The sequence below is a fragment of the Coregonus clupeaformis genome, chromosome 8, assembly GCF_020615455.1.
Source record: "Coregonus clupeaformis isolate EN_2021a chromosome 8, ASM2061545v1, whole genome shotgun sequence".
NCBI lineage: Eukaryota > Metazoa > Chordata > Actinopteri > Salmoniformes > Salmonidae > Coregonus > Coregonus clupeaformis.
Window position 1 is genome coordinate 28,612,951 of NC_059199.1, and position 133,461 is coordinate 28,746,411.

The 133,461-nt window shown below is 42.9% G+C and overlaps 5 protein-coding genes and 1 non-coding gene across 6 annotated transcripts; 3 read left to right on the plus strand and 3 right to left on the minus strand.

Annotated features, from left to right (window-relative positions):
• Positions 1 to 19,267: 19,267 nt before the first annotated feature.
• LOC121571392 (extracellular matrix protein 1) lies at positions 19,268 to 20,507 on the minus strand. The gene is made up of 3 exons (XM_041882807.2): positions 20,268 to 20,507; positions 19,868 to 20,127; positions 19,268 to 19,764 (listed from the first exon to the last, which is right to left on the minus strand). The coding sequence occupies exons 1-3, from the start codon at positions 20,338 to 20,340 to the stop codon at positions 19,561 to 19,563; spliced, it is 537 nt and encodes a 178-aa protein (XP_041738741.1). The 5' UTR covers positions 20,341 to 20,507; the 3' UTR covers positions 19,268 to 19,560.
• Positions 20,508 to 42,189: 21,682 nt separating this feature from the next.
• LOC121573125 lies at positions 42,190 to 42,242 on the minus strand. The gene has a single exon (XR_006001991.1). It is a non-coding gene; the product is annotated as a U7 small nuclear RNA (small nuclear RNA).
• Positions 42,243 to 47,254: 5,012 nt separating this feature from the next.
• On the plus strand, positions 47,255 to 49,181 carry LOC121572761 (IgGFc-binding protein-like). Its single transcript, XM_041884784.1, has 4 exons — positions 47,255 to 47,337; positions 47,653 to 47,996; positions 48,201 to 48,766; positions 48,989 to 49,181. Exons 1-3 carry the CDS (start codon positions 47,325 to 47,327, stop codon positions 48,528 to 48,530), a joined length of 687 nt encoding a protein of 228 aa, XP_041740718.1. The 5' UTR covers positions 47,255 to 47,324; the 3' UTR covers positions 48,531 to 48,766; positions 48,989 to 49,181.
• A 1,793-nt stretch (positions 49,182 to 50,974) lies between these two features.
• LOC121572760 (IgGFc-binding protein-like) lies at positions 50,975 to 51,712 on the plus strand. Its single transcript, XM_041884783.1, has 2 exons — positions 50,975 to 51,343; positions 51,484 to 51,712. Exons 1-2 carry the CDS (start codon positions 51,209 to 51,211, stop codon positions 51,664 to 51,666), a joined length of 318 nt encoding a protein of 105 aa, XP_041740717.1. The 5' UTR covers positions 50,975 to 51,208; the 3' UTR covers positions 51,667 to 51,712.
• Positions 51,713 to 63,287: 11,575 nt separating this feature from the next.
• On the minus strand, positions 63,288 to 73,665 carry LOC121572468 (IgGFc-binding protein-like). The gene is made up of 10 exons (XM_041884539.1): positions 73,432 to 73,665; positions 72,743 to 73,322; positions 72,019 to 72,620; positions 69,773 to 70,334; positions 69,412 to 69,671; positions 68,954 to 69,298; positions 68,176 to 68,743; positions 65,950 to 66,149; positions 63,880 to 64,041; positions 63,288 to 63,600 (listed from the first exon to the last, which is right to left on the minus strand). The coding sequence occupies exons 1-9, from the start codon at positions 73,663 to 73,665 to the stop codon at positions 63,880 to 63,882; spliced, it is 3,513 nt and encodes a 1,170-aa protein (XP_041740473.1). The 3' UTR covers positions 63,288 to 63,600.
• A 27,994-nt stretch (positions 73,666 to 101,659) lies between these two features.
• Positions 101,660 to 114,761, plus strand: LOC121572759 (potassium/sodium hyperpolarization-activated cyclic nucleotide-gated channel 2-like). Its single transcript, XM_041884782.1, has 8 exons — positions 101,660 to 102,180; positions 107,471 to 107,675; positions 110,511 to 110,735; positions 112,474 to 112,635; positions 112,868 to 113,086; positions 113,354 to 113,500; positions 113,709 to 113,949; positions 114,391 to 114,761. The coding sequence occupies exons 1-8, from the start codon at positions 101,660 to 101,662 to the stop codon at positions 114,579 to 114,581; spliced, it is 1,911 nt and encodes a 636-aa protein (XP_041740716.1). The 3' UTR covers positions 114,582 to 114,761.
• The last annotated feature ends 18,700 nt before the right edge of the window (positions 114,762 to 133,461 follow it).

A 133,461-nucleotide genomic window follows, 5' to 3' on the forward strand; every position in this document is an offset into this window, starting at 1 on the left:
TCCCCACCGTCAAACATGGAGGTGGAAACATTTTGCTTTGGGGGTGTTTTTTGCTAAGGGGACAGGACAACTTCACCGCATCAAAAGGACGATGGACGGGCCATGTACCGTCAAATCTTGGGTGAGAACCACCTTCCCTCAGCCAGGGCATTGAAAATGGGTTGTGGATGGGTATTCCAGCATGACAATGACCCAAAACACACAGCCAAGGCAACAAAGGAGTGGCTCAAGAAGAAGCACATTAAGGTCCTGGAGTGGCCTAGCCAGTCTCCAGACCTTAATCCCATAGAAAATCTGTGGAGGGAGCTGAAGGTTCGAGTTGCCAAACGTCAGCCTCGAAACCTTAATGACTTGGAGAAGATCTGCAAAGAGGAGTGGGACAAAATCCCTCCTGAGATGTGTGCAAACCTGGTGGCCAACTACAAGAAACGTCTGACCTCTGTGATTGCCAACAAGGGTTTTTCCACCAAGTACTAAGTCATGTTTTGCAGAGGGGTCAAATACTTATTTCCCTCATTAAAATGCAAATCAAATTATAACATTTTTGACATGCGTTTTTCTGGATTTATTTGTTGTTATTCTGTCTCTCACTGTTCAAATAAACCTACCATTAAAATTATAGACTGATCATGTCTTTGTCAGTGGGCAAACGTACAAAATCAGCAGGGGATCAAATACTTTTTTTCCTCACTGTATATATACACACACAAACACACACACGTACACAGTTTATACAAAGTAAAAAGAAAAGCAATCATACCAGGTTGTAGAACTCTTGACATTAAGCATTAACAGAAAAAACTGGAATATTACAGATGTAATAATCTGTATAAAATAATAATAAATACGGCACAGAATTGTTTTTGAAAAGCTTGACAGTTGAATGTTAGTTTCATTACAAGAAATGCAATCTACCCCGTCCAACCTCTTACCTAATATTGCATACAACCCCGCTGTACATAATACATTTTTGGAGAAGGCATGTTAAGACAGAAGGAGATAATAAATAATGAGAAAAGATTAATATATATGTCTATTTACAAACCTGGTTCATAGGCTAGTTGCTCTAGAGCAGGGGTGTTAAACTCATTCCATGGAGGGCCTAGTGTCTGCAGTTTCTTCTTCTTCTTCTTCTGTATTTTGACGATCACACAATTTAATGTGCATCCCACCACCTACTATGCGGGACGGAAACAGGATTCCCCCAAAAAACGGAACTACCAAAAAACTACAAAAAAAAAAAAAAAATCAAACAACTTTTCTGTTAAAAATTAATAAATAAAACAGATCTGATCCCTACACAGGCTCAAGGGGAACCTGTGAGGGCGGGTCTTCCGGCGCTAGTACTCCTTGCAAGTTTTCCGATGTAAAAAACTTTTCTGCTGCAGCCACAATAATGTCTAGTTTCTTCGACTTCTTTGAGACTTGTGCTGTACAGTTTATAACTGCAACACAATCCACCTTTTTAACACACAGGGTATATTTTGTCTGGCAGCAAACATTTCCTAACATTTTCTACAGGCTGTGGTGTATCCACTACCATCTCTTCACTGGCATCACTTGTTTTCTCAATAATTTTGATCGCCTTCACATAGGAGATTCGATTGACCACCAACTTTTGCCACCTCAATTTACTTCACCCTTACAGGGCACTCCAGGAACTCAGGATCATGATCCCCACCGCAATTGCAACACCGTCTTCCTTCTACACACTGTTCTTCAGTATACTCTGTTCGTCTGCACACTCTTGAAACATGGCCAAATCCTTTACAATTCTTACACTGCAGTGGTTTGGGGATGAAAGCTCTTATGGCGTATCTTACAAGCTTCACATGGCGTAGGTAATTGCTCTTTATCAAAAAACAACAGGACCGACAGACTTTCTTATTTTTCTCCATTCACCCAGTGGGTCAGACGCCGGGCACCAACCACACCAGGAATTCTCTTCAGGTATTCAACCTGAACATCCGTCGTCACCCCTGAGATGACTCCTTTGACGGGTGCTCTACTCCGAAGTTTAACACACAAAACTCTGGATTCTTTTGAGGCCCACTGCAATCTTCCTCTGCTCTTCAGAAATACAATTAATCAAAATAAGACCACTCCTGGTCACTCTGACAGACTCCACTTTTCCAAGCGCATACTTCACCATTTGACACCACAAACGGGTTTCCCACATTTGCATCCTTACTCAACAAACGCATCCCAACAAGAAGCGATTCATTATCATTTACACAAGTATCCTCCACTCCAATTTAATACAATTTCCTTTTTGTTCCAGTTTTCGATATTACTGTTGTCCATTCAGGACATTCGTCTTCACCAAATTTACTTGACGCGCTGCTTAATTCGAACTCATCAACCACTTCCGCCATCTTCCGACCCCCTGCAGGTTTTTGTATTTTTCCTTTCAATTAAGGCCTAGAAAACCAGGTGTGGGGAGTTCCTTACTAATTAGTGACCTTAATTCATCAATCAAGTACAAGGGAGGAGCAAATACTCGCAGACACTAGGCCCTCCGTGGAATGAGTTTGACACCTGTGCTCTTGAGATTTAAAATGTGATGCAGATGTACACTAAAATAATTCGCTAATTTCTTCAATTTAGGGACAATGCATTGTCTGGCAGAATGATAATGAATATGGTAGTTAGTCAATAAAAAATACTACCCTTTACTGAAAGTATTTAAATTGCCTTGATCCAGCTGGTTGGACTCACTAATGTAAAAAATAAATAAAAACAGACTAATCGACTGGTTCAAGAGTCTTGAAGCTGATCGTATGATACTGAAATCCAGGGTGTAGAGAAAAAATGAAAAAGGTGAATGGTTCAATCCCTAAAATTGAGTACATGGCCCATTTCATAGAGCCTGGTGTGCAGGGTGTAACCCTGACAGTGTCAAATCACTGCAATTCAGATCCCTAGTTTAGTCTACTACCTTATTAAACAAAAAGGGTAAGACTCAGCCAGCTCATGGACACTGTTAGAATAGGTATACTTCAATACAATAATATAAATCACTGCATCTCTGTTGGAGGGGTACAACCGAGTATTGCATGGCATGTTCTGCAACCCAAACCCATACGCTCATGATTCTAGGTGGGCTGTTTCATCTCACTGCATTGTCTCTTGTTGTGTGTATGTACTGATGTGTGTGTAGCTGATAGATGCACACACACACACTACATGTTAATGTTTTTAAATGTATGTAAATTGTAAAGTCATTTTTTTGTCTGTAATGTGTTTTTCGTTATGTGTCGTACCCCAGTAAGAATAGCTGTCGCTAATGGGGATCCAAATAAATCAATTTTACACATCAAACAACCCTTCACCATTTTAACTGATTTTGAACAAGCCCCAAAGGCCAACTCTTCATTACAAGGGGGAAAAAGCCTGAAGATCTGGCAATGTCTTCAACCATTCAATAAAAATTCTAGGGCTTCTCTAGCGCTATATACCTCTATGGCTGAACCCGTCATACTGTTTAAAATGACACCTTTATCATTGGGGGATCAAGGAAATATCAAAAGGGGACAACATTCCACACCTGAACCCTCAAGTATCACCTACAGGGGTGCTGTGGCTGCTTCCTGTTATAGAAGGGTATACATTTACATTACATTTTACATTTTAGTCATTTAGCAGACGCTCTTATCCAGAGCGACTTACAGTTAGTGAATACATCTTTTTTTTATACTGGCCCCCCGTGGGAATCAAACCCACAACCCTGGCGTTGCAAACGCCATGCTCTGTCAACTGAGCTACATCCCTGCCGGCCATTCCCTCCCCTACCCTGGACGACGCTGGGCCAATTGTGCGCCGCCCATGAGTCTCCCGGTCGCGGCCAGCTGCGACAGAGCCTGGATTCGAACCAGGATCTCTAGTGGCACAGTTAACACTGCGATGCAGTGCCTTAGACCACTGCGCCACTCAGGAGACAGTATACATAGGGATTATAACGGTGTACAAGTTATAAAACAAATATAGGGGATCTTTGTATTATTCTTTCATACCCTGAAAATAATCCTGTTGAGAGAAACTATTTGTTGATCCTTGTACAGCGTATTCGGAAAGTATTCAGACCCCTTGACCTTTTCCACATTTTGTTACGTTACAGCTTTATTCTAAAATGGATAAAAAATTAAAAAGTCCATTATCAGTCTACACACAATACCCCATAATGACAAAGCAAAAACCTAAATATCACATTTACATAAGTATTCAGACCCTTTATGCAGTACTTTGTTGAAGAACCTTTGGCAGCGATTACAGAGTATGACGCTACAAGCTTGGCACACCTGTATTTGGGGAGTTTCTCCCATTATTTTCTGCAGATCCTCTCAAGCTGCACTGCACAGCTATTTTCAGGTCTCTCCAGAGAGAGTTCAATTCTGGGCTCTGGCTGGGCCACTCAAGGACATTCAAAGACTTGTCCCGAAGCCACTCCTGCGTTGTCTTGGCTGTGTGCTTAGGGTTGTTGTCCTGTTGGAAGGTGAACCTTCGCCCCAGGTCCTGAGTGCTCTGGAGTAGGTTTTCATCAAGGATCTTTCTGTACTCTGCTCCGTTCATCTTTCCCTCGATCCGGACTAGTCTCCTAGTCCCTGCCACTGAAAAACATCCCCACAGCATGATGCTTCACCATAGGGATGGTGCCAGGTTTCCTCCAGACGTGACGCTTGGCATTCAGGCCAAAGAGTTCAATCTTGGTTTCATCAGACCAGAGAATCTTGTTTCTCATGGTCTGAGAGCCCTTTAGCTGCCTTTTGGCAAACTCCAAGCGGGCTGTCATGTGCCTTTTACTGAGGAGTGGCTTCCATCTGGCCACTCTACCATAAAGGCCTGATTGGTGGAGTGCTGCAGAGATGGTTGTCCTTCTGGAAGGTTCTCCCATCTCCACAGAGGAACTCTGGAGCTCTGTCAGAGTGACCATCGGGTTCTTGGTCACCTCCCTGAGCAAGGCCCTTCTCTCCCGATTGCTCAGTTTGGCCGGGTCGGCCAGCTCTAGGAAGAGTTTAGGTGGTTCCAAACTTCTTCCATGTAAGAATGATGGAAGCCACTGTGTTCTTCGGGACATTCAATGCTGCAGACATTTGAGCTCAATTTCGAGTCTCATAGCAAAGGGTCTGAATACTTATGTAAATAAGGTATTTCTGTTTTTGTGCAAAAATATATAAAAACCTGTTTTCACTGTCATTATGGGAAATTATGTGTAGATTGATTAGGGAAATGTTTTATTTAATCCATTCTATATTAAGGCTGTAATGTAACAAAATGGGGGGAAAAGGGAAGAGGACTGAATAGTTTTTATTTTTTACATATGTATTTTTTACTTAACACTTTTTTTTATTTATTGCATTGTTGGTTAAGGGCTTGTAAGTAAGCATTTCACTGTAAGGTCTACACCTGTTGTATTCTGAGTGGCGCAGTGGTCTAAGGCACTGCATCGCAGTGCTAACTGTGCCACTAGAGATCCTGGTTCGAATCCAGGCTCTGTCGCAGCCGGCCGCGACCGGGAGACTCATGGGCGGCGCACAATTGGCCCAGCGTCGTCCAGGGTAGGGGAGGGAATGGCCGACAGGGATGTAGCTCAGTTGATAGAGCATGGCGTTTGCAACGCCAGGGTTGTGGGTTCGATGTTCCCATGGGGGGCCAGTATAAAAAAATAAAAATAATGTATTCACTAACTGTAAGTCGCTCTGGATAAGAGCGTCTGCTAAATGACTAAAATGTCATTTAGAGTTTTTATAGTGGTTTATAGGTCTGAGAGAATGCATTTCCCTTCCTCACCTCTTGGGGGTGCTGGCGTCCTGCTCTGTGCTGGCTGGCTCGTGCACCTCCTCTTCCACTGACCTGTGAGAGGACAGATTAATGAAAGCTTGATTAATTAAAGCATTATTCAACCCTATAAACATGACACAGATGTGATGAGACCATGGGAAATTACTCAATACAACAGCATAACAGGACAGCTTGGTGAAAGACACACACGCACACACTCGTTCACACACATAAACCTGACGGAAGGAGCCGTGGTAGCGAGCCCCGAGCTTCCCAATGAGGAGTTGGATAGGGTTGTTTCACCAGAGTTACTGGTGACATCATTGTGTGTGGGGGTCTTGGGGAGTAGGTCAGGGTGTCCTGACTGCACGCCTGAGTGTAGGGGGGGAAACATTAATCATTAGTTTTTTACAAGGCGTCAACCATTGGTATGTGCTCTCAACTGCAACTTCCAATGACCACAATATGCTTAATAACAAACCAGCCACAATTTCCCATCATCCACATTAATCTCTTCCCAAAACTCCCCTCCCTTTCCTAAACCCTCCCTTCTAACATTGCTCACCGCTGTCTCTCTCAGTCTCGGGCTGTGTACTTTGGGAGTGTGGGACTCCTAGGCTGCTGCTACTGCAGGGCTGGGGGAAAGGAGAGTGTCCGGAGCCTGCAGTGTTGGCCTCCCTGTGTTCCGATTCTCTACCCTTCTCAAGAAGTGTGTACTCGTTCACGCCCCATTATGCATTTAAAGCATTGTATTGGTTCAAGCATGGCTGGAAGGAGTTTCCACCATATTCCTTTTAAAACATGACAGTGAGTTCACACTTCCATACAGTGAGGGAAAAAAGTATTTGATCCCCTGCTGATTTTGTACGTTTGCCCTCTGACAAAGAAATGACCAGTCTATAATTTTAATGGTAGGTTTATTTGAACAGAGAGACAGAATAACAACAAAAAAATTCAGAAAAACACATGTCAAAAATGTTATAAATTGATTTGCATTTTTATGAGGGAAATAAGTATTTGACCCCCTCTCAATCAGAAAGATTTCTGGCTCCCAGGTGTCTTTTATACAGGTAACGAGCTGAGATTAGGAGCACACTCTTAAAGGGAGTGCTCCTAATCTCAGCTTGTTACCTGTATAAAAGACAACTGTCAACAGAAGCAATCAATCAATCAGATTCCAAACTCTCCACCATGGCCAAGACCAAAGAGCTCTCCAAGGATGTCAGGGACAAGATTGTAGACCTACACAAGGCTGGAATGGGCTACAAGACCATCGCCAAGCAGCTTGGTGAGAAGGTGACAACAGTTGGTGCGATTATTCACAAATGGAAGAAACACAAAAGACCTGTCAATCTCCCTCGGCCTGGGGCTCCATGCAAGATCTCACCTCGTGGAGTTGCAATGATTATGAGAACGGTGAGGAATCAGCCCAGAACTACACGGGAGGATCTTGTCAATGATCTCAAAGCAGCTGGGACCATAGTCACCAAGAAAACAATTGGTAACACACTACGCCGTGAAGGACTGAAATCCTGCAGCGCCCGCAAGGTCCCCCTTCTCAAGAAAGCACATATACATGCCCGACTGAAGTTTGCCAATGAACATCTGAATGATTCAGAGGAGAACTGGGTGAAAGTGTTGTGGTCAGATGAGACCAAAATCGAGCTCTTTGACCCCAAGAACACCATCCCCACCATCAAACATGGAGGTGGAAACATTATGCTTTGGGGGTGTTTTTCTGCTAAGGGGACAGGACAACTTCACCGCATCAAAGGGACGATGGACAGGGCCATGTACCGTCAAATCTTGGGTGAGAACCTCCTTCCCTCAGCCAGGGCATTGAAAATGTGTCGTGGATAGGTATTCCAGCATGACAATGACCCAAAACACACGGCCAAGGCAACAAAGGAGTGGCTCAAGAAGAAGCACATTTAGGTCCTGGAGTGGCCTAGCCAGTCTCCAGACCTTAATCCCATAGAAAATCTGTGGAGGGAGCTGAAGGTTCGAGTTGCCAAACGTCAGCCTCGAAACCTTAATGACTTGGAGAAGATCTGCAAAGAGGAGTGGGACAAAATCCCTCCTGAGATGTATGCAAACCTGGTGGCCAACTACAAGAAACGTCTGACCTCTGTGATTGCCAACAAGGGTTTTGCCACCAAGTACTAAGTCATGTTTTGCAGAGGGGTCAAATACTTATTTCCCTCATTAAAATGCAAATCAATTTATAACATTTTTGACATGCGTTTTTCTGGATTTTTTTGTTGTTATTGTGTCTCTCACTGTTCAAATAAACCTACCATTAAAATTATAGACTGATCATTTCTTTGTCAGTGGGCAAACGTACAAAATCAGCAGGGGATCAAATACTTTTTTCCCTCACTGTATATATATATATATATATACATACACATACATACATATATACATACATACATACATACATATATACACATACATGTACATATCCTTTAAAAAAATATATTTCCCTTTATTACTTTCCAACCCCACCACCCCTTCCCTAATTTGAGTAAACTAGTGAACAACAATGCTTAGGCCTCTATTTCCAGCTTATACATACTATATACATTTTGGCAGAGTTACTCAATACCCAAACCAGACGAAACTGGTTTCAAGTGGCCATGAGACGTCATGTGATCTCCTACTGCTATGTTGTGGACAAACTGGGAATTGGACAGGGGTGTACAAAACATTAGGAACACCTTCCTGGAAAGAATGGCGCTGGAGGAGATGGCCGCCTTTACCAATTGTGCTATTTTATGTGTTTTTTCACGTTGTTTGTAACTTATTTTGTACATAATGTTTCTGCCAGTTTCTTATGACCGAAAATAGCTTCTGGATATCAGAACAGCAATTACTCACCACGAACTGGACAAAGTTTTTTTCTTTAACGAGTCGGACTCAAAGGATTTACTCCAGATACCGGACCAGGCCCAAATCCCCGTCATTCGCATGAAGAAAAGACGCCGATACAGGGGACGCAGGTCCGGGTGCCTTGTGAGAATTGGTCGGCAAGTGGGTAACCCGCCGCTACCATCCTTCCTATTGGCCAACGTGCAATCATTGGAGAATAAACTGGATGAGCTCCGTTCAAGACTATCCTACCAACGGGACATTAAAAACTGTAATATCTTATGTTTCACAGAATCGTGGCTGAACGACGACATGGATAATATACAGTTGGCTGGTTTTTCAGTGCATCGGCAAGACAGAACAGCTGCCTCCGGTAAGACAAGTGATGGTGGTCTGTGTCTATTTGTCAATAACAGCTGGTGCGTGAAATCAAATATTAAAGAAGTCTCTAGGTTTTGCTCGCCTGAGGTAGAGTGGGTGTCTATTTACCACCACAAACCGATGCTGGCACTAAGACCGCACTCAACGAGCTGTATAAAGCCATAAGCAAACAAGAAAATGCTCACCCAGAGGCGGTGCTCCTAGTGGCCGGGGACTCAATTTTTACCTCATTTCTACCAGTATGTTACAACCAGAGGGAAAAAAAACTCTAGACCACCTTTTCTCCACAACAGAGAAGCTTGCCCTCCATTTTGCAAAGCTGACCATAATTATATCCTCCTGATTCCTGCTTACAAGCAAAAACTAAAGCAGGAAATACCAGTGACTCGCTCAATACGGAAGTGGTCAGATGACGCAGATGCTAAGCTACAGGACTGTTTGCTAGCACAGAATATGTTCCGGGACTCATCCGATGGCATTGAGGAGCATACCACTTCAGTCACCGGCTACATCAATAAGTGCATCGATGACGTTGTCCCCACAGTGACCGTACGTACCCCAACCAGAAGCCATGGATTACAGGCAAGATCTGCACTGAGCTAAAGGGTAGAGCTGCCGCTTTCAATGAGCAGGACTCTAACCCGGACGCTTATAAGAAATCCTGCTATGCCCTCCGACGAACCATCAAACAATCATGGTCCAAACACACCAAGACGCTATTGAGGGTAGTGTGTGCGGCTCAGTACATCACTGGGGCCAAACTTCCTGCCATCCAGGACCTCTATATTACAGGCAGTGTCAGAGGAAGGCCCTCAAAATTGCCAAAGACTTCAGCCACCCTAATCATAGACTGTTCTCTCTGCTACCGCACCGCAAGCGTTACCGGAGTGCCTAGTCTAGGTCCAAAAGGCTTCTTAACAGCTTCTACCCCCAAGCCATAAGACTGCTGAACAGCTAATCAAATGACTACCTGGACTATTTGCATTGACCCCCCCAACCTACTTTTTTCAACGCTGCTGCTACTCGCTGTTTATTATCTATGCATATTCACTTTACCCCTACCTACATGCACATATTACCTCAATTACCTTGACTAACCTGTACCCCCGCACATTGACTCGGTACCGGTACCCCCTGTATATAGCCTCGTTATTGTTATTTTATTGTTGCTCTTTTATTTTTTACTTTAGTTTATTTAGTAAATATATTTCTTAAACTCTTATTTTTCTTAAAACTGCATTGTTGGTTAAGGGCTTGTAAGTAAGCATTTCACGGTAAGGTCTACACCTGTTATATTTGGCGCATGTGACAAATACAATTTTATTTTATTTGTTGGAGTTGCACCCCCTTTTGCCCTCAGAACAGACTCAATTCGTCGGGGCATGGACTCTACAAGGTGTCGAAAGCATTCCACAGGGATGCAGGCCCATGTTGACTCCAATGCTTCCCACAGTGTCAAGTTGGCTGGATGTCCTTTGGGTGGTGGACCATTCTTGATACACACGGGAAACTGTTGAGCATGAAAAACCCAGCAGCGTTGCAGTTCTTGACACACTCAAACCGGTGCTCATGGCACTTATTACCATACCCCATTCAAAGGCACTTAAATATTTTGTCTTGACCATTCACCCTCTGAATGGCACACATACACAATCCATGTCTCAGTTGTCTCCAGGCTTAAAAATCCTTCTTGAACCTGTCTCCTCCCCTTCATCTACACTGATAGAAGTTCATTTAACAGGTTACATTAATAAGGGATCATAGCTTTCACCTGGATTCACCTGGTCAGTCTGTCATGGAAAGAGTGTTCCTAATGTTTTGTACACTCAGTGTATTTACATCAAATTAAATTTGTCACATGCTTCGTAAACAACAGGTGTAGACTAACAGTGACATGCTTACTTACAAGCCCTTCCCAACAATACCTATCCACCTCTCAATGGATAGGTAGAGGCTCATACACTGAAGTCGGGCACTGATATTGGGCGTTTAGGCCTGGCTCGAGGTAATCTGGAGGAGGTCAGAGCAGAGAGCGAGATTGAAGAGGTGAATAGAAAGGAAGCGGTATTTCCCAGGTTGATCATATGCACATGTTAAACTCAGCAGAGGAGTGCTCTTTGAATTTGAAGTGCATGCCTGGGGTGCACACCGTAGCAAACCGCAGCAAAATGCCACGGAAAATGTTTTCTTTTTATGAAAACGAGTGTCTCTATTAGACAAATTCAGGTATGTCCCTCCCCGTTTCATCCCGTTTGACTCCTAGCTTTCTAATCAGCTGCGACACAACCATACACGCACTGTCCGTTGTTAGCTCAAGACTATGAACTCTTTAAATGTGAACATGAATAGCTGAGACATTTAGAAAACAGCAGACGTATTATCTTCACAAGACTAAACACTAAATGTGTTTGGCAGTTATGTAATTAACTGACAACAGGGACTGAATACATTCATAACAGACATGGGAGAAAAAAACATAAGTAGGAAAACCCTGGCTGCCATACAAAATTTGATGATGTCTGTTACAATGACCTTCTTGTAGGTGGTCTCAAGCCCACGGTGGCCAATAGTCTTCTTTATAGTTTGAGATGAGCTTGAGGACCCTAGACCCTACGAGTGGAAGAGCGGGAGAAGAGGTGAGTCACAGGGAGAGACAAAGGACATAACGTATCCTTTGGGTGAGACTACTTTATATACATGAGTGTGATTACTGAAGGCATAAAATATTGGGGTGGAAACCACACTACATTTTCATCTTCTCACCTCTAAAGAAGCCATCTTCCGAGTCCCAGTTGAGCCTACAGAAAAATAGATGAAAAGTGAGGGACAGAAAGAATGTGTCACGATCGTCTAACAGAGATGAGGACCAAGGCGCAGCGTTGCAGGCAAACATACTATTTATTTAGCGTCAAATGACCAAAACAACAAAACGATATCGTGACAGTTCACGGTCTAACACAAACCGACTGGAAACAAAATCCCACAAACACGAATGAAAAACAGACTGTATAAATATGGCTCCCAATCAGAGACAGCCAGCAACACCTGACACTCGTTGCCTCTGATTGGGAGCCACTCTGGCCAACATAGAAATAGCACCCATAGAACAAAACACATTGATCTACACACCCTGGCTCAACATAACAGTGTCCCCAGAGCCAGGGCGTGACAGTACCCCCCCCTAAAGGCGCGGACTCCGACCGCGTCAACCAAATACCACAGGGGAGGGACCGGGTGGGCACTCCGCCTAGGCGGCGGATCCGGCTCCGGGCCTGATCCCCGCTCCCTCTCCAACCCCCCAAAGTACCCCTGGTCCGGTCTGGCCCCGCTGGCCGGAGCTGGACTGCACACTGATGGAGCGGATTGCTCTAGCTCCGGCGTAAAACATCTGACCAGTGCCGAACCAGGCACCAGTGGAACAGGCACGGGCCGTGCTGGACTGACAACGCACACCACTGGCTTGGTGTGAGGAGCAGGAGTGAGCCGAACCGGGCTGACGAAACGCACCACTGACTTGGTGCGGGGAGCAGGAACGGGCCGAGCCGGCTGACGAGCGCACCACTGACTTGGTGCGGGGAGCAGGAACGGGCCGAGCCGGGCTGACGAGCGCACCACTGACTTGGTGCGGGGAGCAGGAACGGGCCGAGCCGGGCTGACGAAGCGCACCACTGTCTTGGTGCGGGGAGCAGGAACGGGCCGAGCCGGGCTGTGACGGCGCACCACTGACTTGGTGCGGGGAGCAGGAACGGGCCGAGCCGGGCTGATCGGGCGCACCACTGACTTGGTGCGGGGAGCAGGAACGGGCCGAGCCGGGCTGACGAAGCGCACCACTGACTTGGTGCGGGGAGCAGGAACGGGCCGAGCCGGGCTGACGAAGCGCACCACTGACTTGGTGCGAGGAGCAGGAACAGACCGGACCGTACTGGGGACACACACCACTGGCCCTACACCGGGATCTGGAACGGGCCGGACCGGACTGGTAACACACCCCAGTACCTCTCGCCGTGCCTCTACACCTTCCATCCCCTCTTCGACCAGTGGCCCCCGTAACCTGGCGGCCTCCTCTGCCAACCCGCTGGACCGCTCTATCGCGGCCTCCTGCTGCCCCGACGTCGTGAGCCCCCCCCCTAAAAATTTTCTGGGGGTCTCTCCTCCCCGTGGGCCAGGCCTCTATAGTTCTCGCCCAACTCTCGCTCTTCTGCTTCCAACTCCCGCCATTCAGCTCCTCAATTGGCTTGACCCAGTCGAAGCTCTTCCTCCACTGTTCCCAAGTCCACCCTCTCTGCTCCTCACTAGGCTTGACCCAGTCGAGGTTGCCACGGAGATCTGCCAGCGATTCCCCTGGCGATGGCTCCTGGACACGCTGCTTGGTCCAGTTTTGGTGGGATTTTCTGTCACGATCGTCTAACAGAGATGAGGACCAAGGCGCAGCGTTGCAGGCAAACATACTCTTTATTTAGCGTCAAATGACCAAAACAACAAAACGATATCGTGACAGTTCACGGTCTAACACAAACCGACTGGAAACAAAATCCCACAAACACGAATGAAAAACAGACTGTATAAATATGGCTCCCAATCAGAGACAGCCAGCAACACCTGACACTCGTTGCCTCTGATTGGGAGCCACTCTGGCCAACATAGAAATAGCACCCATAGAACAAAACACATTGATCTACACACCCTGGCTCAACATAACAGTGTCCCCAGAGCCAGGGCGTGACAGAATGAAAAGACAGAACAAGCAAAAAGATTTGAGAGCCGTTGGTTACTGCAATAGATCATAGAGCTGCCGTTGTGAACTGTTGCCGTTGGTCATGCCAATCCCAACCAGTCTAAAAACACACACAAAAACATACTTAGACCCAGTTTACACTAAGGTGTTTTGGCCATGAATACGATCAATGGTGTCAAGATACCACATTCTGTAGCCTAAATCTCTGAATGAATATGAATGCAAAATGCCATAGCCCAAGGAGTAGGATGCGTACATGTGATGTCATCAGTGACCAATTGTCCCAGCTTTGGGCAGCTGAATCAGTTCAAGGCAACAAGGCATGCAATCATCCACAGGCCTAAATTGACAGAACCTGAATAGTTCATGTCAACCAGTGCATTTATCTGTGGCTTGCAAGCTCACACACTACTATTTTGTAATTTCCTGTTGACAGTAAAAGGCGTGATGTAAATAACAAAACTGTATGTACATGTACATACACCACCACAAACATGGGAGAAGACAGTAGCTGTGTTTTCACACAGACACACTTCGGTACCTCTGAGAATAGTCTCCTCCAGAACTGGGTCTGCACATCTGTGGGATGGCATGGGGGGTTAAACGGTTATGGTCACTTTTGCCAGTTAGTAGCTACTATGTTGTGTACATGGCAAAGGTGGGTTTGTCACCAGGCTGTCTTTAAAGCTCAATCCACATACTACAAGATTGAGTCTCAAAGACATATGATCTCCAAAACGGGTAGCTATCAGGTGGTGTAGAGCGAGAATTTACACTTACCAGTGGAACTCGCTGGACCTGAGGAAACTGTTCCAGCTGTGGCCATTTCTGAAATGTGCACTGTTCTTGCTAAGTGTCAACAAGTTAGCTGCCTAAATTGCATGGTATATTTTTGTCGAAGCAATTGTTCTAGTGCGTTTCTACACAACTCTGATCCAGGGTCTTCAAGCCAAACAAGCTGGACCGAGTGACTTCGCCAAATTCTGGCTACCCCACATTGGCAAAAGTCTCTCTGCTTGTTTCGCAGGGGTGAGCTGAAGAGTTGGGTTACTCCCCTGAAAAGAAAACCTAGTTAGCTAGCGAGATGGCTCCCCTGACATTGACAAACTCATGGCAAATTGTAGACGTGTTGTTGTTAGATTCACCGGTCCTGGCTGGTTATTGTTAGCCAATATGAACTAGCTAGCTAGCTACCTTGGCTAGCTAACATTTACAATAGATTTACATTTTAGTCATTAGCTGACGCTCTTATCCAGAGCCACTTACAGCTAGTTTAATTTAGCTAGTTGGTTCAAATTTGCAAGCCACGTTGGCTTCCTAATCCTAGCAATGAAAATGGCTATTTCGGATATTTCACATGGCTAACTAGCTAAGCAATATACGTTTTGTTTTAGAATGACTAGCTAGCTGCACTTAATGACACCATCTCCCATCTCACCTTTTTTGGAATAGTTTTCAAAAAACCAAGGTAACCTAGCCCAATTTGCTAACGTTAGCCAAGATTAACGTTAGTCTGGTAGTGCTAGCAACTAATCTTGATGACAATGGATTTCTCTGCTTAGCTATCAAGTTAACATATACATTAGTGGATGCCTATCTGGGCATCATCTCAGATTTGATTCGGTGGTGTTTCTGTTAGTTTCCCCAGAGATTGTAAAGATAGCTAGTGCTGCCCAACCCCGCATCGAAAAACACACTGCCCCGACATGCACAGCCAGCTGTGGTGTTTTATTATCATCACCACACCAACCGAACCGGGAAAAACTAAAGGCCAAGGAACCAGTGCAGGGAACGAGAGACGGGCAGCAATCCAAACTGGTCCCTCCACCGCCTCCTTTCACCTGAAAAGTGTAAGTAAATGACGGTTACGTATGTAACCACGGTTATGTGAGTTATTGGATCGCTCCAATAGGGTATCCTTCCATGTGGCAGGATACATTCCGAGTAAGAATTTCAGATTAGTCCCGTGTACCGGCTAGTGCTGCGGCTGACCCCCTAAATAGCTGCCGCTGCACTACTTCCACCTCGTGTCTTTTTCGAGGCGCCGTAGATCACAGACAAAGAGGATTGGAGTTATCCAATAGGTCACATAACCGTGGTTACATACGTAACCTTAGTTATGTAGCACTATATTGGATCACTCCAATATGGTTTCACAATACCAGATGAATCGGTGAACTAGGTAAGGGCCAGACCGAGAGCAACAATGACTCGATAGTACTTAGAGAAGGGTGCTAGACGATGCCCAACTGGCCGAGGCACAAATGTCATTGAGGGGAACTTCTTGGAGCAGTGCCCACGATGTAGCTCCTCTAGCAGAATATGCCACTACAGCAGATGGCAGAGGCCGGCTGGCCAGCTAATATGTTGTAGTAATAGTGTCCACAATCCAATGTGAGAGTCTTTGTATTGATAGGCTCTGGCCCAGAACTCTCTAACCATAGCAAATGAATAGCCGAACAGACTGTCGAATTGTCTGTGTCTGTGTAATGTAAGTGTCCAACGCCTTGACCCGGGCAGAGCACACTTGGGGAAAAAACACCCAGCTCACCCACAGCCGCGGGAGGAGCATATGCGGACAAATGTAAGGGCTGGTTCACATGTCTGTCAAACAGGACCTTCGGCAAGAATGAGGGGTTAAGACGGAGGGTGACACTCATCTTGTCTGGGCCCATTCTGAAAAACATTCAGTGCTCACTGAAAAGGCATGAAGTTCACTCACCCTCTTAGTGGAGGTAATAGCCAACAGGAATGCCACCTTTATGGATAGGTGCTTCAAAGTCATTGACTCTAGGGGCTCGAGGGCGGCTTAGCAAGCGCTGACAGCTCCACGTCAATGTTCCAGTTTGGCACAGAGCGGGCCATTGCTGGACACAGACGTCGAACTCCCTTCATAAATTTGGAGAGCAATGGGTAGTCAGCCATGGGTCCTTCTTGGCCTTCATCATGGCATGCCGAGATAGCGGCTAAATACACTCTCAATGTGGATGCCACTCATCCTGCATCAAGCAGTGACTGTGAAAACTGTAAAACCGTTTACACATATGGCTCTCAAACCAGGTACAGAATATGCCCAACCGCATTTGATATGACGCATTGGTGGAAGAAACCGTGGCGCTCCACAACATGTTCACAACACATTGTGCTGAAGGCCTAGACTGGTCCACTAACACCTCTCAGAGGCCAAGCCCGAAGCTGGAGGTAGTGCGGGTCCGGATGCCACAGTGTCCCCCCAGCCTGAAGAGAAGGTCGGGCCTCATGGGCAGCTGGTCCCCGAGAGGAGAGACAACAGAAGGCTGAACCATGGTGGTCTCGGACAGCATGGAGCTATCAAGAGCTGCTTGTGGCCAATCAAGATGACCCTGTCTAGTGTAACTGTGATCAGGGGACATGATGGGAAAGCGTAAAGCAGCGTTGCTGGCCAATCATGAGCGAGGGCGTCCAGACCCATAGGGTCCGACATAGAGATCCAGCTGGGGAAATTTGTGCTCTTCCAAACCTGTCCCAAAGCTGTAGCACCACCTGAGGGTGTAGACTCTAGTCACCCCCCCCCCATGGCAAGAGCTCCCGAGAATTGGATCAGGAAATACTGTCCTACAAGGTAGGGCTGGAACTGTTGAAGAGCTAGGCGAACCACCCTGAGCTCCAGCACATTGTTGTGTTGACCACTCCATGGGGGGATCCAGTGGCCAGCTGACTCTAAACACGGCACCAAAACCCGTCAGAGAGGCTTCAGTTGAGGCTTCAGTTCACACCAGCTCTCTGCGGTGGACTCTGATCAGGTTCACCCCCTTTAACAGGAAGGAGCGTGATAGCCACTTCGATAGGGTCCTCAAACATACACTCATCACCAACAGTTGACGGTGTCTGTGTTGTTTTGGGTGCCGGCCATGGGAGTTGAACCATCGCTGGAGTGGCTTGATGGAGAATGCCCAGCGGAACCAACAGTGAAGCCACTGTCAGTAGGCCGAGTAACTGTTGGCACTCTAACACCGACATGGCTTGTCCGAGCCGGAAACGGTTGAGGTACGATAGGATTTTGTTACTCTCACCTGAGGGAGACGTGCCCTCATGATAGTCGAGTCTATGGACATCCCAAGGTAGATCACTTTCCGTGAGGGGGACAGGTGACTCTTCTCCTTGTTTAGGGTGAGGCCCATAACTCGAATGTGGTTCAAGAGGGTCCTTGTGTCCGTTGTGGCCTGTTCCCTGGATTGGGCAGACTATCCAATCGTCCAGGTAAGGCAGTTACTCCTCCAGTAGAATGTGCCACCACAGCAAAAGGCAAAGGCTAACGGGCCAGCCGAAATGCTGCAGTAACAGTGTCCACCATGCAAGTCCGTCGGATAGGCCCTGGCCCAAAACTCTCTCACCATAGTTAACGAAAACGGACAAAGCTTTCGTATTGCCTGTGTCTGTGAAAAGTGTCTATTGCCCTAGCCGGGCACAACGCACTGGGGGAGGCCCCTAGTTCACCCGCAACAGCAAGAGAGGCGTGTGTGGACAACTGTAATGGCCGGTTAACGTGTGTCAGACAGAACTATTGACCAGAATGAGGTTTGGATGTAGGTTGACACTCCATCTGAACTCATTCGGAAATATTCAGTCAACCAGGGCATCAACACTAGAAGACCCTGAGACATTTGAGGCGCCAGAACTATAGCGGTGGCCAGCGTTGGAGTTCGTAGCCTTCCATCACCACACTGCTTAGATGTGGGCAGGGACACCTCGCATTTCTCAAGGCAAAAAGCCATACTGGAAATGGTAGTTTCTCTCTGTGGGAAGAAGAGATGGGTAGTATACCCTGCAGTATAACAAATTAATATGGCAACCCCAGCTACACACTGCGTAAGACCAGCAGTGTAATCTAGCTGTTATGTGAGTTTCTAAGGGAAACTAGGATAGTTACTGTCAGTACTGTAAACTAATGTAACAAAACTATAGTAAACCCATCTATATACTGAAACCCTCAGCATAATAGATCTGAGATGTACGTTTCCAGGGGAAACTAGGATAGTTACTGTCTTAACTGTAAGTACAACAGAACTAGTAACCCCAGCTACACACTGTGCAAGACCGCAGTGTAATAGCTGAAAAGTGCGTTTCCAAGGGAACCTAGCATAGTTACTGTATGTAGCCTACTGTAAGTAGTGCAACAGAAAAACTATAGTAAACCCAGATACACTGTGTGAAAAAAACTGTAGTGAAATAGAGCTGTCAGTTTCCAATTAAGGAATAGTTTACTGTCTGTACTGTAAAGTAGTGCAACAGAACTATAGTAAACATCTACACACTGAATCCCTCAGTGTAATAGAGCTGAGATGTGAGTTGCCAAGGGAAACTATGATAGTTACTGTCTGTACTGTAAAACAACCCGGCCCGAAGGTAACAATGCCAAAAATACAAATTCAGTCAATTTGTTGGAACAACAGCGACACTAGGCAGTGGTAGTAGATATGTGCAACTAGTTATCATGACAATAATAAAGAGGGCTACAAAAGGTTTTGCATATTATTTTTATTTTTCAGTGGCAAGAGAAGCAGTGCAAACATGAAAAAGTACACAGAAAAGGTAACATTTAATTTGGATAGCATAGTCCCCCTAGGTGTACAGATCAACTAATTATTCAATTAATTATAAACACACTTACTAGCTCTAACCACAACCCTTTAATATACCATCTAAATAAAGTCGGCCCAGAGATAATAATAATCTAATAATCGATCATTAGATTAAACATGAAGTGTTGTTAGACTAAAGCTCAGGTTATAAAAAATATTGTAGTCATGTTGCCTCTAACATGTGTTTGGCTTCCAGGTGAACCCTGGTTCAGGAGGCATCTGGGGGGCCGTGTAGCCTGCAGTGGGCTCGTAAAAGGGGTTTGGGAGTTCGTCATCAAAGCAGCTCCACCTGGCCTCTCCACTCTTCCTGCAGCACGGGTATGCCCTGGTCATTACGGCAAACTCCTCGACACAGAACTTGGCGAGTGCATTCTGCCACTGCAAGGAGAGAAACATAGAGACAAGTATAGAATAACTTAAAATAAAGGATTCCAATATGCAATATATTCATAAAAAATACACACACTCATCATCGACTCACAGCTTGCTGAGCACAGCACAGGATCTGGACGTTTTGCTGGGCTACTTCTCCACTGCAGCACATGCTGTACCAAGACTCCAAACGATTTATGGCTTTTCCACAGCGCCGGAAAAAACTGACACCAGAGCGAGGAAAGAAGCTAGGTGGATACCGGGGTCGACTCTGTCCATAGCGACATATGGCAGCAAGATTCTGTAGGGTAGGGAATGCAGGAGGGAAAGGGACGTCAGGCTCCTGCAGAGAGCCAAAATTCTGGGTACCTGTGAATATAATAAAATGTATGGGGAAAAAGAGGGAGCATGATAAAATATGATACATTCAGACAATCTGTTTCATAGCAGACAAATAATAGATTTGAGTGTAATCCCTTTCGAAATTGTATAAAAACATTATACAATACCTCCAAGTTTTGCACAATCAAGAGTCAGTAGTGCAAGTAACCAAGAACGTGCAAAAAATCCAGCCGAAATCATGTTTTGTTTGTTGTTGTTGGAAGGAAAAAAAACTCAGTTCTCCTCTTCTGTGAGGTTCTGCATGGGAGATAGAAGTCTTCTGCTTTCCTTCAAGTTTGTCCAAGCTTTACTGTCCTCATCTTCAACCTGCTTTTATCCAACAGATGGTAGGGGGAGTGAGTCCCGGGGCGTGCCACTCTCCTGAATGTGAAATGATGCGAGCAGGGTGTAGATACTGGAAAAGGAAGGACAGCAAGTACTGAGTACGTCACAGATGAGTACCTGTAATCAAATGAGTGCTGCTAGGTCTTTCCTTATAATCTTGGAAATCATTGCAAATGTTTGCGATGTTAACCTTTCCTCCATTTATCTGGTCAATTTGTCAGTATATGTCTGTTGTTTGTAACAGTGTGTTATATGTGAAAATGTGATTGTATTATAAATTGTATTTGAATGTTTAAGGACTCTTGGAAGATTAGTCCAAATGAGGACTAAAAGAGATCCTAATAAAATCAAATCCGTCGGGTCATATATCCACTCCTTTGGGCATGACTTCATAAATAACATGTAGGCCTTTTGCCATATGATGATCAGATGTAGCCAGTTAGCCTATCATTCATACCTGTTGACCTTTTAGGACTACGCTCTTTTAGATTTGTTCCTAAAGGGGTACAAACGCTTGTCACTGGGGTGGTACCCTGTAAGGTACATCCGTTGTACGTTTAGTTATAGGTACATAATTGTACCCCAGTTCATACCTCAGATAGTACCTTTTTTTACATATAGTCCACAGGTACAAAAGCATGCTTTTAGAAAGGTACATTTAGCCTTTATAGAGAACCACCACAGTGACAAAGCCATTTGTTCCTTGAAAGTGGTACAACACTTCCACTAACGGGTGGCCAAAAATAACTAACTGGAAACTAAGCCACACCTCCAATATAATTTCCCAGTGTGCCTTCCAACTGGGCACAAACTGGTCGACTCAACATTGTTTCAAAGTAATTTGTCAACGTATTGTGACATGGAAAATACATTGCAATCGAAAAAAGTTATAAACTGTTGTTTTGAGGGTGAAATTTAAACCACAGGATTATGTCATCATTAACCAAATTTCAACATAGACAAATCTGTATAAAATATGTTGAATTTGCACCTTTAAAACATCAGATTTTCAACGTTATATCCACTCTGAGAAAATAACAATAGGCTGGGCAGCACCTACTGGAGAATTGATCGAGGCACTGGTCGAGGCACTGGGAAACTCCTGCTGCATCCATTTTCGTTTGGTGTGTGATTCTGTGACGAGTACTGAGTATACGAAGAGGCAGGCCGCAGACGCAGGAATTAACAAGGTCAAGGTTTTCCTTTTCCATTCCCCCCCCCAAAAAACAACAAAAATAAAACAAGGTCAAGGTTTTCCTAACAATGAGAAAGAGAAATAACAAAGATAGCGTAAACAACATGAAGCTTAACAATCACACACAACATCATACAGAACAGTCCAGGGCTAAATAGGGGTGGTGATGAGATGATGAGGTGCAGGTGCGCTGGAGGTGATTAGGGTGCTTTGGGTATCCATTCCGGTGTTGCCGAGGTGGTGCGCTCAGACCGGTGGCTCAGTAGACCGGCGAATCAGAGCACCAGAGGGGAGCAACGGGAGGAGACGTGACATAGATTAATATCTGCCTTGGCTTTTAAAAAAGTGTCTTTATTTTCTCCTTCCTATTTCTGCTCAACTAAAAGCCATGTAGATTATACTTCAGGATGTTAATTTGGTGTGGCATCATAAAAAAATATAGGGTGACATACTATGTAGGGCTAGGTTTCATATCTTTGCATTACCTGGTTTTAACCAAGCCCTGCTTATATTTGTCACTGACTATTACCAATGTGCTATCGTGAGAATGATTGTTGAGAGATCTCCACTTAAAAACTAAATAGATTGAATTTTGCTACCGAAGTCACTCCAAAGGGTAGGTTTAAAAGAGCAAATTAAATGTGACCATGCTTTATTTACATTTTACATTTACATTTTAGTCATTTAGTAGACGCTCTTATCCAGAGCGACTTACAGGAGCAATTAGGGTTAAGTGCCTTGCTCAAGGGCACATTAACGTCATTTAGCAGACGCTCTTAGCCAGAGCGACTCACAAATTGGTGCGTTCACCCTATAGCCAGTGGGATAACCACTTTACAATTTGGGGGGGTTAGAAGGATTACTTTATCCTATCCCAGGTATTCCTTAAAGAGGTGGGGTTTCAAATGTCTCCGGAAGGTGGTGAGTGACTCCGCTGTCCTGGCGTCGTGAGGGAGCTTGTTCCACCATTGGGGTGCCAGAGCAGCGAACAGTTTTGACTGGGCTGAGCGGGAGCTATGCTTCCGCAGAGGAAGGGAGCCAGCAGGCCAGAGGTGGATGAACGCAATGCCCTCGTTTGGGTGTAGGGACTGATCAGAGCCTGAAGGTACAGAGGTGCCGTTCCCTCACTGCTCCATAGGCAAGCACCATGGTCTTGTAGCGGATGCGAGCTTCAACTGGAAGCCAGTGGAGTGTGCGGAGGAGGGGGGTGACGTGAGAGAACTTGGGAAGGTTGAACACCAGACGGGCTGCGGCATTCTGGATGAGTTGTAGGGGTTTAATGGCACAGGCAGGGAGGCCAGCCAACAGCGAGTTGCAGTAGTCCAGACGGGAGATGACAAGTGCCTGGATTAGGACCTGTGCCGCTTCCTGTGTAAGGCAGGGTCGTACTCTCCGAATGTTGTAGAGCATGAACCTGCAGGAGCGGGTCACCGCCTTGATGTTGGCGGAGAACGACAGGGTGTTGTCCAGGGTCACGCCTAGGCTCTTCGCACTCTGGGAGGAGGACACAGCGGAGTTGTCAACCGTGATGGCGAGATCATGGAACGGGCAGTCCTTCCCCGGGAGGAAGAGCAGCTCCGTCTTGCCAGGGTTCAGCTTGAGGTGGTGATCCGTCATCCATACTGATATGTCTGCCAGACATGCAGAGATGCGATTCGCCACCTGGTTATCAGAAGGGGGAAAGGAGAAGATTAGTTGTGTATCGTCAGCGTAGCAATGATATGAAAGGCCATGTGAGGATATGACAGAGCCAAGTGACTTGGTGTATAGGGAGAAAAGGAGAGGGCCTAGAACTGAGCCCTGGGGGACACCAGTGGTGAGAGCACGTGGTGCGGAGACAGCTTCTCGCCACGCCACTTGGTAGGAGCGACCGGTCAGGTAGGACGCAATCCAGGAGTGAGCCGCGCCGGAGATGCCCAGCTCGGAGAGGGTGGAGAGGAGGATCTGATGGTTCACAGTATCAAAGGCAGCAGACAGGTCTAGAAGGACAAGAGCAGAGGAGAGAGAGTTAGCTTTAGCAGTGCGGAGAGTCTCCGTGACACAGAGAAGAGCAGTCTCAGTTGAATGACCAGTCCTGAAACCTGATTGGTTTGGATCAAGAAGGTCATTCTGAGAGAGATAGCAAGAGAGTTGGCTAAAGACGGCACGCTCAATAGTTTTGGAAAGAAAAGAAAGAAGGGATACTGGTCTGTAGTTGTTGACATCAGTGGGGTCGAGTGTTGGTTTTTTGAGAAGGGGAGCAACTCTCGCTCTCTTGAAGACGGAAGGGACATGGCCAGCGGTCAAGGATGAGTTGATCAGCGAGGTGAGGTAGGGGAGAAGGTCACCGGAGATGGTCTGGAGAAGGGAGGAGGGGATGGGGTCAAGCGGGCAGGTTGTTGGGCGGCCTGCAGTCACAAGTCGCAGGATTTTATCTGGAGAGAGAGGGAGAAAGAAGTCAAAGCATAGGGTAGGGCAGTGTGAGCAGGACCAGCAGTGTCATTAGACTTAACAAACGAGGATCGGATGTCGTCAACCTTCTTTTCAAAGTGGTTGACGAAGTCATCCACAGAGAGAGAGGAGGGGGGAGGAGGATTCAGGAGGGAGGAAAATGTGGCAAAGAGCTTCCTAGGGTTAGAGGCAGATGCTTGGAATTTAGAGTGGTAGAAGGTGGCCTTAGCAGCAGAAACAGATGAAGAAAATGTAGAGAGGAGGGAGTGAAAAGATGCCAGGTCGGCAGGGAGTTTAGTTTTCTTCCATTTCCGCTCCGCTGCCCGGAGCTCTGTTCTGTGAGCTCGCAATGAGTCATCAAGCCACGGAGCTGGAGGGGAGGACCGAGCCGGCCGGGAGGATAGGGGACACAGAGAGTCAAAGGATGCAGAAAGGGGAGGAGAGGAGGGTTGAGGAGGCAGAATCAGGAGATTGGAGGGAGAAGGATTGAGCAGAGGGAAGAGATGATAGGATGGAAGAGGAGAGAGTAGTGGGAGAGAGAGAGCGAAGGTTGCGGCGGCGCATTACCATCTGTGTAGGGGCAGAGTGAGTAGTGTGGGAGGAGAGCGAGAGAGAAAAGGAAACAAAGTAGTGGTCGGAGACATGGAGGGGAGTTGCAGTGAGATTAGTAGAGGAGCAGCATCTAGTGAAGATGAGGTCAAGCGTATTGCCTGCCTTGTGAGTAGGGGGGACGGTGAGAGGGTGAGGTCAAAAGTGGAGAGGAGTGGAAAGAAGGAGGCAGAGAGAAATGAGTCAAATGTGGACATAGGGAGGTTGAAATCCCCCAAAACTGTGAGGGGTGAGCCATCCTCAGGGAAGGAACTTATCAAGGCGTCAAGCTCATTGATGAACTCTCCAAGGGAACCTGGAGGGCGATAGATGACAAGGATATTAAGCTTAAATGGGCTAGTGACTGTGACAGCATGGAATTCAAATGAGGAGATAGACAGATGGGTTAGGGGAAAAATTGAGAATGTCCACTTGGGAGAGATGAGGATTCCTGTACCACCACCCCTCTGACCAGATGCTCTCGGGGTATGCGAGAACACATGGTCAGACGAGGAGAGAGCAGTAGGAGTAGCAGTGTTTTCAGTGGTGATCCATGTTTCCGTCAGCGCCAGGAAGTCGAGGGACTGGAGGTTGGCATAGGCTGGGATGAAGTCAGCTTTGTTGGCAGCAGAACGGCAGTTCCAGAGGCTGCCTGCGACCTGGAACTCCACGTGGGTGGTGCGTGCAGGGACCACCAGGTTAGAGAGGCAGCAGCCACGCGGTGTGGTGCGTTTGTGTAGCCTGTGCAGAGAGGAGAGAACAGGGATAGGCAGAGGCATAGTTGACAGGCTGTAGCAAATGGCTACAAAAATGCAGAGGAGATCGGAATGAAATGAGCTAAGCATCTGGGAGCAGAGAGAGCAGGGCCTCCCTCACCAAAAACTTCTACCTCAGAAACTAAAATTGTTTCACTGAACCACCCGAACAAAAACTCTCCCAACTTCCACCTTTAGAAATCAGAATTGTTGTGAACCACAGCGGTTCAATGTTTAAAGGAATAGACTCAACCCACTTTATTCAACTATGACACCATAGCTAACTAGCAAGCTAGCATCCAATAACAATAACACACCGTATAGCACCAACACTTGGTCACAACAAACCACCAATAGTGTGATAACACACTAAACAGATCATTCGTGTCTGTGTCAAGTTCCTTTCATGACGCAGCAATGATTAGACGTTGGCTAGCTTTATCACTCATATGGTGCCTTCAGAAGGTATTCATACCCCTTGACTTATTCCACATTTTGTTGTGTTACAGCCTGAATTCAAAATGGATGAAATCAATATTTTTCCTCACCCATCTACTCGTAGTGGCAAAGTGAAAACATGTTTTCAGAAAGTTTTGCAAATGTATTGAAAATGAAATACAGAAATATCTCATTTACATAAGTATTCACACACCTGTGTCAATACTGTGTAGATCACCTTTGGGAGCGATTACAGCTGTGGGTCTTTCTGGGTAAGTCTCTAAGAGCTTTCCACACCTGGATTGTGCAACATTTGCCCATTATTATTTTCAAAATTCTTCAAGCTCTGTCAAATTGGTTGTTGATCATTGCTAGACAACCATTTTCAGGCGGCAGGTAGCTTAGTGGTTAAGAGCGTCTGCTAAATGACCAATTTATTTTTTATTTATAGTTTTTCAAGTAGATTTAAGTCAAAACTTTAACTCGGCCACTTAGGAACATTCACTGTCTTCTTGCTAAGCAACTCCAGTAGATTTGGCCTTGCGTTTTAGGTTATTGTCCTGCTGAAAGGTGAATTCATCTCCCAGTGTCTGGTGGAAAGCAGACTGAACCAGGTTTTCCGCTAGGATTTTGCCTGTGCTTAGCTCCATTCCGTTAATTTTTTATCATGAAAAACTCCCCAGTCCTTAACTATTATAAGCATACCCAGAACATGATGAAGCCACCACAATGCTTGAAAATTTGGAGAGTAGTACTCAGTAATGTGTTGTATTGGATTTGACCCAAATATAACACTTTGTTTTCAGGACAAAAATTTAATGGCTTTGCCATATTTTTAGCAGTATTACTTTAGTGCCTTGTTGCAAACAGGATGCGTGTTTTGGAATATTTTTATTATGTACAGGCTTCCTTCTTTTCACTCTGTCAATTAGGTTAATATTGTGGAGTAACTACAATGTTGTTGATCCATCCTCAATGTTCTCCTATCACAGCCATTAAACTCTATCTGTTTTAAAGTCACCATTGGCTTCAAGGTGAAATTCATGAGCGGTTTCCTTCCTCTCCTGCAACTGAGTTACGAAGGATGCCTGTATCTTTGCAGTGACTGGGTGTATTACTACACCATCCACAGTGTAATTAATAACTTCACCATGCTCAAAGGGATATTCAAAGTCTGCTTTTTTTTACCCATCTACCAATGGGTGCCCTTCTTTGTGAGTCATTGGAAAACCTCCCTGGTCTTTGTGGCTGAATCTGTACAGATAATTGTATGTGTGGGGTACAGAGATGAGGTGGTAGTCATTCAAAAATCATGTTAAACACTATTTTTATTTTTGTATTTTACCCTTATTTTACCAGGTAAGTTGGCTGAGAACACATTCTCATTTACAGCAACGACCTGGGGAATAGTTACAGGGGAGAGGAGGGGGGATGAATGAGCCAATTGGAAGCTTGTATCGATGCAACTTATTATGTGACCTGTTAAGCACATTTTTACTCCTGAACTTATTTAGGCTTTACCATAACAAAGGGGTTGAATACTTTGACATTATGGGGTATTGTATGTAGGCCAGTAAAAAAAACAAATTAACATTTAATATATTTTAAATTCAGGAAGTAACACAACAAAATTTGGTGTCACGGATTCAGCCGAGGTTGCTCCTCCTCCTTGCTCGGGCAGGCTTCGGCGTTCGTCGTCACCGGAGTACCAGCTGCTACCGATCGATGTTTCTATGTTCTACTTGTTTTGTCTTCATTGTACACACCTGGTTCCCATTATGTCTATGATTTGTTCCCTATTTAACCCTCTGGCTCCCACTGTGTTGTGTGCGTGTTTGTTCTATGTTTGGTGTTATCGACTGGTGAGCAGGATTGTCCTCCCTGCGTGGAGTTTATGTTCATTTGTTATTTACGAGTAAAGTACGTTGTCTACTAGCTCTGTGTCCTGCGCCTGACTCCGTCCTACCGCTACACACTGACGCCTGACATTTGGAGAAACTCAAGAGGTGTGAATACTTTCTGAAAGCGCTGTATATCATAAATTATGCTATTTAGGCCTATAATAATATAATAGCCATAATTTTCATCATTAGCCATAAGTTCCAAAGACTGGACCTATAAGTGTGTATAAGCGATCATACAAGAGGTTTTGCAATGATTCCCATGTCGAAGATGTGAAAAATATTTGTTGGTCTGATGTGTGTAATGAGGAACAATTTGAAGCATTTATGAAATAGCTTCTTCCGACTACTGATAGGCATGCGCCCATCACGAAACTGACAGTAAGAACTGCCAAATCCCCATGGATAGATGAGAAATTTAAAAACTGTATGGAGAGTGATAAGGCAACGGGAATAGCAAATATGTCTGTCAACACACCAGATTGGCAAACATACAGTAAATTGAGAAATCATGTAACTAAACAAAAAGAAGAAGAAACTATACTATGGAACAAAGATAAATAGTATACAGAATGATAGTAAAAAGCTCTGCAGTAGGCCACCTTAAAAATTACAATAAAAAGCTCCATCCTGAGCTCCATCTTTCATTGAGGCAGATGGCTTGTTCATAACAAAACCCTTTGATATTGCCAAACACTTTAATAACTTTTTTGTTGACAAGATTAGCAAACTTAGGCATGACATGCAAACAACAAATGCTGAGCCTTCATATTCATGCATAACCAACCAAATAATGAAAGACAAGCACTGTAGTTTTGAATTCCGCAATGTTAGTGTGGGAAAGGTGAACAAATTATTGCTGTCTATCAATAAGTACAAACCACCTGGTACCAACAACCCGGACAGCCGACCAATCAGCCTGTTACCGGTGCTTAGCAAACTTTTGGAAAAAATTGTTTTAGACCAAATACAATGTTATTGTACAGAAAACTAATTAACAGACTTTCAGCATGCTTATATGGAAGGGCACTCAACATGCTTGGCACTGACACAAATGACTGATGATTGGCTGAAATAAATTAATAAGAAGAAGATTGTGGGAGCTGTTTTATTAGACTTCAGTGCAGCTTTTGATATCATTGATCATAATCTATTGCAAAAAACGTGTGTTATGGATTTACATTCTCTGCTTTATTTTACATTTTAGTCATTTAGCAGACGCTCTTATCCAGAGCGACTTACAGTTAGTGAATACATATTTTTTTTATACTGGCCCCCCGTGGGAATCGAACCCACAACCCTGGCATTGCAAACACCATGCTCTATCAACTGAGCTACATCCCTGCCGGCCATTACCTCCCCTACCCTGGACAACGCTGGGCCAATTGTGCGCCGCCCATGAGTCTCCCGGTCGCGGCCGGCTGCGACAGAGCCTGGATTCGAACCAGGATCTCTAGTGGCACAGTTAGCACAGCGATGCAATGCCTTAGACTACTGCGCCACTCAGGAGCCCCTTTATCATGGATTGAGAGTTACCTATCTAATAGAACACAGAGGGTTTTCTTTAATTTAAGCCTCTAATGCACATTTCGGTTGAGTGTGGTGTACCGCAGGGCAGCCGGCTTGGGCCAGTATTGTTTTCTGTTTTTACTAATGACCTTCTACTGTGTCTATGTACACTGATGACTCAACAGTATAGACGTCAGCTACAACAGTAAAATAAATAACTGACACCCTTAACATAGAGCTCCAGTCAGTTTTAGAATGCGTAACTAGCAATAGGCTGGTGCTAAATATCAAAAAAACTAAAAGCATCATTTTTGGGACAAATCACTCACTCAACACTTAACCTTATCTAGATCTATTATTGAATAATGTGACGATTGAGCAAGTTGAGGAGACTAAACCGCCGGGTGTAAACCCTAGAGAGCAAGCTGGCATGCTCAAAACAGGCCTTAGTTTTGTTGCACCTGGACTACTGCCCAGTTGTGTGGTCAGGTGCGGCAAAAAAGGACAAAGGCAAATTGCAGTTGGTCCAGAACAGAGCAGCACATTTTGCACTTAGATGTACACAGAGGGTGAATGTCAATAACATGCACGTCAATCTCTCCTGTCTCAAAGTTGAGGAGAGATTGACTGCATCACTATTGGTCTTTGTGCGAGTTGTTGAAGGTACCGAACTGTTTGTTCAAGCAGTTGGCACACAGTTTGGACACTCATCGGTACCACACAAGACATGCAACCAGAGGTCTCTTCACAGTCCCCAGGTCCAGAACATTGTCTGGAAAATGCACAGTATTAAATAGAGCCATGACTACATGGAACCTTCTGCCACCTCAGGTAACTCAAGCTAGCAATAAAACCTGATAAAGAAATTGATAAAAGAACACCTTACAACAGGGACTGTGAGGAGACACACAAAATGTTTTATGTATTTTGCATTGCATTATGTATTGCGTTATGTGATGTGTGGTTGTCTCGCCTGGCTATCTTGAGATGAATGCACTAGCTGTGGGTCGCTCTGGATGGGAGCATCTACTAAATAACTAAATTGTGATTTAAATGTAGTGCTATGTGTATTTTATCTGTTGTGTTTTGATTTTTGTTTTGACCTCGTGGTTGCGTTGACAACCAAAAACGATTCAATATCACTTTTGAAATATAAGAAATAGCCTATTACCTTGTTAACAAATTCTATTTTTTACATTTGAGTCATTTAGCAGATGCTCTTATCCAGATCGACTTACAGTTAGTGAGTGCATACATTTTCACACTGGCCCCCCGTGGGAAACGAACCCACAACCCTGGCGTTGCAAGCGCCATTCTCTACCAACTGAGCTACCGGGGACTATATGTTGGATTCATGTCTCCAACTCAACCGAAAATACAAGTCAAAGAATGGGAAGCTAGTATGCTCATATGGAACTATCCAAGCAGTAGATACATCTCCTTTAAATGTTGGTATTTGGTTATGCTGTCAACCAAACACAATTCAAAATTACTTTTGCAATACAATAAATAGCCTAAAGTTAAGGCTATCTTACAAACTAATGTAACATTCAACCTTAAAGTGAGTAATACATCCATGGCCACATTTTGAGGTTACTGTAACTATCGATTTCTTCTTATGTAATTAAATAAAGCTATGTTCAAGATAGCATGCATAGGTCATCGAAGGTCTGTTGAGATCTTCACAATTGCTGTAATAATCTGTGCAGAATCTCAAACGCCATTGGTCACTTGCACCATATACTTTGAATGTAATCTCAACTGCATTCCAGGTCAACCTCCCGAGTGGCGCAGTGGTCTAAGGCACTGCATCGCAGTGCTAGCTGTGCCACTAGAGATCCTGGTTTGAATCCAGGCTCTGCTGTAGCTGGCCGCAACCGGGAGACCAATGGGGCGGCGCACAATTGGCCCAGCGTCGTCCAGGGTAGGGGAGGGAATGGCCGGCAGGGAGGTAGCTCAGTTGATAGAGCATGGCGTTTGCAACGCCAGGGTTGTGGGTTCGATTCCCACGGGGGGCCAGTATGAAAAAAAAAAAAAAAAGATGAATGTATGCACTAACTGTAAGTCGCTCTGGATAAGAGCGTCTGCTAAATGACTAAAATGTAATTTGGATCTGCTATTAGATGAAGCACTGTGATAACACATTCATCTAATGCAAATGTCAAACTCATTCCATGTTGAAATTACGTAGTGTGCCCAGCATCTTCGAGTGAACTGTATAGTTACCACCCATGACTGTATTTGTTAGTGACAAAGACATGGTTGTTGTATTCTTTCATTTCAAGTCCTGTGGCCAAGACCAAATGAGTTCCTAGGCTAATGTTATCATTAAAATTGAACTCTTTATGACAATCCATTACATATCTCATAAGGCCTTATTTTACCCTAACACAGTGGCCTGAACCTAATGGTTTACAGGCCACATCAGGCCTGCAAGTGGGGTTGCAAAATTCCAGTAACTTTCCCCAAATTCCCAAAAATCCTGGTTAAAAGGATTCTGGATTTACTACGTCAATTTCTCTCATTTCCAGGAATATTCTAACTGGGATTTCTGGAAAACCTGGGAAATTTGGGAAAGTTACCAGAGTTTGAAACCCTACCTGCTGGCTTGCAAAGTGATGTGTAATTCCTATCAGAATCCAGCCAGTTAAGATATCCAACAGTTGGAATTTTTATTCACCCACAACCTGCATTAAGAATGACTGCCAGGGTTAGGACCAATGTGAGGAGACGACCTAAGCCATTTAAACTGGAACAACCATTTCAGTAATGGGTGCAACAAAAAATCTAACTAACTGATCAGATTAGTTTAGACAAATGTATGTTATTTATATTTGTGCAACATAAGATTAATCAATCAATATACATGCAAAAACACATATCAAAAACATATTTTTAAAACAATCTACCTGCAGTAGAGCATGCTGGGAAATATGATAATGATTATGGTTCAAATTTGCCTTTTTAGGGTACCAGTGACAAAGCCGTTCGTTTATTTTAGGTCGCAAAAATTCATAGTTGTACCTTATGGTAGATACAAATATGTACCTTTCTTCAATACATAGCTTTTCTGCTAAGCAAAGGTACAGATCAGTACCATCGAGTTGAGGGTACACAAAATACATTTGTACCCTGGGAAAGAGAAATGTATTGTAAATTGAGAGTGAGAGTGTGATGATTGTACCTTTTTTATATAAAAAATATTGGGTACAAACATGTACCATTATACTAGATTATCCGCACATGTCCCCTAAAAGGTACCGAACAGTACCGTGTGAGATCATATGTGTACCTCTGAAGGTACATTATGTGTATTTTGATGTTATTGTACCCCAGGGAACAATACTTGACCCTTATTTCTAAGAGTGTACAGATCGGACATATTTGTAGGCCGTACTTACATATTGAATGCCTGTGATATACAAGAAATACTGCCTCATGATATCTCAGTCACAAAATTACCTGTTTCCACTTTGTCACACTCCTGTCCATCACCACCATTGCCTGATTGGCAACATTGACCTTGATGGTTAGCCCATCAATAGCATCCCTTTTATTGTTGTAGTCCATATGTTTCTTCATTGCCAACTTGTCAAACATGAGCGCCACATTTCTCTCATTCCTCATCAGTCAACCTGGTCTCAGAGCATTTTATATTATTCTGTACGTAAATCTGAGATACTCCATTTAGTATGATGTTACGTTTCGTATGATATGTATTCATTTGTGGATGTCAATCACCCATTTCGCATGATATGTTACGAATTACAATTCGTATTATATGTTACGAATTAGCAAAACATACAATATGTTACAAATTTGCGAAAACGTGTGATATGTTACGAATTCTAGCTAAGTGGCTAGGTGGCTAATGTTAGCTAGGCTAGGGGTTAGGGTTAAGTTTAGGAGGTAGGTTAAAGGGTTAAGTTTAGGGTTAAGGGAAGGGTTAGCTAGAATGGTTAAGGTTAGGGTTAGGTGAAGGGTTACCTAAAAGGGTTAGGGTTAGCGGAAGGGTTAGCTAACATGCTAAGTACAGCGCATACACTTTATCCACATTTTGTTACGTTATAGCCTTATTCTAAAATGGATTAAACAGATGTCTTTCCTCATCAATCTACACACAATACCGCATAATGACGAAGCAAAAACTGTTTTTTAGAAATGTTTGCAAATGTATAAATAAATAAAAACTGATATCACATTTACATACAGTGAGGGAAAAAAGTATTTGATCCCCTGCTGATTTTGTACGTTTGCCCACTGACAAAGAAATGATCAGTCTATAATTTTAATGGTAGGTTTATTTGAACAGTGAGAGACAGAATAACAACCAAAAAATCCAGAAAAATGCATGTAAAATATTTTATAAATTGATTTGAATTTTAATGAGGGAAATAAGTATTTGACCCCTCTGCAAAACATGACTTAGTACTTGGTGGCAAAACCCTTGTTGGCAATCACAGAGGTTGGACGTTTCTTGTAGTTGGCCACCAGGTTTGCACACATCTCAGGAGGGATTTTGTCCCACTCCTCTTTGCAGATCTTCTCCAAGTCATTAAGGTTTCGAGGCTGACGTTTGGCAACTCGAACCTTCAGCTCCCTCCACAGATTTTCTATGGGATTAAGGTCTGGAGACTGGCTAGGCCACTCCAGGACCTTAATGTGCTTCTTCTTGAGCCACTCCTTTGTTGCCTTGGGTGTGTGTTTTGGGTCATTGTCATGCTGGAATACCCATCCACGACGCATTTTCAATGCTCTGGCTGAGGGAAGGAGGTTCTCACCCAAGATTTGACGGTATATGGACCCGTCCATCGTCCCTTTGATGCGGTGAAGTTGTCCTGTCCCCTTAACAGAAAAACACCCCCAAAGCATAATGTTTCCACCTCCATGTTTGACAGTGGGGATGGTGTTCTTGGGGTCATAGGCAGCATTCCTCCTCCTCCAATCACGGCGAGTTGAGTTGATGCCAAAGAGCTCCATTTTGGTCTCATCTGACCACAACATTTTCACCCAGTTCTCCTCTGAATCATTCAGATGTTCATTGGCAAACTTCAGACGGGCATGTTTATGTGCTTTCTTGAGCAGGGGGACCTTGCGGGCGCTGCAGGATTTCAGTCCTTCACGGCGTAGTGTGTTACCAATTGTTTTCTTGGTGACTATGGTCCCAGCTGCCTTGAGATCATTGACAAGATCCTCCCGTGTAGTTCTGGGCTGATTCCTCACCGTTCTCATGATCATTGCAACTCCACGAGGTGAGATCTTGCATGGAGCCCCAGGCTGAGGGAGATTGACCGTTATTTTGTGTTTCTTCCGTTTGCGAATAATCGCACCAACTGTTGTCACCTTCTTACCAAGCTGCTTGGCGATGGTCTTGTAGCCCATTCCAGCCTTGTGTAGGTCTACAATCTTGTCCCTGACATCCTTGGAGAGCTCTTTGGTCTTGGCCATGGTGGAGAGTTTGGAATCTGATTGATTGATTGCTTCTGTGGACAGGTGTCTTTTATACAGGTAACAAGCTGAGATTAGGAGTACTCCCTTTAAGAGTGTGCTCCTAATCTCAGCTCGTTACCTGTATAAAAGACACCTGAGAGCCAGAAATCTTTCTGATTGAGAGGGGGTCAAATACTTATTTCCCTCATTAAAATGCAAATCAATTTATAACATTTTTGACATGCGTTTTTCTGGATTTTTTTGTTGTTATTCTGTCTCTCACTGTTCCAATAAACCTACCATTAAAATTATAGACTGATCATTTCTTTGTCAGTGGGCAAATGTACAAAATCAGCAGGGGATCAAATACTTTTTTCCCTCACTGTAGTATTAAAGGGAGTGTTCCGGATCTACGTACAGAATAATACTAAATACTCTGTGACCAGGTTGCATCAGTAGTTCCATCATTTCAATGAATGAACAAGAGGAAAAACTAATATCTTATCTTATGTCCAGACCAGTGGAGGCTGCTGAGGGGAGGACGGCTGGAATGGAGTGAATGGAATGGGATCAAACCATGTGTTTGATGTATTTGATACCATTCCACTCATTTCGCTTCAGCCATTACCACAATGTCATCCTCCCCAATTAAGGTGCAACCAACCTCCTGTGGTCCAGACCATTTACTCATGTAGGGGGCCACCAATAATATTAAACTGGTTATGGTGGTCACTCAGGGATACAATAATAGGGTGAAGTACCAAGAATAAAGTCTGCCACAAACTCCATTATTTAAGTACAAAGTTAGCTGTGTCAGTGAATAATAGCCTGTTCTGCTGACAAAGGAAAATAACTGGGGGAGGTTGCTGTGCACAGCACAGAATACACATTCTATGGCCTACCTAAAGCGTTAGTCAGTCGAGCGTTCCTTGTCTTCATTACAAGAACATTCAGTCATCATACCCCTAAAACAAAACAAAATGTTCACTTTGTGCCAAAATGCCCAGTTTTCTATTGCACCATGACAACTTTGGTAAGCACACAGGCTTTAGTTTACACAAGCACCCACACACTCACATGGTCTCCATGCAGATAGTATCCCACAGGCCTCATTCAAGAAACTGGCATCCTGTCAAGGACACAAGATGACATGAGCAAATGTTTCATGTTACAAAAATAGCTCTTGCAAACCCAAATTTTTATGTTGAAGGTTATTATGACAACACATTGTGATTAAGCCTACTGGATTGGCCTTATCAAAATAAAACAAAAAACAAAATAAGAATTCTTGTTTTGCCTCTTGACAAATAGAAAAATATGCTTTATTGTCACGTACAACGTATAGGTGCCGTGAAATGTGTTGTTATAAATATTTTACCTGTCCATGTTGAACTTGTAACCTGAGAAAGTGGATCTTGATTGCAATAACTTTCCCTTTTATCTACCTAATGTCTGTGAAACAATGAAATGTGTGTTCTGCACAATGTTAATTTTTACTTTTAACAATGTCAAACAATGTCTCCATCCATCATTTGATAATTTGAGTGTGTTGTGTTTAAAGTTCCTGTAGGGTGTGACTAAAGCCATGTTTTCATTCACCACCCTGAACATAAATAATGTAAATGTTATTCAATAGCATTGCATACAATTTCCTCAGTAGCGAATCAGATAAAGACCATGACTCACCAGCTCTGAAAACCAATAGGTTAGAGGTGAAAATTGTTGGGAAACATAGCAATAAAAAAACATAAAACATTGGTTCCACATCCTTTGAAATGAATGCATAAAGAGATTATGTAACCATCACATGATTATGTTAAACAACACATTTGTGAGGAGATGCATTAGCCAAGCGGGTTTGAACCTCAGCGGTAGGGGAGAGTGGGGTAAGTCGTGCCAAAGGGTTAGTTGTGCCACCCCTTGATTCTAGGAAACCATACACCAAATTAATAATGTAGAGGTCATCATTGCATTGAGTCTGTGAAGGCAGAAACCACATGGAAAATGTGGTAAGCAAGTTAGGTCTAAAAAACGGATTTAACCTAGTCAAAATAATGTATTGTGTTATAGGTTTCATGATGCTTGTATCTCAACCAAAGTAGATAGTTTTAAGACTGTTCTGTACATCAGTTGGGATCTCTATAAGCTACAATATGAGGTCCTAAACCTAGCATGAAATCAGAGGCAGCTGGTGGGAGGAACTATAGGAGGATGGGCTCATTGTAATGGCTGGAATGGCATTAATGGAATGGAGTCAAACAAATGGTTTCCATATGTTTTTTTAGTACTATTATTATAAATTTTTTTAGGGGGTAGATCAGCTTTAATATTGCAGATAGATTGTAACTTCCATCAATGTAATTGTCTGCATCACTTCCAATCCCCCTTATGTTTTTTTCCCCTTGCAAATATATATATACATACATTTACATTTTAGTCATTTAGCAGACGCTCTTATCCAGAGCAACTTACAGTTAGTATTGTATATATATATATATATATATATATATATTTTTTTTTCATACTGGCCCCCCGTGGGAATAGAACCCACAACCCTTGCGTTGCAAACGCCATGCTCTACTAACTGAGCTACATCCCTGCCGGCCATTCCCTCCCCTACCCTGGACGACGCTGGGCCAATTGTGCGCCGCCCCATGGGTCTCCTGGTCGCGGCCGGCTACGACAGAGCCTGGATTTGAACCAGGATCTCTAGTGGCACAGCCTTAGACCACTGCGCCACTCGGGAGACGTACATACACATCCTTTAAAAAAATATATTTCCCTTTATTATCTTCCAACCCCACCTCCCATTTTAGTCATTTAGCAGACGCTCTTATCCAGAGTGACTTACAGGAGCAATTAGGGTTAAGTGCCTTGCTCAAGTGCACATCGGCAGATTTTTCACCTAGTCAGCTCAGGGATTAGAACCAGCGACCTTTCGGTTACTGCCACAAAGCTCTTAACCACTAAGCTACCTGCCACCCCTTCCCTATTTGGAGTAAACTAGTGAACAATAACGCTTAGGCCTCTACTTCCATCTTATACATACTATATACATTTTCCTCTACTTCCTCTACCCTCAACCTCTCCGATCATTTTCATGATGTCCATCCGGTTTGCTTCTATATGCCATATCTTTCTAACTGTGCTCTTTCACAAAAGCTCTCAACCTATAACCTATATACTTATTATGCTTATTATGGACACAGTATGCTTACATTATTAGTTATATTGTTGTTATTGCTTGTTGTTTGATGTTATTAGTCCCATCCTTCAACTCCATTCAACACCACCCATCTATCTCTTAATACCATCCATATTGGATTTCTATTTGCCATATATTTTTCAACTGTACTGTGTTGTTTTACAAAAGTTCTGAACCTTTCTATTCTCATTGTTTCTACAGATTGTAAATTGAAAATAAACATTTTTGCTAAAAGTATTATTATATTATTGATCGATTGACTATGATTTTTCAGATCAACCAGTAATGCTATCTGCAGGGTTAGCTCCAGGTAAATATTGCAATCCTTTAGCCATTCCTGGACCTGTGTCCAAAAACAAACTACAAATGGACAGTACCAAAACAAATGATCTAATGATTCTGTCTCGTCAGCAAAATCTGCAGAGCTGGGAAGATTGTATCCCCAATATAAATAACATTCTCCCAATATAAATAACATTCTATTGGTTGCAAGAATTGTATATAATAATTTAAAATTGAACAATTCAACATTTTGAATCCGGTGACGTTTTGCGTATCAGTTCATAAACACTATGCCATGGGATCGGTACGTCAAAAATCTCTTCCCAACTATTTTGCAATCTATATGGGACGGCTGTCAATCTTTTGGTCCTTAAATGAAACTGGTATACTTTTTTATTTATCACAATTTTCTTTAACCAATTATGTTCTTTAATGCAAGGTCGACAGACAAGTTCCTTACTTTTTCCCCCTTCCACTTTCCTCTTCCATTTTTGCTGTAATGCTGCAATTATTTGGTTGTAATTTTGGGTAGAGCAGACATTTCCATATGTTTTTGTTAGCTGCATGTGCGACATGACTCCACCAGTCCCACCGATGAGATCATTTACGAAGATTTTGAAACATAAAAAAAAAGCAGGTTTTTTATTCATTAGTATATTTGAGTTTAACCACAATATTTGTTGCATTATTTGTTCTGTCATTTCTGGAGGATTAAATTTAAATTGCAACCAACTTTCTATGGCTTGTTTTAGAAATAGTGATATTTGGGAGAGGATTTCCTTTTCAAATAACTGAAAGTGAGAGGTTGTAATCTGAATAAAGGGTAAAAGGCCATTCTTGAACATTGGGTGAGACAATCTTACTAATTTGCTAGAGAACCAGTTCGGATTTAAGTATAACTTTTGTATGACTGAAGCTTTTAGTGATAGGTCTAATGCTTTAATATTTAATAAATTCTGTCCTCCGAATTCATATTCATTATATAAATAGGCCCGTTTAATTTTGTCTGGCTTGCCGTTCCAAATAAAAGGAATATTTTTTTCTCATATAATTTAAAAAACTGTTCACTGTTCAATAGGTAAACTGGGATAATACTAAAGATTTAATCAGGGTGATTTTCCCACAAATTGACCTTTCCATGGTAGCAAGATCTTTTCTATTTTTGCTAACTTTCTATTAAAATGTATTGGAGTGAGATAATTTATTTCATTTGGGATATGTTATTGGTAAACTACATGGTAAATGTACATTTTTAATTTTTTAGTGATCCAATACGTAATATAGTACATTTATCATAATTTGGTTGTAATCCAGAGATGTTAGAAAATGTATCTAGATTTTCTATGAGGCTGTGGAGGGATTCAAGTTAAAAGAAAACATGAATCATCAGCGTACAATGACACCTTTGTTTTTAAGCCCTGGATTTCTAATCCCTTGATATTATTGTTGGATCTGATTTTAATAGCTAACATCTCGATGGCCATAATAAATAGATATGCCGATAGTGGACAACCTTGTTTCACTCCTCTTGACAGGTTAAAACTTTCTGAGAAATACCCATTATTTACTATTTTACACCTAGGGTTACTATACATGATTTTAATCCAATTTATAAGAGATTCTCCAAAATTGAAATGCTCCAGGCATTTATATATAAACTCCAGTCGTACTTTATCAAATGCCTTTTCGAAGTCTGCATGTTTGTTTCCATATGTTTGATGTGTTTGATATGGTTCCATTAATTCCATTCCAGTCATTACAATGAACCCGTCCTCCTATAGCTCCTCCCACCAGCCTCCACTGCATGAAAGTGAATCTTTGCTTTGGGTAAATTGTGCCATTTGGCCAGGGTCAAGTTGAGCCAATGGCTAATCATGCTTACCCAGTCCCTATGCTCAATTTACCCCATGCCCAGGGTTAGTTGCGCCATTTTTTGGGACAAGCTATGTTTTCAAAACTGTTATGTTTACATTTACATTTTAGCAGACACTCTTATCCAGAGCGGCTTACAGTTAGTGAGTGCATACATTTTCATACTGGCCCCCCGTGGGAAACTAACCCACAACCCTAGCGTTGCAAGCGCCATGCTCTACCAACTGAGCTACAGGGGACATGAGTTCTGATTATTTCCAGGAATACACAACATCCTGAAATACACTGAGTGTACAAAACATTAGGAACACCTGCTCTTTCCATGACATAGACTGACCAGGTGAATCCAGGTGAAAGCTATGATCCCTTATTGATGTAACCTGTTAAATCCACTTCAATCAGATCAGATGAAGGTTAAAGAAGGATTTTTAAGCATTGAGACAATTGAGACATGGATTGTGTATGTGTGCCATTCAGAGGGTGAATAGGCAAGACAAAATATTTATGTGTCTTTGAACGGGGTATGGTAGTAGGTGCCAGGCGCACCAGTTTGAGTGTGTCAAGAACTGCAATGCTGCTGAGTTTTTCACACTCAGCATTTTCCCATGTCTATCAAGAATGATCCACCACTCAAAGAAATCCATAAACCAGAAAATATTCAGAAAAATATTAAATCCACCGTTTGCACAGAATGATAAAATGGATACAATTATTATTTTTCCTCATCAATCTACACACAATACCCCATAATGACAAAGCAAATGTATTACAAATAAAAAACAGAAATACCTTATTTACATAAGTATTCAGACCCTTTGCTATGAGACTCGAAATTGAGCTCAGGTGCATCCTGTTTCCATTGATCATCCTTGAGATGTTTCTACAACTTGATTTGAGTCCACCTGTGGTAAATTCAATTGATTGGGCATGATTTGGAAAGGCACACACCTGTCAATATAAGGTCCCACATCTGACAGTGCATGTCAGAGCAAAAACCAAGCCATGAGGTTGAAGGAATTGTCCGTAGAGCTCCGAGACAGGATTATGCCAAGGCACAGATCTAGGGAAGGGTACCAAAAAATGTCTGCAGCATTGAAGGTCTCCAAGAACACAGTGGCCTCCATCATTCTTAAATGGAAGAAGTTTGGAACTACCAATACCCTTCCTAGAGCTGGCCACCCGGCCAAACTGAGCAAACGGGGGAGAAGGGCCTTGGTCAGGAAGGTGACCAAGAACCCGATGGTCACTCTGACAGAGCTCCAGAGTTCCTCTGTGGAGATGGGAGAACCTTCCAGAAGGACAACCATCTCTGCAGCACTCCACCAATCAGGCCTTTATGGTAGAATGGCCAGACGGAAGCCACTCCTCAGTAAAAGGCACATGACAGCCTGCTTGGAGTTTGCCAAAAGGCACCTAAAGGACTCTCAGACCATGAAAAACAAGATTCTCTGGTCTGATGAAACCAAGATTGAACTCTTTGGCCTGAATGCCAGGTGGCACCTGTCCTAGCAGGTGGCACCTGACAAAGGTGCCATATCTGTACTGATTGGCTCCTATCTGGAAGCCAAACCTAATATAGGGCCATGCACCCATTTTTGTAAGTTTGTTGGCTAGTAGGTCTAGTCCTGTAGGTCTGAAATTGGCTGGTACGCTAGCCTACCATATGTAGAATCCATTTCGCATACCCTTAAGATGTGTTTTACTGCTTTTTCCTGTCCTTCTCAAAGAGAAGCTGTCAGGGATAACCATTTGTACTTTTTTTGTCATAAGGATGAAGGGGTCACTGCAATGCTTCACAGTTCTTCTGCTTGGTGGTAAGTACTAGATAGTGAGCAAGCAATCTTTTTTTCTTATTGAGACCAAAATATTTTGTGTAGACAAAACTGGAGGATAACAAGGTCAGGTCCTGTTATTGTCCGGAATAACAATGAATTGCACTGAGGGAGAGTTTCAGGTTTTCCCACATGAAAACATACTATAGTATAATATGGTATAAATATTGTAGTATTACTATATTTATATACTGTAGTATTTACAGTAATGTAGTCTACTGTAGTATTTACTATAGTGGTTTTGTTTTATTATCTTTGACATAGTAGTGGAGGCTTCCTACTTGAGGAAACTTACTCGACAAATACTAAAAGAGCACATTTTCCATAACCTGTAGGATTTGCGTCTGAACAGATAGTTGAGCACTTCTGCTCTTTTCTATAACATGTAGAGAACACAATACAGTGAGGGAAAAAAGTATTTGATCCCCTGCTGATTTTGTACGTTTGCCCACTGACAAAGACATGATCAGTCTATAATTTTAATGGTAGGTTTATTTGAACAGTGAGAGACAGAATAACAACAACAAAAATCGCATGTCAAAAATGGTATAAATTGATTTGCATTTTAATGAGGGAAATAAGTATTTGATCCCCTCTGCAAAACATGACTTAGTACTTGGTGGCAAAACCCTTGTTGGCAATCACAGAGGTCAGACGTTTCTTGTAGTTGGCCACCAGGTTTGCACACATCTCAGGAGGGATTTTGTCCCACTCCTCTTTGCAGATCTTCTCCAAGTTATTAAGGTTTCGAGGCTGACGTTTGGCAACTCGAACCTTCAGCTCCCTCCACAGATTTTCTATGGGATTAAGGTCTGGAGACTGGCTAGGCCACTCCAGGACCTTAATGTGCTTCTTCTTGAGCCACTCCTTTGTTGCCTTGGCCGTGTGTTTTGGGTCATTGTCATGCTGAAATACCCATCCACGATCCATTTTCAATGCCCTGGCTGAGGGAAGGAGGTTCTCACCCAAGATTTGACGGTACATGGCCCTGTCCATCGTTCCTTTGATGCGGTGAAGTTGTCCTGTCCCCTTAACAGAAAAACACCCCCAAAGCATAATATTTCCACCTCCATGTTTGACAGTGGGAATGGTGTTCTTGGGGTCATAGGCAGCATTCCTCCTCCTCCAAACACGGCGAGTTGAGTTGATGCCAAAGAGCTCGATTTTGGTCTCATCTGACCCAGTTCTCCTCTGAATCAGATGTTCATTGGCAAACTTCAGACGGCCCTGTATATGTGCTTTCTTGAGCAAGGGGACCTTGCGGGCGCTGCAGGATTTCAGTCCTTTAAGAGTGTGCTCCTAATCTCAGCTCGTTACCTGTATAAAAGTCACCTGGGAGCCAGAAATCTTTCTGATTGAGAGGGGTTCAAATACTTATTTCCCTCATTAAAATGCAAATCAATTTATAACATTTTTTTTGTTGTTATTCTGTCTCTCACTGTTCAAATAAACCTACCATTAAAATTATAGACTGATCATTTCTTTGTCAGTGGGCAAACGTACAAAATCAGCTGGAGATCAAATACATTTTTCCCTCACTGTATATTGTCTATACTTGGCATGTAGCTTTCTCACCCATGGGTGGCACAAATTGGCATATGGGGGAGGGGAATGGGTGGGGTATATGCAAATTCAATACTGTAGTATTACTATAGATTTAAAAATGTAGTGTTTTTGCAGACACGTGTTTTTGCAGACACTAGTGTTTTTGCAGACATTAATGTAGTTTTTTTGTGAATAATATTGTAGTATTTACTATAGTATTCTATAGTATACTACAAAATTATATAGTAAGTACTACACATGATCGAGGGATACTACAGTGTTTTGTGTATTCTACAGTGTACTACAACATCAGTAAGTACTACACATGTTAGAGGGATAGTACAGTATGTAGTATAGTATTCTACAGTATACTACAAAATGATATGGTAGCACTACACAATCGAGGGATACTACAGTGTGTAGTATAATATTCTACAACATTCTATAGTAAGCACTACATGATTGAGGGATATTACAGAGTGTAGTATAGTATTCTACAGTGTACTACACTTTACTACAGAATGCTATACCATTCTATAGTACATACTATAGTATACTATATTGAACTGTAGTATGTTTTCATGTGGAGTGTTTTTCCCATGAAATTTACCAAGGTTGTCTTTCTCTACAGACTAAACAAAGTCAGATAACAACGTTTTTCTCCCTCACCAAATCATAATATTGTCATTATCTAGCACTACTTTAACTGCACTATCAAGTTTAACTTCAGAATTTATGTTGCATCAGAAATAGATATTGTGTAATGTTGGTGGCTTACTTATCCTAAGTGAACTAAACGTGTTTTCCATAGATTTGATTTAAAAAATGTAAACAAATGGTTTCTGCTGGGCCGGCAGGGAAAGAGTTTGTCGCAGCCTTCATGCAAAATTATATTGAAGACTATAAGGGCTCAAGCTTTAAGATTGAAGTGGCAGCTCACCCCCACCTCCCTCCACCTCACTAAGGTCAAGGTAACTGCCCTTGGGAAGGTCTACGAGAAGACAGTTGGCCCTGGTAAAGGCGTGACCTTTGACCTACCCGAAGGAGTGGAGATGATTGGCAGCAAGAAGAACCTCCAAACTGTCCTGATTGAAGCTTCCCAGGAGGTCACAGTGTTGTCCTTCAACTAGAAGAAGGAAACAGCTGACACCTCTGTCGTCTATCCCGTGAAGGACTGGGGAACAGAGTACTTCATCTTCACCCCCAAGTCAATCGCTGGTGATACATTCTCCAAAGAGTTTTCCATCACCAACAAACAAAGAGAATAACTTTAGGGTTTAGGTTTATCTGACTGCCCCGGTGACATTCCAAAGGCAAACGTATCATGAGAGTGTACAGATTCAGAGCCAGTTTGATCTGAGTGGCTCCAAGGTGATCTCTATGCTCCCAGTAGGAGTCTTATCAGGACACAGCTGTACTGAGAAATATACTGGCTGCAACCACATCTATGAGCAGCTCCAGCTCATTAACAGTTGGGGGAATGAATTAATTGTTGCACCACTACCTTTCCATAAAGACATCAACAGATATGATAATCTTTACATCCAAACATCTCAGTTCACTCAAGTTAAACTGAGTCAAACTGGTCTCGATTCCATTATGCTACCAATGTTCCCAGGACAAACGTTTGAGCTCTTTGTCACCTGGCCAAATTCCTATTAATTGAACGCTAACAAAGGCATTCAGGTCCTGTTTGAGTTCAACGGAGGTGATGGAGGTGACGTAGGAAAGAAGCAATACTACGACCCTTTTCTGTTCACCATTCTACCAACTGATCAATTCAGCACTTCATACTCTCTAGAGGCGCAAGTTGGCTTCAACAACATGTTCGTAATGATGGCTCGCACCAAGGACCTGGGTGGGTTCACGGTAGACAAGTTTCCAATGCCCATTAACATTGAGTGGCACAAAGTGGACAGAATCGTGTACTCATGGGCTGAGGTCTTGTATGGTACTGGAGCTAGCTTCCTCCAGATAGCCCATGCTAACTCCCCATTTGCTATCTACAGCATTGGTGGGGCTTATACCAATGGCTACGGGTCCCCTGCCTCTGGTAACCCAAGTATGTCAATCAAATGTGTCATATTGTGTATCAAGCAACAGCGATTCTCCCAAGGGTGACTATTTAACACTAGCTGTGTGACTGTGTAACCATAGTTTGATTCTCTACCGTTAACTTAATCAGATCTATGCCTTGCCTTCTAATGATGCCCTTATGTCCCTAATGATGCCCTTATGCCCCTGAATGCCCAGAGAACAGCCACTATGAGGTGTGTGGAAGGGGCTTCCCTGCCACCTGTGAAGACCCAGAAGGTCCCTCTATATGCAAAACCAGTTGTGTGAAGGGCTGTACCTGTGACAAGGGCTATGTGCTTAATGGGAACAAGTGTGTGCCCAAATCCCAGTGTGGATGCCTGTACAGCGGTCGCTTTGTGAAAGCTGGAGCGTCCTTCCGGGGGGATGAGCAGTGCATAGAGAGGTGTACATGCAACCCATCCAGCTTGAAAATTGAATGCAAGAGCACTGTCTGTCCTCTTGAGCAGGAGTGCCAGATGGTTGATGGGAAGAGAGACTGCCACCCGATGGCCTATTCCACATGCATGGTGTCTTGTGACCCAGAGTACTGCACCTTCGATGGCCACCATTACAGCTTCCAGGGCACCTGTGTGTATCAGATGGCTGGCATTTGCCCTTGAGCACTTTGATGTCCTAGTGAAAATGACGTCCGTAGTAAAAAAACGGGCTCCAGCACTAAGTTGGTGGAGGTCGTTGTTTATGGACACACCATTGTCATCAGCAAAGAACACAAAGTTCTGGTGAGTTATGCTGGGATATATTCACTTTTATTCACTGTTTGTTGTAAATAGATATATCTGTATTTCTTCTTTATTCATCCATTCCAACCAATATTCAGACATTCTACATTTTCTCTACAGGTAGATGAAGAGCTTACCAACCTCCCAGTCAAACTGTTCAAAGGTAAGGTGCAAATGGACCTGAGTAGTGGCTTTGCAGTGGTTCACACTGACTTTGGGGTGAAAGTGTTCTACGACTGGCACTCCACATCATTTGTCACCGTCCCCCACACTTACGCTGGTGTAATGTGTGGCATGTGTGGTAATTACAACCTCAAACTCAACGATGAAATGCAGATGAAGAATGGAAAGCAGGCTGCCACACCAGAGGAGCTTGGTCAGAGCTGGAGAGTTGCAGAGATCCCTGGTTGTGTCTATGGCTGTAAAGACAAGAACCATTGTCCTAACTGTGACATCACACAGAAAGAGAATTTTGAGACCAATGAGTTCTGTGGTAAAATCCAAGACCCCAAGGGTCCCTTCCACAACTGCCACGCCAAGGTGGATCCCAACAGCTTCTTTGATGACTGTGTTTACGATGTATGCCTTAACAATGGCAACAAGAACACACTATGCAGTAGCCTCCAAACGTACACTACAGCATGCCAGCAGAAAGGAACTGTGGTCTTTGCATGGAGGTCCAAAGACTTCTTTGGTGAGTCAGACATTCCATATTTCATATTGACCTTATATCAATATTATTCTTTACAGAGTTTTTCCCCCAACATGTATTAATCAAACTTTAATCAATTCCAGAGTTCAAACACCCTGCGAACAGTCACTATGGGATTTGTGCCAATGGTTGTCCTGCTACTTGTGATAGCCTGTCTGCCCCCACCAGCTGTAAGGCTCTGTGTCAGGAAGGATGGGTTTGTGATGCTGGTTTCCTTCTCAGCGGAGACCAATGTGTGCTCCTCTCCCAATGTGGTTGTCTTTAAAACGATAGATACTACAAAAATTGACAAGTCTTCCATCCCAATGGACTCTGCCAGGAGGAGTGCACATGCAATGGCAAGGTAGGTTTACATTGGTATTAGTAAAGCATGCCTATGCATTCAGTAAATAATTCAAATGTAGCTAGCTGTATGTGTATTAACATTTTGGATTGATGGATGCATGGTTTAGTTTGTCAATTAAAATATTTGAGCAAAGAAACAAATCTGTTGACCCTTGAGCAAGGCACTTAACCCTAATTGCTCTGAATAAGAGTGTCTGCTAAATGACTAAAATATTGATCAAATCAAGTGTTAATCTATACACCCAACAATACATGTTTTTATGTGAAGGCTATTTTCATGGCTTAACTAAGTATTTCTTATGTTATTCATCAGGTGAAGTGTGTGAAGTTCAGCTGTGGCCCCATGACAAGTGTGAGGTGAAGAATGGTGTCAGGGCTTGCCAGGCTGTTGGAAAGGGAGTCTGCACTATCTCAGGCGACCCACATTACAACACCTTTGACAACAGCACCTATGACTTCCAAGGCACCTGCACCTACACTGCAGATCAAGGCTGCCATCTAGAGGGCACACACCTCAAGCCCTTCTCTGTGGTGGTGGAGAACGAGAAGTGGTACGGCATGTCAAACCATCCAAACGTATCCGTTGCCAAGCTTGTGGCTGTAGAAGTCTATGGTAACACCATGGTTCTAAGGAAGAATCAAGCGGGAATGATAATGGTTAGTATTTCATTTTACTGGTATGACAAATATATACATACCATTTTTGTGTTTGATTAATTAATATGAGACAATTCCATCATAATTTTAAGATAATAAATGAGGTCATAAAATAAAACTTTATAACTAACCTATTGGATATAATTAGGTAAGGCGTGATACTGACCCTTTGGCATTGTCATATTTCATATGTCATTCATCCAGGTAAATGGAATTATGATGAGCCTCCCTGTGACTCTAAACAACGGAGCAGTGCAGGCCTACCAAGAGGGCACCTATGATGTCATCACAACAGACTTCGGCCTGAGAGTCACCTATGACCTTGTATACCACCTCATTGTCACCGTCCCTGGCAACTACAGGGACAAGACCTGTGGTCTGTGTGGCAATTTAAACGACAACAAGAATGATGAGTTCCAACTGCCTGATGGGAATATAACCAAGGACCTCATGACCTTTGGGGCAGCCTGGAAGATCAGTGTGCCGCATGTGGTTTGTGAGGACGGCTGCAGCGGAGAATTCTGCCAAGTGTGACGCTAAGAATAAAACCATATTTGAGGCCGACTGTAGTCTCATCACAAACCCTAAAGGTCCCTTTGCCTCCTGCCACAATGTGATAGACTCCGCCTCTTACTTCAGAGATTGTGTCTATGATGTCTGCTTATCTGAGGGAGACCGTAAGGTTCTCTGTGACAGCATATCAGCATACATGATCGACTGTCAGGACTTTGGGGTGAACATCAGTAACTGGAGAACACCAACCTTCTGTCGTAAGTATTCAGTAAACTGTGGATTGGGACAGATGTCTTTGGCTTTTTCTATATATTCTGTCTGTATATTCTGATTATTGTTGTCAGCACCATTTCATCAGGTCAAATTCCTGGAACATGCAAATGTACTCGGCGAATAAAGGGGATTCTGATTCCTGCAGTCTGGAGTATTGAGTGTTAAGGCTGGACACAATATCGCATGTCTAATCTATTCCTCTGCAGCCCTGGACTGTCCTGCCAACAGCCACTACTAGACCTGCTCTGAGATCTGTGCCACCCCATGTCCCGGCCTCTCTGACATTATCACCTGCCCCACCACCTGTGCGAGGGCTGTGCATACAATGCAGACTACTACTTCAATGGGACAGGCTGTGTTAAGTGGGACCTGTGCAGCTGTTACCACAAATGACGCACCTACAAGGTGGGGTTTACCTACAGTGAGGGAAAAAAGTATTTGATCCCCTGCTGATTTTGTACGTTTGCCCACTGACAAAGAAATGATCAGTCTATAATTTTTATGGTAGGTTTATTTGAACAGTGAGAGACAGAATAACAACAAAAAAATCCAGAAAAACACATGTCAAAAATGTTATGAATTGATTTGCATTTTAATGAGGGAAATAAGTATTTGACCCCCTCTCAATCAGAACGATTTCTGGCTCCCAGGTGTCTTTTATACAGGTAACGAGCTGAGATTAGGAGCACACTCTTAAAGGGAGTACTCCTAATCTCAGCTTGTTACCTGTATAAAAGACACCTGTCCACAGAAACAATCAATCAGATTCCAAACTCTCCACCATGGCCAAGACCAAAGAGCTCTCCAAGGATGTCAGGGACAAGATTGTAGACCTACACAAGGCTGGAATGGGCTACAAGACCATCGCCAAGCAGCTTGGTGAGAAGGTGACAACAGTTGGTGCGATTACTCGCAAATGGAAGAAACACAAAAGAACTGTCAATCTCCCTCGGCCTGGGGCTCCATGCAAGATCTCACCTCGTGGAGTTGCAATGATCATGAGAACGGTGAAGAGTCAGCCCAGAACTACACGGGAGGATCTTGTCAATGATCTCAAGGCAGCTGGGACCATAGTCACCAAGAAAACAACTGAAAACCTGCAGCGCCCGCAAGGTCCCCCTGCTCAAGAAAGCACATATACATGCCCGTCTGAAGTTTGCCAATTAACATCTGAATGATTCAGAGGAGAACTGGGTGAAAGTGTTGTGGTCAGATGAAACCAAAATGGAGCTCTTTGGCATCAACTCAACTCGCTGTGTTTGAAGGAGGAGGAATGCTGCCTATGACCCCAAGAACACCATCCCCACCATCAAACATGGAGGAGGAAACATTATGCTTTGGGGGTGTTTTTTCTGCTAAGGGGACAGGACAACTTCACCGCATCAAAGGGACGATGGACAGGGCCATGTACGGGGCCAAAAACCATCATGACCCAAAACACACGGCCAAGGCAACAAAGGAGTGGCTCAAGAAGAAGCACATTAAGGTCCTGGAGTGGCCAGTCTCCAGACCTCAATCCCATAGAAAATCTGTGGAGGGAGCTGAAGGTTCGAGTTGCCAAACATCAGCCTCGAAACCTTAATGACTTGGAGAAGATCTGCAAAGAGGAGTGGGACAAAATCCCTCCTGAGATGTGTGCAAATCTGGTGGCCAACTACAAGAAACGTCTGACCTCTGTGATTGCCAACAAGGGTTTTGCCACCAAGTACTAAGTAATGTTTTGCAGAGGGGTCAAATACTTATTTCCCTCATTAAAATGCAAATCAATTTATAAAATGTTTGACATGCGTTTTTCTGGATTTTTTTGTTGTTATTCTGTCTCACACTGTTCAAATAAACCTACCATTAAAATTATAGACTGATCGTGTCTTTGTCAGTGGGCAAACGTACAAAATCAGCAGGGGATAAAATACTTTTTTCCCTCACTGTAGAACATACACCAACAATGTGTTGTGATTACATTACACCAGAAGAATATGTACCACCAATACACATTATTGTCAGATATATAATTCAGAAAATACTTGTATACTGTAATGTACAGTAGTTTATCGTAAATGTATAGTCCAAGAAGGTATTATTCAATGTAAATTCATAGATATACTGCATGTTCCTATATTATAAGAACTGCATCCTTATAACGCTGCCACAATAACAATGTACTGTACCTATTTCTCTCCCTCAGATTGGTGAGTCTGTGTTGTCAGAGGATTGCCAGGAGCTCTGTACCTGTACTGCCTCTGGTGATGTGAAGTGTAAGGTGAACAAGTGCAAGGCTGACAAAAGATGCCAAGTCAAGAATGGTCACCGGGGCTGCGATCTCAAAAAGTGTTTGATGGAGGCTGATAGCTCCTTCACCCTGTTCAATGGAAGAGGTGGTGAAATCACAGCCATTGGGACCTACGAGATAACCAAAGATTGTGAAAATGCTCTGGTGGAAGTGGTTCAGAGTGGTGGTGAAGTTGCAGGCCTGTGGGAAGACTGGCCTCAAGAGCGTTGTTGCTGTGTACGTCTACTTTAATGACCTGATCGTCACTGTCAACAGCAAGCATGAACCTTGGGTGAGTTCATAGATGATGTACATTCATTTATAGATTATTAAAGATTGTTTATGGATGACACCAGTTCCCTTCGGTATCTAGGATTGTGAGATTGTATACTATTCCATCCGTGTTACTTTCTTTTTCAATGTTGTTCACAGATCAACGGTAAGAAGGTGACTCTACCCCGCCTGCTGAGTAATGAGGTCTCAGTGAAGGTCTCTGACAAGACACTGACGATTGAGAGGATGTCAGGCCTTCAGGTGTCATACAGCCTCTCTCAGGAGATCACAGTGACAGTGAGTGCCAATATGGCTGACAAGGAGACAATAGTCTCCACCTGACTATGCCGAAATACATGGACGGCTGGATCGCACCGGACTTTCTCACCTGCAGGTGAGTTATCGATCTGAAACTGATTCAAATCTGAAAAGCAATCAATAACATTCAAGTTGTGAAAATGTATGCTTAATTTGGGGGAAAGCTACCTCAGTTTTATGCTCTTTGACCGTTTACAGAAAACCCACATGATTTCACATGTGGAAAATCACATGAAATTCATGTTTTTTCCATAAGGCTACAGTATGTGAAAATGTGATTTAACATTTTGCTTCCTCGCTGTGGACCTCAATTTCATTCTGTGCTCTGTGTGTGGTGACAAAGTGAAAAATGCGGTGCTCATAGTTCTCTTAATAAATTGTGTATCTTGTTTCAGTGGCGGCCTGTGAACACCTTGGACCGTTCTTTCATCCACAAGACAATTTAAAGGGAAACTGACAGCATTTTAGCAACATAAAATCTTATTCAAATCTGTTCATATACACACCTAGCACGTAGATATGGTCATTTTCACGTTTTCATAAACTCTTAGAATGTTTGGGAATTACGTATACAAAGGCATTTGTGAAAACTATATAGTAATAGAGAGTGGGAAAGCGTCCGTGTGTTAGGACAATTAATAGACACTGCAGTAAATAAAAACATCTGTCTCGTTCAGCAACAGAGTCTACTCAGACCGGTGCACCATAGCCAACCAGAGATACATTAGGCCTTTATGCAAACAAATCATTTGCCACACAGGCCTGCCATCATTCACTTTGAACTGGACTGTGTGTTTACAGGCAGTTGCAACAGCGCGACCTTAGATTATTAGAACGAATTCGCCAAAAGCCACAAAATACACGAATGGATTTCTGCAAATATGTCAATATTACGGGAGTCCTCTTACATTTGAGAACTTTTACAGTCCTATTGGTCAAACAACCATGAAAAGGTAGGTTCTCACTCCCTCAGTTATGCACATCAACAACAACATCAACAACTAATGCTAGCCAGAGCAAGATGAGCTAAAATCTAACGAAGGAACATTAGATAAACCCTCTCAAACTGTTTCAACTAGTTGGCCATCAAAATTGCACAGATAAACGATGGGGGAATTGTAGCCTACTTGTCCTTCTGCAGCTTGCCTGCAACCAAGCATCCAAGCTAACTGGCTAAAGTTGGATAGCTTGCTAGCTAGCTACTTCCAGACATAAATGAGAGAACATCTCACTCTGACCATTTTACTCGCCCTAGCAGAGCTGGTTAGCTAGGCTGTTTGCATGTTATCTAGAGTGTTCGTGACTATTACTTTTTTTGCCTACATTTACTGACACAGGTCATATTTAGCGGGTGTTGCGCGTTCGTAAATTCATCAGTTATTCTACGCTCTGGCGCACACTCAGATGAGAGTGCTCTGAAATCGGAGTAGATAGCCAGAGTGAATTTGCGAACACAAGAGATATGCTAACAAGATAAGTCGTTCAAGTTCTTGCTAGGTAACCACCTGCATCTCTAGCCGTGAATAGCCACTGAAAATTGATATGAGGGGTAAAAGTCAGTCACTCACTCACCCACTCCTCCAATGACATGACATTACATCCTCCTAGAAGCAAGCTAGCTAATTTTAGGTTCTGTGTTTTTAGCTGGCTACATAAATAGATACGCTAGCCTATTAGCCATGTTATGAGTGACTTATGATCATTGCCCTTGCTAATTTGATTGTATTGACATTCCCAGCCTTAGTTACATTCGTTTATTTTTGTCCAAAATATTGAGTCATTGAAACTGAAACAGTGCATCCCGAATGGAGGCAGCAAACAATGTACCAGGCCAGCTGTGATTTACAACCTGATATTTTTTGGACTACCAAGAACTTTATTGGGGAATTATATTTACATTTTTTTTCTTCATTTTAGTCATTTAGCAGATGCTCTTATCCAGAGCGACTTACAGTTAGTGAGTGCATACATATTTTTTTTTCATACTGGCCCCCCGTGGGAATCGAATCCACAACCCTGGCGTTGCAAGTGCCATGCTCTATCAACTGAGCTACACGGGGCCTATTAAATGAATCATGCATTGAACTGCATCCATCTATTCTGCCAACAATGCCTTAGTGTACGTCATGGAATGTTGAGTCAAATAGAACCTATCTTTAAAACCTGTTATAAAGTTGGTTTTTGTAGCATAAATTGGAAATTTGATATTTTTTACTGATATTATGATTCTCTGTTTGTTTCTTATCTGCAAAGTAGTTAAAATGCTGTCAGTTCCACTTTAATTACCCAGACTAATCTGCATCTGATAGAGAATCAGTCTTTAATTCTATTCCTACCAAACAATTACATTTTGTGAAATTATTCTGTAAAAAACAAACATTAAAATATCTACAACAAAACCATCATGAACTGATATAGTCTCTCTATTGTACTTCTCCAGATGATAATTAATTCCATGGTCTTTTAATATGTTCCGCATAGGGGATTACATTAGACACAGGTTATAGAAAATAGTTGATTATGTACAGTTCATTCGGAAAGTATTCAGACCCCACATTTTATTACGTTACAGCCATATTCTCAAATTGATTTAAAAAAATAATCCACATCAAGCTACCACAATACAGCATAATGACAAAGCGAAAACAGGTTTTTAGATTTTTTTTGAAAAACAGAAATACCTTATTTACATAAGTATTCAGACCCTTTGAGACACTAAATTGAGCTCAGGTGCATCCTGTTTCCATTGATCATCCTTGAGATGTTTCTACAACTTGATTGGAGTCCACCTGTGGTAAATTCAATTGATTGAACATTATTTGGAAAGGCACACACCTGTCTATATAAGGTCCCACAGTTGACAGTGCATGTCAGAGCAAAAACCAAGCCATGAAGTCGAAGGAATTGTCCGTAGAGCTCCAAGACAGGATTGTGTTCAGGCACAGATCTAGGGAAGGGTACCAAAAAATTTCTGAATCATTGAAGGTCCCCAAGAACACAGTGGCCTCCATCATTCTTAAATGGAAGAAGTTTGGAACCACCAAGACTCTTCCTAGAGCTGGCCGCCCAGACAAACTGAGCAAACGGGGGAGAAGGGCCTTGGTCAGGGAGGTGACCAAGAACCCAATTGTCACTCTAGCAAAGCTCCAGAGTTACTCTGTGAAGATGGGAGAACCTTCCAGAAGGACAACCATCTCTGCAGCACTCCACCAATCAGGCCTTTATGGTAGAGTGGCCAGACGGAAGCCACTCCTCTGAAAAAGTTTACATACACCTTAGCCAAATACATTAAAACTCAGTTTTTCACAATTCCTGACATTTAATCGTAGTAAAATGTCCCTGTCTTAGGTCAGTTAGGATCACCACTTTATTTTAAGAATGTGAAATGTCAGAATAATAGTAGAGAGAATTATTTATTTCAGCTTTTATTTCTTTCATCAGATTCCCAGTGGGTCAGAAGTTTACATACGACTTCAACTGTATCTCTGCAGCACTCCATCTATCAGGCCTAGAGTGGCCAGACGGAAGCCACTACTCAGTAAAAGGCAGCTCACTACAACCTAAACTAACATCTTACTCTCAATACCATCCCGCGATATTCTATGATGGGCAGTGTTGTACGGAACCCAAAGATAACATTATATCAAAGCTTTTTGTCCAAACATATATAAAATTATCATATACAGTGAGGGAAAAAAGTATTTGATCCCCTGCTGATTTTGTACGTTTGCCCACTGACAAAGACATGATCAGTCTATAATTTTAATGGTAGGTTTATTTGAACAGTGAGAGACAGAATAACAACAACAAAAATCCAGAAAAAAGCATGTCAAAAATGTTATAAATTGATTTGCATTTTAATGAGGGAAATAAGTATTTGACCCCTCTGCAAAACATGACTTACAACTTGGTGGCAAAACCCTTGTTGGCAATCACAGAGGTCAGATGTTTCTTGTAGTTGGCCACCAGGTTTCCACACATCTCAGGAGGGATTTTGTCCCACTCCTCTTTGCAGATCTTCTCCAAGTCATTAAGGTTTCGAGGCTGACGTTTGGCAACTCAAACCTTCAGCTCCCTCCACTGATTTTCTATGGGATTAAGGTCTGGAGACTGGCTAGGCCACTCCAGGACCTTCATGTGCTTCTTCTTGAACCACTCCTTTGTTGCCTTGGCCGTGTGTTTTGGGTCATTGTCATGCTGGAATACCCATTCACGACCCATTTTCAATGCCCTGGCTGAGGGAAGGAGGTTCTCACCCAAGATTTGATGGTTCTTGGCCCCGTCCATCGTCCCTTTGATGCGGTGAAGTTGTCCTGTCCCCTTAGCAGAAAAACACCCCCAAAGCATAAATGTTTCCACCTCCATGTTTGACGGTGGGGATGGTGTTCTTGGGGTCATAGGCAGCATTCCATCTCCTCCAAACACGGCGAGTTGAGTTGATGCCAAAGAGCTCGATTTTGGTCTCATCTGACCACAACACTTTCACCCAGTTCTCCTCTGAATCATTCAGATGTTCATTGGCAAACTTCAGACGGGCCTGTATATGTGCTTTCTTGAGCAGGGGGACCTTGCGGGCGTTGCAGGATTTCAGTCCTTCACGGCGTAGTGTGTTACCAATTGTTTTCTTGGTGACTATGGTCCCAGCTGCCTTGAGATCATTTTCAAGATCCTCCTGTGTAGTTCTGGCCTGATTCCTCACCGTTCTCATGATCATTGCAACTCCACGCGGTGAGATCTTGCATGGAGCTCCAGGCCGAGGGAGATTGACAGTTCTTTTGTGTTTCTTCCATTTGCGAATAATCGCACCAACTGTTGTCACCTTCTCACCAAGCTGCTTGGTGATGGTCTTGTAGACCATTCCAGCCTTGTGTAGGTCTACAATCTTGTCCCTGACATCATTGGAGAGCTCTTTGGTCTTGGCCATGTTGGAGAGTTTGGAATCTGGTTGATTGATCGCTTCTGTGGACAGGTGTCTTTTATACAGGTAACAAACTGAGATTAGGAGCACTCCCTTTAAGAGTGTGCTCCTAATCTCAGCTCGTTACCTGTATAAAAGACACCTGGGAGCCAGAAATATTTCTGATTGAGAGGGGGTCAAATACTTATTTCCCTCATTAAAATGCAAACGAATTCATAACATTTTTGACATGCGTTTTTCTGGATGTTTTAGTTGTTATTCTGTCTCTCACTGTTGAAATAAACCTACCATTAAAATTATAGACTGATCACGTCTTTGTCAGTGGGCAAACATACAAAATCAGCAGGGGATCAAATTCTTTTTTCCCTCACAGTACACTTCTATATCTTATTATTCAAACTTCAGATTGTGACTTATTTTCCACATTTATGCCACTCTCATATCACAATCACACAATGTTTTTTTCAAACACGCTTAATCACTATTTGTATAACCTGCAGGAATATTTTCTTCTATAAAAGGCCCAAATTTGGAATGTTAACCCTATCACATTTATCATTTTACTATGGTCAATTTGACCTTTTAATTTTAATCCTAAATCACCTCTAAATTTCAAAATATAATGTCCGAAACCTACCCTAAAAGATTGGCCGAAACACAATGTGTAGACGTCATACAACCACACCGGTACGTACACGTGACCTGTTCCTCCAACAGGAGTTATTCTACCCCTCCTGGTAATGTGAATTTTCCACACTCAGTTTATCAATGAATATCCATGCACCAATTATTTTCTCTTCCTAATGTGAGATTGGGCACACTCTTTCTCCACCAGAGATAGAAGCTTCAAGCGACCTAAAATATAGTCCCTTTCCTGACACTTCCTCAACACAGAAAAGGCTATTATTTGCAGGGTTTCTTGTTATTTTCTGATCACCCACACAGATAAGCAGCCACTTGTGCTTAAATGAATCAGACAGAACGACCAGCAGGACGAACAAATGAATCAGACGAATTGAACAAATACATCAGATGAACAATCGAGTGACTTCGACAGATTGAATGCACGAATTGAGTCAGACCAGTTGACCAAGATGAAAGAGTTGCTTTCGCAAACCCAAGCAGGTCCAATAAACCAGTCTTGTACAAAACGAGTCAGATAAAACAATTGAATCAAACACATTGATCAAGCCGACCAAATGAGCAACCTGAATGAGACAGATGAAACATACAACTTAATCACAATTGAATGAATCACAGCCGCTCAAGCAAACCATTCACCCGCACGAGATGAGCAGACCTACTCTATTTAACGCTTTCTCCATATTTTGAAGCCCTTATGGCTATTTCACAACTGTTCACCTACTCTGGATGACCAGCGCTACTTCCAATTTATGGTGTCACCTACTCAGGATGACCTACTTCTTCATTTAATGGCCCTGTCTAATTATTGCATCACCACCACAGGATGAGCAGAACTCTCTCAGTCTTATGTACAGCCTACCCGAGCAGCCTCTAACAATGATCTCCACGTTAGAGCGGTAACCATAGGCACCTATTCACGTATTGGCTAGCCACCTGCCCTTTCAGCCCTCTGGAGTGCTAACCTTAGCTCTCCAAAGCGGTATCCACAGGATTTAAACTTATTTACAATTATCAACAATATTTAACAATCAATAACATTGCATGCATGCTTATTTCTCATTCCAACATAAACTCTGTACTTTTCCTAAATTTAGCCCTTAATACTGGAGAGACCAACCGGTACCTGACCTTCAGAATCAGCTTGAGCGAATCACACGATTTCTATGTTAAAAGTAAGAACGTTGCTTACCCCTATTAAAAGTGGCCACTGTATTTTTGTGTGTGATTCGTCCAGCCTCCTCCAGATGGCGCAGCACCCCTGTGGTCTCTGTTTCCAGTCCCTGTTCGTGGTCGCCAAGTATGTCGTAGAACTGTATCACTATACTTATTAAAAGTTCTTCCAGAGTTTTTGTGTGAAGGGAGTAGTACACAGCGTTGTACGTGATCTTCAGTTTCTTGGCAATTTCTCGCATGGAATAGCCTTCATTTCTCAGAACAAGAATAGACTGACGAGTTTTAGAAGAAAGTTCTTTGTTTCTGGCCATTTTGAGCCTGTAATCGAACCCACAATTTCTGATGCTCCAGATACTCAACTAGTCTCAAGAAGGCCAGTTTCATTGCTTCTTTAATCAGCACAACAGTTTTCAGCTGTGCTAACATAATTGCAAAAGGGTTTTCTAATGATCAATAAGCCTTTTAAAATGATAAACTTGGATTAGCAAACACAACGTGGCATTGGAACACAGGACTGATGGTTGCTGATAATGGGCCTCTGTATGCCTATGTAGATATTCCATAGAAAATCAGCCGTTTCCAGCTACAATAGCCATTTACAACATTAACAATGTCTACACTGTATTTCTGATCAATTTGATGTTATTTTAATGGACAGAAAAATTGTTTTTCTTTCAAAAACAAGGACATTTCTAAGTGACCCCAAACTTTTGAACGGTAGTGTATGTGTAAATGGTGCGTTTCTATCTTTTGTAGTGAAAAAGATTGGAAACACTTATCTTTCTCTATGACATCATCAACCAATTAGTAGACAATTCGTAGGCAATTAGTAAGCAATGCCTACTCATAATTGGTCAAAATCACACGATGCACACCGATGATGTCATTGGAAACGCTTATCTTCCTCTATCTTTTTTACTACAATACATAGAAACGCACCATGTTCACATCTTGGGGTGGTTCTGGAGATTATGAATATTAAGTAGAAACATTTTGAAGTTTCCCTTTAAGACATAAGCAATCAAGACATCTTGTTTTACAATTATTATTAATTAGGAAAAATAAATACTTTTCATTCACATATTTAATCCCTTTTTATATGTACTTTTAAGGCAGCAAAAATGTAAAGACTGTGCAAGGGGTGTGCAGACTTTCACTAGTGACTGTATTACATTGTGAATGTTTTATATGAACAAGGAACAAGCTTGTATTTTACTGGTCACCACAGCATTATTGTCACGCCCTGGCTCTGGTGACTATTAAATGTTGAGCCAGGGTGTGGATTTTCTATTGTTTAGTTTTCTAGGTTTGTGTTCTAGTTCGTGTATACAGTGGGGAGAACAAGTATTTGATACACTGCCGATTTTGCAGGTTTTCCTACTTAAAAAGCGTGTAGAGGTCTGTAATTTTTATCATAGGTACACTTCAACTGTGAGAGACGGAATCTAAAACAAAAATCCAGAAAATCACATTGTATGATTTTTAAGCAATTAATTTGCATTTTATTGCATGACATAAGTATTTGATCACCTACCAACCAGTAAGAATTCCGGCTCTCACAGACCTGTTAGTTTTTCTTTAAGAAGCTCTCCTGTTCTCCACTCATTACCTGTATTAACTGCACCTGTTTGAACTCGTTACCTGTATAAAAGACACCTCTCCACACACTCAATCAAACAGACTCCATCCTCTCCACAATGGCCAAGACCAGAGAGCTGTGTAAGGACATCCGGGATAAAATTGTAGACCTGCACAAGGCTGGGATGGGCTACAGGACAATAGGCAAGCAGCTTGGTGAGAAGGCAACAACTGTTGGCGCAATTAATAGAAAATGTAAGAAGTTCAAGATGACGGTCAATCACCCTCGGTCTGGGGCTCCATGCAAGATCTCACCTCGTGGGGCATCTATGATCATGAGGAAGGTGAGGGATCAGCCCAGAACGACACGGCAGGACCTGGTCAATGACCTGAAGAGAGCTGGGACCACAGTCTCAAAGAAAACCATTAGTAACACACTACGCCGTCATGGATTAAAATCCTGCAGCGCACGCAAGGTCCCCCTGCTCAAGCCAGCGCATGTCCAGGCCCGTCTGAAGTTTGCCAATGACCATCTGGATGATCCAGAGGAGGAATGGGAGAAGGTCATGTGGTCTGATGAGACAAAAATATAGCTTTTTGGTCTAAACTCCACTCGCCGTGTTTGGAGGAAGAAGAAGGATGAGTACAACCCCAAGAACACCATCCCAACCGTGAAGCATGGAGGTGGAAACATCATTCTTTGGGGATGCTTTTCTGCAAAGGGGACAGGACGACTGCACCGTATTGAGGGGAGGATGGATGGGGCCATGTATCGCGAGATCTTGGCCAACAACCTCCTTCCCTCAGTAAGAGCATTGAAGATAGGTCGTGGCTGGGTCTTCCAGCATGACAAAGACCCAAAACACACAGCCAGGGCAACTAAGGAGTGGCTCCGTATGAAGCATCTCAAGGTCCTGGAGTGGCCTAGCCAGTCTCCAGACCTGAACCCAATAGAAAATCTTTGGAGGGAGCTGAAAGTCCGTATTGCCCAGCAACAGCCCCGAAACCTGAAGGATCTGGGAAGGTCTGTATGGAGGAGTGGGCCAAAATCCCTGCTGCGGTGTGTGCAAACCTGGTCAAGACCTACAGGAAACGTATGATCTCTGTAATTGCAAACAAAGGTTTCTGTACCAAATATTAAATTCTGCTTTTCTGATGTATCAAATACTTATGTCATGCAATAAAATGCAAATTAATTACTTTAAAATCATACAATGTGATTTTCTGGATTTTTGTTTTAGATTCCGTCTCTCATAGTTGAAGTGTAGCTATGATAAAAATGACAGACCTCTACATGCTTTGTAAGTAGGAAAACCTGCAAAATCGGCAGTGTATCAAATACTTGTTCTCCCCACTGTATCTATGTTGGCCAGGGTGGTTCCCAATCAGAGGCAGCTGTAGCTTGTTGTCTCTGATTGGGGACCATACTTAGGCAGCCTGTTTGGCACTGTTATTTTGTGGGATCTTGTTCCGTAAGGTTTGTGTTATGACCTAGGACTTCACGTATCGTTTTGTTGTTTTGGTTCTTGTTGTGTACACTTAATAAAGTATGTACACCTATCACGCTGCGCCTTGATCCGCATCTGTCAGCGATCGTGATAATTATATCCTTTATGTAATATACAATGCATTCAGAAAGAATTCAGATCCCTTGACTTTTCCACTATTTCTTACATTACAGCCTTATTCTATAATGGATTAATTTGTTTTATTTCCTCATCAATCTACACTCAATACCTCATAATGACGGAGCAAAAACAGTTTTTTTATACATTTTAGCAAATTTATAAAAACATTAACTGTTGAAGCACCTTTGGCAGCGATTACAGCCTCAAGCCTTCTTGGGTATGACGCTGCAAGCTTGGCACACCTGTAATTGGGAAGTTTCTCCCATTCTTCTCTGCAGATCTTCTCAAGCTCTGTCAGGTTGGATGGGGAGCATCGCTGCACAGCTATTTTCAGGTCTCTCCAGAGATGTTCAATTGGTTTCAAGTCCGGGCTCTGGCTGGGCCACTCAAGGACATTCAGAGACTTGTCCCGAAGCCACTCCTGCGTTGTCTTGGCTGTGTACTTAGGGTCATTGTCCTGTTGGAAGGTGAACCTTTGCCCCAGTCTGATGTCCTGAGCGCTCTGGAGCAGGTTTCCATCAAGGATCTCTCTGTACTTTGCTCCGTTCATCTTTCCCTCAATCCTGACTAGTCTCCCAGTCCCTGCCGCTGAAAAACATCCCACAGCATGATGCTGCCACCACCATTCTTCACCTTAGGGATGATGCCAGGTTTCCTCCAGACGTGACGCTTGGCATTCAGGCCAAAGAGTTCAATCTTGGTTTCATCAGACCAGAGAATCTTGTTTCTCATGGTCTGAGAGTCCTGTAGGTGGCTTTTGGCAAACTCCAAGCGGGCTGTCATGTGCCTTTTACTGAAGAGTGGCTTCCGTCTGGCCACTCTACCATAAAGGCCTGATTGGTGGAGTGCTGCAGAGATGGTTGTCCTTCTGAAAGGTTCTCCCATCTCCATAGAGGAACTCTGAAGCTCTGTCAGAGTGACCATTGGACTCTTGGTCACCTCCCTGACCAAGGCCCTTTTCCCCCGATTGCTCAGTTTGTCTGGGCGGTCAGCTCTAGGAAGAGTCTTGGTGGTTCCAAACTAATTCCATTTAAGAATGATGGAGGCCACTGTGTACTTGGGGACCTTCAATGCTGCAGACATTTTTTGGTACCCTTGCCCAGATCTGTGCCTCGACACCATCCTGTCTCGGAGCTCAATTGTCTCGAAGCTCTATGGACAATTCCTTCGACATCATGGCTCTGACATGCACTGTCAACTGTGGGACCTTATATAAACAGGTGTGTGCCTTCCCAAATCATGTCCAATTAATTGAATTTACCACAGGTGGATTCCAATCAAGTTGTAGAAACATCTCAAGGATGATCAATGGAAACAGGATGCACCTGAACTCAATTTCGAGTCTAACGGCAAAGCATCTGAATACTTATGTAAATAAGGTATTTTGTTATTTTATTTGGTATAAATTTGCAAAAGATTCTAAAAACCTTTTTGCTTTGTTGTTATGGGGTATTGTGTGTTGATTGATGAGGAAAACATTTACTTAATCCATTTTAGAATAAGGCTGTAATGTAATAAAGTGTGGAAAAGGGGAAGGGGTCAGCATACTTTCCGAATGCACTGTACACATTTATGAAGGAATATTTCATGTCTTCTTTATTAACAAGAATGCATATTCGAAAGGATACTTTATCACAACACTTTAATTCATAATTCAGTATAATTTAGATAGCAAATTACATGTACAGATAATTAATCCAGCAAATACAGCTTAATACTTTCTATTACATAGAAAATATTTAACATCTAATTTCTAACCTATAATGAGATAAGCAATTGTTTGACTTGATTACCATTGTAATGATTTGACCATTCCAAATCACTTTCTGGAATTGTTTTAAAAATCTGAGGTGAGGGTTTGGCAGAAAATGGCATTCTTCTACAAATATTGTAATTACTGTTTGTTACAAATCATTGACAAATGATCATATTAATTTAAGTAATGTGTATTTTTGCTGGGATTCTCCAATAGCAGAATGTTATTCAGTTGTAGCGTGGTCAGTTTCTCACATATCACTGTAAAAGAGAAGGGGAAAGGTGTTGTGAGTGCATATAATTTTATTTCCCACTGGAATCTGTCATGTAAGCATGAATGCTAACACCTGCTGCTAAGTTTTCAAAAGATACTGTGGGCTTTAACTTTCAAATCTTCATTATGGAAGTTAAAATCATTTCAAGTCTGATACCCTACAAACACCATTATTTGACACACAGTCTCATATATTGATGGTTAGGTTCACAATCATATTACATGGTGAAGTGGCTCACCATTGGGGGAAGTCAGAAACTACTTACTCAGCCATGTACCCCTGCATTAAGTGGATAGCATCCCCGTAGACCTTCCTTGATCTGACAGCTCTCTTCTCCCTGGCACGCCATAGACTGTGACAAAACAACTCCAGATTTCTGGCAGATGTGGACCGCAAAGCAGTCGTCTGAAATCAGGGATTCCCCTATCTAAAAACATCCCAGACACATATCATTGAGACTTTTACACATCCAAGTTTGAGTCACAGACAACTCTCCAAAATACATACAGTAACAGTCAAAAGTTTGGACACACCTACTTGTTTCTGGGGTTTTCTTTATTTGTACTATTTTCTACGTTGTAGAATAATAGTGAAGACATCAAAACTATGAAATAACACATATGGAATCATGTAGTAACCAAAAAAGTGTTAAACAAATCAAAATATATTTTATATTTGAGATTCTTCAAAGTAGCCACCCTTTGCCTTGATGAGAGCTTTGCACACTCTTGGCATTCTCTCAACCATCTTCATGAGGTAGTCACCTGGAATGCATTTTAATTAACAGGTGTGTCTTGTTAAAAGTTAATTTGTGGAATTTCTTTCTTAATGCGTTTGAGCAAATCAGTTGTGTTGTGACAATGTGGGTGGGTGGGTGGGTGGGTGGGGGGGGGGTATACAGAAGATAGCCCTATTTGGTAAAAGACCAAGTCCATATTCTGGCAAGAACAGCTTAAATAAGCAAAGAGAAACGACAGTCCATCATTACTTTAAGACATGAAGGTCAGTCAATCCAGAACATTTCGAGAACGTTTCTTCAAGTGCAGTCGCAAAAACCATCAAGCGCTATGATGAAACTTGAGGACCGCCACAGGAATGGAAGACCCAGAGTTACCTCTGCTGCAGAGGATAAGTTCATTAGAGTTAACTGCACCTCAGATTTCAACCCAAATAAACGCTTCACAGAGTTCAAGTAATAGACACATCTCAACATCAACTGTTCAGAGGAGACAGCGTGAATCAAGCCTTCATGGTCGAATTGCTGCAAAGAAACCACTACTAAAGGACACAAATAAGAAGAAGAGACTTGCTTGGGCCAAGAAACACGAGCAATGGACATTAGACCGGTGGAAATCTGTCCTTTGGTCTGATGAGTCCATATTTGAGATTTTTGGTTCCAACAGCCGTGTCTTTGTGAGACGCAGAGTAGTTGCACGGATTATCTCCGCATGTGTGGTTCCCACCGTGAAGCATGGAGGAGGAGGTGTGATGATGTGGGGGTGCTTTGCTGTTGACACTGTCAGTGATTTATTTAGAATTCAAGGCACACTTAACCAGCATGGCTACCGCAGTATTCTGCAGCGATACGCCATCCCATCTGGTTTGTGCTTAGTGGGACTATCATTTGTTTTTCAACAGGACAATGACCCAAAACACACCTCCAGGCTGTGTAAGGGCTATTTTACCAAGAAGGAGAGTGATGGAGTGCTGCATCAGATGACCTGGCTTCCACAATCACACAACCTCAATGCAATTGAGATGTTTTGGGATGAGTTGGACCACAGTGAAGGAAAAGCAGCCAACAAGTGCTCAGCGTATGTGGGAACTCCTTCAAGACTGTTGGAAAAGCATTCAATCAATCAATCAATCACATTTTATTTATAAAGCCCTTTTTACATCAGCAGATGTCACAAAGTGCTATACAGAAACCCAGCCTAAAACCCCAAACAGCAAGCATTCCTTATGAAGCTGGTTGAGAGAATGCCAAGAGTGTGCAATGCTGTCATCAAGGCAAAGGGTGGCAACTTTGAAGAATCTAAAATCTAAAATGTATTTTGATTTGTTTAACACGTTTTTAGTTACTACATGATTCCCATATGTGTTATTTCATAGTTTTGATGTCTTCACTATTATTCTACTATGTAGAAAATAGTAAAAAATTATGAAAAACCCTTGAATGAGTAGGTGTGTCCAAACTTTTGACTGGTACTGTAGATCTGAAGTTCATGACCAGGTTCAGTTCCAGCTGAACATTTCAAATAATTGACATTTTTCACATAACATTTCAAATAATGCTCAAAGTATAATTTTAGTATCCAGCTTGCAGTGCCCCTACCTTAAGGGTGTGTCCACCAGCATAGCAGCTGCACTGGTCCCAGCTAACACAGCCGGTACCATTGAAGTAGAAGTCTTTGTCGCAGGCACATCCCTCAGCACAGGTGGTGGGACAGTTGATGGTGTCAGATAGGCCGGGACATGGAGTTGCACAGGTTTCAGCACAGGTTTGGTAGTGGCTGTTGGCAGAACAGGAGAATGCTGTGGACATATGAGAAGATAACTCTAATTTAGTCCTTTTGCATGAACATGGCTCTTAATTATGACTTTAAATATTAGGTTATCCGAATGTGAAAACCGAAATAAAGTTATGACTGGACTGATTTGCAGAGAGTCAACCTGGACTCATGGGTAGACGTAACATAGTAAACGAAAATAAGAGAAACTCAAATGTTGTACGTTTGGTATGGTATGTATGTATTTGTGGAAGTCCACCATCCATTTCGTATTATATGTTACGAATTACATTTCGCATGATATGTTACGAATTTTAATTCGTACAATATCTGACCGACCGGCTTGATTCGGTCTTATGTAGCAAAATTTGAAATTGTGTTTTTTACATTGGATAGAAGTTGAGACTCAGAGCTAGAAAATTGTATATCATACACTACAGTTGAGGAACAATGGGAAAGTAATTCTGCTTTGAAAGTTGATAAACTTGTAACCTCACTTTTGAGAAAATGGCCCTTGAATGTTTTGGTACCCACTGGAGAGCGCTTCTTTGTCTACACCCATTCAGCATCGTTCACACCCTTTTAAGCTTTAGCCCCACCCATCTCTTTAAGGATTCACAGGTGAGGCTAAACAACCAAAGATTTCAAGACTAAAGGCTGGCTTATACTATGGGTGCGTTCGTAAACTCTGAGCGTTGTCAGATTGGCCGTTCGTAAATTCAGTGTGTTTCCCTTTCGGAGCGTTCAGAGCGCACACTGGACGCTCTGGCCGAAAAGTAGGGTTGATCCGAGCGTTCTATCCTAACAACAGCAGTCAAGCACCCAAGCTAACTGGCTAACGTTGGCTAGCTTGCTAGCTACTTCCAGACACAAATGAGAGAACAGCTCACTCTGACCATTTTACTTGCCCTAGCAGAGCTGGTTAGGCAGTTTTTATGTTATCCAGAGTGTTGGTGACTGCAACTGTGCTGCTGGCAACAATTGAATCACGCTTTTTTGCCTAGCTAGCTAACATTAGGCTATAACTAGCAATGCAAATGGCTCTGAGATACGAATAATATTATTACACAGATCATACACGTAACGTTAGCTAGCTAGCCAGAAACGTGTAATATCTTAAATTGTAGCTAGCTAGACTCTCTTACCTTTATACATGGATGGACACTTCTCCCTCTCTGTCACGGATGCCATAGTTGCCCTTAGTTTGAAGATGTAATCTGGAGACAGGTGTTTTATACAACAGCCTTCTGTGTGTTCTCTTTTCGACTCCGTCTACATATTTGCATCTCCTTAGCTATCATACTCTAATTCCACTGATTTCAAAACTCGGTCTTCCAGAAAGTGGAGAGCAACACTTATGCAGTTCTAATACGTGATATCTTTCAAAAAAGCCATGTTAGAAAGGATTACCTACACATACTGACCAGCTCATATTATAGACAGAAGCATGCTACATGGCAGACCCATCTGAACTCATCTCTCGGCATTTCCAGCCCACTCATTATCTCAGCCAATCATGGCTAGTGGGAAGGTTGGCTCTCCTGTGAAGTAGTAAAGCGCGACATATGCCTAGTTTCCTGAAACGAGTCACATATGTTAAGAATTTGCAATAGGTATGATATGTTACGAATTCCAATTTGTCGTGGCTAAGGTTAGCTAGATTGCTAGTTGGCTAAAGTTAGCTAGGTGGCTAATATTAGCTTGGCTAGGGATTAAGGATAGGTTATAGGTTAGGGTTAGGCGTAGGAGTTAGGTTAAAGGGTTAAGGTTAGGGGAAGGGTTGTCTGTGATGAGATTCGAACACGCATGCTATACGTTCGCATTATACACCCACCCACCCATCCAACCCAACCAACCCAACCAACCCAACCCACCGTCCTTTTGTTTTTGCCTTAAATAACCTTCTTTCTTATGTAACCATACCAAACGTAACATATCATACTAATTTGAGTGTCCTTTTCATTTACTATGTTACGTCTACTCTATGAGACCAGCCTGAGAGAGTTGTAGAAAACTTGGTCTAGCGTCAGAAAACCCCCTAACCTACTTACGGCAAAAGGTTGGTGATCTCCAGCTTTCGATCTTTACACCAAAGTCCTGACAGTCTAACATGTAAGCAGCAACACTGTGGCAAAGCATATTACGATCTCCCTCAGCCATACAGACGTCAAAGAGGCAGTCTCTGAAGTAAGAGGCTGGGTCTATCTCATGGTGGCAGGAGGCAAAGGGTCCTTTAGGATCCGTGATGATACCACAGTCAGCACCAAACACTGCTTTCTTCTTAGAGTTACACTTCGGACAGAAGTCTCCGCTGCAGCCGTCCTCACAAACCACCCCAGGCATGCTGACCTTCCAGGCCGCCCCAAAAGAGTTGACGTCTTTGACCATCTGTCCACCAGGTAGCAGGAACTCATCATTCTTGTTACCATTGAAATTGCCACACAGACCACAGGTCTTGCCTCTGTAGTTGCCAGGGACGGTGACGGTGACGTGGTACACAAGGTCATAGGTAACTCTTAGGCCGAAGTCTGTCAATATGACATCATTCGAGCCGTCCTGATAAATCTGAACTGCACCGTTGTTTAGGCTCACTGGGAGGTTAGTCAGGACGCCGTTCACCTGGGGAAGACATGTTGTGTTTGATTCAAAAGAGATTCTCATTCAAAACAGATTCTCATCTCATTCTCACTCATTTCTGGGCTGCATTTAAACTCACAATTTGTGTGATGTTTTTGTATGGATGTGTCAGTCATCCAGACTTTTTTTTTGGGGGGGGGGGATCATTAATGGAACACAGACACATGATGAAAAAAAAAATCATATACATACCATGATCATTCCGATTTGGTTCCTGCGTAGAATTAGGATGTTACCATAGACTTCTACAGCCAAAAGCTTGGCAACGGACACCTTTGGAGCTGATGACATAGCATACCACTTCTCATTCTCCACCACTACAGAGAAGGGGTTGAGGTGTGTGCCTTCCAGATGGCAGGCTTTAGCTGCAGTGTAGGTGCAGGTGCCTTGGAAGTCATAGGTGCTGTTGTCAAAGGTGTTGTAATGTGGGTCGCCTGAGATGGAACAAACTCCCTTTCCAACAGCCTGGCAAGCCCTGACTCCGTTCTTCACCTCACACTTCTCGTTGGGTCCACAGGAAAAGTTCTGACACTTCATCTAAAAATAACAGTTCAATTATTTTGTACACAAGATGTTAATACACGTTTATAAGGGTTTACACTCAATTATAGAAAGGAAAGTCCTATTTTTCTGCCATTCATTATCCCTACCGTGCCATTGCATGTGCATTCTTGCTGACAGAGTTCGTTGGGGTAGAAGACTTGTCCATTTTTGTAGTATCTCCCTTCGTGCAGACAACCACACTGGGAGAGATGTACACATTGGTCTCCACTGAGAAGGAAGCCAGCATCACAGGCACATCCCTCTTTGCACAGAGCTTCACAGCCAGTGGGTGCTGACAGGCTCTGACATGTGGCTGAACAGCCCTGGGCACAAAGCCTATAGTGGCTGTTCGCAGGGCACTGGGCATCTACGAGAATTTACATTTGCAAAATGTAAATGCATATTCACCATCTCAATTACCTGAAATGTAATTTGTAAAAAAAAAAACAATCAATCAAACGTCCATACCACAGAATTTATCCGACCTCCAGGAGTAGACCATGGCCCCTTTCTCCTGGCAGGCAGCTGTGTAGGCAGTTAGGGTATTGCACTGCATGTTTCTGTTTCCCTGGTACAGACAGACATCATACAGACAGTCTTGGACGAAACCCATGGGGTCCACCTTGGAGTGACAGTCACGAAAGGGGCCTGTTGGGTCGCTGATGAGGCCGCAGTACTTGTTTGTCATGTACTGATCCCTCTGGGTGATGCTACAGTCAGGACATGGTTCTTTGCAGCCGTTCACACAACCAGGGATCTTTGTTAATCTCCAGCTCTGACCAAGCTCCTCTGCAGTGGCAGCCTGCCTTCCATCCTTCATCTGCATGTCGTTGTTTGGATTGTGGTTGTAGTTGCCACACATGCCGCACATTGCATTTGCATAAGTGCTGGGGACAGTGACTGTTGCTACGCTGTTCCAGTCATAGGACACTTTCACCCCAAAGTCAGTCTCGATCACAGCGAACCAACCACCCTTGTATATGTGCAGTTTGTTGAGTTTTACGGGAAGATTCACGAGTTCACCATTCACCTTTGAAGGAGAACACAAAAGTAGAGGAATAATGGTTCAGTTAACCTCAGTGTTGACCTTTTTAACATATACAGTGCCTTTGACTTTTTCCACATTTTGTTGTGTTACAGCCTGAATTTAAAACGGATTAAATAAATATATTTTTGACATTTTTATAAATTAATAAAAAAATTAAATCTGAAATGTCTTGAGTCAATAAGAATTCAACCCATTTTTTATGGCAAGCTTAAATAAGTTCAGGAGTAAAACTGTGCTTAACAACTCACATAAGTTGCATGGATAGTGCAATAATAGTGTTTAACCTCTAAAAGGCTTCTACTAAGCTAACATATGGAATTGTTTAAACATGATTTTTGAAAGACTACCTCATCTCTGTACCCCACACATACAATTATCTGTAAGGTCCCTCAGTCGAGCAGTGAATTTTAAACACAGATTCAACCACAAAGACCAGGCAGGTTTTCCAATCCCTCGCAAAGAAGGGCAACTGTTGTTACACAAAAGAAAAAGGCAGACATTCAATATCCCTTTGAGCATGGTGAAGTTATGAATTACACTTTGGATGGTGTATCAATAGACCCAGTCACTACAAGGATACATGCGTCCTTCCTAACTCAATTGCTGGAGAGGAAGGAAACCGCTCAGGGATTTCACCATGAGGCCAATGGAGACTTTAAAACAGTTACAGAGTTTAATGGCTGTGATAGGAGAAAACTGAGGATGGATCAACAACATTGTAGTTACAGTACTTCACAATACTTACCTAATTGACAGAGTGAAAAGAAGGAATCCTGTACAGAATAAAAAATATAGCAAAACATGCATCCTGTTTGCAATAAGGCACTAAAGTAAAACAGCAAAAAATGTGGCAAAGAAATTTACTTTATGTCCTGAATACAAAGTGTTATGTTTGGGGCAAATCCAACACAACACATCATTGAGTACCACTCTTCATATTTTCAAGCATGGTGGTGACTGCCTCATATTATGGGTATTCTTGTCATCTGCAAGGACTAGGGAGTTTTTTAGGATAAAAATAAACGGAATAGAGCTAGGCAAAGCCAAAATCCTAAAGGATCACCTGGTTCAGTCTGCTTTCCAACAGACACTAGGAGACAAATTCACCTTTCAGCAGGACATGACAATAACCTAAAAGACAAGGCCAAATATACATTGGAGTTCCTTACCAAGACAACATTGAATGTTCCTGAGTGGCCTGGTTATAGTTTTGACTTAAATCAGCTTGAAAATCTATAGCAAGACTTGAACATGGCTATCTAGCAATGCTCAACATCCAACTTTGACAGAGCTTGAAGAATTTCAAAAATATTATTGCAAATATTGTACAATCCAGGTGTGCAAAGCTCTTAGAGACTTACCCAGAAATACTCACAGCTGTAATCACTGCCAAAGGTGATTCTAACCTGAATTGACTCACGGGTTTGAATAAATCAGATATTTCTGTACTTAATTTTCAAGACATTTTCAAGACATTCTAAAAACATGTTTTCACTTTGTCATTATGGGGTATTGTGTGTAGATAAGTGAGGAAAAAAACACAATTTAATCCATTTTGAATTCTGTCTGTAACACAACAAAATGTGGAATAAGTCAAGGGGTATGAATATTTTCTGAAGGCATTGTAATCGAAACTATACGATTTTTATTATAAGTAATTTCTTACCATCACAAAACCTGGGTGCTCTTTGCTGATGACAATCGTGTACCCATAGACCTTGACCTCTACCAGCTTGGTGATGGACCCCACCTTTTTATCTCGCCCATCGTTCTGTATGGCAACACTAAAGTGCTCCAGGGTACTGTCATTGGAGCAGACACTCGCCATCTGATACACACAGGTGCCCTGGAAATTGTAGCGTTGTCCATCGAAGGTGTGGTAATGTGGATCACCAGACACCATGCATGTGGAAAAGGTTGTAGGGTAGCAGCCTCTTATGCCATCAACCACCTGGCACTGCTGTCCAAGTGGACAACTGGCCACCTGGCTCTCAACTCTCTCACCAGTGGAGCTGCAGTTACAGCGTTTGGTACAGTTCTCATCCCCCCAGAAAGATGTTCCGGCTTCCACATAGTGGCCTTTGTACTGGCAGCCACATTGGGACTTAGGCACACACTTGTTCCCACTGCGCAGGTGGCCCTCGTCACAGGTACAGGCCTCCACACAGCTGGCTTTGCATTTGGAGGGAGCATTTGGGTCTTCACAAGTGGCAGGGCAGGCGCTTCCACAGAACTCATAGTGACTGTTCTCTGGGCATTCAGGCTTGGCTGGGGGAAAAGACCACAGACCACACTCAGTTTTACAACATGTGAAAGGGGAAATAAAGTATTGCAGTCCTTTATGCTCTTATCCTCCTGAAAATGATCAGTTATCTTTGCTGGTTACTCACGGCAATGGGCAATGCCCCTCCAGTTGTACACTTCGATCCCAGCCCTCTGGCAGGCATCGGTGTACACCTGCAGGGTGTCACACAGGTACGTCTTCATGATCTCGCCCCGACAAAGGTCATACAAGCAGTTCTCATGTAAGATCTTGGGGTCGATGGTGGTGTGGCAGTTTTTGAAGGGTTCATTCATGATGTCTGTGAGAAAGGTGCAAAATATCTCCCCTTCTAAGTGCTTAACCAAGCTGCTCTCACAGTTCTCACATTGGCCTGTGCACTCATCTCTGCAGTAGGCATCACCTCCCTTGTCTGATACCCTCCAGCTCTTGCCTAGTGCCACAACATTACTGGCAAGGGAGCCACTGGGAATGGTGAGTTCGTCATCCTGTTTGCCATTGAAGTTGCCGCACATGCCACACACCTTGCCTGCCAGGCTCCCAGGCATAGTCACCACCAGGTACTTTAGCCAATCATACTGCACCATCAGACCAAAGTCTGTCTCCATGACAACTGAAAATCCACTCTGGGAGAGTTTCACTTTGCCATTCTCTAAACTGATGGGGAGATTCCATAACTGGAAGTTAATCTGGAATGAAATCAAACCACAGTAGAAAAATAATTTATACAGATACACCAAACAAAGACAAGGGTTGTTGAACAGATAACATAGGTAGACAACTTGTGAATCCACTTACTCGGACAAGACCAAATTCAGAGCTGACAATGTCAATGTTGACACCGTAAACCTTGACGGTGACCATTCCCACTGAGGTGACCTGCGAGTTTGCACGGTCCTCCACATTCTTGGCCTGCACCTCAAAGGCTGGGTGATCCTTGTCAACATGGCAGTTCTTAGTCATGGTGTAGGTGCAGTTGCCCATGAAGTTGTAATAGTGGCCGTCGAACGTGCGGTAGTGAGGGTCGCCCATCGCCCAGCAGGTGCCTGTCTTTGGTGGGACAGTAGCTGGTCCTGCAGAGCAGAGTCCTACAAAGTCCTACAAAGTTATGTTCCCCAAATTGGACAGCAAATCCCTATAATTGATTTGGTGTTGTCTCATGAATCTGTATAGATACCATAATTGTATGTCCCTTGTTCAGCTGTAGCAAGCATGCAAAATTGTATACTATGCCATTGGTCCTTTACCTTTTGGCACAGATTTGGTCAGCTGAACACTTCTTTTTGTGATAGTCAATAGAACACAATCTCTGTGATTGTGGATTTGCAGGGCGAATATGTACCTAACACACACAGTTTATATTGTAAGTTATCAGTGTCAGCATAGCAAATACCATTTGTTTTATCTACAGAGGGCTCTATTTTCGGCTGGCGTTAAGGCAGCGCTAGTGTCAAACGCACAGTGGTTTGTAATTTCATCATGTAAAAACAGGCTCACTGGCATTTTCCAGCCCTAACGCCATGTTCGGCTATTTAACTGTCTTATACAGTGCATTCGGAAAGTATTCAGACCCCATGACTTTTTCCACATTCTGTTACGTTACAGCCTTATTCTAAAATTGATTAAATCGTTTTTTTCCCTCATCAATCCACACACAATAACCCATAATGACAAAGCAAAAACAGGTTTTTAGAATTTTTTGCTAATGCATTAAAAAAAAAATACTGAAATGTCACATTTACATAAGTATTCAGACCATTTACTCAGTACTTTGTTGAAGCACCTTTGGCAGCGATTACAGCCTCGAGTATTATTGGGTATGATGCTACAAGCTTGGCACATCTGTATTTGGGGAGTTTCTCCCATTCTTCTCTGCAGATCCTCTCAAGCTCTGTTAGATTGGATGGATTGGATGCAGAGCTATTTTCAGGTCTCTCCTGAGATGTTCGATCGGGTTCAAGTCCGGGCTCTGGCTGGGCCACTCAAGGACATTCAGAGACTTGTCCCAAAGCCACTCCTGCATTGTCTTGTCTGTGTGCTTAGGGTCTTTGCCTTGTGGAAGGTGAACCTTTGCCCCAGTCTGATGTCCTGAGCGCTCTGGAGCAGGTTTTCATTAAGGATCTCTTTGAACTTTGCTCCATTCATCCTTCCCTCGATCCTATTCTTCTAGTAACTGCCCCTGGAAAAAAAATCCCACAGCATGATGCTGCCACCACCATGCTTCACCGTAGGGATGGTGCCAGGTTTCCTCCAGACATGACGCTTGGCATTCAGGCCAAAGAGTTCAATCTTGGTTTCATCAGACCAGAGAAACTTGTTTCTCATTGTCTGAGAGTCCTTTAGGTGCCTTTTGGCAAACTCCAAGCGGGCTGTCATGTACCTTTTACTGAGGAGTGGCTTCCGTCTGGCCACTCTACCATAAAGGCCTGATTGGTGGAGTGCTGCAGAGATGGTTGTCCTTCTGGAAGGTTCTCCTATCTCCAAAGAGGAACTCTGGAGCTCTTTCAGAGTGACCATCGGGTTCTTGGTCACCTCCCTGGCCAAGGCCCTTCTCCCCCGATTGCTCAGTTTGGCCGGACGGTCAGCTCTAGGAAGAGTCTTCGTGGTTCCAAACTACTGCCTTTTAAGAATGATGGAGGACACTGTGTTCTTGGGGACTTTCAATGCTGCAGAAATGTTTTGGTACCCTTCCCCAGATCTGTGCCCCGACGCAATTCTGTCTCTGAGCTTATATAGACAGGTGTGTGCCTTTCCAAATCATGTCCAATCAATTGAATTTACCACAGGTGGACTCCAATCAAGTTGTAGAAACATCTCAAGGATGATCAATGGAAACAGGATGCAACTGAGCTCAATTTCGGGTCTCATAGCAAAGGGTATTTCTGTTTTTTATATTTAATACATTTGCCGAAATTTCTAAAAACCTTTTTTCACTTGGCCATTAAGAGGTATTTTGTGTTAATGATAAGGGTGTAACGTAACAAAATGTGGAAAAAGTCAAGCGGTCTGAATACTTTCCGAATGCACTGTATCAGCTCGCTTGCGCTCAGATGGGCTGGGTGGAAATATTTGAGGTGTGTCCTTAAAAACATGATCCAAAGTTAATTTCAGGCAGCACTGATAGGGATATTTAAGACCAACGAAAAGCTGGTTTTAGCGGTAACGCAGTTGGTTATGGTATGAATTCTGACAGCAGAAACGCAGCCTATCCAGCCGTGACGCACACTGCCCATATGTGTATGGAACAAGAGTAGCCTAATGTGCTTTTTGTGCCTGTATACTTCGTATTTAGAAACATGAAAACCTTTTTTTTGTCTTTAAAAATATATATATTTTATTAAAAACCAAGCATAGCCTCCCCTCCTCTCAATTAAGGCTTTTTTGGGGTTTGCCAAATGTAATCGCAAAGTAGTCAAGGCTGTCAAAAAAGGGTTAGGCTCCTTAGGAAATAAATCTTAATCACCAAAGCATTAAAATATGAAGTTTTAAAGGAGTAAAACAATGAGCTGACATTCCCTTTTTATCTATGCATTGTAGGCAGGCCCACATTATTTTAGCCATGCAGGTCCCATTTTGGACATGCGTTAAACCCCCTCCATGATGTAGGCTATGTGTCCATGCCCATCATGAAACGAGAGATGAGAACCTTCGGTGAATACCGGTGAACCTCGTATTTAGAAGTTATCTGTAACCTGTAAAAATTGCTTGTTTTCCATTTTATATGTTCAAAACCCAAGCCCTACCTTAGGCCTATTATAACGAAGGCTGGTTCAACAGCAATGCGTGTCTTTATTATCCTGGTGATTTTATGATATCATTACATTTTGATATCATTACATTTGACATGTATAATTACAGGGTATAATGGTGCCGGAGGATATGGCTGCCGTTTTACGGGCTCCTAACCAATTGTGCTATTGTGTGTGTTTTTACGCGTTATTTGTAACTTATTTTGTACATAATGTCCCTGCTACCGTCTCTTTTGACCGAAAATAGCTTCTGGATATCAGGACAGTGATTACTCACATCGTACTGGACGAAGATTTTTTCTTAAACTAGTCAGACGCGAAGGATTTACTTCAGACACCGGACAAGGCCCAAATCCCCATCATCGGAGATATCGGGGACGTGGGTCGGGGTGTCTTGTAAGGATCCGACGGACCATTAGTCCTATTAGCCAACGTACAATCATTGGATAACAAAATAGACGAGCTACGATCACGAATATCCTACCAATGGGTCATTAAAAATTGTAATATCTTATGTTTCACCGAGTCGTGGCTGAATGACAACATGGATAACATACAGCTTGCGGGGTTTACGCTGCATCGGCAAGATAGAACAGCCGCCTCCGGTAAGACAAGGGGTGGCGGTCTGTGTATATTTGTAAATCTAATCTAATAATAAGGAAATCTCAAGGTTTTGCTCGCCTGAGGTAGAGTATCTCATGATAAGCTGTAGATCACATTATTTACCAGGAGAGTTTTCATCTATATTTTTCGTGGCTGTCTATTTACCCCCACAAACCGATGCTGGCACTAAGACTGCACTCAATGAGCTGAATAAGGCCATAAGTAAACAGGAAAAAGCTCATCCAGAGGCGGCACTCCTAGTGGCCGGGGATTTAAATGCAGGGAAACCTAATTTACCTAATTTCTCCCAGCATGTTTAATGTGCAACCAGAGGAAAAAAACTCTAGACCACCTTTACTCCACACACAGCGACGCATACAAAGCTCTCCCTCACCCTCCATTTGGCAAATCTGACCATAATTATATCCTCCTGATTCCTGCTTACAAGCAAAAACTAAAGCAGGAAGCACCAGTGACTCGGTCAATAAAGAAGTGGTCAGATGACACAGATGCTAAGCTACAGGACTGTTTTGCTAGCACAGACTGGAATATGTTCCGGGATTCTTCCGATGACATTAAGGAGTACATCACATCAGTCACTGGCTTCATCAATAAGTGCATCGATGATGTCGTCCCCACAGTGACCGTACGTACCCCAACCAGAAGCCATGGATTACAGGCAACATCCGCACTGAGCTAAAGGGTAGAGCTGCCACTTTCAAGGAGCGGGACTCTAACCCGGACGCTTATAAGGCAAAGCGTCAATACAGGACTAAGATTGAATCGTACTACACCGGCTCCGACGCTCGTCAGATGTGGCAGGGCTTGCAAACTATTACAGACTACAAATGGAAGCACAGCCGCGAGCTGCCCAGTGACACGAGCCTACCAGACGAGCTAAATTACTTCTATGCTTGCTTCGAGGCAAGCAACACGGAAGCATGCATGAGAGCGTCAGCTGTTCTGGACGACTGTGTGATCACGCTCTCCGTAGCCGATGTAAGTAAAACCTTTAAACAGGTCAACATTCACAAGGCCGCAGGGCCAGACGGATTACCAGGACGTGTACTCAGAGCATGCGCTGACCAACTTGCAAGTGTCTTCACTGACATTTTCAACCTGTCCCTGAGTGAGTCTGTAATACCAACATGTTTCAAGCAGGCCACCATAGTCCCAGAAACCCTAGACCCACTTCAATTTGCATACCAACCTAACAGATCCACAGATGATGCAATCTCTATTGCGGTCCACACTGCCCTTTCCCACCTGGACAAAAGGAACACCTACGTGAGTATGCTATTCATTGACTACAGCTCAGCGTTCAACACCATGGTGCCCTCAAAGCTCATCACTAAGCTAAGGACCCTAGGACTAAACACCTCCCTCTGCAACTGGATCCTGGACCTCCTGACGGGCCACCCCCAGGTGGTAAGGGTAATTAACATCACATCTGCCACGCTGATCCTCAACACGGGGGCCCCTCAGGGGTGCGTGCTCAGTCCCCTCCTGTACTCCCTGTTCACCATGACTGCATGGCCAGGCACGATTCCAACACCATCATTAAGTTTGCCGACGACACAACAGTGGTAGGCCTGATCTCCACAACGATGAGACAGCCTATAGGGAGGAGGTCAGAGACCTGGCCGTGTGGTGCCAGGATAACAACCTCTCCCTCAACGTGATCAAGAAAAAGGAGATGATTGTGGACTACAGGAAAAGGAGGACCGAGCACGCCCCCATTCTCATCGACGGGGCTGTAGTGGAGCAGGTTTAGAGCTTCAAGTTCCTTGGTGTCCACATCACCAACAAACTATCATGGTCCAAACACACCAAGACAGTCGTGAAGAGGGCACGACAAAGCCTATTCCCCCTCAGGAGACTGAAAATATTTGGCATTGGTCCACAGATCCTCAAAAAGTTCTACAGCTGCACCATCGATAGCATCCTGACTGGTTGCATCACTGCCTGGTATGGCAACTGCTCGGCCTCTGACCGCAAGGCACTACAGAGGGTAGTGCGTACGGCCCAGTACATCAATGGGGCCAAGCTTCCTGCTATCCAGGACCTCTATACCAGGCAGTGTCAGAGGAAGGCCCTACAAATTGTCAAAAACTCCAGTCACCCTAGTCATAGACTGTTCTCTCTGCTACCGCACGGCAAGCGATACCGGAGCGACAAGTCTAGGTCCAAAAGGCTTCTTAACAGCTTCTACCCCCAAGCCATAAGACTCCTGAACAGCTAATCAAATGGCTACCCAGACTATTTGCATTGTCCCCCCCCTGTTTACTATCTATGGATAGTCACTTTAACTCTACCTACATGTACACATTACCTCAATTACCTCGACTAACCTGTGCCCCCGCACATTGACACTGTACCGGTACCCCTTGTATATAGCCTCGCTACTGTTATTTTACTGCTGCTCTTTAATTATTTGTCATTTATTTTTATTTATTTATTTATTCATAAAAAATAAAAATAAAAAATTACTTATCTATTTTTTACTTAACACTTATTTTTCTTAAAACTGCATTGTTGGTTAAGGGCTTGTAAGTAAGAATTTCACTGTAAGGTCAACACCTGTTGTATTCGGCGCATGTGAGAAATACAATTTGATTTGATTTATTGTTGTTGTTGTTAATATAATTTTTTTATTTACGGATTGCTTGTTTTTTGTAAGATTTTATTACAACCAAACTTATTAGAATGATTCACCTTCCTGGTGTTATGGTGACAACGTCCATGTCGTGCTTGCAATGCAACTTCTGGAGATGTGTGAATGCAATCTGATCGGTAAGATTGTTCCGATTATGTTCATAAAACTTAGGCCTACTTGGGAGCAGTATAACAGGGAGTGGACATTCTCCCTTACTATTTATATTGGATCTTTGTCCAGCTACTGTGAAAAGTTTGGATGTGCGTAAAACCATTCATAGTCTGTGTTGTTTCAATATTATATGCCCACGGGGAGAAATGATGGTGCCTGTAAGTGTGACAGCCTATTTAAAACAAGTTGTTGTTTCGTTTTGATTCAAATTATTCGTTCTCTTTTTAGGCCTTATCAATAATTAATTTAATCTTGCTTATTGACAATGTTTGGCATGTCCATGCTTAGCCATAATGCAATTTACCTCTATATCTTTCTAGACCTATCTGCTGCCTTTGATACTGTGAACCATCAGATCCTCCTCTCCACCCTCTCCGAGTTGGGCATCTCCGGCGCGGCTCACTCTTGGATTGTGTCCTACCTCACAGGTCGCTCCTACCAGGTGGCGTGGCGAGAATCTGTCTCCGCACCACGTGCTCTCACCACTGGTGTCCCCCAGGGCTCAGTTCTAGGCCCTCTCCTATTCTCTCTATACACCAAGTCACTTGGCTCTGTCATATCCCCCTTCTGATAACCAGGTGGCGAATCGCATCTCTGCATGTCTGGCAGACATATCAGTATGGATGACGGATCACCACCTCAAGCTGAACCCTGGCAAGACGGAGCTGCTCTTCCTCCCGGGGAAGGACTGCCCGTTCCATGATCTCGCCATCACGGTTGACAACTCCGTTGTGTCCTCCTCCCAGAGTGCGAAGAGCCTTGGCGTGACCCTGGACAACACCCTGTCGTTCTCCGCTAACATCAAGGCGGTGACCCGATCCTGCAGGTTCATGCTCTACAACATTCGGAGAGTACGACCCTGCCTTACACAGGAAGCGGCACAGGTCCTAATCCAGGCACTTGTCATCTCCCGTCTGGATTACTGCAACTCGCTGTTGGCTGGGCTCCCTGCCTGTGCCATTAAACCCCTACAACTCATCCAGAATGCCGCACCCCGTCTGGTGTTCAACCTTCCCAAGTTCTCTCACGTCACCCCCCTCCTCCGCACACTCCACTGGCTTCCAGTTGAAGCTCGCATCCGTTACAAGACCATGGTGCTTGCCTATGGAGCAGTGAGGGGAACGGCACCTCCGTACCTTCAGGCTCTGATCAGTCCCTACACCCAAACGAGGGCATTGCGTTCATCCACCTCTGGCCTGCTGGCTCCCCTTCCTCTGCGGAAGCATAGTTCCCGCTCAGCCCAGTCAAAACTGTTCGCTGCTCTGGCACCCCAATGGTGGAACAAGCTCCCTCACAACGCCAGGACAGCGGAGTCACTCACCACCTTCCGGAGACACTTGAAAACCCACCTCTTTAAGGAATACCTGGGATTGGATAAAAGTAATACTTCTACCCTCCCCCTACCTCACCCCCCCCAAAAAAAAAATTGTTGGTGATATATTGTAAAGTGGTTGTCCCACTGGCTATCATAAGGTGAATGCACCAATTTGTAAGTCGCTCTGGATAAGAGCGTCTGCTAAATGACGAAAATGAAAATGTAAAATGCTATTGAAGCCGTGCAATTACTTACAGTAGAACAATGTGGACTACAAATGGGTTCAAGTTAACGTATTTAGTAAAGATAGGTCTACATTTTGTTATTTTGTTTCTGTAAACCATTTAACAAACGATATCAAACTAACATTGGATTTGAAGTTGATTCCAAGGCAACACATAAAAGACTGTAAATACACAACTTGAAGCAACAGCATATTTCGCCATGGAGCACGTTTTGCACCCACAACTTGTTTATTCATCAAAACACAGCCCTTTCGCGCCAACGCCAGCAAGTGCGCCAATAATTGTGATAGTGAAAATCTACCACCTGCGCTTAGATTTACCATTGCGTTAGGTTTGTTAAAATCTTTCCATATTCCACAGGTCTTATTATTGCCTTAATTTGTCATAAAATTATAATTGAATAGCCACCCACAGCACAATATTACTGTATTTTCATTTTCCGCTCTTGAAAACAGAACTGTAAGAGAGATATTAATGAATATTATATGGATATAGTTTAAAATTGCAATTTTACACAGTCTAACTGTCACGGTTTCGGCCGAGGCTGCCTCTCTTCCTTGCTCGGGCAGGCTTCGGCGTTCGTCGTCTCCGGAATACTAGCTGCCACCGTTGCATGTTTCTATGTTCGTTTGCTTTTGTCTGATTGTTGTACACCTGTTATCGTTTAGTGTAATTAGTGTCCTATAAGTTCTCGTGGTGTTTGTCTAGTGTTGTGTGTGATTGTTTTTCACTGTCGTGCGTTTAGCTATTGATTATACAGTTTGCTCGGTTGAGCTGCTCTCCATTTCTGTGTATTGGAGTATTTTGTCGCGCGTATTTTGTGCGCCCGCTTTATTTCGCCTGCGTGCGGAGTTTCTCGCCTCTGGGCATTTGTTTCGTGCTGTGTTTTGTTTGCAAACAACTAAAGTCTTTTGGACTTACTTTGTGCGTCCTGCGCCTGATTCCACCACCACACCCACCTACAGCTACACTGACACTAACGGTGTACTCAGCAACCATTTGTAATTACTGAGGCAGTCTCACTGTAGGAGTAACCTTTTACAGTGGTTTGATATGCAATATATTATTTTAGTACTGACTTAAAATGCGTCTTGTGTGCATGGCACCTAATTTGTATTAATCTCACGGTAGCACGTTTCTCAATGCTTGCCATTTCTTTGCAGACTATCCTTTCTCTGTGTTTTTATTACTCTCATCATTTGTACAAAATGTAACAAAATAAAGATAGACGCATACTCTAAATACTGTAGGCTCCCAGTCATTTAATGGGTAAACACCAATGTTTCGGCACACAGTGCATTCTTCAGGATTATCATTGGTAAAAAAAAGAAAGGGAAAACAAAACTCAGACTTTCAGGACTCACCACTCAGCAGTAGCACCACAAAGCTAGACAGTAACATCTGCATGGCTGAAATCAGAGAATACAGTTTACACCCCAAAGGACAACAATACACTCTCATCAGCAATGCCTGTGTCTACAATGATGAGTCAAATAAGACTAATGCCCATTTCACAACAATAAAAATAAATACAAACATTTAATCATAATAAATAAATTTATATTAGTAATAGTTTTGTGTCAATTTTAAATTGAACAATGTAAATGTAACCCTCTCACCAGGCTCGAATTTGACTCTCAAGATATTACCTTATTTAGAATATCTGAACAGCATGGGATATTAGGTGAGAAGGACATCTCCAATAAGAATCCCTATTGTAAACTTGCTAGGGTGAATGACAAATAGGGTATTAACTTCAGATAGAATGATTATAGACTTGGTTATTGGTATAAGGATATGCTTTCCCATGCATTAAATGAAACTGAAACAGTAAATGACTCCACCAATACAACAGACATAAGGTTCAATATCTATATTAATCAAATGTTCAATATATCACATCAAAAGAAATACAAATTATAAACCCCAATGATTTTCCCACAACCCATGTCCAAATTATTTGCAAGCTTGCTTAAACCCTGGGTGCGCGTTGGAGCTCATAAAAAATGACGACATACATAAAGTCCTGAAGTCCACCACACATTTGTAGTTACTCACTACTTGTAGATAATGCCTCAGCAAAAAATAGTAGTTCCGTGCAGGTGTCCTCACAAGATCCACAGCGAACACAGCTATCAATGCAGCCAGTAATCCGTAGCAGCAACAGACATCCGTTGGAAACCCGAACTCGTTGGTCGTCACAAGCAATTCTCTCCAAGTCTTTCACGATGCTAGGCTAACCTCTAGAATGTCGAGTGTCTCCACAATGTGACGGCAGCTTCAGTCTCTACTAGGTCTTTCTTAACGAACTAATAAACACTTTCTTATAGAAATAAAATCAGGATTTCCCTTTAAAACAAACTCTGTAGGTATAGTTTTGTTTTATCTTTATCAGTTCCTTGGGTCGTTTTTTTCTTCCCCAACGCCACTAACGTCTCTCCTCTTTCTCCTCTCAACTTTTCCCTCTCTTTCCTTCCCAGCAACCAGTCCACTCTCCCATTGGCCACAACTTAACAAGTTACCTCATTGGTCAAAACTTTAACAAGATACGTGGGAAATTTAAACTTAAAAATAAACCAACCTATTTACTTGTACATTTTTTTAAACATTGCTTCAAAAGAAATGCATTAATGACATTACAAATCAGGAGCTATTCGATCACCTTTTAAATCTAATACCAATGAATTATAACAAATAAACTCTATACTTGGTTTTAGCAAGGTATTACACTCTCCCCCACCAAAATAGGCATGTCCTCATGACTTGTAAACATAAGTGAGATGTAATGACAAGTAAATGTGTCAACTCTTAACTACAACCTACAGCTGAGACAAAACTTGTTAGATAATTGAAAATGAGATACATTTGTGTTTCCCTTATCCAATCCACTTGTACAATGTGGAACAATATCTGACAACTGGGGCTATACTTGGAACTCCGGGTTTATCATAGGTAAGTAAACCAGGTGCTTTCTTTACTCTCTGAGATCTTCTTATCCCTGGTCCTTCCATTTCCTCCGAAGTTTCCACTTCTCCCTGAACTTCTCGTTCCTCTTCTGTAATCTCTTCAACTGAGTTAGATGCCTCATTATCATCTACTTCAACTCCAGTTGCGACCTCAGCTTCTTGACTGGACTCTTTTACTTCCAGAACTTGGTCTGCTCTTTCAGGTTCCCCTGTCATTTGATTCCAAACTATGTCTAAGTCCAAGCTAAATGATTCCCGACATCTCTTCCACTTCTCGGCTTATACAGTTTGTATTTGGCACTTCATACCATACTCCGATGTCTTCATCTTCTGAGTCAAAATCCTTCTCATCTTCTGGATTCTCAACCTCTTCAACTTTCTCATCATTCTGAGGAGTACAGTTTCCAGGCAACTTTTCATTTCCCTTTCTCTTCCTCCTTCTTTGCAGGGTCCTTCTACCAGGTGTTGGTTCTATGTTAACCACAGGTTCTATGCGCACTTTCTGCCCCAGTGGTAGCAGGTGGTTTCGATGAAGAATCTTAATGGGTCCATCTCCAATTTCAGGCTTCAAACGAAACACAGGTAAGTTTGACATCTGACTTTCCACCACATATGGCGTAGAGGCCCAGCGATCTGCCAGCTTATGTTTTCCTTGCAGTCCTAGATTCCGTATGAGGACTCTGTCTCCAGGCATAAGTTGCGTGTAGCGGATCTTCTTATCATATCGCTGTTTGTTTTCTTGGTTTTGCTTTCCAGCAGTGCTCTCAGCAAGTTTGTAAGTAGCTTGTAACTGTTTCTTCATATCAGATACATACTTGAGATAAGTTCTCTCTGAAGAGCTATCACTCGAGACTCCAAAACAAATATCAACAGGCAATCTAGCTTCACGTCCAAACATCAAAAAATATGGCGAATAGCCAGTCGCTTCATTCCGACTACAGTTATACGAGTGCACTAGATGCCCAACATACTGACTCCATTTGTTCTTTCGTGTAGGATCAAGAGTTCCAAGCATGTTCAACAAGGTTCGGTTGAATCTCTCGGGTTGTGGATCTCCCTGAGGATGATATGGTGTTGTCCTTGACTTCTCCACTCCAAGCATATTCAGTAGCTCATGGATGAGTCGACTTTCAAAATCTCTACCTTGATCACTATGCATCCTCTTGGGCAGACCATAATGGATGAAGTACCTCTCCCACAATACCTTGGCGACCGTGGATGCTTTCTGATCCTTCGTAGGGAAAAGCTTGAGCGTATCTTGTGTAATGATCCGTAATGACAAGAACATTCGCTGTGTTACTGGAGTCTGGCTCAATGGACAGGAAATCCATACACACAAGGTCCATAGGTCCATCACTTTGCATATGACCAAGCGGCGCAACTATCTTTGGAAGTGTTTTCCTCTGTACACAGCGAGCACAGGACTTACAGTACTCTTCTACTTCCATCTTCATGCGTGGCCAGTAGAACCGGTCTCTGACAAGTCCATATGTCTTGTCAAATCCTAAATGACCTGAGTCATCATGCAGCGACGTGAGAACCATAGTTCTGAACTTCTCTGGAAGAAGTAACTGAGCACGACGCAGTCTTGTTTGGCGGATGTGTGATCCTGTACATAACTCCATCTTCCATCTTTAGCTTCTCCCACTCTCTCAGGAGCAAAGAGATGAGTGGATGTTTTGTCTTGGTCACCCTGGTGATATCATGTTTATTAAGAGCAACCCACATCTCTCCTAAGCAAGGATCTTCTTGTTGCGATGCAGAAAGTTCCATAGTGCTCAATCTGGGCATGTTAGACTTCAGCATGCTCAGGTTACAGTATGCTTGAGGCACAGCATGCATAGAGGCTCCCAACTGATCAATCACTCTACTATGAGATGATCCAGGAGTTATTCTAACAACATTAGACATCTGGCACATGGCTCTAACACCGGATGCAGGAATGTCTCTCCAATCTTGTTCCACTGCATATTGCTGATGAGGGCGGCGAGATAAAGCATCGGCATCTATGTTCTGCCTGCCTGGCCTGTACTTGAGACTAAAGTCATAGGTAGACAACGCAGCCAGCCAACGATGACCAGTGGCATCCAGTTTTGCGGACGTGAGGACATATGTCAATGGGTTGTTGTCTGTTCTAACCTCGAACTTGACCCCATACAGGTAATCATGTAGTTTATCAACCACGGCCCACTTCAACGCAAGAAACTCTAACTTGTGAGCTGGGTAGTTGCGTTCAGAAGCGGTCAGGCTTCACTCACAAATGCCACAGGACGCAGACCCTCACCTTGGTCTTGGTACAGTACTCCACCTAACCCTTCGCGGCTAGCATCTACATGTAGAACGTATGGTAACTGAGGATCAGCAAAAGCTAACACAGGAGCTTTTGTGAGGCTTTCCTTCAATGTCTCGAATGCCAATTCACACTTCTCATTCCACCTTGATCCAAATGGTTCTGAGTTGTTGAAGTAGGCTTTCACCTCTTCCTTGGGCTTTCTCCCTTTCTTGCCTGCGGGAAGATATCCACATAAGAGCTGATTCAGGGGGTAACTCACTTTAGAGTAGTCTTTCACAAATCTCCTGTAATATCCACAGAATCCTAGGAAAGAACGCAGAGCAGTCACAGTTTCAGGCCTTGGCCACGTGGTGACAGCTTCAATTTTGATGGGTCTGTGGCCACTCCATTCTGGGATATGATATGTCCAACATAGTTGACAGATGTGCGGCAAAACTGACACTTGTCAAGGGACAGTTTTAGGCCTTCACTTTTCAAGCGGTCCAACACCTTGAGCAACCTCTGCTCGTGTTCTTCCAGCGTCCTTCCAAACACGATTAAGTCGCCAAGGTAAACAAGAACTTCGAGTAGATTCATGTCTCCAACTGTCTGTTCCATGACACGTTGAAATGTTGCAGGTGCTCCGGACACACCCTGTGGCATCCTCTCAAATTGGTAAAATCCAACTGGACAGATAAATGCAGTCTTCTCTTTATCTGTGTCACCCATTGGGATTTGATAGTATCCGCTTCGAGATCTAACACACTGAACCATTTGCTCCCACTCAAACATGTCAGAGCATCCTCCACACGTGGGACTGTGTACTGGTCGGGAACAGTGCGCTTGTTGAGGGTCCTGTAATCAACACACATGCGTATGGTGCCATTCTTTTTCCTCACCACCACAATAGGAGATGCATAGGGGCTTCTCGACTCAGATATGATCCCAGAACTTTTCAAGTTATTTAGATGCTTCCTTACATCTTCAACATCAGCTGGAGCCAAGCGGCGAGATCTCTCCCTAAACGGTTTGTCTTCAGTAACTCTGATGGTGTGATGAGTACTCTTTGAACAACCCACATCAAACTCATGTGTTGAGAACACTTCTTTCCGTTCCATCATCTTTTCACATAACCTCTTCTTCCATCCCTCAGGCACTGGAGAATCTCCAAAGTTGAATGAAGAAGACGTCAACTTCTCAGATGAATCCTGCTCTCGTTTCAATGGAAACCCAGGAGCAATATCTACAGGAAACAGATGAGCAATAGGCATACCTCGTTTCAGAGTGATCTCCTTTGTCGAGACATTCCTGACAGTAAGGGTGATTCTTCTAGACGACACAACTGCAACCGTCTGGATTTCAGGCCTCACTAGTAGTTCTTCAGGGAACCGGGGTTCTTCAGGCCTCTCTACCAGAAGGGTTTGAGTAGAAGGTATCCCAGGAAACTTTGGAATTCCAGTAACTCTCGCCTGCCCACCAGGTGGCAGGGTGACAGGTTTTGTCTGTGCAAACCAGACCGTTCCTTTCTTCTCACTCATCAGTTGAGCTTTCTCTCATCCTCTCATATGCCTCCTTGATAGCAGGATGAACTTGTAGTGTGCTAAGGAAACCTTCACCTTCCTTTTCTCTGCAAGCAGTCATAAGTCTCTTCACTACAGACGTATTTGTGCCGACCAGAATAGACACGTCACCTTTCATGGCCGGATCTGGACATACCAACACAAGTGCTTCAATGGTCTCTGCTACGCCCACAACCGATCCCGAGAACTCAAGCTTGAGCGACAAATAGCCATCATATGGATACTGCTCAGAGCTAAGGCCCCATATCTCTAAGTTTCCTATAGGAATCAATGGCAAATGCGTCAGGTACTTGTCATAAAAAGGATCTGTAAAGTAGAGTAATCTGAGAACCACTATCTAGTAAAGCTTTAGTATAAACACCTTCAATCTGTACAGAAACGACAGAACTTGGGGCCAACTAAACCTGTAGGTAGCATGTCTTTCATGTCTTCATACTTGTGGCACTTTGTGGAACGTGTCTTCACCGGGACGTCAGGCCGCTCCTTTACTGGGTCCCTCTGTAGTTTCCCATAGACCGTTTTTGTTTGATCAGGCGTGTGTTGACTTTCCTCAAGTTCTCTTCACCTTCACAGTTTCTCTTGAAATGGCCATCTTCTCCACATCTATAACAGAACACTCCAGGGTTTCTGTCGGCCTGTGTCTGTTCTTGTGATGGATTTACCCTTTTCTTTTGCTTTTAAATGCAACATCTGACCTTTGTGTGTCAGAGTGAGCTGCTGTGACGTTAGCAGACATGAGACGTGTCATTTCAATTTTCAAACCTTTTAGCTCTTTTCTCAGCACTTCTATCTCAGTATTAGCTTCTTCACAAACTGTAGCAACAGGAGCAACAGCTGATGACTTCACAACACTCTTCGTTGTGTTCCTGTCTTGAATCATGTCCTCCTCCTCCCTTACTTCCTGCAGCAGCTCAGTAAAGGTTGGTGGATCACGCAGCTTATAGGTCATGCGAATACGAAGCGCAACCATGTCATGTGAGGATGCACCTCTCACTACTTGGCCAATGCGTGTGCGATTCATCTCTGACAGCTCAATGCCTCCTTTTCGATATACAGTGTGCAGCAATTTGTCAAGTCTCAACAGGTAAGCTGAAAGCTTCTCTCCTTCACTCTGGAATGTGTTTCTGAACCTTACCATGAGATCAGGTGCACTTTCGGTGGTACCGAATGCGGTTTCTAGAGCCTTCATGTATTCGATCGCTGTAGCATGGGGGTTTCCGGTCCTAAAGAACCTCACAATGTCAGCAGCAGGCCCTTTAAGACTTTCTATTATTCTCTGTTTTTTCACATTGTCGGTGCACTGCCATTCCTCTAGAAAATGGGTGGTTTGCTCAGCCCATGCGTCATACTCTTCCTCTCCACTAGGAGTGGGCTTCACACCTGAGAACATACGTAGCTTACGGTAACTCTGAGTCTCAGATGGCACATTGTTGCATTTTTCTACCAGTGAACTTATGGCAGTAACCAGTTCAGCGTTGAGGTCAGCACCAGAGGGACTTACCAGGCCTTTAACATCAGCCACAGTCTTCCCTTCATATCTCAGAAAGGATAATAGCTTTGCCTGGAAATCTTCACCCTCTCTCTCAACTGGAGATGTGACTTGTGAAACTACATGTACAGGCCAGGGACCCAACTCTCCAGGTATCCCAACAACACTTGGCACAGCTATTTCGTTAAGGTTGTTTGATATCTCTACCAAAACATACTGCTTGTTACCAGCTGAATAAGAACAACGACCATGCAGTCTAATTTTACCAAAAGCCTTAACATAAGTCAGCGTTTCCAGCAGAACCTCATCAGACACATCATCTGTAACACTGCTAAGGACAACTGCACGATTAGTAGCTAGCTGTTTCTCTCTACACCAGGTAACAATCTCTTCAACATGCATGTTGTAGGTTTATGCCTATACAGCAATGTCAGAAGAAAATCCAAAATTTCAATTCAAAATTGTCAAATGGGGGAGTCAAAAATATCCCATCAACAATAACCAAGATCCCGGACGAGCCCCCAAAAATGTAACCCTCTCACCAGGCTCGAATTTGACTCTCAAGATATTACCTTATTTAGAATATCTGAACAGCATGGGATATTAGGTGAGAAGGACATCTCCAATAAGAATCCCTATTGTAAACTTGCTAGGGTGAATGACAAATAGGGTATTAACTTCAGATAGAATGATTATAGACTTGGTTATTGGTATAAGGATATGCTTTCCCATGCATTAAATGAAACTGAAACAGTAAATGACTCCACCAATACAACAGACATAAGGTTCAATATCTATATTAATCAAATGTTCAATATATCACATCAAAAGAAATACAAATTATAAACCCCAATGATTTTCCCACAACCCATGTCCAAATTATTTGCAAGCTTGCTTAAACCCTGGGTGCGCGTTGGAGCTCATAAAAAAATGACGACATACATAAAGTCCTGAAGTCCACCACACATTTGTAGTTACTCACTACTTGTAGATAATGCCTCAGCGAAAAAATAGTAGTTCCGTGCAGGTGTCCTCACAAGATCCACAGCGAACACAGCTATCAATGCAGCCAGTAATCCGTAGCAGCAACAGACATCCGTTGGAAACCCGAACTCGTTGGTCGTCACAAGCAATTCTCTCCAAGTCTTTCACGATGCTAGGCTAACCTCTAGAATGTCGAGTGTCTCCACAATGTGACGGCAGCTTCAGTCTCTACTAGGTCTTTCTTAACGAACTAATAAACACTTTCTTATAGAAATAAAATCAGGATTTCCCTTTAAAACAAACTCTGTAGGTATAGTTTTGTTTTATCTTTATCGTTTCCTTGGGTCGTTTTTTTCTTCCCCAACGCCACTAACGTCTCTCCTCTTTCTCCTCTCAACTTTTCCCTCTCTTTCCTTCCCAGCAACCAGTCCACTCTCCCATTGGCCACAACTTAACAAGTTACCTCATTGGTCAAAACTTTAACAAGATACGTGGGAAATTTAAACTTAAAAATAAACCAACCTATTTACTTGTACATTTTTTTAAACATTGCTTCAAAAGAAATGCATTAATGACATTACAAATCAGGAGCTATTCGATCACCTTTTAAATCTAATACCAATGAATTATAACAAATAAACTCTATACTTGGTTTTAGCAAGGTATTACATAAATGAAAGGGCTATTCTCAAATTATCATCAGAGGTATGGTTCTATCATAACAAAACAATATCTGTCAACTATCTGGAAAGTAGAGTGAAATCAGTATTCTCTTACCTGAACTGGAACTGGTGTGATGGGGTCCTGGTACCTCAGCCTTAAATTATATTGGGCTTCTACCCAACAGCCAATCAGGCTCTCTGATCATCAGTACAATCCAATCAGTACAGCCGGCACCATTTGTTATAGTGGTGGGCAAGCACACCCACACATGGTGAAGCCTGCATAAAGCAGGTTGGCATCCTACACCTGTATAGTAGACAGCAGGGGTATTCAAATCTTACCCTACGAGGAGTATTGCTTGTTTTCTGTTCTACCTGATCATTAATTGCACCCACTTGGTGTCACAGGTCTTAATCAGTCCCTGACTAGAGGGGAAGAATGTGTATACTCTAATATTCAGGGTAAGGGGTGTTTTAGAAAACCTCTATTAAGCATTATTGTGAGTATGCACTGTAGTATTGCCATTTGCTACAGAAGTGCCTGACACTGTTGTAGCTGTCAATGATCTTTTAGTCAGAAAGTTTTATGAAAAGTTATATAAAAAAAAATTACACAGAAGCTGGTATAACACAATAGGCCCAGAAAATGCTTCACTGTCTTCTCAAGTTTTCAAAAGACTCGAAGCTGGACTATGTCTAAATTTACAGATAAATAATTAGCTCATGATAACCTTTGTGTCAGTTTAAGATATATTAGGATAACAGTCAATAATATTGAGCGGCAGGGCAGCACTCACCTGTAATCTCCTTATCATATGAAAGTCCTTTCAGAGCCTTTGTGACGTGTGACTTACCAGTAGCTCTTTCATATTGATACTGAACATTGCGTGAGACTAGGTCTGTGGTTCTTAACCAAGTGTACCTGCCTCCACTTCAGTTTCCATATGAAAGGCTCTATGCCTGACCTCCCTTTTTAATCATGATTACATTGTTGACATCAATTGTTACAATATGGCCACCACCCACAAGAAAAAGACCAAGGTGTGATTACTGATTAAAGTCTTTTGATTAATGAGCTCCCACTATCTCTATACTATTGTGCATATTTCAATAGGTTCAAGCGGTACCATTGTTTAAGGCGGGGAAAGGCATTGTGTGTGATTGATTTCAGGAGTGGTAACCTTTTTATGTCACTGTTGTGAGTTTCCCATATGGTGTTGGTAAATTAACCAATTCACTGGTGTCTGATAAGAATTGTGTCCATAATCTGTAGACTCTGCTCAACACCTTGTAATATAAGGTATCAAGTCAAATTGAAGTATTCTACACACTAGATACTGATGCAGGCAAACCATATGGAGACATACTAAGGACATACTAAATCCATGTGACCACATGTCTTGGCTCTTGTGTTTTTATTTTAGTTTGTGTCTGCATAGAGTATATAACCTGCAAACAAAAATGAGTTGTTTGGACATCCCCGGAACATTACGAAATGGTCGTCTAAAGTGGTTAGAATGTTGTGTCATAGTCCCCTGGAGGTTTTGTCTAGTTCTGGGTTTCTCCCAGGGATGTCCCCGTGGACATTTCTAAGGTGTACTTGGATGTTGTGTCATGGTCCCCTGGAGGTTTTGTCAAGTTCCTGGTTTGTCCCGGGGACGTCCCCCGAGGACGGTTTAGGACATACTTGGGATGTTGTATCATGGTCCCCTTGAGATTTTGTCTAGTGCCCGGAATGTCCTGGGGATGTCCCCGAGGATGTTTAAGATTGTTCTTGGGATGTTGTGTCATGGTCCACTGGAGATTTTGTCTAGTTCCTGGTTTGTCCCAGGAATGTCCTAGAGGACGTTTTTAGTATGTTCTTGGGATGTTGTGTCATGGTCCCCCTGGAGGTTTTGTCTAGTTCCCTGTTTGTACCCTGTGTCATGGTCTCCTGGAAGATTTGTCTAGTTCCCAGTTTGCCCCGGGGACGTCCCAAGGACATTTGTAGGGTGTTCTTGTGATGTTGTGTCATGGTCCCCTGGAGGTTTTGTCTAGTTCCTGGTTTGTCCCGGGGACGTCCCGAATACGTTTTTTGGACGCCCTTGGGATATTGTGTCATCGTCCCCATGAGGTTTTGTCTAGCACCTGGTTTGTCCCAGGGATATCCCCAAGGATGTTTTTAGTATGTTCTTGGGATGTTGTGTTATGGGCCTCTCGAGGTTTTGTATAGTTCCCGGTTTGTTCCGGGGATACCCCAAGGACATTTTTAGGACGTTCTTGCAATGTTGTGTCATGGTCACCTGGAGGTTTTGTCTAGTTTCCAGTTTGTCCTGGGGACATCCCTGAGGACGTTTGTAGGACGTACTTGGGATGTTGTGTCAAGGTCCCCTTGAGATTTTGTCTAGTTCATGGTTTGTCCTGCGGACGTCCCCGAGAACGTTTTTAGGGTGTTCTTGGGATGTTATGTCATGGTCCCCTGGAGGTTTTGTCTAGTTCATGGTTTGTCCCAGGGACATCCACAAGGATGATTTTAGGACATTCTTGGGATGTTCTGCCATGGTCCACTTGAGATTTTGTCTTGTTCCTGGTTTGTCCTGGGGATGTCCCCGATGACGTTTTTAGGATGTACTTGGGATGTTGTGTCATGGTCCCTTGGAAGTTTTGTCTAGTTCCCAGTTTATTCAGGGGACATCCCAAGGACGTTTTTAGGACGTTCTTGGGATGTTGTGTCATGGTCCCCTGGAGGTTTTGTCTAGTTCCTGGTTTGTCCCAGGAATGTCCTAGAGGACGTTTTTAGGACGTTCTTGGGATGTTGTGTCATGGTCCGCTGGAGGTTTTGTCTAGTTAAGTTTTTTCTGAGGACATCCCGAGGATGTTTTTAGGACGTACTTGGAATGTTGTGTCATGGGCCCCTTGGTCCCCTTGATTTTGTCTAGTTCCCGGTTTGTCCTGACGATGTCCCCGAGGATGTTTAAGAGTGGTCTTGGAATGCTGTGTCATGGTCCTATTGAGGTTTTGTCTAGTTCCCGATTGGTCCTGTTGATGTCCCGAGGACGTTTCTAGGTTTTTCTTGGGATGTTGTCTCATGGCAATCTGCACAAAGGCAAAAGGGCCATTTTTAAACAATGGATGAGCTTTTCATAGTAATCATGAGAACAATTTGGGTTCAAGTAAAACTTTTGTATAAGTGAAGCTTTTAGAGAGAGGTTTAGTGCTTTTATATTGAATAATCTCAACCCACCCAGCTCATATTCATTATATAGATAGGCACGCTTTATCTTGTCCGGTTTTGCATCCCGGATAAAGCTAAATATTTTTGCTCATGATTTGAAAAACGAACCATCAGGAATAAGCAGCGCCATAAGTAAGTGAGTAAACTGAGATATGACTAAGGAGTTAATCAGTGTCATTTTCCCATAAATAGACAGGTATTTACAGTGGGGAAAAAAAGTATTTAGTCAGCCACCAATTGTGCAAGTTCTCCCACTTAAAAAGATGAGAGAGTCCTGTAATTTTTATCATAGGTACACGTCAACTATGACAGACAAAATGAGAAAAAAAATGCAGAAAATCACATTGTAGGATTTTTTATGAATTTATTTGCAAATTATGGTGGAAAATAAGTATTTGGTCAATAATGTTGTGGGGCTGTTGCTGGGCAACACAGACTTTCAACTCCCTCCAAAGATTTTCTATGGGGTTGAGATCTGTAGACTGGCTAGGCCACTCCAGGACCTTGAAATGCTTCTTACGAAGCCACTCCTTCGTTGCCCGGGCGGTGTGTTTGGGATCATTGTCATGCTGAAAGACCCAGCCACGTTTCATCTTCAATGCCCTTGCTGATGGAAGGAGGTTTTCACTCAAAATCTCACGATACATGGCCCCATTCATTCTTTCCTTTACACGGATCAGTCGTCCTGGTCCCTTTGCAGAAAAACAGCCCCAAAGCATGATGTTTCCACCCCATGCTTCACAGTAGGTATGGTGTTCTTTGGATGCAACTCAGCATTCTTTGTCCTCCAAACACGACGAGTTGAGTTTTTACCAAAAAGTTATATTTTGGTTTCATCTGACCATATGACATTCTCCCAATACTCTTCTGGATCATCCAAATGCACTCTAGCAAACTTCAGACGGGCCTGGACATGTACTGGCTTAAGCAGGGGGACACGTCTGGCACTGCAGGATTTGAGTCCCTGGCGGCGTAGTGTGTTACTGATGGTAGGCTTTGTTACTTTGGTCCCAGCTCTCTGCAGGTCATTCACTAGGTCCCCCCGTGTGGTTCTGGGATTTTTGCTCACCGTTCTTGTGATCATTTTGACCCCACGGGGTGAGATCTTGCGTGGAGCCCCAGATAGAGGGAGATTATCAGTGGTCTTGTATGTCTTCCATTTCCTAATAATTGCTCCCACAGTTGATTTCTTCAAACCAAGCTGCTTACCTATTGCAGATTCAGTCTTCCCAGCCTGGTGCAGGTCTACAATTTTGTTTCTGGTGTCCTTTGACAGCTCTTTGGTCTTGGCCATAGTGGAGTTTGGAGTGTGACTGTTTGAGGTTGTGGACAGGTGTCTTTTATACTGATAACAAGTTCAAACAGGTGCCATTAATACAGGTAACGAGTGGAGGACAGAGGAGCCTCTTAAAGAAGAAGTTACAGGTCTGTGAGAGCCAGAAATCTTGCTTGTTTGTAGGTGACCAAATACTTATTTTCCACCATAATTTGCAAATAAATTCATTAAAAATCCTACAATGTGATTTTCTGGATTTTTTTCTCTCAGTTTGTCTGTCATAGTTGACGTGTACCTATGATGAAAATTACAGGCCTCTCTCATCTTTTTAAGTGGGAGAACTTGCACAATTGGTGGCTGACTAAATACTTTATTTCTCTACTGTATATACACACATGTGAATAACTAGCTTACTAACATTTACAAATGTGGGAGTAATGATTAATAAATGGTGAGTGTCGTAGTAAATATAAAATGTTATAGCTTGGTCTGACTAAAATGTTGTGCATGACCCATTTTGTGTTAGGAGCTTGTTTTCAATCAATGCTGTTCCTATGCAAGAACAATGGACAGAGGACCATATCTTGTCAAGGACAACACCCACGCCACAGGCCACAATCACTGGTTGCTCCCCACGAGTTTTCCCTTGAGACATACACACATTCACACACACATCTCAATGTGGACGCACACTCATTCTCATGCCTCACGAGTTCTTTGCTCTGTGGACGCACACACACAAACTGCACTTCTTTCTACTGGTCGGGTGCCAAGGGCAGAGGACTCTGCCGTGCACCAATGGGGCTTCTGCTCTGGACAGAGCAGACCCGCCTCCTACGCCTCGGGAACCAATCAAGGGACTAGAAGAAGGACCCCTTTCATTATGTTGCATTGTATAAAGTAATGCTGAAAACTCTGTTTATCCATCCTTCTCAGCTGACACTATTAGCGTGGCATATGATTAGGTCCATGCATGTTAATTAGCAGGATCCCATGCATGTAGCTTGAGCAGTACCAGCTATCTCTGTGTTTAATAAACTGCCTTTTGCTTAAGCAAATTCCTCTCCGTCTAGCGTCGTTGGTTTTGTACTTCCTCTCCATATTATGGTTTCACCAACAAAATGGTAGCAGAGGATGGTTTAATTCGATCTAAAAGTTGGTGCGAGAGGAAAAGGCAAATCATCGATCTAAAAACAGACGGAAGAGTGACCTGAAATCCAGGAGACATCAACTATTCGTCTTGCCTCAGGAACCTGATCAGAGCGCTCTTCTAAAAAGGTATGCAGAGCCTGTTAAAACGAAATCTTGCATATTGTATTATAGACCAATACCAAATTTTGATCAGAAGTACTGAGCGTGAGTATGAATACTTGTTAAAAAAATTCCATCCTAAATGAATTAAGGCATAAATGAGATATCTGGTACTGTGAACACTGAATACTGATGGTTGTATATTATGAGAGTCTTACCAGTGGCTGAAGACTGAGGATTGTATCTTATGGGTTAAATTGCGATTTAACACAGTATGTGGATAAGATTTGACCCACAACTAGATTCCTAAAGGGACCCAGGTTGAACTGAGACTTTTTGCATAAATCCTATTAGGGGAGGTCCTACCCTATAGGTTGCGAGGAGGTTGAAGTCAAAACTGTGGCAGAGTTCTAGACATTAGGTGGGGGAGAATCACCGAAATTGACCAGAGGTACTAAATTCCCGGGGATGACAGTTATCTTTGTGATTTCACATTTCAAATGGTTGTGTGAAAAGTACAATTAAGCTGAGACTAAGTCTTTCCTAGTGATTGAGTTGTCTAAAAAAAAATAAAAAAAAATAATAAAAATTCCCTTGATAGGGATCCAGTTGCTGCTGTGACTTCACATAATAAAGGTGCCTTTTAAGGTTGTGTGAAGGGTGCAGTCGAACTGAGACTATGTTTTAGGACGCTCTGGTAATCTAAATTCAAGTTGCTTCTCCGACTTCACATGTTAAATTGGTCCTTACAAAAGGACGTGTGAAGGGTGGTAGTCGAACTGAGAATGTGTTTTAGGACTCTTGATAGCCTGAATACATTCAGCATTGTAATTCCAATTGGCTTCTGGCTGTGTGTTTTCATGTATTATAACGTGTAATTTTTGGCTGTGTGTTTTGATGTATTATAACGTGTAATGAATGATGGGAAGTTATAGTGAGACTTATGAGACTGAACACCAATCTGTGGAATTGAGTGAATTTGACCTAGGGTTTCAGGAACCGGGGACTGGGGAGACTGATATTGAATTTGTGCATGATTCTAGAACAAGCGTGAGATAACTAAGGCGTGGTGTGTGCTGTGTGTAGAGATTACTGCATTGGTATATGTGACTGGAATTCTGATTTTTATGATAATGATTGCATTACACATAATATAAAAACAATCAGCCTCTTTATATACGAGGGTGTCGTACATGAGATAAGTTTGTATTGATACCGATAATACATCCTTGGAAATAAAACACCAGGGACGGGATAAGTGTATAAAGATAGAGAAAGCAAGATGGCAGGACCAAACATAACCATACCCAAATTTAATGAATGCCTAGAACAACGAATGAGAGAGAGAGCAGAGGGAGAGTTGAGAGTAGGGACATGGGAAATAGAGGAGAGTAGGAGGGTGCAACCTAAAAAAATCTGACACAATGTGTGTGAAAGGGTCTCCTACAGTCGCCACAGACACCAGCACCACTCCTGGCCCCACCTCACTATACAGCCTAAAAGGCACCATGACTTTTGGCACACAACCACAACCATGGTCTCAGCGGGGCACTCCACCGGGTCCTCCTAGAAGAGGGAACTACCTGTGCTACCATTGTGGAAGAACTGGACATTTCAAGCGTGATTGTTGGGATCTGCAGAAATCTAACCATCAACCCCCAGGGAGGGGAAGAGGCAGAGGTACACCACAATGGAGAGGTAGAGGAAGGGGAGGACCCCCACAACAACCATAGACCCACCTGTCTGAACTCCAGGTGCCCGAAGGCGTGATCCTCATCCAATACTACTACCACCGACATCACAGATTGAACTCAACCAAGGCGATATAGCACAGTTACAGAGCTCAGCAGACCCTATGAACACTCAGTCTGGGCCCAGGAGGGGGCGGCAGAGGACAAGACAAAACTCTGGAGGTGCCATGATGGAAGATATACACCAGCTAGACTCTGCCCAGAACTCTGTTGAGTGAGGCCAACGGGCCCACACATGAGGGGAAGTTTAAAACCCTCCAAAAGGTTTCACACATCTGGTGGCACCCTCACATGACAGAAACTGTAGACAGGTTTTCAAAATGGGTAGAGGAAATTCCTACAGAAAACTACAGAATTAGAGGATGATAGGTCAGTCATTAAGTGGCTACAAACTAAGTTAATACCCAGATATGGTATACCAAGGCAGATAAGATCTGACAACCACACATTTTAGCAACAAACACCTAAAAAAGGTGGAGGTAAGATTCGGAATCATGCACAGATTCGGTTCAGTAACATCCACAGTCCCAACCAAACATTTTAAGCTAAAATAACAAAGGTTTGTCCAGGAACAAAATTAACATAGGTCCACCAAGGGAGGGAGGTCATATGCCCTCCCTTGATGTACAACAGATAGAAATGACTGATTATGTGATGAAATTGACGGAATTTTCTGCAGCACTCTCTTCTCAGGTGCAGAAGGCCCAAGAGGGGGAGCTGTCTGGAAGTACGCTGACACTGAAGGTAAAAGTGGGAGACTGGGTGAGGGTAAAAGTCCACAAGAGAAAGTGGCTGGAACCCAGGTGGACTGGACCGTACGAAGTGAAGGAGGTTACTTCACACTCAGTCCAGGTCAGAGGTAAATTAGGCGCACCCTGGCACCATCTAACTCATTGCACACTAGCCCCCACTCCTTCTAGAACACTGACAGAAGTCAGAGCTGATTTGAGCAGCCAAAACCAAAATTTGACACCAAAATGAAGATGAAATAGAATTTGAACAACAGCTTTGATGTATTTAATCGTGCACTAGAGGGGGACGCACATTCACACACACATCTCAATGTGGACGCACACTCATTCTCATGCCTCACGAGTTCTTTGCTCTGTGGACGCACACACACAAACTGCACTTCTTTCTACTGGTCGGGTGCCAAGGGCAGAGGACTCTGCCGTGCACCAATGGGGCTTCTGCTCTGGACAGAGCAGACCCGCCTCCTACGCCTCGGGAACCAATCAAGGGACTAGAAGAAGGACCCCTTTCATTATGTTGCATTGTATAAAGTAATGCTGAAAACTCTGTTTATCCATCCTTCTCAGCTGACACTATTAGCGTGGCATATGATTAGGTCCATGCATGTTAATTAGCAGGATCCCATGCATGTAGCTTGAGCAGTACCAGCTATCTCTGTGTTTAATAAACTGCCTTTTGCTTAAGCAAATTCCTCTCCGTCTAGCGTCGTTGGTTTTGTACTTCCTCTCCATATTATGGTTTCACCAACATGAGCAAATGGTTTTTAAAAGCCTTATAAATGCCTTATAGTAGTAGTTACCCCCTAGTAGGGGGGTGAGTTGCCCCCCAACACACTCATCCAACATATTACTACTTTACTCAAAAATAAATCTGCATTTTTCTCTCTAAACAAATGGATTATTTCAGGCTTTCCTACTTGAATATATATATATATATAAAAAAACTATTATAGATCTAACTTAATTTGAATAGATCTACTTTTCTTTTTTAATTGATCAATTTACCACAAAATCGTTTTGTTGAAATGTCTCCAAAAGTTGTGATGACACAGAGGATGTGTTGAGCAAGAGCAGCGGCAGCCAGGGAAATAATTTGGTGACATTTTATGGTCTTAATGTGAACTATAGGAGGGAGGGGGGGTAATAAACATTGATAAAACAATTAATATACAATAAAGGTACATTCGGGGACTGTCTGTGTAATACATGATGACTTGTGTTTAGTAAAAAGCACTGTATACATGTCTAGTAGATTTCATACAATATACAGCCAAATATTACGCCTAACTGGCAGTAGTAGGCTACATAATCTGTGTCAGTGTGCGTGAGTGTCTTTCTCTGTTTTCTTCCTACCTCGACTGCACCACAGCAGTACTTTCTTTTTACATTTAAGGAGATTTCCCCTCTAAGATCTCCATCTCCTCGTGCTATTTTGGTGTTGTCCCCCTGCAGCAACAGGTATCTGTGCCATCTGACACCTGCGCTTTCGCAACTGGCGCGTCTCTGTCTCTAGAAGGAGCGGGACATTCCGTAGTAGCAGGATGAGAGAGGTGACAAGAACTCCGCCGTCATGACAACAATCCGATTACACTGAGACCCTTATCTGTTCAGGCTATTTATGTGCGTACCAGCAGTGCTTATCAAGAAGCACTTAGAAGAACCGTCGCTTGCACTGAACAAGGGGTATTTGTTGTTGTTTTTATACTAGTTGTAATAGAAAAACTAAAGAGAAAGTACTTATAGAGGAACGTTGCAACTTTTCTTTGATGAACTAGGCTACCTATTCTAGCCATGTTGGAATTTATGGATGAATTCTCTCGGGGGACATTTATCCAGTGGAGGACACTAAAGTGTATGGAAAGGTTTTCATATTTTGAGATTGTTATGCAAATACATATTGTTGATTCAAAGTTTTCTTTTGAACATTAATCACCTATTTTTACTGGCACTGTTTTGTGCCTTTAAGCAAGATCTGAAAAACATATATATAAAGAAATCTAATTTCATTGTTTTCTATTGGAAGAAAGAGACTGTACTCCTGATAACTCTGTCATGCAGGTGCTGATTAAGGTAACCTACATGGTGTAAAGATGGATACTAGTCCTACTAGAAGTATTGATGGACAGACATGTGTGGGGGAGGGCCCTGCCAGCAATGGGGAGTCCAGGCACCGAGGCAGCACCAGAGGCAGCTTCTGCGCCTTCGCCACATGGCGCTCATCCTCCCAGTCCTCCCAAAAGGAAGATCTAGGGAGCGACATCAGTAAGAGACTTCATTCCATTGTCAACTCCCAATACAATGACCATCACAGCAACACAGCAGACACCAAGGGCCAACTGTGGGTGTCAGCGGAACCTGACACAACCACCACCGCCACTACCACCTTCTCCAAAGGAGCAGAAGTCATCACTGCTCCTCAGGGCTCAGAGACGGAGGAGAATGACCATGTGGACCAGTCCACCTACTTTCAGAGACAGTTTGGGGCGCTGCTGCAGCCTGGGGTCAACAAGTTTTCCCTGCGCATGTTTGGCAGTCACAAGGGCGTGGCGGCGGAGCAGGCCAGGGTCAAATCTTTTGGAGTGTGGATCATCCACCCCTACAGTGACTTCAGGTAACTCAGAGGAGTGGGAGTGGAAAAGGGATACAGTACATAACGAGCACAGAGGATTGGAGAAATAGAAAGAGGCCTAGACTGAGTGGCAAGTCCAATGGGGGAGGCCAATCAGATTATTCAATGGCTCAGATTAATAATCCAGTTCAGATTACAATCATCCATGATAAAATGTTGGTTCAGATTAGATAGAAGCACCCATGATAACATGCTGTTTCTTGTCCATAACCTCAAAACATAGCATATCTACAAAACATAGAGTAGCAACTCAAAAAGTATTTATTACTTAGGCCTACCTCAAACTAGTTACAATGGAGAATCTCCATTGAAAATGCTATTTAGTCCAGGAGTAGGCTTGACTTCTGTCCGGGAAACCGGCCCCAAGTGTACAGTAACTAGACGGATGCTAGAGGGTATAATCCGCAGTGACGATAAGAAGATGAAAGCATTTGATTAGTGATACAGTATATTGAGTGAGATCATCTGGATTAGAACAGAACCCTGCGTATCTTTGTGTCTTGCCCTGTCTGTAACCCTAACCCTAAAGGAAAATCTTTAAACCCCATGCATGTGCTAATCCAAACTCCCCAAAAAATTGCAATCAATTGGAGCAGCCTCGGCCGAAACCGTGACATCAATTCAAGAACATGTATCGTTTTCAATTGAAGCGTGTTCAGCTTTTAAGACTTTTATCCAAATACTTATCATGGAACATACTGTATAATAAAGCCAGTCAATCTGGCTGTGGCAGTGGCTTTAATGTCTATAAATAAACATCAATTTTCCACATGTGCACAACACTACTAGACAGTGAGTTAAATCCATGCTGAGGGATTATTGCCAACAAGAAGAATCCCCATCATTCCAATCTTGCCCTGTATTATGTCATAAACACTGAGACAGATGAGAGGAACATTACTGTAGGTCTGCCCTCTGCCCTCTTCAACCTCACGTTCAACCTTCACTTTAATGGGGGTGGGTTTTGAAAACATACACCTATACATCCAATTGATTGCTTTACCAATGTAATCGAACTAAAAAGGCAATACTGTTCTGAAACTTGAATGTACACATCTGCTCACATACATTTATAGAGTAAGTAATAAGTAATAAGGGCACGTGAGAATGTACACACTTGTTATGTACTTACAGTACAACTACAAACAGCTACTTCTAATCTGCCATTACATGAGTGCAGGTAAAACACGTAGACAGAGGAACGGAGGCCGGGGCACTACAGGGAGAGACTTACTTGACTTAAAGTATAGTGACTTCAGAAAGTATTCACACCCCTTGACTTTTTCCATATTTTGTTGTGTTACAGCCTGAATTTTAAATTGATGAAATTGAGATTTTGTGTCACTGGCCTACACACAATACTCCATAATGTCAAAGTGGAATTATGTTTTTAGACATTTTTACAAATTAATTAAAATGAAAAGCTGAAATGTCTTGAGTCAATAAGTATTCAACCCCTTTGTTATGGCAAGCCTAAATACATTCGGGAGTAAAAATTTGCTTAACAAGCCACACAATAAATTGCATGGACATGGACTGTGTGCAATAATAGTGTTTAACATGATTTTTGAATTACCTCATCTCTGTACCCCACACATCAAATTATCTGTAAGGTCCCTCAGTCGAGCAGTGAATTTCAAACAAAGATTCAACCACAAAGAGCAGGGAGGTTTTCCAATGCCTCGCAAAGAAGGGCACCTATTGGTAGATGGGTAAAAAAGAAAATAAACAGACATTGAATATCCCTTTGAGCATGGTGAAGATATTAATTACACCCAGTCACTACTAAGATACAGGCGTCCTTCCTAACTCAGTTGCTGTAGAGGAAGGAAACCGCTCAGGGATTTCACCATGAGGCCAATGGTGACTTTAAAACAGTTACAGAGTTTAATGGCTGTGATAGGAAAAAACAGAGGATGGATCAACATTGTAGTTACTCCAACTTAAATGACAGAGTAAAATAAGGAAGCCTGTACAGAATAAAAAATATTCCAAAACATGCATCCTGTTTGCAATAAGGCACTAAAGTAAAACTGCAAAAAAATGTGGCTAAGAAATGAACTTTATGTCCTGAATACAAAGCGTTATGTTTGGGGCAAATCCAACACCACACATCACTGAGTAACACTTTCATATTTTTAAGCATGGTGGTGGCTACATCATGTTATGGGTATGCTTGTCATCGGCAAGGACTAGGGAGTTTTTAGGATACAAAGAAATGGAATAGACACAGGCAAAATCCTAGAGGAAAATCTGGTTCAGTCTGCTTCCAACAGACACTGTGGTCCTCTGTAGCTCAACTGGTAGAGCACGGCGCTTGTAACGCCAAGGTAGTGGGTTCGATCCCTGGGACCACCCATACACAAAAAAAAAAATGTATGCACGCATGACTGTAAGTCGCTTTGGATAAAAGCGTCTGCGAAATGGCATATTATATTATAAATATACACTGTGGCCTAGTTACAGTTTTGATTTAAATTGGCTTGAAAATCTATGGCAAGACTTGAAAATGGCTGTCTAGCAATGATCAACAACTAACTTGACAGAGCTTAAAGAATTTTTAAAAGAATATTGTGCAAATATTGTACAATACAGGTGTGAAAAGCTCTTAGAGACTTACCCAGAAAGACTCACATCTGTAATCACTGCCAAAGGGGATTCTAACATGTATTGACTCAGAGGTGTGAATACTTATGTAAATGAGATATTTCTGTATTTCATTTTCAATACATTTGCTACAATTTCTAAAAACATGTTTTCACTTTGTCATTATGGGGTATAGTGTAGATGGGTGCGGACATTTTATCCATTTTGAATTCAGGCTGTAACACAACAAAAAGTCAAGGTGTATGAATACTTTCTGAAGGCACTGTAGCTCTTTGGAGAGCAAAGGGCATTCACACGGAGGGAAAGGTACTAGAGAAAAGGAGTAATTCAATACATCCTAGCTCTGTGGTCTGATTGGCTTAAGAGGAGGGTTGTTTTCTCATAGGGTTCAGGAGTCAACAGTCAACCAGACATTTGTTGTAATTTAAACAAAAGCTTGTTGATAGTCAGCTGGTATGGTCTGGTACGGAGTACTGGCAAAATAAATAGTGTCGGTACGGCGTTACGCACCGGTAAAACATGAGCCTATTTCAATTATTAAAACAAATATGGCAAGAAAATTGTAGACTATTCTCCATAATTTATCATTACCACCTGCCAGCCGCATGATAAATTAGCAAATGGATTTGAAAACGGGTGGTTTACACTCTAAAACGCAGTGTGGTTTAACGTGAACTCTAACATTTTGCGAAGGCAGAAATATACTGGCCAGGACCGAGACATGCGCGAACAGCAGTGGATCCATCAAGCAATTCAGGCTACAAGTGTGCCAATCGCCGAATGTCATTACACTTTTTGGTGTTTTAATAGGCGTCTCTTTCTATTCAACAAATGGCGGGTGCACAGTGCACTGTCTTAGATGCTGGAATTATTTTAGAGTGGATCGAACGTGCGCATGAAAACATCATGCCTCGTTGTGTTCATGCACCATTAAAAAGGTCATGCATTTTTACAGTTAAATGACATGTCTTTAATATTAGGCAGTGTTGGGGAGTAGTGAAATACATGTAGTTCAACAAGTATTTAACTACATTTTGCAGTAGCTTGGTGGTAGTTGAACTAAATTCAAATCTAGGTGGTGTTTTCAGTAGTTAATTACTTTTTTTTGCCATGTAGCAGTGTAGCTAACTACTGGAACTACACATTACCTTCTCTGCAAAAATAAAATATGGTTGAAGTAGGCAATAATTTCCTTTCTTTGTCAACATCAGACCTGCCTAATTCTCACTTGAAACATAGTTTTTGTGTTTAATAGGCTAAATAACACATTCAGTTAAAGGTAGACTCAATGAAATGACGTTGTCACGAGTAGCACCGCAGATATTGAGATGAGCGAGATGCAAGACTTTGCTCTCACACAGTTCACAGCATGGTAGCCAGGGCACCAAAACAGTGGCGAAGTTGAGCCTCGCGCTTCAACACTCTTAGTTATTGCATAAATTGACCGACTATACTGTTAACTTTCTCCATCTACGTCATATCGATGAGTCTACCTTTAAAATATGACCCCAAAGTGATCTGTTATTGCAATTTGTAGTCTATGACATTTCAGATTTACATATGATAATTTTTCACTAAGTAGTTTGGATGTGTGAATAACTTTTTCAAAGTAACTTTAGTTAAGAAAGCTATATTTAACTTAAGGGTAGCTTTAGTGTAGCTTAACTTCTTCCAGTTGATGCAATTGCTAGCTTTTCAAAGTCGTATATTTTCAAAGTAACTTCCCCAACACTGCTATTAGGCCCAAAAAATGTTGTGCACGCGCAGGGCTGTGCACACATAGGAGGTCCCGTACTGGGATGAAATTAAATCTACTTTCACCCCTGATTGCAGCCCAAATGGCACTCTATTCCCTTTATATTGCACTACATTTGCCGGTTTGCTGGTCAGAAGTAGTGCACTATAGGAATAGGGTGCCATTTTGGACGCAAGCATTCACTGGCAAAGAGATCCCCCTGAGTGATTGACACCGCTTTGGAAAAACTGACAAACCAAGTGCACATTATAAACCAAGACATGGGACAATGAGACCTTATGTAACAAGTGGTCACCACTGTATGTATTGTAGAAGTCTTGGACTGAGTGTTCCCAGCTTTAGTGTACTATCTAAACAGTGCATTAATAAACCAAAGGAAAGTAATCTGGATGTACAGTATATTGTATTGTAGCAGACCCTGCTGTTTCTCTTCATGGAAGTTTGCTGAGGATATTGCAGGCCTACTTGGTGTGATGTACATTTGTAATGAGTGGCTTTCTTATCTGTGTTAGGCTCAGTAGCACTCAGAAACGGGTCATTGGACATCTATCACTCTGTTCTGAGTGGATGGGATTGCTTGGCCTTTATCTTTGTGACACTATTATGTCAAGGGGTACTCCTGTCACTTGAGTACAAATTTCACTCAACATATCTATATTGAGTGGCAACAAGTGTCTGCCAGTTACAGGAGCATTTGGAAATGCTGATGTCATACAGTAGATATACAATTTCACTATTCTGGACCCTGAAGTTTGACTTACTGTAACTTTACATACTGTGGAAACACAATACTTTCATCTGATGTGAAAATACAAGAATTCGGTAACAATGGACTTCTCGCTCAGCCTGGTCCCAGATCTGTTTGTGCCCTTGACAACTCTGTGACCTCAACCCCCCCGTCCTATCCAGGTTCTATTGGGACATTGTGATGCTACTCCTGATGATGTGCAACCTGGTCATCCTCCCCTGGGGTATCACCTTCTTCGAAGACCAGAAAACTTTACCCTGGATCTCCTTCAACGTCATCTCTGACACCTGCTTCCTGGTCGACCTGGTCCTCAACTTCCGCACGGGCGTCCTAGAGGGAGACGACCAGATCATCCTGGATCCCAAGGTTACATTTTACACATTTTCAAGACAGCTGGAAACAGAGCGGGATATTGGCAAATCGGAGAGCAGTAGTCAAGGGTGGACACAGGGATTGAACCCCAGTCTCCGGTGGGGAGTATATGTGACTGTCCGGGAGCGTTACCGCTAGTGATGGGCTTTGCTGCATTAGCTTAGGCTCTCAGGTTTACTGTTATTTTACTACTATTTATTTACACTTAGTCTAGAAATGTATTATGTTTTTGTATTTAAAAAATAATAATTCTGTAGCTAGGTGAAGCCCTTTGCACTGGTGCATTTTATTGTGCGAAAAGTGCTATATACAGTTGAAGTCCTCGTGGTCCTCTGTAGCTCAGCTGGTAGAGCACGGCGCTTGAAACGCCAAGGTAGTGGGTTCGATCCCCGGGACCACCCATACACAAAAATGTATGCACGCATGACTGTAAGTCGCTTTGGATAAAAGCGTCTGCTAAATGGCATATTATTATGATTATAAGTCGGAAGTTTACATACACCTTAACCAAATACATTTAAACTCAGTTTTTCACAATTCATGACATTTAATCGTAGTAAAAATTCCCTGTCTTAGGTCAGTTAGGATCACCACTTTATTTTAAGAATGTGTAATGTCAGAATAATAGTAGAGAGAATTATTTATTTCAGCTTTTATTTATTTCATCACATTCCCAGTGGGTCAGAAGTTTACATACACTCAATTAGTATTTGGTAGCATTGCCTTTAAATTGTTTAATTTGGGTCAAACGTTTCGGGTAGCCTTCTACAATCTTCCCACAATAAGTTGGGTGCATTTTGGCCCATTCCTCCTGACAGAGCTGGTATAACTGAGTCAGGTTTGTAGGCCTCCTTGCTCGCACACACTTTTTCAGTTCTGCCCGCAAATGTTCTATAGGATTGAGGTCAGGGCTTTGTGATGGCCACTCCAATACCTTGACTTTGTTGTCCTTAAGCCATTTTGCCACAACTTTGGAAGTATGCTTGGGGTCATTGTCCATTTGGAAGACCCATTTGCGACCAAGCTTTAACTTCCTGACTGATGTCTTGAGATGTTGCTTCAATATATCCACATAATTTTCCTTCCTCATGATGCCATCTATTTTGTGAAGTGCACCAGTCCCTCCTGCAGCAAAGCACCCCCACAGCATGATGCTGCCACCCCCGTGCTTCACGGTTGGGATGGTGTTCTTTGGCTTGCAAGCATTCCCCTTTTTCCTCCAAACATAACGATGGTCATTATGGCCAAACAGTTCTATTTTTGTTTCATCAGACCAGAGGACATTTCTCCAAAAAGTACGATCTTTGTCCCCATGTGCAGTTGCAAACCGTAGTCTGGCTTTTTTATGGCAGTTTTGGAGCAGTGGTTTCTTCCTTGCTGAGCAGCCTTTCAGGTTATGTCGATATAGGACTCGTTTTACTGTGGATATAGATACTTTTGTACCTGTTTCCTCCAGCATCTTCACAAGGTCCTTTGCTGTTGTTCTGGGATTGAGTTGCACTTTTCGCACTAAAGTACATTCATCTCTAGGAGACAGAACGCGTCTCCTTCCTGAGCGGTATGACGGCTGCGTGGTCCCATGGTGTTTATACTTGCGTACTATTGTTTGTACAGATGAACGTGGTACCTTCAGGCGTTTGGAAATTGCTCCCAGGGATGAACCAGACTTGTGGAGGTCTACAATTTATTTTCTGAGGTCTGTTGTGGAAAATAACCACTATACTTTATTACAAATAAGGTCTTACAGAGTTTTTGTTGCATCAAGAAATTACTTTATTAAAGTTTCAACAAAGTCGATACCAGTCTGCAGAGTGGCACCCCGTTCTCTCTCTCTCACGTCACATTATATACCATCATCCCCAACTCTTCTAGCTCTAAATCCCTCCCTCTTCAGTTTCCCACTCTTTATCACTCCACGCCCACTTCCTTTGTCTCTGAGGGCGGCTAAACTCGACTTTTATTATGCACATAATACTCCAACCAATCACTCACTCCCCTGTCTCGCACACACACTCATGTTTAGTTTAAACATGACAAGGGCCCTAACATACACAAACCTCACCCCATCATGTTGTAATCAATCAAGAAGATACCAAGGAGACCCTGGTGCCGCTCCCTTCATGGTGTTTGAAGAGAGAGACAAAAGGCCACAAGCTAGTTTCAGTCTCTCATCAGATAAGATAGCCATGGATTGAAGTAAGAGCAAGCAATTTGACCCTAGGGCAGATTTCCTCTCTACTCCACCACACACACAGTGAAATGCCCCAATTAAATTCCTGACCCAGTAACAAATAATTCTAACTCAATGTTCGTGATTAACCCAGTTCTATCTCCTAATTCATAAAAAAATACACATCAGGTCTTGGCTGATTTCTTTTGATTTTTCCATGATGTCAAGCAAAGAGGCACTGAGTTTGAAGGTAGGCCTTGAAATACATCCTCAGGTACACCTCCAATTGACTCAAATGATGTCAATTAGCCTATCAGAAGCTTCTAAAGCCATGACATCATTTTCTGGAATTTTCCAAGCTGTTTAAAGGCACAGTAAACTTCTGACCCACTGGAATTGTTATACAGTGAATTATAAGTGAAATAATCTGTCTGTAAACAATTGTTGGAAAAATTACTTGTGTCATGCACAAAGTAGATGTCCTAACCGACTTGGCAAAACTATAGTTTGTTAACAAGAAATGTGTAGAGTGGTTGAAAAACAAGTTTGAATGACTCCAACCTAAGTGTATGTAAATTCCGACTTCAACTGTAATTACAGTTTGATTCAACGATTTGATGAAGATCAAATCAATCAGTCAATCAATCATTCAATCATAGGTGATACGTATGCGCTACCTGAAGACTTGGTTCCTGGTGGACTTCATCTCCTCCATCCCCATGGACTACATCTTCCTGATAGTGGACCTGGAAGCCCAGATGGAGGCTTCAGACGTGTACCGCACGGCCCGCGCCCTCCGTATCGTCCGCTTCACCAAGATCCTCAGCCTGCTGCGCCTCCTGAGACTGTCCCGCTTCATCCGCTACATCCATCAGTGGGAGGAGGTGAGGAAAACAGCAGAGTTTTAGTGCGGTTAGTGGACTATAAGCACATTTCATATAGGATAAGGCTACATACGTAAACGCTGTGTACTCACATTGTAAAATCACTCATTCAAACACTCTCTCATACTCATACTGTCTAGAAATCTAGCCAATAGCCATACCTCTCCATTGGCATTAAACAAACCACATAAATATTGGCACCCTATTCCATTTAAAATGCACTACTTTTGACCAGAGCCCTATGGGACCTGGTCAAAAGTATTGACTATTAAAGCACTATAAAGGGATACATCCCCAGTCAGATGAACTCCTGGATACAATTTGTATGTCTCTGTGTCCAGTATGAAGGAAGTTAGACGTAGTGTGATGAGGTGATGTCAAAGGAGTCAGGCGCAGGAGGGTAAATCACAGAATAACTGGTTTTATTCCACAACCACAGAGTTACGCTGTCATGCGTCAAAAACACTCCAGTGCGCAAAACAGGTGCACTGGAAATACAAGGCACACGGGGAAATATCCCAGCGAATCAAATTACAAGGAGCTCAACCGAGCTTCACTATCCTCCACAATAAACAATCACTCACTAAGACAAGGGGGCATAGGGAACACTTATACAGGTACTGATGAGGGGATATGAACCAGGTGTGTGTAATAAACAAGACAAAAAAATGGAATGATGAGATGAGGTGCGGCAGTGGCTAGAAGGCCGGTGACGACGAACGCCGAAGCCTGCCCGAACAAGGAGAGGTGGCAGCTTCGGAGGAAGTCGTGACAGGTAGTTTCGCGAGCCAATGCTAACTAGCGTTAGCACAATGACTGTCTATGGGTATCTGCTGTAGTGGGGTAATAATGATCATATATGCATATATACACCTCACATGCGACTTGTAATAAGACTATGCAATTAAAATGTTAACTAAGTTAATTATCTGACTCCATAAGAAGATTTAGCAATATGCATGAGACTATAGTTGAGTTACAATAATAGGCAATTAAGAAATGTTTGAGAATGGAATTCTAAATACAAGTCTATGTAATTACTTTGTAGAATGAATGGATTCACATACAAGGCATAAAGCTTAAGTTAAAAAGCATTAACAAGCATTACAAGGCATTATTCTAAGCATGATCAGAGAGAGAAAGAGATAAAGAACCCATGGCTTGTGCCATGGCCCATAGCTCATATTTCACAAGCGCTGGTCAGGAACATAAGAGAAAGAGACAATGAATCGAAGACTCTTTATAACATCTGAGTTGTTTGGATTCAAAATCTGAGTTGTTGACCAATAGTATTACTGTAAAGTTAACCTCCAATCAGATATCAGACCTACAGACCTGTAAAGACAACAGAGCCTCTGCTTCTCAGAGGTGTGACAGAATGGGGGTTAGATAGATATTACAGAGAAGGCTGAATTCCTGAGAAAACAATAAAACATTTTTCATAGAGCGTTCATAAGAAGAGTCACTTCGGGGGCTGCCCTACACTGCTAGCATGCTAGTAGATACACATAGACTTCCAGTCATTGCGCTAACGCTAGTTAGCATTGGCTTGCGAAACTACCTCTAACTTCCTTCATACTGGACACAGAGACATAAAAATGGTATCCATGAGTTCATCTGACTCTGGTGAAGTAGATAAGGGGCCTCGATGCCAAAATCCCAAAGTATCCCTTTAAGGGAATAGGGTTCCATTTAGGACACAGCCGTTGTAAGTCCTCTCTTCAACTCTCCCTCTCAGATATTCCACATGACCTATGACCTGGCCAGTGCTGTTGTGCGTATAGTGAACCTGATTGGTATGATGCTGCTGCTGTGCCACTGGGACGGCTGCATGCAGTTCATGGTACCCATGCTGCAGGACTTCCCACCAGAGTGCTGGGTCACCAAGAACAACATGGTGGTGAGTGAGGACTGGAAGGTGGTAGTGCCCACGTGGTTTATAAAAAATAAATGATCATAATACATTTTATTTTAAGCGCTTTTCAAAACACCCAAAGTCACTTTACATAGTCAGCAAGATAATCAGCAAGATAAGAAAGCATTAAAATTATCCTTCACATTGAATACATTCCTATTCAATATGACACCCCTTTGCTACCTGTCTTACCTCCTCACTCCCCTCTCTATCACAGAATTCGACATGGCATATACAGTACTCATATGCCCTGTTCATGGCGATGAGTCACATGTTGTGTATAGGATACGGTGCCCAGGCTCCCGAGGGCATGACGGATGTATGGCTGACAATCATGAGTATGATCGTGGGCGCCACCTGCTATGCCATGTTTCTGGGCCATGCCGCTAACCTGGTTCAGTCAATAGACGCTTCCCGACGACAGTATCAGGATAAGGTACCCAGCTCTTTGTCTCACATGGGCAAAAAGTACTTTTACAAATAGATGAGAAACATACACTATAGAACATTGTTGTGCTTTGTTCAACACAGTACAGTACCACATAATTATACATTTTATGTGAAATGTGTAGTCTGCTGCCCTCTTGGCCAGGTCTCCCTTGTAAAAGAGGTCTTCTGACCTAAACGGGACTTACTGGACAAGGTAAAAAAAATAAAAAAAGATCCACTCACAATGTTCTCTGTCTGGAACCCATGTTTTCAGTATAAGCAGGTGGAGCAGTACATGTCATTCCATAAACTGCCAGCGGATGTGAGGCAGAGGATCCATGAGTACTATGAGATTCGTTTCCAGGGCAAGATGTTTGACGAAGACAGCATTCTGGGAGAACTCAGCGACCCGCTCAAGGAGGTCTCTTCCATTACACCTCAATGACCTCTCTCTCTCTCCCCCTCCCCTTACATACTTGTCATCTCTCCTTTCAACACAGTTGGAGCAAACACAGAAATACTATTTATAAGAAGTGGTCTAGCTCTATTTCACTGTCACAGACTCTCTACCGTACTCCTGTACTGTATGGACATTCTGTTCTTAATGATTCCTCTCTTCTCTCCATTAGGAAATTGTGAGCTTCAACTGCCGTGGGTTGGTAGCCAACATGCCGCTGTTTGCCAATACAGACCCTCATTTTGTAACAGTGATTCTGACCAAGCTGCGCTTTGAGGTCTTTCAGCCTAATGACTTCATCGTACGGGTGGGCACACTGGGGCGTAAGATGTACTTTGTCCAACATGGCTGCGTCACCGTGCTCCCCCGCGGAAAAAAGGAGATACAGCTTAGCGATGGAGCCTACTTTGGGGGTGAGCTGTTTGCGAGTGTAGTTTGAAAGCGTTCTCCACCAATATTTTATGTTTTAATTTTATAACTAAAAAATTCAGGGGGTGGATCAGCTTTAATATTGCAAATAGATTGTGGCTTCTATCAATGTAATTGTTTTACACCCTCTTTTCTCATTCCCTTTTATTTACCCTTCTCTCAACTCTCTTCCTTTGTCCTCAACTCATGTTTCCACTCTCCCTTTTCTCCTATCCTTGCCTTTTTTGATCTTCCTCTATATCGCTACTTCCCTTCCCTACCCAATTCTGTTTAATACCCTAGCACCACAACACTGCGAAACAATCAATGTAACTGTTTAATACAGACAACTTTATTGGGAAATATTATTCACCTTAAACATCACATGTATTATATATGTCGAGTACATGGGCTAAACTGAATAACATTTCCTCTCCTCCCTTAAGAGATCTGCCTGCTGACCCGTGGACGTCGGACAGCGAGCGTGAGGGCTGACACGTACTGCCGCCTCTACTCCCTGAGCGTGGACAGCTTCAACGAGGTCCTGGAGGAGCACCCGCTGATGAGGAGGGCCTTTGAGAGCGTAGCTGTGGACCGCTTGGACTGGGTCGGGTACAGGGGCGAGAACCCCTCATGAGCTTCTCCACAGACTGACTGACACTCACGGGTGCATAGAGGAGAGCTGACACAGGCAGCACAGTGTACATCTATGTGACAAGATGGACATGTTGTGCTTGTTTTTAGTTTGGAAACATGGACCTGATTTACTTATAGAAAGTTCTACTTCAAATATGTTTATTAAGAAGCATATTACAATGTTAACAAGTGTACAAACAGATCAATGACCTTCCCTTTTTAACATATAAGACAACAGTAACACACATCAAAACAAAATGGACATCAAAACCAACACGAAAAACGAATGAAAATGGTTTTGATGTCCATTTTGTTTTGATGTATGTTACTGTTGTCTTATATGTTAAAAAGGGAAGGTCATTGATCTGTTCGTACACTTGTTAACATTGTAATAAATAAAAAACAGTACCCCCCCCACCCCTCTTCATACCCAGTCCCCCACAGATACTGATACATGTGATGTCAGTTCATCTCACGATGCCAGAGAAGTTTGCATTGGCTTCACTGGCTAGTTTGCTGCATGAGGTTAGTGTTGACACTCACTATAATGCTGTTTAACATTTCACCTTTTGTAACCCCTTAAATAATGCTTTACCAATATAGTTCATTTCTATTTATTTCTGTTGCCCAAAATGTAAGCCTACATTACCCATTTATATATCCTCTATGTTACGTTAAGTTTCTATTGACATAGTTTTTCTTATCAATTTATTTCTCATTAGCTGAATGAAATTATGCTTCTTTGATTGTGTATTATGGCATATGTAAATACAATTTATTTTGCACTTATGAATTGAAAAATAAAGACATCGCTAATCACCGACATGCTGACAGACAAACAGACACTTAGGAGCAGGGCGGCAGGTAGCTTAGTGGGTAAGAGCGTTGTGCCAGTAACCGAAAGGTCGCTGGTTCTAATCCCCGAGCCGACTAGGTGAAAAATCTGTCGATGTGCCCTTAAGCAAGGCGCTTAACCCTAATTGCTGATGTAAGTCGCTCTGGATAAGAGCGTCTGCTAAATGACTAAAATGTAAATGTAAAAATGGGCGTCATTTTATCTAAACCTAGGGTATTCCCCTCCAAGGGGAATATTTTTATATAATTTAAGCTCATTTACCTCATTTCTTCATGTAACAGATGAGATCTTTGCTCGTTGGGTAATAAAGGAAAGACCAGCCAATGGTCCCAGTTGATCTGTAGTGTATTCTGATAATATATAAAGAGATAGCACATTAGATGTGCAGGGCTTAATGCTCTGGATGGCTGTAGATAGCATTTGCGTGTCAATACCATCCTGGGAGGAATTGACGTTTGTAATCTCCCCCCATCTGCAAGAGTAGCCAATGACATTATCCCTTATTGGCATCTGACTTAAACCAACCAATTAGAATAGATAAACATTATATACCCATTTTCTGCAGTGGCAAGTTGAAACATAACCAACCATGATACATTCTCCCCGCTGAATTCCCCGCTGAATTCCACTTGCACACTATGAACAAAATATGAGGAATGCAATACCTTGCAATGTATGTCACCAAATATTAGTTGATAGACCATAGGATGCCACCTTCCCAACAAGTCAGTCCGTCAAATTTCTGCCCCGCTAGAGTTATTGTGAAGTGGAAACGTCTTGGAGCAACAACGGCTCAGCTGCGAAGTGGTAGGCCACACAAGCTCACAGAACAGGACCGCCGAGTGCTGAAGTGCTGAAGCGCTGAGCGGGTAAAAATCGTCTGTCCTCGGTTGCAACACTCACTACCCAGTTCCAAACTGCCTCTGGAAGCAACGTCAGCACAAGAACTGTTCGTTGGGAGCTTCATGAAATGGGTTTCCATGGCCGAGCAGCCGCACACAAGCCTAAGATAACCATGTGCAATGCCAAGTGTCAGCTGGAGTGGTGTAAAGCGCGCCGCCATTGGACTCTGGAGCAGTGGAAACGCGTTCTCTGGAGTGATTAATCACGCTTCACCATCTGGTAGTCCGATGGACGAATCTGGGTTTGGCGGATGCCAGGAGAACGCTACCTGCCCCAATGCATAATGCCAACTCTGATGTTTGGTGGAGGAGGAATAATGGTCTGGGACTATTTTTCATGTTCGAGCGAGGCCCTTTAGTTCCAGTGAAGGGAAATATTAACGCTACAGCGTACACTGACATTCTAGATGATTCTGTGCTTCCAACTTCATGGCATCAGTTTGGGGAAGGCCCTTTCCTCTTTCAGCATGACAATGCCCCCGTGCACAAAGCGAGGTCCATACAGAAATGGTTTGTCGAGATCAGTGTGGAAGAACTTGACTGGCCTGTACAGAGCCCTGACCTAAACCCCATCGAACACCTTTAGGATGAATTGGAAAGCCGACTGCGAGTCAGGTCTAATCGCCCAACATCAGTGCCCGACCTCACTAATGCTTGTGGCTGAATGGAAGGCCTCAAATCAATGTTCCAACATCTAGTGGAAAACCTTCCCAGAAGAGTGGAGGCTGTTATAGCAGCAAAGGGGGGACCAACTCCATATTAATGCCCATGATTTTGGAATGAGATGTTCGACGAGCAGGTTTCCACATACTTTTGGTCATGTTCCCTATGATGGAACCACCTTCCTGGTGGTCGGTAGGATAATTTATGCCTGCCACCAGGGCAAGGATAAACATTCGAGAGATAAGAAGAGGGAAACACAAATGGTAAGTTAGCTAATGTTTACAAAGATGCACAATAAAGGTGATTTTGATTGACGGATATCGAGAGGGGATGTCAGTCAGGAAGGGAGAGATGAGAGGTTGAGAAGGGTGTTAGAAAGGGAAAACAGAAGATAACCACAAGATGCAGGACTCCTTGTTCCCCAATATCTAAGAAAACAGATGGCTACAGGGCTTTCTCTTACAGAGCTCCTCTTTTATGTAACAGAATCAGACTTGGTCTCAGTCTTGTAAGTTAAAGTAAGTAACGTTATGTAGCTAAGCCTTGGACAAATAATCCTTGTCTGAGCATGAACGGCCCATATGGGCAGACGTTTATCTCCTGTTTTTTGTCACGTAAGGCAGCTTGATGTACAAGCCTATACCCCCTGGACAGGACGATAGTTCCCTAATTGCTTGGTCGGCTCCCCACGCTCCACTGGGACTCCATCCCACTGACTCTATTACGGGGGCTGAGTCCCTGGCTTGTTGCACTCAGAGGTGGCATTGGACAGGGCCACATTCTCTTGATCCCCCTGTCCCAGTCTCCAGTGTATGTACTGCTGTAGTGTTTATTTGCCATGGGGCCATGGTCAGCTTCTTGCATCTGGTGTACTGAGTCTTATCTAATGTACCTAAGCATGCTCCCACTAACCCCCTTCTTTTGTCCTTTTCTACGACGTGCCTGGCCCAAGTCTACCTGGACGTGCTGCTGATCCTGGACTGCGGCTGAGGACCCCTAGGCGTGCCTGTACCTAAGCTAAATACTGTATATTCCATCTCTCCTCTTCTGTCCTCTCCTGTCTTAAGCCTAGTCCTGGACAAATAAACTATTTTATATTGAGCATGTTTTTTTGTCCAGGACTAGGTGTAATCTGAGTCCAGGAAACCAGCCCATACTGTAGACAATGAGATTATTCCAGAATACTATTTTACTTTTTCAAGAGAAGAGAAAGGAGAGAAAAAATTGAGAGGAGTGGAAAGGAAGGGAGGAGGGGAGTGGTGAGGAGACAAAATAGGGGAGGGGAGACAGAAGAGAAAAAGGGGAGAGGATAGGGGTGGAGAGGGTTCGACTTTATATTAGGAGAGCAACGGTTCCACTCTTTTTAAGAGTTCCACTTATTTGTTGTTTTTGGTGTTTTTAAAGAGGAAAAAAATAAAATAATCTAAGCAGCCAATGTTGTTGTTTTTCTTCTCTCTCTCATGCCATATTCCCATTGCTAACGTTATAGTTATTGCTATTCTATTACTTCAGTTCCATTGCTTTAGTTTCTGTAGTCTGGTGGCCAGTTAGTATATAAAAATAAAAATATGTCCATTCTTCCCATCATGGACTGGTAGAGCTGGGACGTACTCAGAACCTCCATACACGGACGGACCTCTTCTAAATTCTATGAGGGCAAAATTACTAAACTGATAACACAATTCATGATGTAACTTTTACAAAATCGGTGTCCCTTCTAGCCATGACCACGCTGCAGAGCTGTAGTTCAATAGCAGATGATGCGCTGTCAACCACTGACTTGTCATTCCCACTCGCCATCACTCACCGCTGTCAGGAAATGGACTCAAGCTAGCCAAAAGTTCTGACTGAGCTCAATTGTCATGAAACGCAAATACAGCGATGAGTTTCTCTCGCTTGGTTTCATACAAACTTTGAGAAATGACAAGGTTGTGCCCACAATGTGTTTTGTGCTGGGAAGTGCTTAGTAATGAGTCTCTCAAAACAAACAAATTAAAACAACATGTCCTGACCAAACATCCACAGCATGACAGTAAACCCAGGGAGTTCTTTCAGAACAGGGCAGAATGCTTAAGGAAACAGTGCTTCAACAGTGGAAAAGTAAGTCAGCTAGCAAGGCATTCTTGTCATTTTATAACAGGTGACGGACGGTAAGCAGAAATAAGGGAGTACTAGCTCTCATAGTAGTAGATGTGAGTTTCTCTTTCAAACATTCCCCTTGTACATAGCTAATGTCTAGCTAGCTAGCTAGCTAAATACTGATAATGCAACCCTAAGTAACATTACATATGCAGATGAAAAATGATCAGACCTACTGTACATCTTACTGTAGAAATTATTGTTGAAAACAAGACTAGGTTGGAACTGTTGCTGTTAAAATACAAGTAATCATTTTCATTCTGAACTGGAATAAACTGATTGACGCAAGACGCTTTATGAGGCACACTCACACAGTTCTGGGTTGCTCATCTACAGCAGGAAGTGATATCCTGCCTGACTGAGAAAGTAGTAGATGTTCTGATCCAGTTTGACACCACATACCTATGTGAGTCAGGGTTCTCAACTCTGACATTCTTAAAAAACAAGTACAGAAACAGACGCAATGCTGAGCATGACCTCTGAGCCCAGAATATACTTTCTTTATGGAAAACGTTAACCAGCCACACACCTCTCATTCGGACTGTGTGTGTGTATTCTGGTCTACATCTGTGTGATGTGATCAATCAGTTTATTCCAGTTCAGAACAAAAATTATTTATTGTATTTTAAAAGCAACAGTTCCAACCTAGACAGATATGTAAGAGAGTTTCTAATGGGGGGAAAATAATCGTGAATAGCTATTTATATGGGTATTTCATTTCATTGTTATTTGTTTTTGTCTATATTGCATTTGTTTTAGGCATAAGGGCAATTAAATGTACCGATATTTACGTATAGTTGCATATTTTCATAAGCTTGGGTCCCAGGAAGGGATGTTTAGGGGGTAGATCAGCTTTAATATTGCAGATAGACTGTGGCTTCTATCAATGTAATTGTCTGTATCATTTCCAATCCCCCATATATATATACTGTATATATATTTTTTATATATTTCCCTTTATTATTTTCCCCTAACCCTACCACCCCTCCCCAAATTGGAGTAAACTAATGGACAATAACACATGCTTCTAGTTACAGCTTATACATACTATATACTGTACATTGTACGGACACAGTATATTTTACATTAGTTATCTTTTGTTTGTTTTTAGACCCATCCTTCAGCTACACTCAACCCCTCCCATCTATCTATGAAGACCATCCAGTTTTGATTTCTATTTTCCATATGTTTTTCAACTGTGTTGTGATGTTTCACAAAAGTTCTGAACCTATATACATTTTATGGACACAGTATATTTTACATTAGTTATCTTGTTTGTTTGTTATTTTTAGTCCCACACTTCAGCTTCACTCAACCCCTTCCATCTATCTCTGAACACAATCCAGTTTTGATTTCTATTTGCTATATGTTTTTCAACTGTGCTGTGATCTATTCTCATTGTTTCTACAGATTTGTAAATTAAAGATAAACATTTTTGCTAAGGGTATTATTAAATTATTGATCGATTGACTATGACTTTTCAAATCACCCAGCAGTGCTATTTGCAGAGTTAGCTCCAGGTAAATGTTGCAATTCTTCAGCCATTCCTGAACCTGAGACCAAAAACAAGCTACATATTGACAGTCCCAAAAAAAATCATCTAATGATTCTATCTCTTCGCAGCAAAATCTGCAGAGCTGGGATGGTTGTATCCTCCATATATACATATAACATTCTATTGGTGGCTAGAATTTTGTTGAAAAACTCTAAGTTTTGAATCTGGCGTCAGTTTATCAGTTCATAAACCATGTACATCGAAAATCTCTTCCAAACTATTTTGCAATCTGTATGGCACAGCTGTCAATTTGTTGGTCCTTATAATAAACTGGTATACTTTTTTAGTTATCGCAATTTTCTTTAACCAATTTTGGTCTTTAATGCAAGGCCGACAGACAAGTTCCTTAATTTCTCCCCCTTCCACGTTTGCGTTAATGCTGCAATTAGGTGGTTGTAATTTTGGATAGAGCAGACATTTCCATATATTTTTGTTAGCTGCATGTGTGACATACAGTTGAAGTAGGACGTTTACATACACCTTAGCCAAATACATTTAAACTCAGTTTTTCACAATTCCTGACATTTAATCCTAGTAAAAATTCCCTGTCTTAGGTCAGTTAGGATCACCACTTTATTTTAAGAATGTGAAATGTCAGAATAATAGTAGAAAGTGATTTATTTCAGATTTGATTTATTTCATCACATTCCCAGTGAGTCAGAAGTTTACATACACTCAATTAGCATTTGGTAGCATTGCGTTTAACTTGGGTCAAACGTTTTGGGTAGCCTTCCACAAGCTTCCCACAATAAGTTACATCATGAAACACAAACATAAGTGACAAATACTTAAGTAAATTAGCTAGCTAGCTAGTTTTGTATTTGTATTTATTAGGGATTCCCATTAGCTGCTGCCAAGGGGTCCAAACATATTAAAGCACTTACAAAATATACAAAATATAAAACAGTATATCTTATGACATTATTACACCACTACCTATCTACAATACAAAATGTTTAATACCACCATACAACAATATCACAATGTGTGCGTATGCATGTGTCTATAGCCTTGTGTGTGCCTCTTCACAGTCCCCATTGTTCCAAAAAGTGTATTTTTATCTGTTTTTTAAATCTGATTCTACTGCTTGCATCAGTTACCTGATGTGGAATAGAGTTCCATGTAGTCATGGCTCTATGTAGTACAGTGCGCCTCCCATAGTCTGTTCTGGACTTGGGGACTGTGAAGAGACCTCTGGTGGCATGTCTTGTGGGGTATGCATGGGTGTCCGAACTGTGTGCCAGTATTCCAAACAGACAGCTCGGTACATTCAGCTTGTCAACACCTCTTACAAAAACAAGCAGTGATGAAGTCAATCTCTATTCCACTCTGAGCCAGGAGAGACTGACATGCATGTCATTAATGTTAGCTCTCTGTGTACTTTTAAGGGCCAGCCATGCTGCCCTGTTCTGAGCCAACTGCAATTTTCCAAAGTCCCTCTTTGTGGCACCTGACCACACTACTGAACAGTAATCTAGGTGCGACAAAACAAGGGCCTGTAGGACCTGCCTTGTTGATAGTGTTGTTAAGAAGGCAGAGCAGCGCTTAATTATGGACATACTTCTCCCCATCTTAGCTACTGTTGTATCAATATGCTTTGACCATGACAGTCTACAATCCAGGGTTACTCCAATCAGTTTAGTCACCTCAACTTGCTCAATTTCCACATTATTCATTACGAGATGTCGTTGAGGTTTAGGGTTTAGTGAATGATTTGAGCCAAATACAATGCTTTTAGTTTTGGAAATATTCAGGATTAACTTATTCTTTGCCACCCATTCCGAAACTAACAGCAACTCTTTAAGTGTTGCAGTTATATCAGTTGCTGTAGTAGCTGACGTGTATAGTGTTGAGTCATCCGCATACATAGACCCACTGGCTTGGAGAATTGCTGATTCTACCTGGATTATGTTTGAGAGGCTTCCATTAAAGAACACCCTCTGTGTTCTGTTAGACAAGTAACTCTTTATCCACATTATAGCAGGGGGTGTAAAGCCATAACACATACAGTGGGGAAAAAAAGTATTTAGTCAGCCACCAATTGTGCAAGTTCTCCCACTTAAAAATATGAGAGAGGCCTGTAATTTTCCTCATACAGTGAGGGAAAAAAGTATTTGATCCCCTGCTGATTTTGTACGTTTGCCCACTGACAAAGAAATGATCAGTCTATAATTTTAATGGTAGGTTTATTTGAACAGTGAGAGACAGAATAACAACAAAAAAATCCAGAAAAACGCATGTCAAAAATGTTATAAATTGATTTGCATTTTAATGAGGGAAATAAGTATTTGACCCCCTCTCAATCAGAAAGATTTCTGGCTCCCAGGTGTCTTTTATACAGGTAACGAGCTGAGATTAGGAGCACACTCTTAAAGGGAGTACTCCTAATCTCAGCTTGTTACCTGTATAAAAGACACCTGTCCACAGAAGCAATCAATCAATCAGATTCCAAACTCTCCACCATGGCCAAGACCAAAGAGCTCTCCAGGGATGTCAGCGACAAGATTGTAGACCTACACAAGGCTGGAATGACCTACAAGACCATCGCCAAGCAGCTTGGTGAGAAGGTGACAACATTCTGTGCGATTATTAGAAAATTGAAGTAACACAAAATAACTGTCAATCTCCCTCGGCCTGGGGCTTCATGCAAGATCTCACCTCTTGGAGTTGCAATGATCATGAGAACGGTGAGGAATCAGCCCAGAAGGATCTTGTCAATGATCTCAAGGCAGCTGGGACCATAGTCATCAAGAAAACAATTGGTAACACACTACGCCGTGAAGGACTGAAATCCTGCAGCGCCAGCAAGGTCCCCCTGCTCAAGAAAGGACATATACAGGCCCATCTGAAGTTTGCCAATGAACATCTGAATGATTCAGAGGAGAACTGGGTGAAAGTGTTGTGGTCAGATGAGACCAAAATCGACCTCTTTGGCATCAACTCAACTCGCCGTGTTTGGAGGAGGAGGAATGATGCCTATGACCCCAAGAACACCATCCCCACCGTCAAAAATGGAGGTGGAAACATTATGCTTTAGGGGTGTTTTTCTGCTAAGGGGACAGGACAACTTCCCCGCATCAAAGGGACGATGGACGGGGCCATGTACCGTCAAATCTTGGGTGAGAACCTCCTTCCCTCAGCCAGGGCATTGAAAATGGGTTGTGGATGGGTGTTCCAGCATGACAATGACCCAAAACACACGGCCAAGGCAACAAAGGAGTGGCTCAAGAAGAGGCACATTAAGGTTCTGGAGTGGCCTAGCCAGTCTCCAGACCTTAATCCCATAGAAAATCTGTGGAGGGAGCTGAAGGTTCGAGTTGCCAAACGTCAGCCTCAAAACCGTAATGACTTGGAGAAGATCTGCAAAGAGGAGTGGGACAAAATCCCTCCTGAGATGTGTGCAAACCTGGTGGCCAACTACAAGAAACGTCTGACCTCTGTGATTGCCAACAAGGGTTTTGCCACCAAGTACGAAGTCATGTTTTGCAGAGGGGTCAAATACTTATTTCCCTCATTAAAATGCAAATCAATTTATAACATTTCTGACATGCGTTTTTCTGGATTTTTTTGTTGTAATTCTGTCTCTCACTGTTCAAATAAACCTACCATTAAAATTATAGACTGATCATTTCTTTGTCAGTGGGCAAACGTACAAAATCAGCAGGGGATCAAATACTTTTTTCCCTCACTGTAGGTACACGTCAACTATGACAGACAAATTGAGGAAATAAAATCCAGAAAATCACATTGTAGGATTTTTAAATGAATTTATTTTCAAATTATGGTGGAAAATAAGTATTTGGTCACCTACAAACAAGCAAGATTTCTGGCTCTCACAGACCTGTAACTTCTTCTTTAAGAGGCTCCTCTGTCCTCCACTCGTTACCTGTATTAATGGCACCTGTTTGAACTTGTTATCAGTATAAAAGACACCTGTCCACAACCTCAAACAGTCACACTCCAAACTCCACTATGGCCAAGACCAAAGAGCTGTCAAAGGACACCAGAAACAAAATTGTAGACCTGCACCAGGCTGGAAAGACTGAATCTGCAATAGGTAAGCAGCTTGGTTTAAAGAAATCAACTGTGGGAGCAATTATTAGGAAATGGAAGACATACAAGACCACTGATAATCTCCCTCGATCTGGGGCTCCACGCAAGATCTCACCCCGTGGGGTCAAAATGATCACAAGAACGGTGAGCAAAAATCACAGAACCACACGGGGGGACCTAGTGAATGACGTGCAGAGAGCTGGGACCAAAGTAACAAAGCCTACCATCAGTAACACACTACGCCGCCAGGGTCTCAAATCCTGCAGTGCCAGACGTGTCCCCCTGCTTAAGCCAGTACATGTCCAGGCCCGTCTGAAGTTTGCTAGAGTGCATTTGGATGATCCAGAAGAGGATTGGGCAATATTGTCCGCTATTATCCTCAGAAATGTTCCATCCCGGTGGCTTGTTATTGTTAATAGACAACACATTTTTTTCACCTCTTCCACATTCACTTGAAGGATTTCAAAATTACAATGCTTGTCTTTCATAATTTGGTCAGATATACTTGGATTTGTAGTGTCAGCAATTGTTGCTGGCATATCATACCTAAGTTTGCTAATCTTGCCAATGAAGAAATTATTAAAGTAGTTGGCATTATCAGTTGGTTTTGTGATGAATGAGCCATCTGATTCAATGAATGATGGAGCTGAGTTTGCCTTTTTTTCCCAAAATTTAATTTAAGGTGCTCCAAAGCTTTTTACTATCATTCTTTGTCATTTATCCTTGTTTCATAGTGTTGTTTCTTCTTATTTTTTATTCAGTTTAGTCACATGATTTCTCAATTTGCAATACGTTTGCCAATCGTTTGTGCAGCCAGACTTATTTGCCATTCCTTTTGCCTCATCCCTCTCAACCATACAATTGTTGAATTCCTCATCAATCCACGATGATTCAACAGTTTGCACAGTCATTTTCTTAATGGGTGCATGCTTATTAGTAACTGGAATAAGCAATTTCATAAATGTGTCAAGTGCAGTGTCTGTTTCTCCTCATTACACACCACAGACCAACATATATTCTTTACATCAGCAACATAGGAATCACAAAACTTATTGTATGACCTCTTATACACAATACTAGGCCCAGCCTTTGGAACTTTGGTTTTCCTAGATATGGCTACTATATTGTGATCACTACATCCAATGGATTTGGATACTGCTTTCAAACAAATCTCTGCAGCATTAGTAAAGATATGATCAATACATGTTGATGATTTAATTCCTGTACTGTTTGTAACCACCCTGGTAGGTTGACTGATAACCTGAACCAGGCACTGGTTACAGTTTGAAGCTTTCACTTGAGTGGGCAGCCTGATGAAAGCCAGTCAATATTGAAATCATCCAGAAAGTATACCTTTCTATTGATATCACGTACATTTTCAAGCATTTCACGCGTTATCCAGATACTGACTGTTAGCACTTGTTGGTCTATAGCAGCTTCCCACCAGAATTGGCTTTAGGTGAGGCAGATGAACCTGTAGCCATATTACTTCAACAGTATTTAACATGAGATCTTCTCTAATCTTCACAGGAATGTGGTTCTGAATATAAACAGCAACACCTCCACCATTGACATTTCTATCTTTTCTGTAAATGTTATAACCTTGTATTGATACCACTGTATCATCAAAGGTATTATCTAAGTGAGTTTCAGAGAATATGAATGTCATCTGTTACTAGCAAATTATTGATTTCATGAACCTTGTTTCTTAAGCTACATATGTTAACGTGGGCTATTTTGAGCACTTTTCTTCTGGGATGCTTACTTGTTTTTATTGCTTTTCTGGGAAGCTTAGCAGCAGTAGATGTGCTCATGTTCTTTATGTTAGTGCAGCGTGAGCTGCACACAGTGGACTGCCACCTCGGGCACACCGGCTCAGTGCTAACAGTATAAATCTGGTTCTTAGGCACATGACTACTGCACACAATAGCTGTAGGATCAGCAGAGGCATTCAGGGCAGTTAGAGGGACATACATTAGGTTACTGATATTGTATCTACCGACGCCCCTGATATAATGTACATTTGCTGAAGCATTTTCACAACTCTGCGTCACAGTTAACTAGATGAGTTGAAAACCAGGGGTGAACATAGAACAAGGACCAACAAGGTTAACACTAACGATGTCGTTGTTAGTGATGAAAAATTAATTAACGTTTTAGTTAAGACTTAGCTGGTAACGTTAGCTAGCTAGCTTCTTTAACAGGCTAACGTTAGCTAACTTGGTATACAGTTAGCGTAACAATAATGTTAACTTCACTTAAACACGTTTATTTTACACATTCAAAACCTAGTAGCAAGCTACATCTATGAAGAACGTAGATCATATACAGAGCTCTAGCTAAGTGAATAGCAATATGTTGCGTTAGCTGAAATACCTACCACCATCTCTACCTAAGAACATGCACTGAAAGTTCGAACGGTCAAAGCAGAACCCAAAACGGTCTTGAGTGGCAATGCATCTTATCTTCTTCTTCTTTGAGATTGGGTTAGCGGATCGCATCCAACTTTTAAGGTGCATACACCACCGCCTACTGTACTGGAGTGTGAGGCCAGTCACGGCCTACCTACATTAAATTATCTTCATTAGTCCTGTTCCTCTAAGAAAGTGAAATAGAGCGCTAGACACCACTTCCCTCCCCTTTCCTCCCCCACTACACCACCCAAACCCCAACCCTGTCCAGCCTCTCTAACCCTTTCACACATTCTCTCCCTATCTATTTCATACAGTTCACAAAATATCAACACATACTCTACCATTTCCTCCACTAAACCTGTTTCATGTCTCCCTATCATCCACAACGTGGCATTCAAACCTGTGTGCCCATACCATAGTCTACTCCACACAACTTCCTCTCTCCTACATCCCATACTCCCCACCTCTTCCCTAACTGACCGTTGCATGCGATAAAATTGCCTCCCCTTACTACATCCCACTCCCTTTGCCAAAGATCGAGCCCTTTTGCCCGGATCAAGGACTTGACTTCGCTGCGGCCCAGCGGGACCTGAATATCTACCCCCTCTCTCCTCACCGCACTCTTAGCCACCACATCAGCCTTGTCATTACCCTCCACACCCACATGGGCGGGAACCCAGCAAAAGCTTACCACCATTCCCATCCTCTCCAATCCCATTAACAGCACCATCATCTCCACAAACAAGTCTCCCCAATCCGACCTTCCCGTCTTCACACTACTCAACACTGCAGCCGAATCAGAGCAGATCACCACTGAGTGGTTTCACCTCCTCCAAAGATCTTAAACCTATAATCATGGCATCAACTTGGCCGCATACATTGACACATAATCAGTTAACCGCTTACATACTCTAACATTGAAATCTGGGATATACACCCCTGCCCCCACCCTACCACTGACTGCATCCTTTGAACCATCTGTATATATCCTTAAAAACAAATAAAACCGATTATCTATATATCTCTCCACACACCGTCTCACATCCTCAACCCATTCTCTCCTACCCTCAATCCTATCCACATCTACACTTGGTTTCGGAAACATCTACAGAGGAATGTTCTCCAATGCAATTGCCGGCCCTATCTCTCTCTCCCCCATTTCCATATTCTACCACTTTCTGCCCAATTGTCCACCCGTACGCCCTCTACATACCCACTCGCTCCCAGCATTCCCCAGTTGCCGTGACTGGAGGATGTCCTTCTAAACTCCCTTTCAACCTCGCCCAGTACGCTAATGCAAGTTTGTCCCACCTTATCCTCAGTGGCAGTTCCCCACTATCCACCTGCAATGCCTCAACAGGTGTCATCCTGAAGGCGCTGTAGTACCGTTTTGGCTGCCAATCCATATACAAAGCATCCATAATCCAAAGATGACCTGATCAATGCCTGATACATATACAGTGGGGGAAAAAAGTATTTAGTCAGCCACCAATTGTGCAAGTTCTCCCACTTAAAAAGATGAGAGAGGCCTGTAATTTTCATCATAGGTACACGTCAACTATGACAGACAAAATGAGAAAAAAAATTCCAGAAAATCACATTGTAGGATTTTTAATGAATTTATTTGCAAATTATGGTGGAAAATAAGTATTTGGTCAATAACAAAAGTTTCTCAATACTTTGTTATATACCCTTTGTTGGCAATGACACAGGTCAAACGTTTTCTGTAAGTCTTCACAAGGTTTTCACACACTGTTGCTGGTATTTTGGCCCATTCCTCCATGCAGATCTCCTCTAGAGCAGTGATGTTTTGGGGCTGTCGCTGGGCAACACGGACTTTCAACTCCCCTCCAAAGATTTTCTATGGGGTTGAGATCTGGAGACTGGCTAGGCCACTCCAGGACCTTGAAATGCTTCTTACGAAGCCACTCCTTCGTTGCCCGGGCGGTGTGTTTGGGATCATTGTCATGCTGAAAGACCCAGCCACGTTTCATCTTCAATGCCCTTGCTGATGGAAGGAGGTTTTCACTCAAAATCTCACAATACATGGCCCCAATCATTCTTTCCTTTACACGGATCAGTCGTCCTGGTCCCTTTGCAGAAAAACAGCCCCAAAGCATGATGTTTCCACCCACATGCTTCACAGTAGGTATGGTGTTCTTTGGATGCAACTCAGCATTCTTTGTCCTCCAAACACGACGAGTGGAGTTTTTACCAAAAAGTTCTATTTTGGTTTCATCTGACCATATGACATTCTCCCAATCCTCTTCTGGATCATCCAAATGCACTCTAGCAAACTTCAGATGGGGCTGGACATGTACTGTCTTAAGCAGGGGGACAAGTCTGGATTTGAGTCCCTGGCGGCGTAGTGTGTTACTGATGGTAGGCTTTGTTACTTTGGTCCCAGCTCTCTGCAGGTCATTCACTAGGTCCCCCCCGTGTGGTTCTGGGATTTTTGCTCACCGTTCTTGTGATCATTTTGACCCCACGGGGTGAGATCCTGCGTGGAGCCCCAGATCGAGGGAGATTATCAGTGGTCTTGTATGTCTTCCATTTCCTAATAATTGCTCCCACAGTTGATTTCTTCAAACCAAGCTGCTTACCTATTGCAGATTCAGTCTTCCCAGCCTGGTGCAGGTCTACAATTTTGTTTCTGGTGTCCTTTGACAGCTCTTTGGCCTTGGCCAAAGTGGAGTTTGGAGTGTGACTGTTTGAGGTTGTGGACAGGTGTCTTTTATACTGATAACAAGTTCAAACAGGTGCCATTAATACAGGTAACGAGTGGAGGACAGAGGAGCCTCTTAAAGAAGAAGTTACAGGTCTGTGAGAGCCAGAAATCTTGCTTGTTTGTAGGTGACCAAATACTTATTTTCCACCATAATTTGCAAATAAATTAATTAAAAATCCTACAATGTGATTTTCTGGATTTTTTTTTCTCAATTTGTCTGTCATAGTTGACGTGTACCTATGATGAAAATTACAGGCCTCTCTCATCTTTTTAAGTGGGAGAACATGCACAATTGGTGGCTGACTAAATACTTTTTTCCCCCACTGTACAACAGTGTTTGTCTATCCGACCCCCAATCATATCCTGCCACTGCCCTCATTGGGTTTAGCACCTTCCTACACTTAATTTCAATATACTCAACATGTCTCTTCCATGTAAGCATCTCATCAAACCACATACCTAAACACTTTAACTCAGAAACCCTACCTATATCCTGACCATATATTTGCAGCTTAGCATCTTTAACCTTCTTCCTAGAAAACACCATAAAGCAGGACTTGGCCACAGACATCCTAAACTCCCATGTTAGAGACCAATCTTCCACAACTCCCACAGCTTCTTGCATCTTCCTCATCACATACTGTATTTCACATTCCCACCTCTCTTCCATACAGCCCCATCATCAGCATACAAGGCCACACCCACTCCCTGTCCCACCTCCTTAAATATGTCATCTATCATCAGGGTGAACAACACAGGACTAACCACACTTCCCTGAGGAGTACCATTGTCCACTTCAAACCACATTGACAATTCTGACCCCACCCTCACCCGTATGTTTCGATCGAACAGGAAGTCCATGATCCAGTTATACAGATGTCCCCCAATGCCCAATGCACTCAACTTGATCAACAACCCTTCCCTCCACATGGTATCGTAAGCTTTCTCAATGTCAAAATACAACACTCATCACCTCTTTTATTGTCAGGACCTTGACTATCTCTGTACTAACTGTCACCAGAGCATCCATGGCAGACCTGCTTCTCCTAAAACCACTCACTCATCAAACCTCTAACTTCCAAGAAATACATCATCCTACTCACTATCATCTTTTCCATCAACTTACACATGTTGGATGTCACGCGATAGGCCTCTAACTGCCCGCCCTAGCGGGATCTTTACCTGGTTTTACAAACGGCAACACCACCGCACGTTTCCACCCAGCAGGTATCACCCCAGTCCTCCACACCTTATTATACAACCCTAACACTGCTTCCAACACGCTGTTCGGTGCATGCTTATACATCACATAACACACCCTATCTTCTCCAGGAGCAGTCTGCCCGCAGCCCTCCAATGCCCTTGTCATCTCAAACATATAAAACTCTGCATCCATAGCTTCTCCTGACTCCCCTTTTTTCTTTAAAGCATCTCCATACCCCTTTAACCTTTCTCTACGTCTATGAACTGCTGCAAACGCACCACCTAGGACATTTGCCTTTTCTTTACTTGATACAGCTGTGACGTTTCCTTTTACCAACACTGGAATTCCAGCATTTTTACCTTTCCCCATAATTTTTTTAAACATTTTCCAAACCGCATGTGATGCATACTGAGTGTAAGAAGAGGCAGGACGCAGACGCAGGAATTAACAAGGTCAAGGTTTACTTAACAATAAGAAAGATAAATAACAAAGAGAGAGTAAACGACACGACGCTAACCAATCACACACACAACATCATCCAGAACAGTCCAGGGCTAAATAGGGTTGGTGATGAGATGATGAGGTGCAGGTGCGCTGGAGGTGAATAGGGTGCGTTGGGTTTCCATTCCGATGTTGCCGAGGTGGTGCACTCAGACTGGTGGCTCAGTAGACTGGCGAATCAGAGTGCCGTAGGGGAGCAACGGGAGGAGATGTGACACCGCACCATTTTCGGTCCCTCTAGCAATAGTGGAGCAAAATTCCCGCCATGCCTCCCTTTTCGCTGTCCTAATCGTTCTTCTCACCATCACTCTCTTCCTTTGATACTCCATTAGATTCCTTTCTGTCAATCCATTCTTAAGTACCCGTAGAGCTATATCCCTTTCCTGCACCACCTTCGAGCACTCGTCTGTCCACCATGGCACCACCCGCCGTCTTCCTCCCCCCGAACACACTGGAATGGTCACATCTGCAGCTGATATAATTACAGACGTTACTGCCTCAGTGCACTCATCCACAGACCTTTCCATTGATAACTTTTGTCCCGCCCGCTCAGACAGCCTTGAACATCTTCCAGTTAGCTTTCTCAAAGCACCACCTCATGTTATTGCCTTTACTTTGCATACACACACTTATATTGACCTTACATCGAACCGGAAAATAATCTCTCCCTACCGTGTTTTCTCTAATTTCCCATTCACACCTCCCTGCCACCACCGCAGATACCAATGTCAAGTCCAAGCATGACTCTGTACGCCTCGCCACATTGATTCTCGTCCCCCTCCCATCATTAACACACACTAATCCCCTGTTATCCATTAATTCTTCAACTATACTCCCATTGTTATCTTTATGCGTACTTCCCCAGATTTCATTATGGGCATTAAAATCACTACACCATATTACCTTCCTACCCCTACACGTCCTATCAATCCCTTCTAACTGTGCACTAACATGAGAGGTTTGCAGGGGTTATAGAAGTGAACTATTACAATGTTGCCCCTATTCCTACATATTTCTATCCCCACACATTCCTATTCCTGTATCTCCAATACTCTGTACGCCATCCCCTCATTAACGAACGTAGCACAACCCCCACCCGACCCCTCCACTCTATCACGCCGTACCGAACTGACTCCCGGAATCACAAACTCCAGTTGAGGTTTGAACCATGTCTCTTGGACACACACTACATCTGGCACTACATCCACGTCATATACAAACTTCTTAAACTCCTGCCCATTAGCTATTAAACTTCTAGTGTTCCATTGAAGGACAGCAAAAACCATACTAAATAGGTTGTTACAACCCATCACCTCTTGGCTGATTCAACATCTCATGCATCATTACTCCAGTTGCTTCTGTAATTCCCAGGAAATCTTTGGCAGCGCGTACCACCACAGCGATGTGTGCAGAATTTTTCTTAACTTGAACACTCATATTCATCACACTACACATGAATGCCAAGAAGTCAACCCTGTTCACCACCAACAATTATTTCTTGACAGCACACTGATGGTCACATTTTGTGGAGACCCTAGTTTATGCTACTCCCTCACCTCCCCCTTCCATCGGAGGCCGCTGCACCAATTTCCTAACAGGTTCTGTACTTTGAACTCTCCGTCCTGCTTCAGCATACGTTACCTTGTTTGTGATCTTATATCTCTGTACCTCTGCTTCCTACTTCTGTGCTATTCATCCCCCGAACGCAGCACTATGTTCCCCGCCGCAGTTACAGCACCTTGCCTTGGCCTCCACCCCACACTTGCCATATTCTTGTGGTCCCCCACACTTCTCACAACGTCTCTGCCCCTTACAGACGATAGCTACATGTCCCATGCGCTGACACTTAAAGCACAGAAGCGGCAC

What these genes read in the sequence shown, in the direction of transcription:
- LOC121571392 (XM_041882807.2), bottom strand. Translation starts at nt 20,340, where the DNA reads ATGATTTCGGCTGGATTTTTTGCACGTTCTTGGTTACTTGCACTACTG. An exon ending in TGATTGTGCAAAACTTGGAG is followed by an intron (nt 20,128 to 20,267) that starts GTATTGTATAAT and finishes TTATATTCACAG; the next exon opens with GTACCCAGAATTTTGGCTCT. An exon ending in TGTGCTGTGCTCAGCAAGCT is followed by an intron (nt 19,765 to 19,867) that starts GTGAGTCGATGA and finishes CTCTCCTTGCAG; the next exon opens with TGGCAGAATGCACTCGCCAA.
- LOC121572761 (XM_041884784.1), top strand. An exon ending in ATCAAGCGGGAATGATAATG is followed by an intron (nt 47,997 to 48,200) that starts GTTAGTATTTCA and finishes TCATTCATCCAG; the next exon opens with GTAAATGGAATTATGATGAG.
- LOC121572760 (XM_041884783.1), top strand. Translation starts at nt 51,209, where the DNA reads ATGCTCTGGTGGAAGTGGTTCAGAGTGGTGGTGAAGTTGCAGGCCTGT. An exon ending in ACAGCAAGCATGAACCTTGG is followed by an intron (nt 51,344 to 51,483) that starts GTGAGTTCATAG and finishes TGTTGTTCACAG; the next exon opens with ATCAACGGTAAGAAGGTGAC.
- LOC121572468 (XM_041884539.1), bottom strand. Translation starts at nt 73,665, where the DNA reads ATGGGCGACCCTCACTACCGCACGTTCGACGGCCACTATTACAACTTC. An exon ending in AATGCACATGCAATGGCACG is followed by an intron (nt 69,299 to 69,411) that starts GTAGGGATAATG and finishes TGTTATTTTTAG; the next exon opens with ATGAAGTGTCAGAACTTTTC. An exon ending in GAGATCACCAACCTTTTGCC is followed by an intron (nt 66,150 to 68,175) that starts GTAAGTAGGTTA and finishes ATATGTCCACAG; the next exon opens with CATTCTCCTGTTCTGCCAAC.
- LOC121572759 (XM_041884782.1), top strand. Translation starts at nt 101,660, where the DNA reads ATGGATACTAGTCCTACTAGAAGTATTGATGGACAGACATGTGTGGGG. An exon ending in TCACCAAGAACAACATGGTG is followed by an intron (nt 112,636 to 112,867) that starts GTGAGTGAGGAC and finishes TCTCTATCACAG; the next exon opens with AATTCGACATGGCATATACA. An exon ending in GACGACAGTATCAGGATAAG is followed by an intron (nt 113,087 to 113,353) that starts GTACCCAGCTCT and finishes CCATGTTTTCAG; the next exon opens with TATAAGCAGGTGGAGCAGTA.